Below are 118,239 nucleotides of genomic sequence, written 5' to 3'. Positions count from 1 at the left end.
CAGGATGTCTCCTCTGTGGATTTCCAGAAATCAAATTTCCTCTGTTCACTTCCGTTACCACGTATCATGGCCCACAGCAAGCCCGGGGCCATTATTAGATAGACATGCGCAGACGTGCCAGCTATGAGCACGTGGCCAGGACTACGCAGTGGCCTGGGCCATCCCCATGCACCGCTCAGGTCCCGAGCCTGGGAGGTCCTGCCGCTCAGTAGGTGATGAGGCTCAGAGACTTCACAGACCTGGTACCTAAATCTGGACGATCTTCTCACGCGTCAATAGAACTCCAGGTGGAAGCACATCTCTAAGTAAAACCTCTGGAGATGTGAGGAAATAGACAAGTGTTTTGCCCTTTATGGACTACAAAAGCGATTTTTTTAATAACCCGTGCCTTGATTACTATTCTGTTGCTTGGGACCCTTTCCTAGGTGACCAAACAAGGCCTGGGGCGTGTCCTTGGTCTGTGTTGTTGTCTGTCCTCAGGAAGTATTAGGCACCGTCTCATAAGATGTCCATTCTACCACAGTCCCCACTGAGAAGTGCTCCCCGCATCTCACTGGGTTTTCATGAGAAAAAAGGTGATGCGAAGTGTGTCAGTGACATGTTCTTAACTTTATTGCAGTTATTTCTTACAAAAGGTCTGATGTATTTTAGGCCAGGCCTAATTTCCTTTAGTCCCTGAAACACAGGCCCATGGGGATTTCCACGTCCTCTTAAGTAGGTATGTAAACTAGTAGACTTTTTTTTCTTTTTCTTTTTTTTTAAGGTTCAACACTTATCACCATCATTTTTATTAGATGTAAGACAAGACTTTTGTTTCCCAAATGAAAAGACCAAGTAAGAAAGTCATGTGGGTCTTCATCGGTGGGGTAACTGGCTTCTTTGCCAGAACCAACTTGGGAATCTATTTCATTCAATGTGACATCTTTCCACCTTTAGTATTTTTTTTAATACAAACATTGCAATGTGCTGAGCTATGATGTAAACAGTGCCATGTTTATATATGCATACATAGATTGGCTCTGGAAAAAGTGCATGAGTACATGCGAGTTATGTAAACATAGCAATTGGTCAGAAAGAGAGTCTCTGATCATTAGAGCATTAATGAATAACAAGCATATTGTAAGCAAATAACAACCAATAGCACTTATTGGTTTAGTTGTCAGCTAGGAGCTTTGTTGGGCCCACACCAGGAGGGTCCCTTTCCCCAGGAGGGCTGATGCTTGCCTGATACGACAGGTGGCTGCGTGTCCCAGGCCTGTGAGTCTGGGATGCCCCCACGTGAGGTGGGTCTGTGCTCCCTCGCTGGTCCTGGAACACACAGGTGGCCCATTTTGATCTCCCTCTTGTGTCAAAAGCAGACTATGATGCCCCTATCACCAGGAGAGGGAGCAGATGGAGGATTTGCAGAAGCCCAGGGCCCTTTCTTCCCCTGGAGGTTATAAGGCATCCTTATTTCCTTCTACTCTTACCCATCAGGACACATGTTCTCCTGACCACAGGATCACACCCTAAGGAGGCCTGGAAGGTTCAATGTCATCACCTCCAAACAGCTCTGAGATGTACGTGACTTGGCTTGAACCCTGACTGCCAGATGACTGAGTGTTGGTCTGTTTAACCCCGACAGCCCCCACGTCACCCTCCAAATCGCCCCTCCTTCTCTGTGAATGGTTGACCTGGAAGCCAGTCATGTCTTCCCTTGCACTCATCCTTCATATGTTTGGGAATAAGTAACCTTCTAGGCACACAGGTCTTGCACCCGAGCTTCTTGCTCAAGCCTAGCAAAGACATACTAAGGTTCATGGGGAAACAATGGTCTCCATCATTCTCCATTTTAGGACTTCTAGGCCAGGTGAATGCAGGTAAGATCTTACTTACCTGAGCTAACATGCTTTATAGAAATGCTGCAAAGTGGATAAATTTAGTACCCAAGACACTTTAGCACACCTGGTGATCACTCAGTAAATGTGAGTTTCACTCTCCTTTTCCAAATCCAAATTAATTCCTGCAGGTGACTTGATTTCCCTCTCATTCCTACAGCTGTCACTTCCCCAAACTAACAAAAGGATGCAGAGGCAGCGTAAAGAGGGGAAGATGGATCATTCAGTATTGTCTCTTGCTGGGAAGGAAGATGTCAAAACTCTTGGCTGAACTGAGGTTTGGGAATTATCTGAAGAGTGAATGATCTGTGATATCTCCCTCCCATCTCCACTGCGGCATTTGTCTCCAACATAGTCTCAGCATCCATCTGTAACTAACAGACCAAAGGGAACATGAATATTGAGGCCTGATGCGTGGTGCTTCGAAGGCTGGGCAAAATGCGATCCAGTCGACTGGGACTCCACATTCAGGAACTTTGGTGGAAGGAAGATCCAGGCTGTAGATCCCAGAGTTACAGTTTGGAGCAGATGTCCAAGAGGAGAATGATGACAGGCCACTGAGGTCTTGGGATAGGGATGAGGGGGAGGAGGATGCTGGCCTAGACAGGGCAGAGGTGTGGTCAGAGGTGCCCCAGCGATGCCCCACCCTAGGAATGCAGGAAGGGGGCTGGGCAGTAGGGCCCAGACCTTGGCTGTGTCCACTTTCAGTGTCTGATGCATGTCACCCCAGCATCCTCAGCATGCCCGCAGTTTGTCACCCCCCACTTGGAGAAGGTGCAGCGAAAGATGGTATCTTCTGTGCCCTTGCAGGCGACATCATCCATCCAAATCCTCCCTGTACCTGTGGAGACAATTCAACATGGTTTCTTAGCAGGTATGCAGGAGAGCAGGACAGAGAGAAATGAGAGCATTGCTGTGTCTGTCCTTGACCAGGTTGTCCTAGGCTGTGCTGGCAACTCTAGTGGCTCCCACCTGCCGTCTCCACTGCATCAAGACAAAATACTTATTTTCTGAGCTAAGTCTCTTGAGGGAAGAGTAACAGTAATTAATAGTGGTGATGGTAGTATTTACTGAGTATTTCCTATGATCTTCCTCCATTCTCACCGTGGTGTGGTGAGACAGGTAATAATAAACCCATTTCATAGATAGGAAAACTGAGGCTCAGGAAGCAATTAATGCAAGGTTGCTCACCTTGTAAGTGGCAGAGTCTGAACTCAAGCCACTTACAAGCTCACACTTTTTATGAGACCTGCGTAACTTCTGATGTTCGACATGTTGCAGTCTTGTTGATGAATACTCAGGCAGGGCCAGATCAGAGGGACCATGTCAGACAGATCCTGGATTGGATAGATCCAAAGGCCATTACCAAGTACTTCAGTGCCGATATTATCTCCAGTCTTCTGAAGTTGAACCTACATAGTTCCTATTCTAGGAGTCCTAAACAATGGTGCTGGAATGGCAGAGGACCCCAGAATTTCACATTATAACTAGACATATATTTGATGGCAGGCAGAAGCATCCCTAACCATAGTAATTGGATCAGTCCCCAAAATTCAAGGTCCCTAAGACAAACAATTTGAGTTTTGCCTGCAGTCAGGTCTGCTCACTCAGATCTCAAGGGACAGACCTGCAGGTCTGAAGGCACCCATGCAGGCAGCCTTTAGAGGGCTTGCCCAGGCCTGCACCTGAGAGACATAAACTTGGCATTGAGGTCCCTCAATAAATGTCAGGGGAATAGGGCAGCTGGGTGAGGCTCCCACAGGGGAGGGAGAGGGCTTATCTGAGGTCAGAGGGGTCAGTGGAGAGGGGAGGGGCTACACCAGAAGTCTCTGGAGTCCCCACCGATGAACTGGCAGGACCATCACCAATGGTTCTGGTGGGCTCTCTGGACTGATGGCCATACCAGGCCCCACATGGTGGGAGCCTCTGTGGGGGCTGAGCTTCAGGGCTGCCATGGAAGCAATGCTTAGAGCTCTGCTACTCAAAGTGTGGTCCTGGCCCACAGCATCGCCGGCATCACCCAGAGCTTGTTAGAAATGCAAAGCCTCGGGTCCTGGCCTGGACCCGCTGAACTGGACTCTACCTTTTAACCAAGTGGTTGTCATCACAGTGTGAGGAGCACTGGCACGGCAGAAGGAGGGCTGTGCAATACGTAGGGTAGTCCTGGACTCAAATCTTGGTCCCATCTGGGGGACCATTTCCATGTTAAAACGGGGATGTGAGACTTTTGATACGAAAACTGGGTAAGTTCTAGGTAAACTGGGATGGTTAGTCACTCCAGCACTTTCACTTGTTAGGTCTATGTGCCGGCAACCAAAAGCATGAGGTTAAAGGTCATAAAATGGGTTTCGACATTACTGACTATGTCAACCTGAGCAAATGAGATCGTAAACCATCCCTACATTCTGATGCCACCCCTGCCTCCTCCCCGTCCCATCTCTCAGCAGCCACACAACCCCTCCACTGACTGTTAAAACCTTAAAACTGTCGCTCACTCTCAAACTGCATGGGAGAAACCCTAAATCAATGGCATGAACTAATATTTCTGTTACGCAGAAATCAGCACATCTGTTGTCATGGGACTGCTGAGCAGTGAACTGGGGGTGGGGGGTGGGAGAGGGGGAGGTGGGAGGAGAGGCCTCCTTCCGCTGTCCTTGGATGCTGTTTCCTCACCAGAACCTCTTCCCCGGCCGGATCCCCTGTGCCTCTTACACAATAAACCATTTGAGGCCGAGCAATAATTCGCTGATTAAATGTCTCCTGGAAAACATATCAGTTTACAAATTACCCAGGAAAAGGCTGCAGGCCCAAGAGCAGTGTGGGATTAGTCACACCCAAAACAAATAAAGAAGGAAATCAAGGGGACTGGCGAATACTGAACAGGCCCCAGGTTAGCAGCCCAAATACGGATAGAGGATCACAAAGCTCCAAACTCTAGTTGGTGTTTAGCCAGGGAGTCCTGGCTAATGTTCGCCAGGGACAGCTAATAAAATGAGAGCAGGGTCGCTAAATCAGCAACACTGAATATCTGCAGTTACAGCGGAGGTGAGGGGCCCGTGAGCCCGCAAACCATCTCTCCTCGCCATGTCAGAGAAGCGAGAACTCGCACGACTCCAGGGACCAAGCATCACTTTAGCTTCGGAACCGACCTCTGATTACTCCAAGTGTGGCCTGAGGACCAGGAGCAGAGCATCACCTGGGAGCTTGTTTGAAAGGCAGAGTCGTGGGCCCACCAGATCTGAGTCAGAGCCTGCCTCTGAACAAGAGCTCCACGGCACGTGCATGAATTCAGGTCTGAGAGGCCCTGCCCTACCCCAGGTCTGCACTCCCGCGGGCCTCTCTTTGAGCTCCCTAGCAAGGCCCTATCAGGCGAGCAGGCTAGGGTATGTACGCTGCTCCCCCTGTACAGATCAGGAAAATGGAGCACCGGGCTGACATTTGATCTTGGGGAGGCAAAATTAGGACTAGAGGCCAGGTCCTCTGAAAGAGTACTTGGGGCTGTTTGAAGCTGATATTGTTGGAATGAGTCAGTAGAGATTTTATTTGATCCTTATCATTCATTCATTCAACAAATATTTAAGGGCCTACTCCATGCTCAGCACTATTCTGGGTATTTGGACTATGTTATTGAACAGAAAAGGATAGAAATGACAAAAATCTCTCTGCTTCATGGAGCTAACATTTTAGCGTCTGCATGTTTATTTAGAGCAGGCATCCTCAAACTACGGCCCGCAGGCCACATTTGGCCCGCCGAGGACATTTATCCGGCCCGCCGGGTGCCGCTGCCTGTCCTGCTTAGCAGCCGACTCGTCCCGGGCCCGCAGTGAGCGTAGGAATTTGTTCATAGTTTTTTTTTTAAACTATAGTCCGGCCCTCCAACGGTCTGAGGGACAGTGAACTGGCCCCCTGTTTAAAAAGTTTGAGGACCCCTGATTTAGAGTAACATTAAAAGACAGAATAGCCCAGCTGGTGTGGCTCAGTGGTTGAGTGACAACCATGAACCAAGAGGTCATCAGTTTGATTCCCAGTCATGGCACATGCCTAGGTTGTGGGCTCGATCCCTGGTAAGGGATGTGCAGGAGGCAGCCAATGGATGTTTGCTTTCACATAGATGTTTCTCTCTCTCTCCCTCTCTCTCTCTCTCTCTCTCTCTCTCTCTCTCTCTCTCTCTCTCTTCTCCTTCCTCTCTTTCTAAAAATCTGAGAGCAGAGACTAGGTTTCTCATCTCTGTGGCTCTGCACTGAGCCCAGCTCTGGCCCACAGGTAATGCCTAGAAACTGCCGTGGAAAGAAGGGGGTGCAGCCCTAGTTGGTTTGGCCAAGTGGATAGAGCGTCAGCCTGCAGACTCTAGGGTCCTGGGTTCGATTCCAGTCAAGACACATGCTCGGGTTGTGGGCTTGGTCCCCAGTAGGGGGCATGCAGGAGGCAGCCGATCAATGGTTCTCTCTCATCATTGATGTTTCTATCTCTCCCTCTCCCTTCCTCTCTGAAATCGGACAAGGGGGAGGAGGAATACGAGGGGGAGGAGAAGGATGAGGAGCCCATTTTGGCTTCTCTAAAAGTTTGTCATCCTCCCCCACAAAAAAAATGTTTTACTTCATTTATTAGGAACAAGTCCTCCTTAGACTCAAACACTGACAATGAGGACTGTCCCTACTATTTCTGTTCCTTATGCAACCAAAAATGGCAGTTTTTCTTAAAGAAAACAGGCTGAAATTCAGCCCCAAACGTTAAATGGGAGGTGAGTGCTCTGTCCGGTGGCCCGGTGGGCTGGCCTCCTGGGCGGGGCCCTCTGAGCCCCTGCGCACGCTGGCCTTTGAAGTAGGGAGGCTAGTAAGTGTGGGGTCAAGTGGCCACACCCCGCCAGCTGTCACAACAGATTTCACCAAGAGCCACTTTCAGTCAGTGCGATTGTCTTAGCCAGCCCGACTGCTGTAGCAAAGCCCACAGGCATTTATTTCTCCCAGCTCTAGATGCTGTAGGTCCGAGACCAGGAGCCAGTACGTTGGGTTCTGGTGAGGGCCCCCTTTTGGGTTTAGATTTCTCTGTGTCTCCTCACAGGAGGAGGGGGAGGGAGTTCTTAGGGGTCCCTTTTATAAGGGCACTTATCCCATCAGAAGGCTCCACCCGTGACCAAATCACCTTCCAAGGGCCCCTCTCCTAATACCACTTTGGGGATTAGCATTTCAGCACATGAGTTTGGGGGAGATACAAATATTCAGTCCATAGCAGTGACTGAGGTCTAGGGGACACGATGCTGAGCAAGAACTGCAGCAGCCCGTCGTGGGGGTGGGGAGGACAGCAGCTGTGAGCCGTGGAGGGCTCCATGGCCAGTCTGGATGGGACCTGGCTCCATTTCCCTATCTGGACAGGACGTGGCCCCTCCTCTCATGTATTTTCCACAAGTCCCTGCAGCGGTCAGCATGGTCAGCACAGTCTGAAGACAGGCCGGCTTGCCCGGGGGACAGAAAGCTTCTATCTGGGCAGAGGCCAGGTGGCCATGGCAGGAGGGCTGCAGACGGGACTCGAGCTTTGGAGAGGAGACCAGTGCTAGGATTCCTGGGCCTTTTCCCCGTGGCCTTTTCCTCCGGAGCGCCTTACCTTGCCCGAATCGAGCCGTCCGGGCCACCTCCTGTGCGCCACGGAAGCCCAGCATGCGGCACACAACGTCTCCGTCCTTCTTGTCCCAGCCGTCATCGCACACGGTGCCCCAGCGTCGCTCGTGGTACACCTCCACTCTGCCCTCGTGTGGGCCCGAGCCATTCACCAGCCGGATCATCAGGGACTCCAGGCCACCTGTGGGAGCAGCCCACAGTCACTCCTCTGCCCCCACACTGGTTATTACCCGCCCCCCCACTCGCTTACCTCCAGGGATCTTCCCTGACTCCCCTCCACCAACCCCTCCTGCCCAGGGAAGAGGGGCTGGGACTACAGCCACAACCCAAACCTTGACCGGCCGAAACCATGCTGGGTGGCCACTGCCCTTTATCAGCCTCCTTCTCGCCCCCTCTTATTTTCTTTTAATAGAATGTATTTTCTTTCTTTTTTCAGATTACAGTTCACATTGACTGTTATTCGTATTCGTTTCAGGTGAATAGCACTTCACAAAGTGCTCCCCCGATATTCCCAGCGCCCACCTGGCACCATACACAGTCATCACAGTAACATTGACTATCCTCCCCATGCTGTACTTTACGTTCCTGTGAATATTTTGTACCTACCAGTGTGTACTTCTTAATCCCTCACTTTTGTCACCCAGCCCCCCAACCCCCCTCCCCGCCCGCAGCAGCCATATCTATGAGAATAGACTTTACTTTTTAAACGCACTTTTAGGTTCACAGCAAAATTGACAGGAGGGTACAGAGGTTCCCCCTACCCCCACATGTACAGCCTCCCCCAGTATCAACATCCCCCACCAAAGTGGTACATTAGTTGCAATTGACAACATTGACATGTCATCACCACCCGAAGTCCATAGTTTCCATTTGGGTTCACTCTTTGGTGTTGTACATTCTTTGCCTCTGGACAAATGTATCCGCCTATATAATTTCATACGGCTTAGTTTCACTCCCCTGAAAAGCCACTGGGCTTTGCCTGTGAAAATGCAGATTCCTGGACCCACTCAGACCTACTGGGTCTGAATCTTGGTGGCAGCAATCAGGGATTTGTATTTTTCACGTGTCCCAAATGATTTTGAGGTCATATATGTGTGGACTGGTGCCGGGAGTGACAGGCTCAGACGCTCTGTAATATTTCTTTCAGCTCCAATGTTCATGATTCTAAGGCAGGGGTGGGCAAACTTTTTGACTCGAGGGCCACAATGGGTTCTTAAACTGGACCGGAGGGCCGGAACAAAAGCATGGATGGAGTGTTTGTGTGAACTAATATAAATTCAAAGTAAAGGAGCGGAGGGGAGAGCAAGAGAACCAGAAAGAACAGCTGGATCCGGCCCGCGGGCCGTAGTTTGCCCAAGGTAAGGCCAGGGAAGATGTCAAAGTTGTATTTTTTTTTTGCAGCCAGAAATCACCTAGGATGTGTAGGGTGGAGGTGGGACACAGTGACAAGCGGGTGCCGCAATGCAGGAGGCCCCGATGTGAACTGCCAGAGAAAGCAGCAAACCTGCTGGAGTTCTGCTCCCAGAAGGACTGCAGCCTTGGACTAAATCTTCTGTGGGGCTCAGCTACAGTGTTTGGACAGGTTCAAGCCTTGGACTGATGAGAGGGCACAGTCCTCTCGTGGCCACGTGCAAGTCCCAGCTTGGAGGCAGAGCCCTCCCAGCACCATTATAGCCAACAGCTATAGTTGTAAGCTTGAACCTATGGTCCGAACACGTGGCCCCACGTGCCTAAGTGATATAGGCTGCAAGTAAACAAAGCTTGATCAGGTGCATGTAATTGAGTAGGATTGAAACTCACGAGAATGTTGTAAACATCTTGACCACGCCCTTACTTTGCCTCGCGGCATCTGCTATAAAATAAAGACATGGCTTGTAGTCCTTGGTGTTGTATCTCCATGAGGGAGCAGCGTCCCACTGAGACCCAGCTTTCATTCTCTTGTCTGTCTTTTCTAAGCCTTTCAGCCGCCCCCACTCAGGGTCACTGAACCTGGCTGAGCTGGCGAGGCACATAAGGCGCCCTGGGGCTGAGTATGCCATGGCCATGCCCGCCCGCCACAATCTTCCCTCCCTTTTCTTGGCCAGGTGGGCTGGGGGATTCCTGCTTCTAATGACTGTGCCTTGGCAAAGACCTTCACAGGTACCTGGAGATGATGGCAGAATTGATAAACCCCACATCTGTGCCACACGAAAAAGGAGAGGAGGCAGAACTGGCCATGTGTCTGCTACATGCTGCCTGGGCAGGGAAAACCCCAGAATATTCTGCTCGGGGGAACCAAAGAAGTAACCAGGATAGCACACCGTTTCCAAGCTGCTGAGAAATTATGGGGCGACAACTTTCAGAGTCTCCTCAAAATGTTTAATGCCATTTTGCATGCTTCCCACATCTCTCACTATTCTCTCCATGAACATTTACTGCAAGTCCCCCTAGGTTGTCAAAAAAGCTGAGGATGAGCAAAGGAACACAAAATCTGGAGAGAAGGAAAACCTGGAGAGAAGCTGGAAGGCAGAGGCCGGGCCTGAGACAGAGAAACCCCCTGCATGCTAAGCTGGAGCCAGTAGCAGCAAAGGCCTGGCTGCTGGCTGGCTGGGGGCTTGGCCCTGGGTAGGCTGGCTGAGGCCAAGATGTTAGCCTTGATTTCTCACAGACCTGCCTTGCCTCTGTCAGCACCTGTCAAGGAGGCAGAGGGCCACCTTGGCCAGGAGGCCTCCAACAGAAGCCTCGGGTGGGATCATAAGTAGAGGGAAAGTGGAAGGAGGATGCAGTGGGTCCAAACGGCCCAGGCAGAGTTCAGGGTGTCAGGTGAAAATAATAGGAAGAGACTGGGTCAGGGGTGGGTAGCCAGGACTGATGTTCGGAGGCTCTCCCTTATCCTCTCTGCTCCGCCATCCTGAACTCTCTCTGTTCGCTTCTTCGTTGAGCGAATTCAGTGACTGACCATCTCTTAGGGGCCTGATCCTGTTCTAGGTGGGTACATCTAGGAACAGTCTCTGCCTTCGTGGACTGCTACTTCAGTGGGAAAGATGAACAATAAAGCTGAAAAACAAATCCTATATAATAAAAGAGTAATATGCAAATTAACCATCACTCCGCCACACCCACAAGCCATGCCCACAAGCCACGCCCACCAGCCAATCAGGAGCGAATATGCAAATAAACCCAACCAAGATGGCTACGGCTACAGAGAGCAGGAAGGAGGCTTGGGTTTCCCTGGCAATGGAGGAAGCCAAGCTTTCCACCTGCCCTTGCTGGCCTAGGCCTCCACTCAAGGCTACAAAGTTTCAATGATAGAAGATACATAAACCCAAAGAGAAATGGCAGCAGCCACCGAGCTGGAAAGAGCAGGAGGCTAGGGTTGTCCCCGGTGATGGAGGAAGCCAAGCTTTCCTCCTGCCCTTGCCGGCCTAGGCCTCCACTCAAGGCTACAAAGTTTCAATTATAGAAGATACATAAATCCAAACAGAAATGGCGGCAGCCACAGAGCTGGAAAGAGAAGGAGGTTAGGGTTGTCCCCGGTGATGGAGGAAGCCAAGCTTTCCTCACACCCTGGCCGGCCCAGGCCTTCACTTAAGGCTACAAAGTTTCAATTATAGAAGATACATAAATCCAAAAAAAATGGCTGCCACCAGGGAGCAAGCAGAAGGCTTGGCTCTGCTCCAGGCTACAAAGTTTCAATTGTAGAAGATAAATAAACCCCAGATACCAGGGCCTCCACTTGGGTCACGGGGGGTGGGGGGGTGGGGGGGCGTGGCCAGCCTGCAAACCACCACAGGCCCCTTGCCCAGGCCACCTCATGCCCAGAGGGAAACCCCACCCTGATCTGGGACACCCTTCAGGGAAAACCAGCTGGCCCCCACCCGTGCACCAGGCCTCTATCCTATCTAATAAAAGAGTAATATGCAGATTGACCATCACTCCAACACACAAGATGGCTGCCCCCATGTGGTCAAAGATCTTGCCCCCATGTGGACACATGATGGCCACCACAAGATGGCCAGCAAGGGAGGGCAATTGGGAGGGACCAGGCCTGCAAGGGAGGGCAGTTGGGGGCGATCAAGCCTGTAGGGGAGGCAGTTAGGGGTGACCAAGCCGGCAGAGGAGGGAAGTTGGGGGCGACCAGGCCTGCAGGGGAGAGCAGTTGGGGGGACCAGGTGTGCAGGGGAGGGCACTTAGGGGCAAATAGGCTGGCAGGGGAGCAGTTAGGCATCAATCAGGCTGGCAGGGGAGTGATTAGGGGGTGATCAGGCTGGCAGGCAGAAGTGGTTAGGGGCAATCAGGAAGGCAGGCAGGCAAGCAGTTGGGAGCCAGCAGTCCTGGATTGTGAGAGGGATGTCCCAGATTGGAGAGGGTGCAGGCAGGGCTGAGGGACACCCCCTCCCCCGTGCACGAATTTCGTGCACCGGGCCTCTAGTACAAATATAATTATGGCCAAGTATTGATGAGCGCATTGATGGGAACAGAAGCATGGAAAGGGGAGGGAGAGTGAGTGGAGGCACCATTTTGGATGGGGAGACTTGGGCAGAGCTTTTTCCTTGTACCCCCAAAGTAGGGACACCTAGATGTTCACAGATGCACTTAAGGAATTGCTACCATGTTCCCAAATTGTGCTAGGTATTAAGGATGCATGGATAAATAAGTGTTGTATTTATCCTTGAGGCATTCTGGATAAGAACACAGAATGTCAGAGCTCGTAGAGACATCAGTGACTGCCCAGTCCAAACCCCACATCTAGAAATGAGGAAATTGAGGTTCAGAGAGAGTAAGTAACCAGCTGTTACAGGGATGCCAAATCCTCCCCTTTCTAGACCCGTGCTCTTTCCAATGCCAGCCACTTTCAGTACTGCCTGAGCCGTACCACAGAGTTAAGCTGGTTTGAGGTTCAACCAGTAGTTCCAAGATGGAGGCAGGCTAGCACTCCTCAGACCAGAGGGTACTGCTTGAGAGAGCTAAAGCCAAGCTCTGTCTCTGAGAGTTACCTGTACATATCAGATTTTTCCCCTGGGAAGAGTTCCTTGCAAAGAGAGATAATGATTTATTTGTCCACGATCCCTCAATACTTAATATTATGCTTGGCTAGCTGAAAACGCTAAGTAAATGTTTGAGGAATAGATGGGCTGGAGACCAGATGGCTGGTTGGATGCATGACTTTTTTAGTGGGTACGACTGGAATCTCCAGCTGAATGCCTCAGACTTCTCTATCTCTCTGGTTCCAGTCTTACTCTTCGGTGCCTGGCTGTTGAGAATGGGTGCTGTGCCCACCCACTGATCCCACCAGCTCAGGCAGGAATGGTGGTGCTTCAGAATGGAGACCATGCACTCACTGCTCACATAGTCACTGGGGAGCTCAACTCTGGGTTGCATCTATTTGTGCTGCCTTTATGTAGGTCATTGTAAACTCCCTGTTATTGGTCGATCTTTAAACATGTATTGACCCAGCCACGGGGACATAGAGGAATATGAACCCTACGTACTTCTTCTCTGGACATAAAAATACTACGAGACAATTCCAAGATGCCGCTGCTAAGTGCCATAGGAACGGATCCGAGGCAGGCAGTGGGGATGGCGAGGAGAGCAGTGAGCCAGCAGGAGGGGACTCGCAGGGGGCTGGTCAAGGCACGCTGCCAGTGCTCTTCTTACGCCTGAGGGGCACTAAGACACACTCTCTTCCTCATTTCCTCACTGGTCACACTCACTTCCCAGGGGTGTTAAGGGGATCAGTGACAAAGAGTCTCTCCTTGACCAAACTCTAACCAGGCTCTCCTGAGCCTTCTCATCTACGAGGCCTCAACCTTGGCCTGTAAAGATTTGAACAGAACACTAACATAATTGTTAACAGCTCAAAGCCACGCATGGCCCTAGCCTCTCCTAAAGCGCCTGCCTGAGAAAACTCAAGATTATCAAAAGAATTTACTGTTCATCCAGCCAACGCCTGAAGATAGGTCCCTGCCTCACAGCCTCTCTGGGAGGGGAGGAACCGAACTTGGATAAGTGCCAGATGGCTTTCATAGGGACCAACCCCCTCCTGCTTTTTGTAATTTTTCACTTCCCTGACTCTACCAAGCCCCCACTCACCCCTTCTCTGTCTCCACATTGTCCTTTTAAAATGCCCAGTCACCTCTGTACAAATCAAAATTTAGTTCAGTTCATGCTGGTCTCTTTCCTATTGCAATTGTGCATTACTGATGAAAGTGCATCCTGACCACTTTAACTATCAGCTGGTTTTGTTTATCTTTAATGGCAAATGCGATAAGACTGCTATTAGACAAACTGGCCAAGGTGTAAGCCATGGTCTCTGCTCATGGGCATGTCCTTACACATGGCTAAGGACATGAAGGATGGGTTTGGCTCAAAAGTTCTGTCCAAACCACTGTGATGATGATTGTCAGGACCACCCAGATTCTCTCAGGAATCTGAGCTGGGGAAATGGAGAAAGCCGAGCAGAAGCAAGAAGAGGCAGGGAGAGGAATTAATAAGCCATGTTGCAGATGAGACACTAAAGTGAAGACATGAACCCCTAGTGCTGTGGCCCCAGAGCTGCCTTGGATCTGAATGACCTTCCCATTCCAGGCCCACTTATATCATGAGTCCTGATTTTCTAAAGAAGGTGTCCTTATGATAAGCCCACATTACTTAAAGAGACCCACCGAATCCCTGGTCCTTGCCAGTAACAATCCCCAAAGAGGTGCCTGTGAATCCAACACACCAGCCTAAGAGCTTAGCTACTTGCTTCTTGGGCCAAGGGTGGATTTGGGGATTTGGATGGAGGAAACACGGCGGGGCGGCACCAGGGGAGAGTGGAAAGAGACTGGGTCTGGACTTAGACACAGGGTTTGAATTCTGGCTCTGCTGCAGGCCAGAGGTGACCCCTCTACACCTACCCTCTTCTTAAAATGGGTATAATGGTGGTGGGTCCAAGCAATAGCACACGGCACATTATGGGCAGCTCCCAACCCTGGCCAGTCAGCACTTTGCCCAGCAACACATGGGTGAGCTCTGAGGGGTCTTCAGGAGTTGCTGAGGATGACTGGATACAGTGGCTCAGCAGGAGTGTATCCTAGAAACCCTCTTTGCAAAGCAACCCTGCTGTGTGGGGAGGAGGAGCAAAAGGGGGTTCATCCTTCCAATTGGATTACTCTCCTAACTTCCTCTGCTCTCCCCAGGGTGCAGTTCCCAGGATCCGGGATCCGTAGCATATTAGAGGAGGGGGACAGGGGCTTCGGCAGAAGTCCGGCTCCTGCTGTCAGCAACTGTCTGCTCTCTAATGTGAGCTGGATGTGATTCCTTAAGCAAAGCAGCTCTGGAATGGCCCAGGAATGTGGCGCTAGGGCTGAGGCCACTGTGGGGCTCCTAGCACAGACCTTACAGATCTCATATGTGGGGATTCTCTTCTCAAAATGAGTGTTTCTTTGTTCTCTGTGCCTTGTAAACACATTTATGGGAAAAACAAGGTCCCAGACAAAGCAGGCTGGATCTACCCCAGACTCCCTGGATTTGAAAATTGAGCTCCAGAGCTGTAAGGGGCTGTGCCACCCTCACCCACTTCAAACACAGGAATCCTCTCCACCCAATATCACCCCTGACAGCTGCTCATCCTGCCTCTGGGAATGGAAGGGAACGCGACACTATCTCTTGGGCATCCATTCCAGGATTTTTAAACCAGCATCTGGTTTTATTCAAGGGGCGCTGGTATCTCCAAACGGCTCCAGTGTTTTTCTTTATCTAATTATTCTCCACCTTTGATTTGCTCTATTCAGGGGTCCTCAAACTACGGCCCGCCGAGGACATTTATCCGGCCCGCTGGGTGCCGCTGCCTGTCCTGCTTAGCAGCCGACTCGTCCTGGGCCCACAGTGCGCATAGGAATTTGTTCATAGTTTTTTTTTTAAACTATAGTCCGGCCCTCCAACGGTCTGAGGGACAGTGAACTGGCCCCCTGTTTAAAAAGTTTGAGGACCCCTGCTTGGGTTTTGTGCTTTTAATTGGGGGGTGAGATGTCAAATATCTCCCTCTTTCTCTGGCATCTGGTGGGAGCACAACTGAGGGAGTGGCTTCATTACTGAGCCCCTCAGTGGGCCTGGGAGGACAGACTAAGGGCCAGTGGCTACCATCTCAAGAACCGATTTCCAGGGCTGGGGTAGCCTTCGAACTACCTACTCCCTGCAGGGCTTGTCCCTCAAACCCAACTACAACAAAGCCAAGTTCTGGGAGCTGCCCGGGAGAGATTCCAAGTTAAGGAGAGACAGCGAAAGGAATAATGTGTACTCAGTTCCAACTGCATCAGGCATGTGCAAAGTGCTTCATGCATGCATCTCCTCATGCTTCTTCACAGAGTTAGTTATGGCTCCCCCTTAAGAGAAAACGAGCCCAGAAGAGTCAAGTAATTTGCAGATGGTCACACAGCTGCTACAAGGTGAAGCCAGGGAGAAGAGCTAAGTCCTTTCATTTTCAAACCACAGACATGACTGTCAGGCTGAGTACTCAAGACAAGTACTTAATAACAGCCCCCTCCATGCATCAAACACCTTTCATCTATCTCCCCACAGCCTTATGGGGTCTGCAGTCATTAGTGTCTTTAAAAGGAAGGAAAAGAGCCTTGGATTAAAGCAGAGGTTCTCAGCCCTGGCTACATGGAAGAATCGCCCCTAGGCCCTAGGGCGCTTTAAAAAATCTACCAAGAGGAGGCCAGGCTAGTTTCCAACAGCTCACAGGTGATGTAATGCACTGCCAGGGCTCAGAGTATTGTTTGAAGGGACGGATCTGGGATCAAGTCCCAGCTACACAGCTGTCAGGCCTTGTGAGTAAGGCATATAGATATCACCTCCTCTGGGAGGGTTCCCCTGACCTGTGGCCCCAGGAAGTGCTCTGCACACATGAGAAATATTACACTGCCACTTCCTCTTCCAAGGCTTTCCACACTCACCAGTGTAAGCCCTGTGAAAGCCAGGGCCATGGCCAAAGCACCCCCGTGGGTCCCCGCAGCAGCCCTCTTGCAGGCGGAGAGTGCAGTGCTCAACCAACTGTACTGAGCGGGTGAGTGAGTGAGTGAATGCATGAACGAACAGGATTCACAGCCCTTTTGAGGGGCTCTCAGAACAGATCTGATCCCTAAATAAGCCTCGATCCTGCTTGGCTGTTCATCAGGAGGGTCCCAAACCCAGAGAACTTTGCTTCTCAAGAAAAGCAGAGGAGGGAAACCCACCCAGCCTGCGCCTGACACATTGCAGCTCCTTTAGGTTTGTTTATCCTGACTTCCAGGCCCCCGCCAAAGCAAAACAAGTCGAAAGAAAGGAGGTTGTGGAGAATAGAAATAAACACACGGGGATGGGAAAACAGGCTCTGATTTTCTGCAGCTGCGGAGTAGAGCCCAGGCCATAATCTGGACCAGCTGCCCATTAAGGAAGTTGAACTTTTATTCTCTTGTGCAGAAAGAACTCCCCATGCACCCAGCCGCCCCGCAGCCCAGGGCCTCAGAGCCCCCTCCCTGAGGTGGAGAAAGTTGGGCTGTGTCCTTCTGTGGACATTTCTTTCGCTCTGACATCCACAGGAAATGTGGTTCGCATGGGAAGGACAGCAATCATCTCATAAGCAAACGGAGGAATTTCTGGTCAGGCACTGCTGGAGGGCATCACTTTTAAAATGTGGTCTGGCCTGTGGGTGTGCTTTATAAAATGCTATTTCCTAATGGTAATTAGGAAACTTAACATGCTCTTAATATGGTGCTTTGTGCCTCTTCAAAGAAATTTTGTCAGATGGTCTCATTTGATCTTTGCAGTCTCCCCTCTAAGGTGGAAGAGATTACACCCATTTAACAGGTGAGGAAGCTGAGCCTCAGAGAAGGATTCTCAAGGTCACATGATAAAGTGGCCACCCCTGAGTCTCCAACCCACAGCCCTTGGGGCCACTGTACTGTGTCTTTGATTGCGAGTCACACTGGGTGCTTGGCATTGCTGCGTAAAAGAAGTAGCAGAAATGTCTCCCAAGTCAACACTGCATTAGGCATGCTGGGTGGGTTTTAAATGTTGACTCACCCGTTGGTCTTCCCTCTTCTATTGCAGGTTCTTTGGAAACTGGGAGTTTGTCTTGGCTGATTTTGTTTCTCTAACACCCTGCTCATGGCTGCCTGGCTCCCAGTAGTTGTTCAAGGAAAATGCATCTGATCAAACAGGAAACGAAGCACTTTTCCTGCCCAGCCCTGAAGCAGGAGCCCACCCCATCACAGTGGGAGGATGTCTCCATGGCCCAGAAGTTCTGCTCAGAGCTGGATTTGTAGGAAGTTACTTGGTGGCCAGGTGCAGAGGTGAGTCCTTTGTCTTGCTTTTGCTCCTGGGGCCCCTCAAAGGGCAGTGAGAGTCAACAGGCCTTTAGGACGAGACAGAAATGATGTAGATCCAGGAGCAAGTCACTGATGCTGAGCTTCATTTTATATATAACTGTGAGGAGGTGTGATGCTTATACGGCAGCCCTGTAAAGGCTTTGTGGACCCACTGCCTGGACCTCTGAGTCTAACGTCTAGAACTAGTGGCCTTTCCTAAGAAAGCTCTTTCACACCCTCTGCCTTCACTCACACACTGTCCTGTCCTGCCCTGTTTTTTTTCTCTCAGTTCTTCTCTCCTTCAAGTTCAAAGCCTGAGACCCCTGGCTGGAATGCTTCCCTGCCCCCATACTTTAAATCCTTGAAACAGGACCTGCCTTTAGCACCATATTGACCACCTTCTAGCTCTATGACATTGGGCAAGGAATTGAACCTCTCAAAATACGGAGTTTCCTCATCTGGGATAACCACACATACTTTAGGGCAGTGGTCGGCAAACTCATTAGTCAACAGAACGGTAAACCGCTGCTCGCGAGCCGCAGTTTGCCGACCACTGCCTTAGGGAGTTACTCTGAAATATACATGAGCTCAGTGCCTGGGGTGTTTGCTTCTCAAGAAATAGTGTTGAACCCAATATAAGCCCCAAGGACCATACTGGGGGACTGAGGCACTGCTGCCAGGGACTCTCGCCCAGCTTTTGAGGAAACCAGCCCTGACACCCTCCTATCACAGCACCCACAAGACTTCGGGGGTGGCCACAGGCTGTGCCTCCTTCTTTCATCTTCTTTCTTCCATTAGAATTCTACAACGGGCTCTTTAGAAGACAGGCTGGAATCTGGGGCCAGGGGAAATAAAAATAAACCCATATAGAGAACTGGTTCCAAGTTCACCTCGAGGGTGTTTCCCATTGTTAAGGTGGGCTGTGAAGTTCAGGCTGTGGCAGCTAAAGCTGATTCCATTACATCAAAAAAGACACTGTGTGGCCCTAGCTGGTTTGGCTCAGTGGATACAGTGTCGGCCTATGGACTGAAGGGTCCCAGGTTCGATTCCAGCAAGGGCACATGCCCAAGTTGTGGGCTGGATCCCCAGAAGGGGTTGTGCAGGAGGCAGCCAATCAATGATTCTCTTTCATCATTGATGTTTCTATCTCTCTCTCCCTCCCTCTCTGAAATGAATAAAAATGTGTATATATATATATATATATATATATATATATATATATTTTTTTTTTTTAAAAAGACACTGCGGGGACCTCCCTGATGGAATGAATCTGCAGTGCCTTCAGCATGCCTCTCTCCCATCCTCAGAGGAGAGGGTGAAAGGTCATGGGGGTTAAGATCAATTCCTGAGTTTGTTAGAATTGCTTTCTGCATAAGCAGTTTAATCATTCCTGGTTTTAAAGTACGTCTCAACTTTAAACTTTCTTTGTACAAACCCACATCAAAGACCAAAACGCCAGCTCTTCAGTAGTGTTGAGGCACTGTTTTTTGGAGAAAATTCCTTGGTCACCTTCAGTCGGAAAGTTTGTTACTGAAGGAGTTTTCTTGCAGGGCGAATCCCAGAGGCCACCGCATGCTTGTCAAGGGGTTGGGAATGCCAGTCAGCGGGGACTGACCAGGGCCTTCTGGGAAGGACAGGCACAGTAGTGTCAGCTAAACACAGGGAAGAAGGGACACGGGGATAGCATGGGACGGGCCCCCTTGCTCACTCACCATAGGAAGGATAGGTGTTTAGGGCACAAACTGGTCACCTCCACTCGCAAGTGTGAGATACTCCACTAGACGAAGTTAAAAAGAGCAAACCTTCTCAAATTCCACTTACACGCTTGGCTGCTAATCCTTAACATAAACTCCAAACACGGGCATGTTTATTTTCTCCCAGTTAGCCCTCAGTTTTGGCTTTCAGTTGGTTCCTGCTTTCACTTAGCATATATTTATAAAACAAGCATTCGCGGGCCTGCTAGTGACCTCCGAGCACCGCCAGAGCACAGATTCCCAGGGGGGCTTCCTTCCCCCTACCTAAGCTGCTTTTCCTCGCAAGGGCCCACGCTGCAGCTCTTCTTTCTGCACTTTTGTAAGGCATGAATGTAACGGGGCTCACTAGCTCAGCTGTTCCTAGAAATAGGAACACTATTTCTTCTATTGGGTTCAAGACTATTTCTCAGCGCCCCCTCCCCCCCCCCCCCCACCCCGCTCCACATCACACAGCCACATTTTACCACCTGGCTTCTTAAAGGAGCCAGGCCTTTTGTGTTTCCAGCCCCTCTGGAATCTATTTGAAGTCATCAAACCAAGGGCAGCGTGGATTAATCGGAGCGGAAATGCTTTCTGCACACAGCCATGTAGAAGCTCTCTTGGAAGGGGTCACCAGGATGCTTTCAGGAAAAGTCACTGGATTTGTTTTTGGAAGGCTTAAGATAGACTCTTGGCAAAGCAGAATGTTCAGAAGGCCAGATCCCATTCTCTGCACAGTACCAGGGAAGAGGAAATGGCGGAGGCTGAGGACTGGCCTCAGCGCTGGGTCAGCAGGGGACTCGGGTCTCAGGATTGCTACTCCATGGCCTGTGCTGCTCCCCAGAGCTCACATGTCATCTCTCCAGGAGCTATGTTTCTGAAAAGCAGGACTTTCTAAAGGGGGAGCAGCTCAGACAAGAGGAGGAGCAGGAGCAGCAGAGAAACATGAACTTGGAATATGGACCTTCCCATGGGGAGAAAGGGTCTGCCTGCCCACCCGGTGCCTGGCACTGGTTGCGGTGTTGAGGGTCATCAGGGACGGCTGAGGCTTCGGTACCTCTTGTGCTAGGCCCCAGTCTGGTCCCCTCCCTGGTCAGTCGCTGCCGTGTCATTCCCTGCTTCCGGCCCTCCCAGGCTTCCCAGTGCCCCGAGGTCAAGCCTGCACTCCCGACCATTGATCCAAACATACCTCTCTGGCCTTGTTTTCTTCTTATGTCCCAAGCCCTCGCCATATCAAACTATTTGGACTTATCAGACTACGCTCTGCTAATTCATGCATGGTTCTCTTTACTGGAATACTTCACCTTCCACCTCCACCTGACACCCACCAACTTGCCCTTCAAGACTTGGGTCAAAGACACCTCTCAACTGACTCCCACAACAGGAGGCATACTAGCTTTTGTACAGTAGCACTCACCACACTCTACTGTGATTTTGTATCTTTCCCACCTGCTGGACTGTGAGCTCCTCAAGGTGAGGCCAGGTCTTACCCATCTTTGGTTCCAGTGCCTGGTATATAGCAAATGCTCAATAAATGTTTGCTGAATAAGTGAATAGGCTGGCATGGCTCAGTGGTTGAGCTTTGACCTATGAACCAGGAGGTCACGGTTTAATTTCCGGTCAAGGGCACATACCCAGGTTGTGGGCTCAATCCCAGTAGGGGGCTTGCAGGAGGCAGCCAATCAATGATTCTCTCTTATCGTTGATGTTTCTATCTCTCTCTATCCTTCCCTTCCTCCCTGAAATAAATAAAAATACATTTTTTACAAAAAAGAAGTGAATAAGCTCATGTTCTGTTTTCAAAATGTCTTCCTCCTTCCACACATCTATCTTTTCTTGATGATGGAAGTGAGGGAGTCCAGTTCCTCCCTTCCTGAGGGCCCTTCCTCATCTCTCTCTCCTCTGCTCCTTCCAAAGCCAGCTCCGTGCCCCCTGGCTTTCTGATCCAGAGGCTTCAGGCCTTTGCTGTCCCTGCCCAGGCTTCACCTGGTCCCCACCATCACCTCATTTACCACGTCCTTGCCTTTGTTTCTTTCTCTCTGGTGTCTCCCACTCTGTGTCAGCTGGGACTGGAAGCAATGTTTGCCGCAGGACAGTTTTTCTGAGTGAATGTTGTGTCCCTCTCCATTTTCGGCATGACTAGACATACACTTAGGTGGGGGTAGGCATTTGAAAAATACTTTCCTATCTCTACACATTCTTTGGTATTTGCATCCGCTGAGCACTCGTTCAATAAGTGTAGTGAGCAGGAATGAGCGAATGTGCAAAGCAAACAAATGTGTGAGGCAGTCCACCTGCCAGGTACGTGCCAGGTACGTGCCCGGTGCTTCTGCAAAGGTTACCTCAGTGAGACAGGTGACCGATCTCAAAGAATGGGAAACACAGTGGTGTGGGAAGGGCTTCGCAGGCAGATGCCCGCCCCCCACCCCTCGCACCCACTGTGGAAAGTGTGCTGCGACCTATCTCAGAGCCATGAGGCAGGTAAGGCAGCAGAGGCTTGGTGACATGAAGAGCAAACCGAGGGGCAGGGAAGAGTACCTTTAAAGTAACCGAGAATTGCCGAGGGGAAAATTAGCACCTTCATACTAAACTGCTAAGGACAGACAGAATAGCCCATAAGGACCCCATGCTGTCAAAGGCCAGGAGAATAAACGGTAACTCAAGATGGTAGCAGAAGGGCTCGGGCCAGACAGACCCTATCTATGTCCGCTCCACACCTTATGGACTCGGTGACATCAGCCAGGTTCCTTCCCCTCCTTTCCCAACCTCCTCCTCACCTCCCTACCCTTGAACATTACTGTGAGAATTCAGTGCATAATATACACGGCAGCTTTCCTCCCCATTGTGCCAGGTACACATTTGTTGGTAGTTTTATCTGAGTGGTTCATTTTCCTTGGGAGTGTGGTTTACTTTTAAATCATGTTGTCAGTGGGGTATTCGAACTGTAGGGGGAAAAGAGGATGTCTACTCACTAAGTGAATAAAGAAATATGATTGTATATAAAAGGTCCGGTAGCTCCGTCTCTCCTTGCCTGAAAAAAAAATGCTAACTTCCGGTGCTACATTATCCTTAACAGATTCCCGGGGGCACTGCTTGCAGCCAGCTGTAGGTGCAGGGAGGGGAGGAAGAGAATTCACAAACTCCGAAGGACTCCCTTATTCTAAACCAGATTGAAACATCTCAGCAGCTAGGGAGGAAAAGTGTCTAGAAGCCAACATCCTGATAATTTATTTTGAGCTCATACAGCACGCTGGGGTGCCCACTGCCCCCCACCTTCAAGCTTACATCCCTAAATATTAAAAACACACATAAGATGTTGGATATTTTTCAAGTTTTCTGAGATGCCACTGATAGGTGTCAACATGTGCTGGCTTAGAATTAACCCTGGGTCTTCCTGCATATATTTTCCATGTGAAACCAAATTGAGAAAAATATTTTAAACAATCTGAACTTATATCCTGCTTTAAATTCATGCTGTGGGGCTTAAACAAAACCGAATCCTTTCCCCACCCCCTAGCTGCAAAAATACTATTTATTTTTCTTGCAAATGGACCATATACAAAGGTAAAACAAATGTCTTTCTGTCTTGAGATGTATATATCTTTTCTGGCCAAGCTCCCCAAAGCCAAACATCTAACAGAATGACTAATATCATCCTTGCCTGAAATAAAAACAACAACTTTACCTCTCATCGAGCAGAAATCAGGAGGTCTGGATTATAGACCCAATTTGGCCATGACCTAGCCTGGGCACTGTGGCCAGTCTCTCTAGCTCTCTGTTCTTGCTCTCTGTTTAGGGAGCGGGTGGGGTGCACTTGGGCGTAGGAGAGGAGTTGATCTGAAACCCCACCCAACCCTAAAATCCTATGACTCCAGATCAAAACATGGGTAAACAATGGCAAGATCTTGTACAAATATATTGTAATATTGACTTAAAACATGGGTACTGAGAAGTCTTCTCTATAATGCCCTCTTTAAAGGAAACCCCCAATTTCCAATTTTGACCTGAGGCGTGTCAATCTTATTTTTCTTATCAGTTCCTTTCACATAGTAACATCCCTACCTGCTGGCTTTAGGTTTGTGCTGCTAAAGGTCAGAGGTATTTGGTAAAGGTTCCATGGCCTCAGCCCAAGCTGGGGTCCCAGAGGAGGGTCCCTCCTCCACTGTACTCCTTTTTGAAGGCGGGAAGAACTCCGATGCTGAGAATCCTTCCTCCCGTACATTAGGGCTGCCCTGGCCCAGGGAATGACTAACAACCCCCCTCTCCCCCCCCCCTGCCCCCGCCCCCGCCCCCGGTAGCGGGCAATCAGTGTGGGTCAAAATTTCTGCACTTTTCTGAAAGATGATCCTTGGCTTCCTCCTCAGAGCCTCACTCCCAGGGATATAGTTTATGCCTCTGGGATTGGAGTTCCTTGGAAACACAACCAGGAGTCTCAACACAGCATGGTTTTTATGTGGTCAGAGGCAGGCCAGGGGGTGGAGGCCATGGGAAGGCATAGATCTCAGCTCTACATTGCTGCAATGGCCCCATTCAGCCTAACAGACCCTGAAATCTGTATGTCAGGCAAGGGAGTCATTGGGGATTTTAAGGAGCCCAACCCTACTCTTCAAGACCAGGCCTAAGCTCTCATTGCAGAATCAGAGAAGTCGGAGGCCCAGGTATTTGGTTCTGCCTCTGCACCTGCCCTGGGAGAGTCAGTCAGCTCCCCACTTGGGCCTCTTAAAGCGGGGAGATGGATGAATGGCCTTCAGTTTTGTGGTTCTACAGTTTCTGTAGGTCTCCTACGTCCCCTGAATGCTGAGTAAAGCATCCCGTGATGGAGCTGTCTCTGTTGGGCCACCTCATCTTCCAGGTCCATCACCAATGGTGACAATTCTGGGTCTCATCAGGGGGCAGGAAGGAGAGGCATAGACTCTGTGCAAGGGCTGTTGTCTGACCTCTGGGCTCCAGGGAGGGTGTAGCTGCCTCAGGACAGAAAAGAATGCCAGCAGTCCCTGAGGAGGGGCTGTCCAGAACTGACATCAGCCCCTTTCGGTGCAGTCAATAGGCTCCAGGGCCAAGTGGATTAACCGTCCTTCTCCCAAGCTCCCTACCCACACCCCGGGGAGACCCACACCACTGTGGCTCAGCTCCCACCTCCCAGACTGTGGCCCCAGCTTCCAAGCCCAATCCAAGCACAGAGCCCAGCCAGCTGGGCCCAAAGAGGTGCGTTAAACAGTGACAAAAGCAGCCTTGGGACTAGTGGTGACTGATGACCACCTCCTCTCCCTGGGCTCGACGAGCACAGACCTCCTCTCTCCTCTCAAGCCGGCTGAAGAACGGTTGCCAAAGAGTTCCTGACAAGCACCCCTCTGGTATGTGGGCAGCGTTTCTGATTTCCCTCTAAAGGTCATCTTTCCACAGTCCCTCCCTTCCTGCCACCCCATCAGGAGTTGTTTATTTCACACAGCTAAATGCCATGGTCCTTCTCAGCTCCCTTGGCAGCAATCCAGCAGAGCGCAGTCAACAAAGAGAGCAGGAGAAGGCAGCAACCCAAAGACAAAGTATGGTGCCCAGCCCAGTTCATAAGTGTGACTCTGATATGTCACAGATGTCCTAGATCATAGCCAGACTCCCTTCCTTGGCCATCAAAATTTGCCTTTTGGCTCCTGCAGGGTCCAACAGATCTCCTCATCTAGCCAGGACACTGCTAGCTCAGCCGTTGGCTGCTCTAGAAAGGGCTCCAGATAATGCCAGAAAGACTCTGAAGCACATATATTGCTTTGTGGATCACAGCATTTAAGGTGAGGTGGATGTGTGAAGTCCAAGGTATGTGCAGGCACATCTTGTCCTCAGGTATGTCCATCACTTTAGTGACAAAATACTGTCACAAATGTTTTCTCTGTTTGATCCTGAATCACTGCCCTGGGAAAGGGAAGGACTGTGGAAGGAGGAGGCAAGTTGAAATTCAGGACACCTTGGAAAAGGGCACTATTAAGGAGCGAGGTCTTCTGGTCATGCATGACTGGGAGGAAAGTACTATTTTAAGGACCTACTGAAACCAAAGATTGGCCTTAGGGAAACCCATCCATCTGGGTTCCAAGTGTGAATCTGAAGAGGTGCCTGTTCCTGAGTGTCTAGGGCAGAAGGTGGAGGCAGGCGCTCTTTCCCAGCCGTCTCCCTACAGAGCCAAGACTGCAGTACAGATGCCCTTGAAGAGGATAATCCGTTTATGCCTCACACAGGGTCGCAGCATTTCAGAGCCCAGCAATACTAGATGCTGGCATTCTTTTGCAATTTGGTTAGGAGACACTATTCATTGAGACTTGGCTGGGAGACTCATTCTCCTCTGGCAATCTCTCCAAGGTTCTACATGTAGCGGGGAGAATAAACCCTGGAAAAGAGTGTTAACTAGATAAGTTGGCTTGCCTTATAAACATTTTAGGAAGTACTCTTGTCAGAAAGATGCCCTTTCTGAGACTTGGGGGCCTGCCAGGTAACTGAGATCCCTCGCATCTCTGCTCAGTTGGTGGCGAAGGAGGAAAACAAAAGGGACCCTGCTTTGCCTCCATGCCTTTCCCCACGCAAGTACTCAGGGAAGCCATGCATTTTTTAACGAGGCCAGTGACTGAATTTTAGCAAGCATCTCCAGTGATTTTAGGAAGTGTGTCTGAACTGGTGTATTACATAGGATGATAATGAACACTTACTGATTCCTAACCTCATGTCCAGGCCCAAGCACTTTATGTGATTAACTCATATACTGCTCCCAGTGACCCTGTAAGGTATGGACTCTTCTATCCTCATTCTACAGATGAGAAAACTGAGGCCCAGAGATTACAAGCTGTCTAGTGAGGCAGCCAGGAGGGAGCCCAGGAAGTCTGCCTCCAGGTCCTTCTACACAACCACGGGGCTTATACCACACCTGGAAACGTGGCCTGTGTCCTTGGAGTACACCTGTCTCTTGGTGGAGCCCTGACACAGGTAGGGGGCTCCTTTAACATCAAAGCCCTGGACCATGGGTCCAGCCCCTGAACCCCCAAACTTGTGGGGCTTTCTGGGTGACAGCTATTCTCGTGCTGACACAGAATCCAGTGACCCCAACAAAGTTTCCTTACTGGCATCTCCCGCTCTGTCTCCTTTATCTCCTTTTTCTCCTTTTGGGCCTCGGTCACCTGAAACAGAGGAGAAAACTGGCATTAGAAACAGAGGTAAATCCTAATGGTAAATAAAGTATTATCTGCAGGAGACATTTTAAAAAATAGACTTTTTTTTATTGATTACAGAGAGGAAGGGAGAGGAAGAGAGAGATAGAAACATCAATGATGAGAATCATTGAGCGGCTGCCTTCTATATGCTCCCTACTGGGGACTGAGCCCACAATCTGGGCACATGCCCTGACCAGGAATCAAACCCATGACCTTCTGGTGCATAGGTGACCTTCGACACTCAACCACTGAGCCACACTGGCTAGGCTGCAGGAGACTTATTAGCCCAAGATCAGGGAGAACATCAGGCAGGAGTCAGCAGCACCGAAGGGAAGGCCATGGCAGGAAAGAGCTACCTGCTCTGTCACCCCGGGAAGGAGAAGGCGTCCAGCTGAGAAGTTTCATTTCCTCCTCATTAAAGCCTCACACACCAGCATAGACTAAAGGAGTACGTGGTATTCAGCAGAAAGAAGACAAAGCAAAGATATTCCTATTAAACACTCAAGGTTTTCGAAGTCTACATCCAAGTTCACTCTAATAAGCAGAGAAAGAGAGAAGGAGGGAGGGTCTTCAGTTACAGAGAGAGAGACAGGGGTTCTGTGTTAGGCAGCTTTACTAGTTGGGGAGGCCAGAACACATGGAGGAGAGTTCCCAGGGACCTGTGGTATTCCCTTCCCAGGATATGGTCTTTTCCCAGCTAGCATCTCACTCTACAAAGAAGTATTGGGTCCTGACACCACTTGAGCAGGCGATGCAATGACCTGGCAGTTCTATTCCAAGCACCTTCAGAAAGCTATCTGTAAATTAAAGGCCCAGGGCATGATGTCTGGTGAATATAAGCAAGCCAGCAAATTCCAGGGGAGAACACCAAGGATGATCCAAGTTTTGAAAAACACACAAAACAAAGGCAACCATAAGTGTAAATATAAATATGAATGTGTTTAGAAAAGGTCTGGCAGGATATGCTCCAAACTGTTTATAGTGGTTATTCTACAGAGTAAGAGCTTAAGGGACCAAGGGGTGGGAGGCTGACTTTTGACATTATACTCCACACTTCTGTTTTGTTAGGTTTTTTCAATAAGGATGTTTTGTTTTGGTACTCTGTTTCAAAATCCATTTAAAAAATGTGGATCCTAAAAGGAAGGAAAACCTCAGCTTGTTTAATCACCAAACAGAAGGTAGAATAAAAATTCCCAGTGATGGAAGATGAGGAGACCATCCTAGACATGGGGTGGGAATGACTAACAGCACATTTTTCTTAGATTTCATCTTAACAAGTGAGGAGGTCGAGCCCGGGGAAAAAGCATCATCCTATTTCCTCGTCATCTTCTGCCACGATGCAGGGCTGGACACTCTTGAAATAAACATGGAAAGACAGGGACTGACTATAACGTGGGCTCCCCTGACAACGAACAAGGTGCCTATCAGTAGGAAGAAAAAATGAGAAGAAACACCATTGGCAATGGAAAGCTGAGAACTGATTCCAGGTTGGGGAATACAATGACTATGGCGGACTGGGACGGGGTGGCAGTACTGGAGAGCAGGTGGCAGTCCCGGGCCCCTGTGGGCCCCTCTCCCGGCCGGGCTTCCTCGTAGCGGCAACCAGTAGTACTGCTGGTTCTCCTGTGCATTTCGACAGCACTTCCGAGCTACCAAAGTGTTTTCACACATATACATCCCATTGAATCCTCATGACAGCTCTGCGAAATATGGCATCCTGAGAGTGTCTAGTGGGATGAAGAAACGGATGTTGAACGAGGAGATTAAGTGACTTGCTCAGGGTCACTCAGCTGGCCTGTGGCATAGCCAGAATTCAGAGCCAGTCCATCCGCTGCGATGCCCATGCTGGTGCCCGGGGGCCAGCCGTGAGCGAGGGTGCTCTGAGATTCATTATTACCTTTGATCCCGCGCATGCCCATCACGCCTGTGGCTCCGGGCCTCCCATCATCACCCTTGGGGCCGGGCAGTCCTGGGGTTCCTCTCTCCCCTGGAAGACCTGGGGAGACAAGAGACAAGTTGGGGGCTTTTGGGGTCACCATCTGGCTCAGCAGTTGACTTCAACCAGGAACCCTCCCATTGCCTCTGCTTCCTGATTCCTCTCAGGTAACCTAAAGGCAGTGTCCCAAAGGTCAGCACATACCTGCCCCATTGAGACGCTTTATCCAGTGAGGCTGGACACTTCCCGCCGAAAAATCCAATTCTACTGAGTGATGGCGGTGGTGGTGCCAACCCCATTTGGGAGCTGTCCCTTTGCCTCTAGCTGTGCTGGAGATTTAGATTTGGCAACATTTTTTCTTTGAGTGTTTTTTATGTGACAGGCACTGTTCTGGATGCTTCGTATGAAGTATCCCATTTAAGCCTCACAATAAACTAAGGTATTATTTCACTCTGTGCTACAAATGAGGAAACTGAGGCCCAGAGAGACTGAGTAACGGTCTCACAGCAGAGTGTCAGAGGCTGGATCTGAGCCCTGGTCTTTCTGAACTAAAAGCTCAGGGTTAGTTGGCTTCATCTCACCCTGATGAAAAGTTTACTGGTACTTAGGGTGGGAGGAAGATAAAATAGCTCCCCACACAGGGGCCTGTAGAGACGGGGATAGTAGGCAGAGGAGGAGGAAGAAAGTCAGCAAGGTCAGTAAAGGGGATGATGGATGGCCTGCTACCAGGTCAGGCCCTGGGGCTCCTGTCCAGGAGGCCCCACAGCCACTGCTGGCATGCCACCAGGGAGAGCCAGAATCAACACACGTTTTCACCTAGTGACAGCCCTGGGTCCCCAGTGGCCTGACCTTAGCCCACAGTTATCTGCAAAGCACTGCAGCCATAATTACTGATTAATTGTTCTTTGCTGCTCAGAATGTTAGTTTTCTTTGGGCTTTTTCTCTAACGTGAAGAAATCTGTCTCCCAGTAATTATTCCTCCAGAGTTTATGTCAAATGGCTGGAGGAGAACAGGTGGCCCCATGAGGGTGGCAGGACCTCAGAGAAGGGCTTAATTTCTTTTTCTCCTTCCTCACATGATTTCCCCAGAGTCCAATGGCCCTGATGCCACAGAACTGTGAGTCTAGTGCAGGATTTGCCCAGGAATCCCCATCCTATCATTTACTAAAGCAGGAAAAGGGGTGAAGTTTTGAGTTTAGGGAGCGTCCCTGAGAGGGAGAAGTAGGGAATGAAAGCAAGGGCATGGGCTCTCCCTCCGCCAGCCTCTGCCTCCACTCCTGTTTGCAACCTCCTTAGAGAGTTAGGAACGAGGTGGTTTGGAGGTATGTTTCCTGATATAAATAAACAGACACCTGCTTCCTGAGAAGCTCTTCCTTTTCTTACATTGTTCAGAAGACTTTTCACTCTGCTAGAAAAATGTTGCTCACAGTAGAGGCTCAGGAATGAACAGACTGGGATGCAAAATTTGATAGAGTAACGGAACAGGAACCTCCAAGACAATGAGAGTAAGAAGAACATATGGCACATCCTTGAATAATGTCGTTTCGTTATAACATTGATGAGATGCCATAGGAACTTAACTCATTGATATCAATTAGCCTAAGGCCGTGGTTGGCAAACTGCGGCTCTCAAGCCACATGCGGCTCTTTGGCCCCTTGAGTGTGGCTCTTCCACAAAATACCACGGCCTGGGCGAGTCTATTTTGAAGAAGTGGCGTTAGAAGAAGTTTAAGTTTAAAAAGTTTGGCTCTCAAAAGAAATTTCAATCGTTGTACTGTTGATATTTGGCTCTGTTGACAAATGAGTTTGCCGACTACTGGCCTAAGGTAAAATAGGTTCGTTACATGTTGCTTCACTTAAAATCACAGAACCCATCCATGATGTTAAGTGAGGACTTATTATACACTTTCCAAAAGGCAAAATGTACCCTCCCTACCAGCCACTGGATCTCCAGGGCTGTCAACCGTGTGTATGGCAGGATAGAGAGGTAGGAGAGGGGCAGGTGTTCATTGACCTGCGTAGGTTCAGCAGGAGGTGGGGACACCAGGTACCTGGTGATTCACTGAGCGGGGCACAGCATAACTGGAGGATTGGTCTGGATTACAGAACACCCTCAATTCCTTCTGAAGGCCCTGGTCACACAGAGCCTGTCTCCTGAGGTGAAGAATCATTTCAGGGAGCTGTGAGCCTCTCATGTACCCTTTTCCTTCAATTCCTGGTACTTTCCATGAAAAAGTATTTGCTCCATCTTATTATTACACCCATAACCAGTCAGTCTCTTAACAGAGCAGGGCATTTGAGGCTGAGTTGATTGGGCACATGACCGACCCCAATGAGAAAGCACAGGGGCAGGAATGGATTCGTGGCCCCTTCCCTTCCTGGTATGCCCAGGGCCCTGCGGGGGTTTCCCATTACCTCGAAGTCCAGGTAATCCAGGGATTCCAGGCTCGCCTTCCTTCCCTTCATCGCCCTGATCACCTTTGGGGCCCGGTGGTCCTGAAAGGGTTACAAACAGCACCAAGATTAGAAGGTGGCTTTCTGGAACAGGACACCCAATGACTGGTGTCCTTATAAGAAGAGAAAGCACAGACAGACACCTGGGGAGAATGCCACATGACGTTGGAGGCAGACATTGGAGGGAGGTGTCTACAAGGATTCTGGAAACACCAGAAGTTAGGAAGAGGCCAAGGAGGATCCTCGCGCTTTTGGAAGGAGTGTGGCTCTGTGGGCCCCTTGATTTCAGACCTCTGGCCTCCAGGACAATGAGAGAATACATTTCTGTTGTTTTAAGCTACCGACTTTGCGGTACTTTGTTATGGCAGCCCCAGGAAACCAAAACATGTATGCTAACAGCATAGCAGTAAATGTCTTGCACAATAAATATTTGATGAATGAATGAGTTTATGAGGTCAGAGGGTGTTAATACATACAAAACAACCAGGAGGCCAAGATCAAGATGTACTGATACATTCCAAAAGTTGGCACTGTCCTCAGACCCTAACCGAAGTAGACAGCTGTTTAATAATTCAATGGCACATGCACAGAGGAAAAGTAATCAACAATTTAAAAATGCACGAGTTACACAAATCATTTGAGGACTGGCTTTTGGAGCCATCTTCCTCTTTTCTCTGAAGAAAAGCAAAGTCAGATTGATCCCAGTTTTCAGGTGACAGAGTGGAGACACAGAACCTGTTTAGAACACAACTAAGATTATAGATGAAAGGCAAGACATACTAAAGAGTCCAATCAGCTTCCCAATGCCCATTCCAGCAACCTCTGGCCAAGGCTGAAGAAAGGAGACTGAGAGAGGTCCCTGGGTCTCTGTACTCCGTGGGCTGCCACAGGGGTGGGCCGCCTAACTGCCCCTAGCCTAGCACACTCCACCCCTTTTCACTCTCCTCTGCCCCTCTGCTCCTCCCCATATGGAACCCAGAGCTCCAGGAACTGAGCAAGTCAAGGGTTCAATGGACCAGACACTCCAATTTGTTCTCTTCACTCTGATGAGTATGGATCTTCTCTAGAGTAATTCTCACGAAGGGAGGATGCTGCCCAGCAGAATGGCCCTAAGGGCAGGGCGTCAGGGTGGCAGAGATCACTAGGGGGTTGATTGTGGATATGGAGCATCTTGAGTTCCAGGTCCTGGTTCTAGAAAATCTAAATAAAAAATTCTTTTCTTGGGCATTGGTAGCGATGCATAAGTGGATTAAATGACATCATGGATGTAAAGGGACTTGGTAATCTTTGAGTGACAAAGCCATGCCTGACAATCTGTACCCCACTTGCCACAGTGTTTCATCAGAATGATTTAAGATGACTGTGTGTGAAGATCCTAACCTGTATCTGAACTCACCTGCCAAGCTTGGCTGGGTCATTCAGACAGTCAGGTCTGAAAACATTTTTCACATGGACATAATTTTTTAAAATACTTTTTTATTTATTTCAGAGAGGAAGGGAGAGGGAGAAAGAGATAGAAACATCAATGACGAGAGGGAATCATTGATTGGCTGCCTCCTACCTGCCCCCCTCTGGGGATTGGCCCCACAACCTGGGCACGTGTCCTTGACTGAAATCGAACCCTGACCTTCTGGTTCATAGGTCAACGCTCAACCACTGAGCATGCTGGCCGGGCTGCACATACTTTTTAAGACACAAATAATGGGTTTGTGAGGGTCTGTATTAGAGATTAATTGGGAAAAAGTTGGGGCAGACAGTAAAGGTGGGTAATGACTTCCAAACCTTAGTCACTTCCTTAGGTGGTCTTGGCCCAGCAGACTCAGAGGAGCCTAAAATGTGGCCAGTCTGAGTCTCAGGGGCCAGGCTGCTTCGTGTTCTGCTGATCAAGCGTTTCTTCAAATCATTGCTGCTCATGTGTAATGTCCTCCTGGGATCTGACATTTTATCATTTTCTCAGGAATCCAGGCTAAAAGTCTTGAGCTTGCTTTGTCACTCATCCCTTTGCTCTGCCTTCCTCGGCTGTTACTCTTCAAGGCTCCTTATTGAGGAGACTCCTGTGTCGGGTCTGTCTCCTTCCTCACGGGCACCAAGCTCATTGGGGTCCTCATGGCCTCGCTCCCAGCCATTTGAGAGACCTCCTTGTCTTCACTTTCTCTCTGCAATCCTGTTCCTGCTAATTCTGTTAATTAATCTCATCAGAATCAAAGGAGCTCTGTGCCCTTGGGCCCCCCTCTCTCAGGATCCGTGCTTTTGCACACCTACAGTCTGATGCTTCTTCCACCTCAGCAAAAGTGTTCTCCTCATGGTGCCCCCCCCCCCGACCCCCTGATCCCTTCCTTTCTAAGAGTTCTGTCCCTCAGCCCTGGAGCTCACCTTCATGCACACCCTTCTGAACTCTTAGGACACCAGAGCAGAGCTCCCACATTTCAGAGCTGGACAGAGCCTCAAGCATTACTGTGCACAAACTCCCCACGGGGGGCACCCCGGAGCGTGGTCAGGACACTGTGCCCAGCCACTCACCTCCAACTGTGGTCCCCAAAGAGGACAGGCCTCTCTGAAAGGCTAGAGCTCTCCTCTCTGTGGCCCCGTGTCTCACACAGCACCTGGCACACAGTAGGGACTCAAAGAATGACTTCTGGGTAGTCATATAAGCTGTTCTGGTATCCATGGTCTCAGCAGTACCCAGATTAGCTTTTTAACTTCTCATCTTTTCTACCCCTGGAGCAGGCGGGAGCATGGAGGTGGGCTGGGATAAGGAGGAACGGGACCTGTTTCTTCTGTCATGAAAACAGCCCCAGAGACCCAGAGCCCACTGTGCTTTTGGTCTGGTGTGCCAGCTTCTCCTTCCTGCCTGTAGGCCACCTGTGCCTGGGTCCCCTCTCAGAGCCTGCCCACCAGTCTAGCCCACTCCCCCCACCCCTCTGTCCCCAAGGCCGTTCTGCCCTTGCCCGGCTGCCTGAGAGCCACTCCAGCTGGAAGCATCTCCAGAACAAAACAAAGTGTATGTGACCCAGCATTTGGGAGAAACACCAGGATTCTTCTGGGAACCAGCCCACAGGGAGGGAAAAGCAGTCTGTTCTCCCTTCCCGGATCCTGGAACTGGCGATGGGGCAGGGGACTCGCGTGTGCCGGAATCTGGACAGTGACCTGCCAAGAACAAGCTCTCATGACAGCTGATAAAGTTGGCCCGATGCCAGCACAGCAGTGACCCCAATCATAATGTAAACACCGCCCCAGAGCCATGCTAATTCCGGGGCAGCTGACACGGTTGAGCTCCTCCAGTAGTTACTCTATTCCCACGTCTCTGATGTCACTGGGCACTGCATTCTCTGTGCTATCACCTGTACACTTGCGAGCTCTCTCACTTCCCTCATTCCCAGCCTCCTCTCAGCACCCTGAGCATGCCCACGGGGCAGGACTGTCAACCCCATTTCACCACCAAGGAGACTTGAGCCCAGAAGTGCCGCTTGGTGCTGCAAGGCCAGCTCTCCTCTGAACCCTGAGGGAGAAGGGGGTGGTGGGCGGGGCTGGGTGCAACTGCTAATTTTCACAGCATGGTCTCCGGTTCCATCCCAGCAGAGCCAGATACAAAAGGTGAAATGACAGAGAGTCACACAGCCCTCCCAGGGAGCCCCTGCCCAGCCCCTGCTTCCCAGTCCTTAGTGGAGGAGAAACACTATTTCCATGTTGCTCTGATCAGAGATATGCAACACCTCCAACACATCCCTGCTCACTCAAGGCCAAAGCCCAGTGTCCAAGCCTGGAATCCAAGGCTCCACACATTTCGATGTTCCTTTATAAACATTTGTTGAACTGGACTCTCTACTAGATGGTGTTTTTCCTTGAAAAAAAAAAGCAGCCTGCCGATTAATTTGCTTTGCCAACTTGTTTTTATGAATCAAGAGATGTGTTTTCTAGTCCCAGTGGGGCCACTGCCTCAGGATTTGACTTGGGTAAGTCATCCCCACCCCCCACTCCCAGCCTCAGAGTCCTCGGCAAGAGGAGTGGTCTACATGATTTCAGAGACCTATTGTCACTCTAATGTTATGCCATTCTATAAAAGGACCATCTAGCAAACAGAGCCATCTGAGTGTGGCTGGGGAGCTCTGCCTTCAGGCCTTTGCTCTCGCCTTTCCCCTCCTGGTGTGCCTCCTCTCTCTGGTTACCTTCCCCCCATCCTGATATGCCTCTTCTCTCTGATCATCTAAGCTCTCCACTGTTTTCAAAGCCACCGACAGATTTCAACAGACCCGATGAATGCTGAAAACCATAAGCAGAAAACAAAGTACTGCTGTGAATGTACACAAAAGACAAACTGGAGACAAAATTTATGGAAAACTGTATAACAAAGCGAGAGAATGAAAACCATTTGGGGTCAAGCTCAAGAATAACATAAATAAGCTCATATTTGAAAAATATACATAGCTGAATATTTGTGGATTCCGAGCCAGGAAGGGCAAAGTGTGTGTGTGAGTGTGTGTGTGTGTGTGTGAGTGTGTGTGTGTGTGTGTGTGAGTGTGTGAGTGTGTGTGTGTGTGTGTGTGTGTAGACTAAGAAAGGGACTGGACAAAGTGAGGGCAGAAAGGCCGCTCTAGACAGCAGTCTAGAAATGCACAGCAGCTTTCCTGATAAAACATCCCTTACCTGAAAGCCTGGGTAGAGTTTTGTCTCATTAAAGTTGAAAGGTAATTACATTTGGATGTGCCCGACAGCATCCTCTTTACTCGTACTAATGGGGTCCCTAGCAACCATGAGAGAGGGGAATGGGAAAGAGAGACACCAGATGCCATGGTGATCCTGAGAGCCAGAGGGCTGAGTGGTGATCACCTCTGAAGAGCCAGCAGCCCATCAGGAATGCAAAGCATGAAGACTGGAAGGCAGGCCTGGGCAGGGCCGAGATGAAACTTTTAGTTCAAGAGAACCAAGTGTGAAATTTACTTTAAGAACCAAAGAAAGACTAGTTGGAGGATTTCATTGGAAGAGCGTTGGCAAATGAATGGCCTAGAGCAGTTTTAGTTGGAGCCAAGGAGAGTGGAATTGGAAATTAAGGAACCAGGATGTAAAATATTCAGAGAGGCGCAGGAGGGTACACCAGAAGGAAGCACGCTGATGTCTGTTGACTAGGAGGGGAAGAAAAGGGGGAGAGCCTGGGAAGGACTGTCTCCCAAGTGTAGGGATGGAGTCCAAGGGACCATGCTCCCTTCTCTCCACCGGGAAAGCAGGATGGTCAGTGACAAGAATATGGTTTCTGAGCCAGAACAACCAACCTACTTTCAGACCTTGGCTTTGCCACTTGCCAATTGCTTAATAAACAATGGGGAAGTTATGAAAATGTATCATCTATAAAATAGGGACAATAATACCTTTTTGTAGAATGAGAGGATTAGTGGTCTTTAATGTCCTGGAAAATTTAGAGAATTAATGCTGACAAAATGTCTGGTTCATAGTAGGTCATGATTCGGTGTAGCTTCTATTATTACTAAGTACCTGCTCTGAGCAAGGGAGGTCAAGGAAAAGAGAAGACAGGAAAAGCTAAGATCCCCATGTTGTGGATTTGAAAGGAGACATTCTACCTCCAGTTCTCCTTTGATTTCTGAGAGGTGAAACCCAAAATGACCCAGGACAAGAAACCCAATCCTCTGATTGCCCAGGTTTGAGATTTACTGATTGTTCCACAAACATGGATTGAGTCCCAGTAACACGTATTGCACTGCTGGGTGCTGGGGAAAGCAGGAATGAACAGATGGGGGTGGACGGTGGTGTAACAGAACCAGCACTGGGCATTGGGCTAAAAGTCCTGGCTTGGACATTAAATAGTACACTTAAAATGAGTGAATCTCACAGCATTTAAATTATGCCTTATTAAAGCTGTTGAAAACAAAAGTCCTGGGTCGGATCATTACCAGCTGTGTAGCCCTGAGTCAATCAGCTATTTCCTCCTGGAGCCTCAGTTGTTTTTCTGCAGGAATCCTACCCCACCCTCAATAATGAAACCTGCCTCCACCAACCTCGCAGCTAGTCATGGGGATCCACTTTAAAACAAAATAAATAACATGCCACCAAACATGCTGTGAACTGGAAAGTACTATGCAAATGGGAGGCCCCATCACTACTATTTTCTGTTCTGATAAACGTAGAAGCTCTGAGGAGGGAGACTTGGGTGAGCTGGAGAGAGCAGTGTGGCTCTTGGAAGAGGTGGGTTGGAGTGAGATCTGAAGGATTTGGAGGAGGAGGAGGAAGAGGAAGAAGGAGGCATTGCAGTAGGAGGCACAGCTGGAGTAAAGCCAGGGCCGTGGGAAAGGCGGGCTGTGTCTCTGGGACAGTGACAAGATGTGTCCCACCGGACTGGATGCTTCACACAGGACAGGGGGTGCAAGCTGGCCGTCTATGGACCATATATGGCCCCCAGATGTGTTCCATTTGGCTCACAGTGTTAAACAATTAAACATTTCTAGAACATTCCATGTTTCTGTTTTCTCTTGAAAAAATGGGAAGCCCTTGTCAGCCAGCCTGGCCCAAATGGGCCGGACCTGCCAGAGCCCCTACTACTCCCTCAACACTGAGGTTACTTTACTTACTGACATTGCTCCACTGGCCCCTGCAGACAGCTATGTTTGCAACCCCTGCATTAGGGGAACAGTTGGAGGAGAGGGCAGGGAAGGTAGGCTGGGGACAGGTATGCGATGCAAAGCTCACCACCTGTGGGACCAGAAAGGCCTGGTCTAAATCCTGGCACTGTCACCTCCTAGCCTGCAACTGTGAGCAACTTTCTGAATCTCAGTGCACTTGCGGTTTTTAAAAGACATTAATGAGATACTCTTGGCACCATACCTGACATAGGTGGTGTTCAATAATGAAATGGGCAGAAGTTGGGGATCCATGGTGAGTTCTGAGCAGGGGGTGATGCAGGAAAAGCGCATTTCATAAACGCTGCCTCCGACAGTGATGTGCAGGGTGGACAGAAACACAGAAGGCGCGGGAGATAGGTGGATAGAGGCCCCCAGCAAGTGTACAAACGAAGGCCTGCACATTCTTTTGCCATTATACTTAGGAGGTATACATGAAGCTGACAAATTGTTAAATAAAACATGTTCTTCTACCTGGATGAATACAGGGGGAGGCAAAAGTAGGCGAATAGTGGTTTGTATGGAAAATAATACAGGAATTAATAAATAATACAAGAATAAACTCTGCACTCACAACTGTAAACTTACTTTGCCCCGCCCTGAATTGCTTTATAACAGTATGGAAGGCCAGGTTCAAATTTGGAATTCCAACTCCTTGTAGCTCTACCCATTGGAACACCGTGACCCGGGAGGAGCACCTCTCTCTTCCCAGCCTGAGTCTGCAGCCTGACCCCCAGCCCCAAACGCTTGGCGGCCCCAGCTGGCACATCCAAGCTCTGGCGACCCAGTTCCCCATTAGCCACCCTTGGCCATTCTCATGCCCAGGGGAGTGGACACTGAGTGCACTCTCTGAGGGAGGCGATGCACAGGTACAGGCCTGGAAATGCACATAGGCCATTTAGGCAGAAATTCCCAGGGTCCTCTAGGCCCTAGAGGCAAGAAGCCCCTCTAGGCCCCTCTAGGCTAGGGCAAGACTTAATCAGGGAGGTGTGGTCTCCCAATGTCAAGCCACTTTGTGGAGGATGCACAGGGAGAAGTCCTGAGCAGGAGGGGCCCAGACTGCACTGTGGGTTCCTTACCTTTGGCGAAGGAGATGTTCCTCAGAGCGATGGAGTGCTCCCAGTCCTTGAGGCGCAGGTCCTCTGTGATGGTGTTGAGCACGGCCAGCTCCTGCTTGAGCTGCAGCTCCATGCCCATGTGCGCCAGCCGCATGCGGCGCGTGTCCTCACTGGCGTTGCTCACCAGCACCTGCAGGTCCTGCAGCCGCGTGCTGTGGAGGGCCACGTCGTAGGACAGGCTGTAGTTGAGGCCGCGCAGCGCACCGCCCACATCGGCCAGTTCCTCGCCCAGGACGCCCACCCTGCGTGCCAGCCCGTCGAGCAGGCCAGCGTGGCGCCGCAGCAGCAGCTGGCTTTGGTTGCTCTCCACCTGCAGCTGGTAGAGCTCCAGCTGCACAGAGTCGCTCTGTTGGCCAGTGCGGTCACGTAGCAGGGCCACAGCCTGCTCTGTCTGAACCGCCTGCGCCTGCAGCCCCCACAGCGCGCCCTCCAGCCGCTGCACGGCGCCCGCCAGCGCCAGCAGCGAGTCCGACTGGTTCTGGAGCGCGTCCTGCACCTTCCACACCTGCTCCGTCAGGTCCACCTGCAGCGGAGCCTGCAGTAACCGCAGCTGCAAGTCCCTGAAGCTCTCGTTCAGCCGGTTCACGTTGAGAGTCAGCACCTTCAGGTCGTCTGGGGAGCTCCGAGGCCTGGACACTGAGAATGAGGAGGGCGAGATATGAGTGCCACCAGGGAGGTCCTCGGGTCCCCAGAGGCAGGCCTGGCCAAAACCCGGGATGCAATAGGTGCTCAATAAACAACAGATGAAGGGCAAGCAGAGGTGGCTGTGGGTTGAGTGCCTTAAATAGAAACCAGCCACTGTGCTAAGCCAAAGGTCCCCACACTTGTCTGCCCATTATAATCACCTGGCCAGGTGTCCCACCTTCAGAACACTGTGATTGAATTGGTTTGGGTGTGACCTGGGCTTTGGAATTTTTAAGAGGCCAGAGATAATTCCAAGGTGCAGACTAGTTTGGGCATCACTGTGCTCATTGAACCATAGGTATGAGGTTGATCCATATGGCATGGTCATTTCTCTGTGTTCAAAATGGTCAGATATCAGCAGTTTCATGCAGCTAAGCCTACGATCCTGTGTGTTGCTATCCTCTCAAGTCGAGGAGGCGGGTAACATTATTGTCCTCTTTCAGGATGAGGGCTGTTAAAAGGGCCCAAGGTAGCCCAGCAAGTCAGTTGTGGAGCCAGACGGCTCGCTTGCTCCAGAACCCAGGTGCTCCCCACCAGCCTGCTCCGGAACTGCCTGCAGGACCCACACCCGCAGCAGACTCAGCCAGGCTCTGGGCAGCAGTTTATTTCCCGGCTCCTGAGTTCAGGGTCCTTGTCCCTCTGGCTCATCTCCTGCAGCAAGGGCTCCTCTGGATGGGGACACACGCTTTTATATTAACACCCTCCCTTCTCTGCCTCCTCTGATCCTTCTGCATCCCATGTTTCCCTCTTCAGGCAAACACCTCATGTCAGTGACTTCCTACGATTCCTCATGGAGAGGTTCCTTCTCTTGGTTGTAAGCAGCTATTTCACAATCTAAGGGGAGGGATGTGAATCATAAGCATTAAAATCTGGCATCTGGTGTCTCCTGGAAGCTCATGGGCTGCAATGGCTCGGGCACACCGGCGCTGGGATGTCTAGGGATCCTCGCTGTCTGTTTGCTGTGTGCTGTCCATCGCCATCTCCCTCTCTGGTCTGCACACTAGAGAAATGACAACCAGAGTAGGAGGTGTGGCAGACAAGGCATGGAGGGAATTCTGCCTTGGCAATCCTATCTAATAAAAGAGTAATATGCAAATTGACTGTCACTCCAACACACAAGATGGCTGCCACAAGATGGCCAGCAGGAAGGGCAGTTGGGAGGGATCAGGCCAGCAGAGGAGGGCAGTTGGGGGGGACCAGGCCTGCAGGGGAGGGCAGTTGGGGGTGACCAGGCCTGGAAGGGAGTGCAGTTGGGGGGGCCAGGCCTGCAGGGGAGGGCAGTTAGGGGGGACCAGGCCTGCAGGAGAGGGAAGTTGGGGTTGACCAGGCCTGTATGGAGGGGCAGTTGGAAGAGACCCAGGCCTTCAGGGGAGAGCAGTTGGAGGGGACCAGGCCTGCAGGGGAGGGCAGTTGGGGGTGACCAGGCCTGCAGGGGAGGGCAGTTGGGGGTGACCAGACGAGCAGGGGAGAGCAGTTAGGGGCAATGAGGCTGGCAGGTGAGGGCAGTTAGGGGTGACGGGGTCGGCAGGGGAGGGCATTTGGGAGGGACCAGGCCTGCAAAGGAGGGCAGTTGGGGGCGATCAAGCCTGCAGGGGAGGGCAGTTAGGGGTGAACAGGCTGGCAGGCAGAAGCGGTTAGGGGCAATCAGGAAGGCAGCAGGTGAGCAGTTGGGAGCCAGCAGTCCTGGATTGTGAGAGGGATATCTGACTGCCCGTTTAGGCCCAATCCTACTGGGATCAGGCCTAAATGGGCAGTCGGACATCCCTCGAGGGGTCCCAGATTGGAGAAGGTGCAGGCTGGGTTGAGGGACACCCCCCCCCCCATGCACGAATTTCGTGCACTGGGCCTCTAGTCTTACAATAGAGAGAGCTGGGAACTTGGTATACAGTTTGTTAAAACAATGAGAACATTCGGATAGAATAGCATTCTTCCAGAGCCTCAGGTTGAGAGGGGAGAAGATTGCTTGTGAGGGTGCTTGGGCCACGTGCAGACTAGCTGTGGCGATCCTTCAGTGAGGCTTCTGGAAGCACAAGCATTTACGATGGCCCCTCTGGAGGAGATAAGCCACTTCAGGTTAGATTCAGCAACTCATTGGGCCAGATGGGGCCTCAGAGCCCCACTGCAACTTCTCTCTCTCCAAGATCACACTGCCAAGTGGTCACCCAGCCTGTGCTTATAACCATCTCTCCACCTTTAGTTGGGTTCAATTAGAACATTCTGCATTCTGTTCAGACTTGAAATTTGCCTCCCTATCATTTCTATCCACTGATCCTGCCTTTTGGGGTCATGTAGACCTAGTGAAACATTTTCCCCATAATTTTGTTATGTGATAAGTTTCTGGTTTAAACTGCAAGTTTCTACAATGTTCTCTTGTGACGAGGTCCTAAGCGTCCCTACATCCTGGCTGTTCTCTTCTGCACATACTCCAGTATGTCACTATCCCCTTATAAAAGGTGGTGCTTGATCTACATGTGGTTTTCCAAGATGTAGAAAGATTGGGCAAAATATAGTAGAAGGATCAGCTCCTTCATTATGGACATGTGGCCAAAACTGAGCTCTGTTTAGCTTCACCTGGTTTTTCAGACTTTCACCATTGGATTTGGGGTTTTGCAGTCTTTGGTGACAATTTCTCCCAATTTACAGATGAAGAAACTGAGGGCAGGAGAGTATATGTGATCTGTCCAATGACCTGTTTTCTGACTCCTGGTTCAGTGATTCACTCCACTGCTCTGCCACTCTGGAAAGTTAACCAGAGAGTTGTCAATACAAATAAAGGTCCTAGGTAAATGGATCCATGACTCAATCACAACCCAAGTAACCACAGGAACTGTCTTCTTAAGAAATCATCATAGGCCTGGGTTCAATTTTTGTTTGTTTGTTTGTTAATCCTCACCCTATAATGCCTCACTTGAAGATATTTTTCCATTGATTTTTAGGGAGAGTAGAAGAGAGAGGGGAAGACAGAGAGAAACATCAATGTGAGAGAAACACATCGATTGATTGCCTCCTGCATGAGTCCTGACGAGGGCCGGGGCTTGGGAGGAGCCTGCAACCAAGGTACATGCCCTTGACTGGAATCGAACCTGGGACCCTTTGGTCCCCAGGCTGACAATCTATCCACTGAGCCAAACTGGCTAGGGCCCAGGGTTCAATTTTAAAGCTGGTGTATCTATCCAGTATTTGAGTCGGATTGGTTGATAAATGTTAGCGACAGGACAGTTGAAAAACAGCATGTCTGATATTGTGTCAGTCTCTGCTCACAGTGTCCCTGGAGTTCAAAGAGAAACTGCAGTGGATCAGAACTAGTGAGAATACTCTGAGTTTCTGTAATTCTGGTTTTCAAATGGGATTGTGAGTGACTGAGGTGACAGTGCATCCTACTTGAGTTAAGTCACAGGACTGATTTAAGACTCCATTTTCCCAGGCCAACCAGAGGCAACACCATGAAGTGGACAATTTCCCTTACTCCAACTCTCTTCCAGCTCCCACCAGTCCCTCCTTCCCTCTTCAGGTGGTCCCCACACCCGACTGGTACCCTGTACCCTAGGAGGCCCCTGGCCTTGCCTATTGGCCCCTTCCTCGGAGAACCTACTAGCTCTAGGGCCCTTCTCTCTGTCCAGGAAACTGAACTGAAACTTGCCTGTATGGTGATGGCTGGCAATCAGCCACCCCTCCCTAGAGGGTTCATTTGGGTCTTTCATTATTGTTTATTGCACAACCAATATAAACATGAATCCAAATAAAAGAAAGAAAGAAATTCTTCTATAATCCCACAACCTCCAACAAAGCACTCTGGTTTCTTTCTGTCTTCATTTTTTTTTTTTTTAAAGATTTTTAAAATTGATTTTTAGAGAGAGAGAGAGGCAGAGGGAGAGAAAATAGAGAAACATTGATTGGCTGCCTCCTGCACTCCCTCCCTGCCCCCCCTCCTTACCCTCCCTGCTCAGGCATGTGCCCTGACCAGGAAACTTTCAGTGCATGGGACGATGGAACCCACTGAGCCACACTGGCCAGGGCCTGTTTTCATTTCCTAGTTCCATCCATATGCAGACCCAATCTTCACAATTTAACGTAATATGATCATTTCATAAGCATTTTCCCACCCTTTTCTCTGCCTTTTATAATTAAAATTTTGATGACTGTATGCGGCGAGTCTATCTAGGGGATGTGTTGTAATTTACCCATCCTCTTACTATTGAATTTTTTTTTTCTATCATGGAAAAGACATGCAGAAAGGTCTCCCCTTCTTTTGAAAAATTTCCCAGTAATAAAATTCCCAGAGGTTGGATCTACTGGTCTACTAACAAAAGGTATAGACATTTTTATGACTTGAAAATTCCAGCTAAAGCACTTCCCAAAAGTTATACCTACGTGGGAGAAGTTATGTGTACATTATAGATTTTGAAATGTTCCTGTTTCAGTGAAACCTCAGTGCGCTGAGTATTACAGTTTTCATATTGTGAATTTTACAAATATAAAACGGTGCCTTGTTATTTTTTTGTAAGTGTAAGTGCATTTTGGAAGTGACCCTTTCAAGGCAATGCATTAGCTCAAAGGAATGAGATAGATGCTTTATTTATTTAATTTTTTAAAATGTATTTTTATTGATTTCAGACAGGAAGGAAGAGGGAGAGATTGAAACATCAATGATGAGAGAGAATCATTGATTGGATGCCTCCTGCACGCCCCCTACTGGGGATTGAGCCCGTAATTGAACCCAGGACCCTTCAGTCTGCAGTCTGACGCTCTATCCACTGAGCAAAACTGGCGAGGGTGACACTTTAGGTACCCCGGCTAATCGTAACAGAAATTATCTGGAGGGGTAAATACTCTTTGGGCATCAAATCCTGCGGTATAAGCCCAGAGCAGCCTCCCTTTTGGGGGCTCACTTACCCCAGAAATGAATGATCTCCTTCTAACACTCACAGTGTATTCTCAGCCCACATCACCACACCACCCATCATCTTCCCCCATTTAATTTCTTCCAGATGCTTGCTGTTCTCAACAGGGAACAATTCTTTTTGAGTGTGACTCTCTTAATTCATGTTTATGCAAACACTCCATTTATCTCTCTGCCTGGTGTATTTATTTTTAATGTGCTTTAATTATTCTTCAACTTTTATGCTTTCACAAAGGGGAAAATAAATCAGAAACTGACAATACTTACTGGCATTTCTTGGGTCCTTACTATTGTGCCAGGCACTGTCCTAAGTGCTTTCCTTATTCCTACACTAAATCTCAAAACCACCCTATGAGATAAGTGTTACTATTATCCTCATATTCCAAATGAGGAAACTGAGGCACACAGAGGTTAAGTAAGTCACAAGGTCACACAGCCAATAGATGGAGAAGACTGACCAAGGCCGGGCAGTTTGGTTCCAGAGCTCCCAGCTCTTAACCACTGTGGGATACTATTGAGAGGGTGAAGGCACAGAACAAACTTTTTAAGAGACACACAAATATCTAATGAGCTATGAAGTTAGTGAGTTCCCCATCATAAGCTTAAGCTGAAGTCAGGCTGCTTGGCAGGAATCACATAGAGATTAAAATTTGGATTCTGATTCAGTATTAATTGCTGACTATTAATTAATATATTAATATATAGTTTGTAATAAATATATGAGTGATGTGTTAATGTCAGCCTCCGGCCATGCCCTGGGCTAAGGGACTTGTACACACTTATCTCCAGCAGCCTTCTCATATGCAAGCCATCGCCTTCCCACCCACACCCTGGTGCCAAGTCAGCTTCCTGTTCCGTAATTGTCCTTTATGTTCATGAAAAAAAAAAAAAATGATCACGTGCTGGTTCAGTCAAGGCGCTCCAGATGTGACTGACCAGAGAGGCTATCTTCCCCCAACACACCGGGCACACGCGTATGCCAGCGAGGCAGATCCGCGTGTGGGCTGGGAGGAAGAAAGCAAAGTGTTCTGTTTGATGTTTAGCGACATAAATCTGGGGCATTGGTGTTAATAACCCTTAGTATTTGTATAAAAGTTCACATCTATTGCTTCACTTTTCAACAACACTAACCTTGGGAGGCTGGCAGGGCAAGTACATATTCATAATCTCATTTAAGGATGAAAATAGAGCTCAGAGAAGTCAAGAGGTGGGCCAGAAGCATAAAATAAGGATGAATTGGGTCATCCATCCCTTAATCCATTCACATGCCGAACTCCAAAATTTATATGTGGAAGCAGGGCAGGGGATGACATTTATTAAGCACCTACTGCATGCCAAACTCAGTCCCAATCTCTTACTGGAAGTTGCTTCATTCCCTCTTCCCAACCACCTGGTGAAGTGGGGATTATTAAGCTCATTTTCAGATGAAAAAGCTAAAGTACTAGAAGGCGGCAGAGCGTGAAAGCGGGCTTAGGCTGCACAGTATCTGAAGGCCCTGCTGGCCCCCCCACTTCCCTCCCTTGCCCAAAACAGCATAGACAAACTCGCTCCCCTTTCCCTTTGGGAGAGCACTGGTAGGGGGCACCAGCAGTCCCCAGGGCAGAGGCCCTGCACCAGTCCCAGAAGCAGGAGGGGCTTGTTAGAGGTTTGGGAGAGCAGGAAAAAGGGGCATCTGAGAAGTCTGCCGGAGGTGCCCAGCGGGAGGCAGCGCCTAGAGCACTGCCAAGTGCCTTACAGTTCTCACGTGGTCCTCCCAAGCCTGCGGGCAGACGGTGTCACCATTTTACAGAAGGAAAAAATGAAACCAGAGCAATTAATTAGCTCAAGGCCATCCTGTCTGGCTCGAAGTCCATGTTTATTTCATGCCTCATGTAGGCCAATGACGCTGCAGGAAGGAAGGCGGTATCAGAATTCATAGAGCATCACATTAAGGGCAGAGTGTGGGAACGGTTGGGGCTGAAATGAAACTGCAAAGCCTGCACATCAATAAGCACCAAGAAGTAGACGCCGGGGCCGGGGTGGGGTGGGGTGAGGGGCGGGAAGGGGGGGTGGTTGGTGGGGAGGGCTTTTCTTAGGTGGTCTGCAAACTGGGTTGACTTTTCTGAGATCTGGATACAAGTGACTTGAATAGAAAATTGAAGTAAAAGTGGAACATAATATTCATTCAGAATTGCATAATACAGAGGTTATCAGTGCATCTTTAGCACTTAAAGTGATGCACATTTTCATTAGGGTTCCCCTGACCCCAGATGCCGGCCTCGTGGTGTGTGGCCATGCAGCCACAAGGCTCTGTGCTCAGAGGGCCCTGTGCTTGGGGCTTAATGCTCTGTTGTCTCTCTTTTGAAAAGATAATTTCACCTTTGATAAATTTGTGTTTTGTAAGTGAAAGGCTGAGGCAGGGGAAAGGAAGTGGATGTGGGAGGGACACTCATAAGGACCCAAGAGGAGGGCAGCAGATGGGTAAGTTCTGGGTGAGCTTTTATGTTGCAGTACCACATGCCCCTGCTTCTAGCTCGGCAGGATGTCCAGGACAAACACGTACAAACTGGAGACTGGCTTCTTTGCCTGTGGCTCCATCAGCCCCTGCACTTACACAGGAGGGAGCCAGGAGCTTTCAGAAGGGCCCCTTGGAGAAAGAAGCCAGACAGACTCTCTGTCTTTGCACAGGTGGCCTGTGCTTTTTGATGCCAGCCTGGGAGCTCACCCACAGTGGCTCCAGGGCCACAGGTTTTGCCGGTGTCGGTATGATATCCTGAATGCCCACCTGCAGTGGCCTTTGTCAATTCAGAGGCTGTAGGGCTCTCCAAGAGAGCAAGCGAAGGTGGCCAATCCTAGGTCTCAGAGGCAGGATCCAACAACAAAGGATGAGGACTGCCCGCCCCCTGAATCGGTAGGTTGGCTGCAACCCAGATGCCGATCCTTTCCAAACAGACCCTGGCACATCGGTGGGTAAAGCTGTGAGCTGGAGGATGCACAGAGCACATGCTGCCTGGTGGCCGGCTGCCGGCCATGGAATCCACATTTGGATGGCCTGGCACAACCTCAGAGGAAGAAAACTCCACCACTATGTGTATTACTTTCCCCAGAGGTGTGGCTTGACCCTCAGTGCACTTGACTTGGCACAAGTGTTCCCTTTGGTGGACCAACCAGATGGAGTCTTTGATAATTCACAGTGTTTACTGTGGAAATGGGATCCAAGATGAATTATAAATCAAAAGGCTCCTATTGAGGAGACTGTCCCCAGGATTCCCATTTCAGAGACTAGAGTGTCTATCTAAAATCATTTCCAGCAACACCAGGACACCTAGCATTTCAGCAGAGCACATCATTCTAATAGGAAAGAGACTAATTCTTTATGAATTCACAAGTGGAATTAGGAACTTGCTATTTATGTTTTTAATTTTTATTGATTTCAGAGAGGAGGGAGAGGGAGAGAGAGAGAGAGAAACATCAATGATGAGAGAGAATTATTGATCGGCTGCCTCCTGCATGCCCCCTACTGGAGATCGAGCCTCCAATCCGGGCATGTGCCCTTGACTGGAATCGAACCCAGGATCCTTCAGTCTGCAGGCTGATGCTCTATCCACTGAGCCAAACTGGCTAGGGCAGGAACTTGCTATTTAGACTAACATGGTGCCCAACACAGAACCTTGAACCTTGATAGTGGCCAGTAAATAGTTGTCAGGTGGTTAAGTGAATGATTGAAAATGGAGAGTATTATGAGGCACAGAAGTACCTGCATCATTTCTTAGAAATAGAAAAGTTTGTACTAGTAGAGATGGACAGGCCAGCCATTGGTCCTGCCTCACACTCTCTCAACCCACCTTTTATTCCAGCCAGGGTTACAATGACCAACTTTGAGTGGGTATAACCTGGCAGCCTCTTACTTTATCTAGGCCTTTTGTGGCTTCTCAGGGTTGTGGAACTCAGCTGGACCTTATGCATGCATGGCCTTGAGCAGGGACTGGTGGATAGTCCTCTCCACAGAAAGGCGATTCTGCAGCACTTGATACAAAGCTCCTCAGAAGGTCCTGGCAGGAATGAACCCGAGTGGCCACACTGGAAACCAACTCAAACTCATGTCCTTGTTTTTGCTTTTCCTCCTTTCTGATCTCCCCAGACCCCTATTCCTGCTCCCCAGGTTCACTTCTTACAATAAACTTCCAAGCCCATGTCTTGAGTTCTGATTTTGGTAGAAATCCCAGGTTATGACAAGAAGCATCCCTTCCTACCACAGCACAAAGAGGCACACTGTCTTCCCATCTTCCTTTTCAGCTTTGCTTCTTCACACCTTGATTTCCTATCATCTTCAGAGACCACAAATAAGTTTGAATTTAGAATATTCCTTTGTTCATTCATGCATTAAATCATGAAGTACATGTATGTGAGGTACCAACTCACTACGTGGGTCTGGGCAGTGGTAAATACACTTGGCCTTCCATATCCTAGGGTTTCACACCCACAGATTCAATCAACCATGGATGGAAATATTTGGGGGGAAAATCCCAGAAAGTTTCAAAAGGCAAACTTGAATTTGCCGTGCATGAAGCACTCCACTGAGTCCATACAAATGAAGTGATATAAAGGTATACCCTGCTGTAGCCTATATGCAACTGCTACACATCTATAATAATAAAAGCGTAATATGCTAATTAGACTGTACGTCCTTCCAGACGACCTTCTGGACGAAGCCACGGCTGCGAAGGCCAAGCCCCTTGCACGAATTTCATGTATCGGGCCTTTAGTTTTATATAAGGGATGTGAGCATCCAAGGGGGTCCTGGAACCCATCATCTGGGTATAATGAGGTCGATTATACAGAGAAGTCTAAAATACAACCTTGCCTCTCCATTTACTTGGGAGAAAACTACACACACACATAGAAGGAACCTGTTATAAATGTGTTTCAAAATGTCCATTGGGGGAAAAAAAACCAAAAAACCACCAAATCCAACATTAATATTATCTGAAGAGGCTGGATACAATTAGTGTAACTAGTGACTATTCTTCAGTAGTCTGGGAGGTGGCATCTGTTTGTATTTTTGTCAGATGCCTTGTCAGGACAGTGGAGAATGGACTGGAAAGGACAGGATCTGGAGAAGGGAAGTGGGATGGGAAGCTGTGGTCCTGGTGACAGAGGAGGGCCTTGAAGTAGGGCCATGCCTGTTAAGATGGAGAGTGGACACACACAAGACATGATAGGAAATCCCACTGTCAGGACTCAGCACCTCCTGGAATTGGAGGGTGAAGAAGAGGAAGGCTTTAGTACTTTTAAATATATATATATATATATATATATATATATATATATATATATATATATATATATATATATATATATATATTATTGATTTCAAAGAGGAAGGGAGTGGGAGAGAGATTTAGAAACATCAATGATGATCTGCTACCTCCTGCATGCCCCCTACTGAGGATCGAGCCCACAACCACTGACCGGGAATAGAACTGTGACCTCCTGGTTCATAGGTCGATGCTCAACCACTGAGCATGCCAGGCTGGCCAAGCTTTCATACTTTTGAATGACATGACGTCCAGTGAAATGGAACCCTCAGCCTGATTGAATCGGTATGCCTTGGTGACCAACAGCAGATGGAAAGCTAGCAAGCATAATATTGTAGATGACAAACTTCAAAACTATCTTCGTTGATGTGAAATCTCAGCTGAAGGTAAGAGGATATGTATACAAGGGACAAGTGTAGTACTTGGCATTTGCAATCAGACTCTGAAAGAGATCCCTGGATTCAGCATCAGTTAGCTTGTGTTTATCAAATTGCTACCTATACTTCAGACCCTCCATGTGCCTCCCCCACTCAACCCTCAAAACGACCTGTGAAGTAAGCATTAAGAGGAGGAAGCTAAAGCTCAGAGAAATTAAGTGCATTCTCAAAGGTCTTGTAGCTAGGAAGGGACAAAACCAGAATTGGGCACAGGTCTTCTGATGCCAACTCCAGCGTCTCTCCGCCAGACTCTCCTCCTGGCCTTCATATCATGGTGGGGGAAAAATAGCAAACACACATCACGAGAACAAAGCGGTACGATGTTATCATCAGGCATTGTAAATAAGATGACTGCTTGTGGTTTTTCTAACACTGCACCTGAAATCACCCTGCCAAGCTTCAATAGGTCATCCTGGGCTAGCCGATTCTTAGACATAGCCAACAGTCCAGCCGGGAGCATGCCTTTGATATCCAGTCCAGAGCCATACCTTCCCTATCAGGCCCGAGAGGCAATATTCCTCTGCCTTAACCATCCCAGGGCCAGGTACCCGGCAACCAGAGACCAACTGTGTAATCTAAAGCTCACCAAAATAATTGTTGTTTACCCTACCCTGCCTTGCCTTTCTCACACAAACTCCAATGGCGGTTTGCCGCTCTGTTGACTAATGAGTGTGCCAACCACTGTCATAACTACCCTTTACCTCTTTGCACACAATATGCCCCAATTGCCTAATCCTCACAGCTTCCAACTACATGGTAACATTTAGACTAGGAGTTCCGCTCACTCCTGCCTTCGGCCTCCTGATCACCTGGTGCTTCCCCCGTGGCCCTGCGTGCTGTGCCGCCTCCTGTCTGTGAGTGCAATAAACTCTGCTTCCCCAAGCCTCTCCTCTGCCTCCTCTGTGGCCACACTGGACTATTTCATGTAAGAATACAAAACCTGTTCCTGAGCCCAGATTTACAGATGAGGCTTAGACAGACTGAGCAGTTTGTTTAAGACAACACTACTCGTGAATGGCAGGTCCAGACTTAAACCCCAGACTACCTGCTCTATTCCAGTGCACAGTACACCCCTCTTGCTCTAGCAGGAGCCCACCGAGGCTGGGTTAGAGGCCCCCTCTCCATCTCTTCAGCGTGCCTCCTGGCAGTCACATGAGGGTGGTGAGGGTGGGGGGCATGTCTCTCTGTATCTATCTTTCTGGACACTTTGTTCCATAAAGACAGCTCAGTAGCAGTCCCCCGGAGTTTCCACTGGGCTTTGGGTTAGAGTGGTGTGAACTCTCCCCGTTGGCCCTTTTTCTCAGACCCATCTTTCTTCACTGGTTGAGCCTGTCATATAGTATTTTAAGGAACTTAGAAATTATTCTCTCTAATAAGCATATAAAAAATCTGGGCCAGACTTGCCAGGAATCTAGGCACTTACAGGGTTTCCTCTTTCAGAACATGAGGTTTGCAACCCATGTATCAAATCTCTCACATTGCTGTGCTTCAGCAAGTGGACTCCTGGTGCAAGATCATAGATGTTTGGAGCTGAAATTGACTTTAATAATCATTTACATCTTATTTTCAGATGAGGAAACAAAGGCTGAGAAAAGTAAAAAATATCCCAGGTCATCTAGATTGTTGGTGGCAGAACCAGGCCTAGCACTTACATTTCTTAAAACCTAGTTCATCTCCCTATCTACTATCCCACACTACTGCCCAGAAAACCAGAATTAGGTATCTATCCATCCGCCCACCCACCCATCCATCCATCCATCCATCCATCATTCATCTATCCATCCACCCATCCATCTATATGACTCATCATGGACAATAATGCAAAAATCATTCCCATCCCAACAAGCAGAGTTTTTGTTTTTTTTGTTTTTACCATTGAAAATATTGACACTAAGAGTGAGAGTTATTTTGAAATGTTAATTGGTCCCCAGTGTATCTTGCTTTATTAGGTTGGATATCTTTAGTATTGCACAAATATTTAGTATTATAAAAGAGTAATATGAAAGTATGCCAGTGATAGTCATCAATCACAATATGGTATTCTGTGGTCTTAGAACATTTTCTACAAAAGGGAAAAATTTTAATAACAACTTTTAACATACTGTAATTAAAAGCTGCGTGCATCTCACGTTTCCAATTTTTAAAAAACTGACAGGGTGTGTGAAGTGCAGAAGATTACATAAAGATTTAGAATTTCATAGACTGAGAATTAAATGGTCCTTAGACATAGATTAGAAAGGAAGGGATAATGAAGTTAGCACCCGAAGGCCTGGGTTTAGTAAGTCCTACCCACCACTTAACTTGCTCCTGTTGGACAAGGGAATCCATCACTTTGAGTCTCTCCCTTATAATCTAAAAACAGAATGAACATCTACCTTGGGGTTGTTGTGAGGATTAAAGGGAAGAGTAATTGAGCACTTACTATGGGCCAGGCATTGCTATGTGGTTTGTGCAGGTGTTATCTCATTTGGGGAAATAAAATACGTGGGAAGAAAATCCCTGTATATATTTCAAGACCCTATCCAAACTCAGACTATTTATGTTCATGGACATCCTCTACTCAAAATGCCTTCCCTTTCTTCATAAATAGGTTTGCTTGCATTACTACTCATCATGCAACGTCTAACAGTGGCCTAGAGTTTTACATTTTACACAGCACTGTTATGTACAGTATCTAATTTTAAGTTCAGGACCAGCATTTACTATAATCCCCACTTACTAGTATACTGGATAAAGAACTGAGGGTGGTGAGAAGAAATGTTTTTTTCACCACTAGCTAGTGACAGCCAGGCCTCGAGACTCAGTCTTGCTCCTCTCAATAGTGTATTCCACCCACTTTTATGCCTCATCTTCCTCATGTTTGTGACTCTCCAGCAACCTGAAGACACAGCTCTTCAGCCTCTTTTCCCCCAGTGACCCCAGGCCTACTCCCCCTACGACCTGGTAATTATTTGGTACTTTCCAAAGAGATCCAGAAGGCTGATTCCTCTCTTTTCAACCACTTCCACCAAGCTTGTCAGCTCTCTCATAAGGGGACCTGCCCACTGTGTTCCATGGGCAGGTTGATCCTATAACTTAACCTTCCCCATTAGCTCTCCTCTGGCTATGTCTGAATCACTCTTGTGCCTGGATTCAGAGATGTTTTCAAATGCCCCAAGCCTCTGGGGAGATGACCTACTTCTATACTCATCAATGACAAACCTGGGCAGCTGCAGCACCTCCTTTCTTTTGCTCTACCTCTTGGACCGCGTAGCACTGCTGAATACTTGTGCTGTCTTGGACCACTCTCGTACTGTTTGAGTGCACCTGGAGTTGAACGGCCTTGAGTGAATTGGTGGGCCGGGGGAAAAAATTCCCTTAGCCGCTCTTCGAAACCTTCTTCATGCCCCTACCACCAAAGCCTGCTTCATCCGTCTTATTCTTAGAGGTAACTCTCTGTGCCCACTTTGCCAAGAATATGAAGGCCAATTAGCAGGAACTCTATGTTTGCACCTCCCATCTCCCTGAATCCACATTGTTTCCTCTGGGACCAGAGTGAGAAGCATGCCTTTCCCTTTTCAAGGTGACCTGCAGCCTCTGAGTTCCTGGCCAACCCCTGCCAGCTCCCACAGGAAAGCACGTGGTGGGAGGTGGGCAGGGTCTGTGATTCCTGCCAGGACTCATGCGTGACTGTGGCACCAAGTGGGAAGGAGGGTGGGGTGTTAGGGAGTTACCTCCTAAATAGTGAGGCTTTCCAACAAGACAGTTATTTAATATTTGAAGACAGATCCACCCTTGCCAGTGTTGCTCAGTGTTTGAGAGATGGCCCTCCCACTGAAGGGTCACAGGTTTGATTCTCAGTCAAGCGCACCTACCTACCTGAGTTGCAGGTTTAATTCCTGGCCAGGTCGGGGTGTATGCGGGAGGCAACCAATCCATGTGTTTCTCTCACATTGGTGTTCCTCTCTCTCTCTCCCCCTCTCTCCCTCCCTCCCTTCCACTCGCTCTAAAAATCAATGGAAAAAAATATCCCCTGGTGAGGATTAACAATAAAAAAAAAAGAAAAGAAAGAGAAAACAGATCCCCTTTTCTTTTTAAAAAAAATAAATATATATTTTTTATTAATTTCAGAGAGGAAGAAAGAGGGAGAGAAACATCAATGATGAGGGGGAATCATTGATTGACTGCCTCCTGTACTCCCCCTACTGGGTATTGAGCCCACAACCCAGGCATATGCCCTGACCAGGAATTGAACCGAGACCTCCGAGTTCATGGGTCATTCAACCATGAGCCACGCCGGCCTGGCCAGATCTCCTTTCCTTAGGAAAAGTCCCTTCACTACCCAAATCATCTTCTTTAAATGTGTTTCAGTGTGTCTGTCTCCAGCAGTAAATGTTTAACAACTGGTTCTCCAGGACAAAAGCTACAATCCCACTTTGTAGCGCTGGCCCATTTCTGAGGTGTGAATACTTCCACTATGGCCCACACTAAGCTAACAGCATGACATCACTGAATATGGACTTGGGAAGAGGTGCTCATAACTGGAGTCACTTCAGCACCCACTGCTTTCCTCCATATGTAACTGCAGTGCTCAGGGAGGAAAAGAACTCTGAGCGGGTTAGAGAGAACACCATTTTATGACCAGCTTTGTAATAACCGATTCAGGCCAAGAATTATCAATGGATGCTCACATCATTGAGTGAAAGCTTGTTGGAAAACAGTATATCTCTACGCAGAATCAAAGTGTCTCCCACAGATCACTTCTTCTTTAGAAAGGGAACGGCAGGGACCTTTACAGTAAAGACCTGAACCAAGCGATCAAATCTGACATCGGTAATAAAGGAACAAAGTGACACAATATGCCCCTGATTGATGCTCTGCGCAGGATGTATGAAGGGTTTCTGCCAGAAATGTTTCACCTATATCTAATCCAGTTAAACAAATGCAAATTGAGGGATATTCTACCAAGCAACTGACCTTTGTTCTTCAAAAATATTGATGCCATGAAAAACAATGAACGCTAGAAGCCATTCTAGACCCAAGAAGACTACAGAAGCCATTCTGGATCACATAACTGAATATGTGATCCTGATTACATTCTGCATCAGAGTAAAAAAGAAAAAAAATGGCTATAAAGGACATTACTGGAGCACTGGAAGAAAGTAAATTATGGACTATATATTTATAACTGTATTGTACCAACATTAAATTTCCTGAATGTAATAGCTCTAAGTGGTGATATAAGAGAATATTCTTGTTCTTGGAAATGCACACTAAAGTACTTAGGGGTGAAGTTTGCAACTGACTCTCAAATGGTACCACAATACAAAATAGTAATTACAGCCCTAACCGGTTTGGTTCAGTGGTTAGAGCGTCGGCCTGCGGGCTGAAAGGTCCCAGGTTCGATTCCTGTCAAGGGCATGTACCTTGGTTGTGGGCACATCTCCAGTAGGAGGTGTGCAGGGGCAGCTGATTGATGTTTCTCTCTCATTGATGTTTCTAACTCTCTATCCCTCTCTCTTCCTCTCTGTAAAAAATCAATAAAATATATTTTAAAAAATAGTAATTACAATGTTGTGGGGGGGAGAGAGAGAGAATGTAGTGAAATGTTAATAATTGATGAAGCCAGATGAAGGGTATCTGGGTGCTCATTATGTAATGTTTCCAACTTCTCTGTAGGTTGTATTCTCAAAATTAAAAAAATTGAAAAGAAAAAAAAGAAGAAAGACCGACACTGAGGGTTGTGGAATTGTCTGATCTGCATGGAGCCAAATGGGACTGTTACCTCCCTTATTCGACACACTACACCTCTATTAATATAACTTTGATTGCAACAGCTTTTGGTTGGCAGCCACATCATGCAGTTACTCATGCTGCCAACCTCAAACCCTAAACTTTGCTTTAAAATTGCTGTCAAGTGTATCTTCCCTAATGTTCTAACACAGGACCTCATGCTCATTCATATTAGACTAGAGGCCCAGTGCACGAAATTCGTGCATGGGTGCGGTCCCTAGGCCTGGCTGGCGATAGAAGCATGAGCATCTGGCATGGAAGGGCAGGTCCCAACTGACTTCTGGGTCCTGGCAGCACCTGGGCCCCCAGGCCCCCACATGTCCCCCTCTGTTTGAGTCATAGTGCCCAAGTCCCCACACAGAGATGCGGTGAGCGCGGCCAGACGCCATGGGCCAGGGTGCAGCATGGGCCTCTGGGCCACCCAGCGGGGCAGGCAGTGTGTTCTTTCCCAGCTGGCCTTGCAGACCGGCTCCTGTGCGAACCTACAGGGAGCCTGACTGGCCCCTGTGGTCCAGGCGATGGCTGCGGCTGGGCTTACCAGAAAGAGGCCACGCGGGTGCGGGGTGGGCTCCTCGCAGGTGCCCTGCACCTGAGCATGGAGCTTCCCCTGAGTGAGAGCCCTGGTGTCCCGGGGGAGGAAAGGAGGGGGAGTGAGAGTGAGCTCGACAGACAGCCAGCATTCTCACTGCACCTCCGTCCCTGTCACCCTGGCCCCCAGGTAGCTGGCGAGAGGTCACAGTGTGTTGCCAACACCCACCATGCTCCGCACTGCCCCCTGGTGGTCAGCGCACGTCATAGCAAGTGGTCAAACTCCCAGTCTTCCAGTCGAACGACTGCCCAAGGGAACAATTTGCATATTAGGTTTTTATTATGTAGGATTCTCAGGTCCAGGCTATTTCTCTGGACTTCAGGCTCATTTCGGATTCTTGTTCTGCATTCCGTTGAATTGAATGCAGACCTCAGTGGACCACAAAAAACCCATAAATGTCTTGTCTGGGGTTGAACTACATTTAAAAAATTTATTAAGCATACATAATGTGCAAAGCAATAGATGGGGTAAAAAGAAATCAGCAATAACTAAAAAAATGTGATTGTTGATTGTAGGCTTCTGGAAAATAAGAACTAGGCCTTATACTTCTTAGGTCACCCCATAGCACCCCGTGGTAGTGAGCATGTAGTAGATCTTAATAAATATCTGGTTTGGCCTCACCTGGGTAAATAGGCATCAGGCTTAAAGAGCCAGTTCCCTTAAGAGATGACATAATTAATAATCAAATGTATGAACAACTTTATAAGATCATTAGCTATCAAAAAATGCAAACTAAAATAAAATGAAACCTCTCTAAAAATAATGAGGTAAGTGCTACATCATGCTGGCAAGCCCATGGTGAAAACTAGTGTGTTTATACATTGCCGATGAGATTGTAAAATACTTTTGAAAAGCAATTTGGCAAAATGTATCAGGAGCCATAAAAATGTTCACATCCTTGGTTCAATCATATCACCCCTGGGAATTAAGCCGAAGGAAATCATCCAAAAGAAGGGAAACTCTATAGCACAAGGAAACTCATTGCCCTCTTACGTGTAGCAGTGAAAAATGGCAGCGTCATGAATGAACAATTCAAGAATAATTAAATCATGGCACATCAACTAGATGGACTCGGATGAAGCCCTAAAAAGGACAGCTATGAAGTCTGTTATATAACAATGTGGGAAATGTATGTGCTGTAATATTAAGCAAACACACACACAGATGCAAGGATTAAAAGAAAACTGGATTCTTGAAAAGAATTGACTCTTTTAGATGAGTGAAATGATGAGTAATGTCATTGTATTTCCTGATGGTATTATTACTAGTATGTTTGAGCAACATAAAGAATTTGAAATAATTATCTACTGAAAGTAGGAGAAAGGGATAATGTTATGGGATAAATTGTGTCTCTCCCCGCTCCCAAATTCCTATGTTGAAATCCCAACCCCCGTACCTTAGAATGATAACTGTATATGGAGATTAGGGTTTGAAAGAGGTGGTTAAGTTAAAATGAGGCTGTTAGGGTGGACTCGAATACAAGATGAGTGGTGTACTCATAAGAAGAGAGAAAGATGCCAAGCACCTGCATGACCAGAGAGACAATTTCATCAAGAGGCAGCAAGAGGGTGGCCATCTACACACCCAGGGAAGAGGCCTCAGCCCAACTCTGCCAGCACCTTGAGCTTGGACTTCCAGTCTCCAGAATTGTAAGAAAATAAATTCCTATGATTGAAGCCACCCAGTCTGTGGTATTTCATTGTGGTGGCTCTAGAAAACTAAATCAGACTGTAACAGATAACACAGCCAGGCAGGGCTCATGGCTCTCCATAGCCCAGGATCTGATAACCAGAAGACTGGGTGCATTGGACTGATCCCTATGGAACCCCAGGTGTCCCCAGGACACAGAGAATCTAAGGAGGTTTCTTTTGCCATCTTCAGCCCAGCGAGTGGAAGGTCAGGGGTTGTTCTCAAACTTTCTGCAAATCAGAAACACCCAGAAATGTTAGAATTCTGCATTTCTAACAACTTTGCCCCCATTCTGTTTTAGTGACATGGTTGTGCTGAGAACTGTAGGATGATTAATGTTCATTATCCCCCTAGCTTTTGGGTTTCTTCTATATTCTCCTTTCAATTCTTCCGTCTCTGCCAGCAAACAGAGGTGCCAGGTGGTCAGAATGTCCTGTTGGGCCTTCAAATCCAATCTGACTTAAACATCCAAAGGGTAAGCAACCCCACTTCTGGATATGCACCCAAAAGAATCGAAAGCAGGGACCTGAATAGATATTTGTCCACCACCGGGGTTCATAGCAGCATTGTTCACAACAGCCAAAAGGTGGATGCAACCCATGTCCATTAATGCATGAATGGATAAGCAGAAAGTGGTATATAGATTCAAAGGAATATTATTCAGCCTTAAAAATGAAAGAAAAGGCCTGGCCAGGGTGGTTTAGTGGTTGAGCATTGACCTATGAACCAGGAAGTCACGGTTCAATTCCCGGTCAGGGCACATGCCTGTGTTGCGGGCCCAGTCCCTAGTGTGGGGCATGCAGGAGGCTGCTGATCAATGATTCTCTCTCATCATTGATGTTTCTATCTCTCTCTCCCTCTCCCTTCCTCTCTGAAATCAATAAAAATATATACAAAAAAAAAATGAAGGGAAAGTCCTATCACATACTACAACATGGGTGAACCTTGAGGACAGTATGCTAAGTGAAATAAGCCAGACACAAAAGGACAAATACTATAGGATTCGCTTGCCTGAGGTTCCTAGAGTCATCAAATTCATAGAGACAGGAAGCAGAATGGTGGATTCCAGGGGCTGGGGGGAACGGGGAGTGAGTGTTGGAAGGGGATAGGGTTTCAGTTTGGGAAGATGGAAAACAGTTCTGGAGATGGATGTTGGTGATGGCTGCACAATGTGAATGCACTTCACATCACAGAGGATTGCATTTAAGATGGTTAGGACGGTAAGTTTTAGGTTATGTCTAATTTACCACAATTGAAAACATTTCTAAGAGAAACTAAAGAGGAGAGCTGGGGTGGAATGGGGCAGGAAGGTGGACTAAGCCTCCCTGGATCTGGGGACTGGCCCCCTGGGGTGAGGGTGGGGCTTAGGGGAGAGTCTGGCGGGGTCCAAGCGAGCGCTCCAGGCCAGCATTACTCAGGCTCTGCCCAGTCCCACCCAAGGCCAGATGATACATGGGCCACCTGGGAGCCACTCAGGCAGGCCCAGCTCAGCTTTCACAACCCAAGTTTCAGGACCTGGCCTGGGGCCCGTGGGCTGGAATCTTCTTTCCCTTCCCCAATCTGCCCTGCCCTCAACTGTCTAGGTGAAGGGGCCTGGGGCTGGCCCAGCTCTCTGGGGCAGTCAGGACTGTCAACCAGCCTTTTGGCCCACTTGGAGGAGGAGTGTGGCCTGGGAGCTCTTAAAACTGCCCGTTCCTCTGGGGTTTAGCGGATAAGGTTCCCAAGTCCCTCTCTAAGGAGGAAAAACAAACAGCTGAGAGCAGGCTGCTGCAGCTGTGGGACACGTTCCAAGACCGAGAGGGAAAAAAATTATTCCGTCTCTAAACGCCTAGTTAAGTGGAAGGCAACAGATGCCGAAAGGAATGGCAACTTCTCCACAACCTTCAGTTTTATCAAGAAAATGTAAAACTCCATCCTTGAGGGTACATGTGTTTTACTTTGTAATTTGCAATGTGGTGTCACAGCCCTTTTTGTGGATGTGTTTGTATACTATCACAGCAGACATCATAAAACCCACATGGCCAGGCTGTGACACAAATGGGAGGGACAGAGAATTGCCTCAGGACTGGTCTTCTTTGTGGAAAACCACCCTCCTTCTCCCTCACCAGGTGCCTCAGTTTCCCCATCCACTTCTTGTCCAGAGGCCATGCGGTGTGGTGGAGAGAACAGTGCACTTGGGCGGACCCAGTCGCAGGCCCGTTTTGATAACATGTGAGCAGAGCCCCTCCTGCCGGGCCCAGACTCTAGTTTCCAGATGATCTGTGTTCCCTGGTAGGGCAGGTGAAAACATGTGTGAGCAGTGGGCATCTGTGCAATGAGCTTGACTAGGAAACAAAGTCTGAATCCAGCTCAGACCCTTACCACCTGCGCCATTTAAATTTAACACCTGAATCCTACACCTGCCTGGCTGGTGTGGATCAGTGGTTGAGCATCAGCCTATGAACCAGGAGGTCACGATTCAATTCCCGGTTGGGGTATATGCCCTGATAGCGGCTCAATCCCCAGTGTGGGGCATGCAGGAAGCAGCTGATCAATGATTCTCTCTCATCATAGATGTTTCTATCTCCCTCACCCCTCCTCTCCGGAATCAATAAAAATATTTAAAAAATAAAAAATAAATTTAACGAACCCCTATTCACCTGTGAGAATGATCAGTCTCACTGGGCCTCGATCATCTTATCTGTCAATGGGGATGATGGTGAGAAGATGGAGTGGAATACTGATGTGAAATACAATACTCCTGTGATGTAGTGGTGGTCTTGGTGGCAAGGGTGGGAAGGTGGGGACCTTGGGCACTACAAATGGGGCAGCTCGGGAATCAGGCCATGGTTGCCGTGTGATAAGTCAGAGTGTGAAGAAGGCAAGAAGAATGTCGATTGGCAGTAATACTAGTACACGACTCCCCCTGACTGACCTCCTCCTGTCTGACCATAGCCCTGTGGAAACTGTTATGCTTGCGGGGACAGGAGCAGGATGGGACAATCCCCGCCCTGACAGTGTTTCAGGTCTGCATCCTCCACTGCACACAGCCCGGGGGAGGGCGGACTGCACACGGCCCGGGAGAGGGCGGGCTGCACACGGCCTGGGAGAGGATGGGGTGGTGGACCTGGGTGTGGCTCCAAAGAGGAGCTGGGGCTGCCACGGGCAGGACAGACGCTGCCCTCACCAGGAAAGTAGTGCACTGCGGGAAGTGATGGAGCTGGAGCTGGAGCTGGTGGGCCAGTGGGACTGCCATGCATGAATAAGGTCTGAGGGCACCAATAGGGTCCTGAGCAGAGTTCCAGGAAGGCACAGAAAACATGTTCAACTTGTTGATTCCTCATGGTGAGACCTGGGCTGAGAGTAACCATACTTTGCTGGCTACTTTTGCACTGAGTCCTTGCAACAGGGGGCGGCAAGAAGGGGAGGGCTTGGCACTGCCAACTGGAGGCCAACCCTGGGTCTGAGGCAGTGACACCAACACATTTGGTGCCATTAAATCACCCATGTCTGGACTTTGATGAGAGCCAGAACTTGGAAGTTCCAGCAACACATCGCCTACCCAGGACCTGGTCCAAGCCCAGCCTTGGGAGGAAGCCTTGCCCGCCCCCCCCTCACCTCCTGTGCATCTTGTGCCAAGTGGGCCTTATGCCCGCGCTTGGGGACACCCCAGCTTGTACACTCCCCTCATTCTGTCTTCTGCCTCCTGACCATCTTCCACAACCCCTGCAAACAGCTCCTGCTTTGCCACTCCTGGCCAGCAATGGGATCTGCCCTCAGCAGGATGATCCAATGGACCCAGAAGAAAGCTGGGCCCAGAAAGAGGGGCTCAGGGGCTCTACCTGGCCATGTTCTCTTAGTCCCAAGGACTCTGCCTTATGGGATGGCATGTGATGGGATGTGATGGGATGGGATGGGATGGGATGGGGCCAGATGAGGGACCGAGTGGGGCCCTCTAAAGTATGGGGACAGGAATGATGCTGATTTTCTCCACTTGAATATATATTAAGAGATACCGTCTATGCACTCATTCCATCAATCCCATTGAGATCTGTGATAAAATGTTTACTACTATTTGAGTGCTTAGCTTCATGAAAAAAACAACAGGTTAATGTGGACTAAGCAGCTTAATTTATAGACCACTCCAAGAACTAGGGTAATATCATCATCGTGTACTGTGATGCCTTCCCAAGAGGAATGGCGTGGACTTAAAGACACTGTCTCAGTTCAGGGCCACCACATCACTCAGAGGATGGCTAGGATCCCCACATTACAGATGAGCAAACTGCAGCTCAAAGAGGTTATGTAATTCACCCAAAGTCATAGAGTGAAAATGCACCACCCCATCCTCTCGCAGAATGGGACTCGAATCCAAGACTGTGTAATCTAGGCTAATGTGGACAATACAAAGGTATTCAAATATAGTCCCTGTCCTCCCAGAAGTCAGCTTAGTGGGGAGTCAGGCATAGACACCATCAGCCTTAGTGCAAAAGCAAATGAAAGATGTGAGAAATGAATGCAAAAGAAGAGCTGTGTGGGAGCAGGTGCCACGGTCATTTTCTGGGACATAGACTTTTTCAGAGCTGACGGGATTTCAAAGGCCTCGTCCAATAATCGTCAACCTGGAGTCCCTGATATAATTCTAAAGAGCCCCAAAGTAGACATAGGTTTTCCAGGTAGAACCACTGGTAACCATTAATATGCCATATGATCAGGTCCCAAGGCTCTTAGGGGCGAGGCCTCCTGCCCAAGGTCACACAGCCAGTGTCAGTGCTGGGACCTTGAGCCAAAGGCCAGACCACCAGTGTGGCAATCTGCTCTCTCTGGTACAGCTGCTGACTTGCTCACGGCCACATGGTAAGGCAGGAGAAAGAGCCCATCTAGAATGTGAGCGCATCCCGCCAGACAGCCAGAGGGCTGCGCGGGTGCCCAGGAGCAGAGTTGGGACAATGGAAACAGAGCCTTCCTCTTCCCCATGCGGGTAGGGTGGTGGTGGTGGTGGTGCATTATTTATACTTAAATGCTTCTGTCTATTATGATGCTTGACATCTTAAAAAATCTTTCTTGCTGGGAGAAACTGCCCCTCCCTGGACTAGCCAATTCTTAGAGATAGCAAGGAGCCCAGCCCTAGCATGTCTTTGATATGCAAACTAACCAATTCATAGCTGCACCTTCTTTGTCCATCTGTGCACCCCAGGAGGCAATTTTTCTCTGTCCTAATCATCCCAGGGCTAAGTACCAGGTACCAGAGGCCACCCCAATAGCTCAAAACCCACCCAAAGTCTTCAAACTAGCCAATCCTAAACTGGTTACTCTGCACTGCCTTGTCCTTCCTGTGGAAACCCCAATAAAGGCCTAAATGCTCCTCTCATTCTGTCTTCTGCCTCCTGACCACCCTGGAGCTTCCCCATGTGGCCCTGCATGGTGAGCCATGCCTCCTGTCTCCAGGTCCTGTTGAACAATGCATTCTGTTTACCTGAGCCTCTCCTCTCTTTCCTCTTGTGGCAGCACCTGACTAAGCCTCTCATGAAAGAATACAAAACAGGGAGGTCCCCTAAGATGCAGCAGAAGAGGAAGCCCACAATGCTTTTTCCCAGTCAATGCTTTTTTAAAAAGAATATGTTTTTATTGATTTCAGAGAGGAAGGGAGAGGGAGAGAGAGATTGAAACATCAATGATGAGAGAGAATCATTGATTGACTGCCTCCTGCACGCCCCCTACTGGGGATTGAGCTCACAACCCGAGCATGTGCCATTGACTGGAATTGAACCTGGGACCCTTCAGTCCGCAGGCCAAAGCTCTATCCACTGAGCCAAACTGGCTAGGGCCCTGTCAATGCTTTTTACTAGGAATGGCTTCTAGCGTTCTTTCATTCCCTGGCATATGAGAGTGAATAGTGTTCCCCTCTAAGGCCATGTCTCCCTGGAGCCTGTGAATGTGGCCTTATTCAGGAAGAGGGTCTTTGCAGATGCACTCAAATTACATAAAGTCATACTGGATTAGAGTGGGCCAAATACTGTATTATCTCACTGATGTGGGAAATCTAAAAAGTCAAACTCACACAAGCAGAAAGTAGAATGATGGTTGCCAGGGGTTAGAGGGAGGGGGAAATGGGGAGATGTTGGTCAAGGGTACACAGTTGCAGTTATTCAAGATGAATACGTTTTAGAGATCTACAGCATGGTGACTATATTTAATAATACAGTCATGTGCCACGTAACATTTCAGTCAACAACAGACCGCATGTACAAAGGTGGTCCCATAAGATAATAAGGGAGCTGTAAAATTTTTATTGTCTAATGATATGGTACTGTCATAGTATTACACATTCCTCACATGTTTGTGGTGATGCTGGTGTAAATACACTGACTGCGCTGCCAGTCTTGTAGAAGTATAGCATATATGCCCTGGCCGGGTGGCTCAGATGGTTGAAGTGTCATCCCACACACTAAAGGGTTGCAGGTTCAATTCCCGGTCAGGGAACACACTTAGGTCGAGGATTTGATCCCCAGTTGGGGTGTGGACAGGAGGCAACCGATCAATGTTTCTCTCTTTCCCATTTCCTCTCTTTAAAATAAATAAATATATCCTTGGGTGAGGATTACATTTTCAAAAACAGTGTAGCACATATGTATGGTGCCAAATGGGCACTAGGCTTATCAGGGGATAATAATAATGACAATAATAAAGGACTATGTTACTGGTTTATGTAATTACTACACTATATTTTATTGTTATTTTAGAGAGCACTCTTCCTACTTATAAAAAAAGGTTTGCTGTAAAACAGGATACCGTGCTATGGCAGCAGCAGCGTCTCTTGATTGCATCATTTTGTTTTGTGCTTGATTTATTTTCGTGTTTTGTACAGTAACATGTTGTGCAGGCATGTAGCCTAAGAGCGACAGGCTATGCCTTATAACCTAGGTGTGTAGTGGGCTACACCATCTAGGTTTTTGTAAGTGCACGCTATGATGTTCACACAATGAAACAATGCATTTCTCAGACCGCATTCCCATCATTAAGCGGTGCATGACTGCACTATATTGTATGCTTGAAATCTGCTAAGATTTTACATGTTCTCACCACACACACACACACACACACACACACACGCACGCACACGGTGTAACAATGTGATGTGATGGTTATGTTAATTGGCTTGATTGTGGTGATGACTTTACAATGTATGCATATATCAAAGCATCACATTGTATACCATAAATATATATAAATTTTATTTGTGAATTATAAAGCTGGGGCGGGGGGAATAAAAGAAAAACAGTTTAAAGGGAAACTTGGGGCATTTGACTGACTCCCTTTACTCCCAAATAATGCCTTTACTGCCAAAGAAGGTAGAATTATAAAAAAAAACAAAACAAATAAAAAAAATTTAGCAAAGCTGTGAGCTTCAAGAACCAGGGGAGGCACCAGAGAGCACGTGTCTGGGTCTGAGTGACATCTGGGACCCCTGAGGGGGGTGCGCAGGAAGACAGGCCTTCCAGGGGAGCAGGAGTTTAGGGGGATCTGGAGTCTTTGAGTACAAGTTCCCATTTGGCTAGAGAGGCCTGGGAAACCCTGAGAAGGACATGTCCCCGCCCTGGGCCTCAATTTCATTTACAACTGTTGAGGCCAGAGCCAATCCTTCCCACCACTGGTTTTATTTGTCATTCAGCCTCTCCCTTGCTGGGCGCCCTTGGGGTTCTTGCCCAGCTTCTCCTTGTCTGTGGCGGGAGTGTGCTCTAGCCCCTGCCTCCAGGGAGCCCCTGTTGGCAGCATCTGAAACCAGGTGGGGGCAGCACACCTGGCTCGGAGAGGGAGTAAGGAAAGCCCTGCTGCTTGCTCACCTGGGAGTGTGCTGGTGGCTCTAGATAGGGGCTTAATCACAAGGAACAACAACAGCCTGTAATTATTGGACTCGAGAGTGGGCAGTCACACGGGTGATGTGTTCTCAGGGTTACAGAAGGATTCCCGTGGCTTTTTAAAAGGGCGGTTTTATTAAAACACCAAGGACATTAGAGGAAATTGACCACAGTTGTTTTCCTTTCTCCAAGTTTCCTTCCGCCCTCCCTCCCTTTGTCTGTATATCTGCTTGCATAATTGCCCTCGGACTGCACACACGCAACTGGGCAGTCTTTCTTCCCTTAACATTATTTCATAAACATCTCCCCACGGTGCTCCACAGTTATCACTTGGAAGGGCTGTGTAATATTCCTTTGTGTTGATTTGCCATCATTTAGCTAAACAACCCCCTAAGGCTTGACATTTATGTTTTTTTCCAGTTTTGAGTGATGGTGAAAAATGTTGAGTTTTGTACACATGCCTGTCTTTCTTCTATGAGAGCAGTGGAGTAGGGTTTTTTTGAGATCGAGGGTATAAAGGGCTTTTATAGATGCTGAAAGGACCCGGACTTCCTCCAGGCAATCTGCTTGTTTATTCTTGCTCAGTGGCCACTGTGAATTCACGGTCAGGGTACAAGTGTTCATGGGTAGGAGACCCCTTTCCTCAACTCCTCCCGGGTAGATGCAGTTTTTCCAAAACCCTGGCAGATAATGTGTCTCACAGAGGACAACTGGCCAGATCCCACTGTTGTTAACTGCAGCAAGCAGGAGAAACAGCACTTTGCAGAAGGAAATCCTCCCACAGTGAGTCTGCACGGCCGGGGCTCTGTGGTTCCCCCGTTTCCCACGCTGGCAACTGGCACCGTTGCCTCCAGCAAGTCACTTTGGGACACCTTCACTGCCTCCCCCATGTTCATGCAGGTGCTAAGTGGGGGAGGGGGCTCCAAGGACCCTTGGTAGAGATAGGATCTCTGCAGCCAGGGACAAGGGGTGCTGGCTCCAGGCAGCCCCACTAGACAACACTGAGCTCACATCGATGCTCTCTTCAGAAAGAAGCCTTTGGAAGAGGCCACTCGTGTCTCCTGAGCTGGAGCAGAGCCCAGGCCCACATCTCTTCTGGGGTTTCCTGAGGGGGGAAGGCTATGGATTGGGACCACACAGCACGTTGAGATGGAATACAGGAAGTGCCCAACCCTGGTCCCCTGTCCCAATGCCTGCATCCCTTGGATTGCTCCATAAAGGACCTCAGGGAATGAGGGAAGACAAAAGCCCCGGAGGCTCCAGCTGGCCATCAGGCCACACTGGGCTGCCAGCCAGAAGGGCCACTGGGGCCAAGAAGATTTGGGTTTTCCATCTCTGAGGACATTATCCTCATAATACTATCTGCCTGGAGGCCACAGTAGTAGAACTGCCCACCATCACCAAGTTGAGACCCACTAGTCATGTAAGAAGCTCTCGGCCTTGTCTTCCTTCTTCCCAGGCCCCTCCCATCACATATGTAAGACATGTTTCTACTGGAAAATTACTCATCGTTTATCTGAAATTCAACTTGATCAGGGCATCCTGTTTTTTTATTTGCTAACTGTGGCAACCCTACATGGGGGCGATTGGAAGGGTCCAGGTGACAGATGATGGAGCCTGTTATGGTTTGCTGATGAAGTGAACATGGGAGGCAGGTGAGATAAATCTAGGAGGATTCCTTGGTTCTTGGTTAATACAACTGGGTAGATCGTGGTGTCATTGATAGGAATGGAGAAAAATGGGGGAGGAAAAATCAAGAGTTCTGTCCACATGTTGATTCTGAGATGCTTATTAAATGGCCAAGTAGGGATGATACAAGTAGGTAGTTGAACATATTAATCTGGAATCCAGGGCAAAAGTTAGAGGTGGAATGTGATGGAATTTGATGAAGGTCACCAGGAACAGAATTCAATTAAAAAAAGAGAAGAAGACCAAGGACTGAACGCTTAGTCACTCATAGATTTAGAGGTGAAGCAGGTGAGGGCAGGCAGCAAAGAAGACCAATCAATTGCTTCACTAAATTACATCGGAATTTCTCAGAATGTAGTGTCTATAGTTTGAGATTTACAGAGAAACATTTATTGAGCCCCTGCTATAAGACAGGCATTGTGCAAGGCACTTTATGTGTTACCTCATTGAGTTATCTCAGTACTAATAAGTGATCATTATTATTCTAATTTTAATGTTTGTTTTTAAATGAGGCTTAAATAATTCCCCAGGTCGTAACTTGTAAATGATCAAGCTGACATTTTGAACTCAAATTTGCTTGGTCTCAAAATGTCCGTTCTTTTCTCTTCACTGTGTTTTACAATTTATTTTTTCCATATCTGCTCTCTAGCTGGTGCAATCTTTATTGCCAGGGCCTTTCTTTAGTCCCCTTCCTATCTTGCTGTGTATAACACAGTGCCAGGCCCTTGGGTGGGGGCAGATCAGGCATGATGCCTACAGGATGGTTGCAGAAATTCCAAGAGTTTATAACTTCTTTCCCAAAGGGTGGAGAACAAGATCTTATTAGTTGCTCAGCTTCAGTCCCAGTCCAAACTCAAAACCATCAGTAAGTGACAAAATCTACTTGATAGCTCTGGCATGTGCAGCAGAAGACAGGACCAGAGAGCAGAAGGAAAGGTAGGGTTTGAAGGTACAAAGGCTGAGCCATAAAGAGGAAGATGCAAGCTGCAGAAGAAAAAAAGCGACTAACGCTAGCCCATTTCTTTCTTTTCTTTTCTTTCTTTCTTTCTTTCTTTCTTTCTTTCTTTCTTTCTTTCTTTCTTTCTTTCTTCCTTCCTTCCTTCCTTCCTTCCTTCCTTCCTTTCTTTCTTTCTTTTCTTAATAAGAAAGCTCCTTTTCTTAGCAAGATCTGGGTGCTGCATTCACAGTGCCTCTAAAGTTTCCTCCAGTCCTGGCTCCTGGGATAGAAATAGAAGCAGTTGACAAGTCTCTCTTATTTCCTGTACAGCATGGTTAAGTGAGAGCTGGATTATGGTATGGTTGGTGAAAGTTATAGTCAGTGATAATCACCTAACAAACACTGTTGTTACTTAACTGTATGCCATGGATATTGTAGGCAGTTTACATGGATGAATCAATTAAATCCTCACCGCAATGCTTCAAAGCGGGGAGTGCCACCACTTCTGCTTCATAGACGAGGGCATCGAGGCTCGGGTAGGTAGCTTGAATAACTCACCCAAGGTTTGCAGTAAGCGGGCAAGCCAAGATTTGGAGCCTGGCAGTCTGACAGTGCCCATTCACCTTGCCACTGGGCGATAGTTACTGTTTGCAACAGGAGTCCGGGGAAGAGAAGTCCCAGCCGTGAGACCATGGGCCAGCACTGGCAGCTCCTCTGAGCCTCCGTGTCCTCATCCCGATGCTGTAAACTCTTCTCTGATTCTTTTGATCGTTAGGAGAATGACATAATGTATATGAAAATTAATTAACACTATGAAGCACAGGTCAGAGGTCAAAGATAAAGGACGAATTAATGGTCAATATAAGCCTACCGGAGGGGAGGGGTTCGACAGACTTTTTCTGTAAAGGGCCAGGGAGTATGTTAAGCTCTGTTAACTATGTTAAGCTTTGCAGATCATATGGTGTCTGTTATAACTACTCCACGTTGCCACTGTAGCACAAAAGCAGCCATAGCAACACATAAATGAATGAGCATGACTGTGGGCTAATAAAGCTTTATTGACAAAAACAGGCAGTGGCCAGATTTGGCCCTTTGTCTAGACCAGCCTTGGGCAAACTACGGCCCACGGGCCGGATCCAGCTGTTCTATCTGGTTCTCTTGCTCTCCCCTCCGCTCCTTTACTTTGAATTTATATTAGTTCACACAAACACTCCATCCATGCTTTTGTTCCGGCCCTCCGGTCCAGTTTAAGAACCCATTGTGGCCCTCGAGTCAAAAGTTTGCCCACCCCTGCTCTAGAGTCTAGACTTTTTGATTCGAGGGCCACAATGGGTTCTTAAACTGGACCGGAGGGCCGGAACAAAAGCATGGATGGAGTGTTTGTGTGAACTAATATAAATTCAAAGTAAAGGAGCGGAGGGGAGAGCAAGAGAACCCTCCGCTCCTTCGGCTCCGCGGGCCGGATAGAACAGCCGAACAGGCCAGATCCGGCCCGCGGGCCGTAGTTTGCCCATGGCTGCTCTAGAGGAAGGATTCCAGCAGGATGTAGCTGAGATTGGTCCTCTGCCCTGTCCTAATTATTGTAACAATTTGAATGAAGACTCAGAGGGAGCTTATTGCCAAGTTTGCAGGTGACCTTCCCTCCCACCCCCCTGTCCATTCCATTTTTCTTATCTGATGGGTGGTTGGAGGCATCCATCAAAGTCAGAGAGATATGAAATGTCTTTCATCCTGGGCAATGGAAGCTTTTGTGGAGAAGTCAAGGTGTCAAAATTCCCTTCTTCCTTTTTCCTCCCACTCCCCTGGAGCTCGGGTGGGGCTGGGTCACCTTTTGCTGGGAAAGCTCTGATAGCTCAGAAAGGTCCACCCAGCCTAGGTGGGAAGCTGAGGGAAAGGTAGTTTCTCAGGTGAGCGAGGTCAAGGTTTGAGGAAGAACGCTGGTGGAGGGCCTTTGAGGTGACCCCATCTCACCTCCCGGGTCAGTAAAGTGTGTCCATGGGCTGACGTGCCCTTGGTCACGTCCTCCTGGGAGCTGTACACGTGGCTGCATGGGTTGGAAGACTGGCTCAGACATGTTCAGACATGTTGACACAAGGCTGAAAGGAAAAGCTAAGTGACAGATGTCCAAATCCAGATTGAAGCTGATCCAACAGGCTGCAATACTTGGCAGAAACCAGAGTGATGACATATAACTAAGATGACTAACAAGAGCCACATTGAAGTTCAAGCAACAACAAAACCAACAAAAGCCTATTGTACTGACATAGGATGAAGGAGCTCTCACTGGGCAGTGTTTCCTTTGAAAGAGATCTGGTGCTAGGGTGGGGTGGAGAGTGGACATGATTATTAAATGACTGCATAGTATTCCATCTGTTGGATGTGGTCTCATATATTGCTACGAGTTACCACTAGAAAGGCTCATGCAAATTTAGGTTACATCAGCATACATGGGAGTCGAGATCAAAGTTGGTCACAGCCCAGCACACCCTGCTCTGGCCAGACCACACTGGCTTTACTGTGTCTCATTCCACTGATCTCTCAAACCTGGAGCTTGTTGGGTGAGGATGGAGGATGGCCATTATGTTGAGGTGTTCAGTGTAGGTCAAACATTAGCTGAGCACCTACTATGTGCAGGGCATTATGCTAGGTACTGGGAGCACACAGGTAACAAGACACAGTGCCTTCTCATGAAAGAGTTTTCTTTTGGATTAGAAAGGGATAAGCACATACATTGATAACGTCAATATAATGTAGCAAGGGGCAGGAAGATGGCGACCGGCAGGAAGGTAGGGAGGGAGAGAGTGTGAGAGAGTGAGGAACCCATAGAGGAGAGTGTAGACGTGTGTGGTGTGTGTGTGTGAGCTAGGGACAGTTAGATTCTGCAGGTCCTCCAAGGGGCTGCCAAACCAGGCAGTCTTAGACGGTGGAGCCCCGCGCACAAAACGGACACTTCTGGGCGGCCGGTGCGGGCACGGAGACCACGCCATCTTGAGAAACAGAGCTGCTTGAGACTAGGATCCTATTCTCAGACACAAACCAGGACCCTGCAGCCACTGAGGACAGAGAACTGTGACCACAGCTTCAGACCAGCAGACAACAAGAATCCAGACTTCCCGGCAGCAGATTTCTGTGAGTCAAAGAGCCTATCCCCCTCCCCGCAGGCTCGCGGATAGCGCCATAGTAACTGATAGACCTGCCCCTCGCTGGAGCCGCAGTGCCCCTATGGGAAATTGAGCTTGAGAGTGCGCGCAGGACTCAGCACCCCTACGGGGAATTTGAGCTTGAGAATGCGCACGCGTGAAACTCAGCTCCCCTACAGGGAATTTGAGCTTGAGGATGTGCACGTGGACCACAGTGCTACTACTGGAATTTGAGAGACTGGAATCTTCTCCCCGCAATGCAATCAGGCGAAAAAAACCCGAAGCCCACGTAGGGCGGCAGTGCCACCTGGCTTTGATTCTGGGCAAGCGCACACGGAAGTCAGTTTTCCGCAGCGCAGGCACGTCACAGAGCTATTGTGCAACCCAGTCCCCCATGGTGACCTGGACCCAAATTCTCCCGGCAAGAGGCAGCACTGAGCACCACTGATTTGACTCTGTTTCTTACTGTGTGTGCCTGGGATCCCTGACTCACAGTGCATTCACACTAAGAGCCAGTGACTCCAATTCTTGGCGCATGCGCACACGGGGACCCTGATTCTCAGCGAGAAGCCGCACAAGGCAACAGAGACTCTGATACTCGATTCTTGGTGCAGACACAGGGAAACTCTGACTCCTGGCATGCTCTAGGGGACTCATTTTCGGCACACGCCAACAGTGAGGTGCAGGCAGGGTCCCTGATTCCAGGTGCGCACACGAGACCACACTGAATGCTGGGAACACTGACCCTGGGCAAGCCTGGTTCCCACCAACCCATAGCAGCCACACGTCCTAGTGTCGGAGCACTTCAGTGAAACTCGGGTGGTGTGAAGTTCCCATGGCACATGGCCCAGGTCCACGCAACTCGAAGTTTGAACCTTCTGGTGATAGTCAGAATGGGGAGACAACACAATCCCTAGAATAAAGAAAATGAGGAGTCGCCAAGAAAGGAAATTAGTGAAACTGAAGCATGCAACATGACCAAAAAAGAGTTCAGAGTAATGGTCGTGGAGTTTATACATCAGATGGATGAGAAAATCAACAACCTATGCAAGAATCAGGAAGAAATGAAAAGTGATATAGCTCCGAATTAGTGAGTTAGAAGATCAGGTACAGAAACAAGCTCAATCTGAACAACAATTGGAGAAAAAAATTAAAAAGCAGGAGGAAAGCCTAAGGGAGCTTTGGGACAACAGGAAACGAAGTAACATACATATAATAGCGCTGCCAGAAGGACAAGAAGAGCAGCAAGGATTAGAAAATCTATTTGAAGCCCTAACTGGTTTGGCTCAGTGGATAGAGCGTCGGCCTGCAGACTCAAGGGTCCCAGGTTCGATTCCAGTCAAGGGCATGTACCTTGGTTGCAGGCACATACCCAGTAGGGAGTGTGCAGGAGGCAGCTGATTGATGTTTCTCTCTCATCGATGTTTCTAACTCTCTATCCCTCTCTCTTCCTCTCTGTAAAAAATCAATAAAATATATTAAAAAAACAAACAAACAAGAAAGTATTAAAAAAAAAAAAAAAGAAAGAAAATCTCTTTGAAGAAATAATGACAGAAAACTTCCCAGATATGGGGAAGAAAAAAGTTACACAAGTACAGAGAGTCCCAAGCAGGATCAACCCCCAAAGACCCACACCAAGACACGTCATAATTACAATGGCAAATATCAACGACAAAGAGAGAATCTTAAAGGCGGCAAGAGAGAGACAGAGAGTTACCTACAAAGGAACCCCCATCAGATTATCAAATGATTTCTCAACAGAAACACATCAAGCTAGAAGGGAATGGAAGGAAGTATACAAAGTGTTGCAAAGCAAAGGACTGAATCCAAGAATACTCTATCCAGCAAGACTATCAATCAAAATTGAAGGGGAAATTGGGAGCTTTGCAGACAAAAAAAGGCTAAGGGAGTTTATCACCACCAAACCAGCAATGCAAGAAATGCTAAAGGGAATACTGTAAAAAGAAGAAATAAACAGGTAAGAAGGAATACAGACACAAAAATAGATATGACTACAAACAAATACTTTTCAGTAATAACTTTAAACGTAAATGGACTAAATGCTCCAATCAAAAGACATCGAGTGGCTGAATAGATAAAAAAACACAACCCATATATATACTGTCTACAAGAGACCCACCTCAGAACAAGAGACTCACACAGATTGAAAGTGAAGGGATGGAAAAATATATTTCAGGCAAATGGAAATGAAAAAAAAGCTGGGGTAGCAATACTTATATCTGACAAAATAGACCTCAAAGTAAATGCCATAGCAAGAGATAAGGAAGGCCACTTCATAATACTAAAGGGATTGATACAACAAGAGGATATAACCCTGATAAACATATATGCACCCAACACAGGATCACCCAAATATATAACAAAACTCCTGGAAGATATCCAGGGAGAGATCGACAACAATACACTCATAGTAGAGGACTTTAATACATCACTGACATCACTAGATAAATCCTCTAGACAAAAAAGCAGCAAAGACACAGCAATCCTAAATGACTCACTAGATCAGATGGACTTAACTGACATCTTCAGAACATTTCACCCCAAAACCATGAATATACGTTCTTCCCAAGTGCACATGGAACATTTTCAAAAATAGACCACATATTGGGTCACAAGCAAAGTCTCCCCAAATTCAAGAAGACTGAAATCATACAAAGCATCTTCTCAGACCACAATGCAATAAAATTAGAAATAAACTACAATAAAAACAATCCAAAAATCTCAAACACTTGGAAGCTGAATAGCATGCTATTAAATAATGACTGAGTTACCAAAGAGATCAAAGAAGAAATTAAAAGCATCCTGGAAACTAATGACAACAAAAACACAACAGTCCAAAATCTATGGGACACAATGAAAGCAGTCCTGAGAGGGAAGTTTATAGCTCTACAAGCCTACCTCAAAAAACAAGAAAAAATGGTAGTAAATCATCTAACTCTACAACTCGAAGAATTAGAAAAAGAGCAACAAGAAAAGCCCAGAGTGAGCAGAAAGAAGGAGATAATAAAGATCAGAGCAGAAATAAATGACATAGAGACCAAAAAAACAATACAAAAGATCAATGAAACCAAGAGCTGGTTCTTTGAAAGGATAAACAAGATTGATGAACCTCTAGCCAGGCTCACCAAGAAGCAAAGAGAGAGGACTCAAGTAAACAAAATCAGAAATGAAAGAGGCGAAATAACAACAGACCCCACAGAAATACAAAGGATTGTTAAATAATACTATGAACAACTCTACTCCAACAAACTAGACAACCTAGAGGAAATGGACATATTCCTAGAAAAATACAACCTTCCAAAACTCAATCGGGAAGATTCTAATAATCTCAATAGGCTGATAACTATGGAAGAAATTGAAGCAGTCATCAAAAAGCTTCCAGCAAACAAAAGCCCAGGGCCAGACAGCTTCACAGGGGAGTTATACCAAACATTCAAGGAAGAACTAAAACCTATCCTCCTCAGACTATTCCAAAAAATTCAAGAGGAAGGAACACTTCCAAGCTCATTCTATGAAGCCAGCATCACCCTAATACCAAAACTAGATAAAGACAACACAATGAAAGAGAATTATAGGCCAATATCCCTCATGAACATAGATGCCAAAATCCTCAACAAAATTCTAGCAAATTGGATCCAGCAATACATCAGAAAGATCATACACCATGACCAAGTAGGATTTATCCCAGGGATGTAAGGATGGTACAATATCCACAAATCAATAAACATGATACATCACATAAACAAATTGAGAGATAAAAATCACATAATAATACCAATTGATGCAGAAAAAGCATTTGACAAAATCCAACACCCCTTCTTGATCAAAACACTCAGCAAGGTGGGAATAGAACAGCCATGGGCAAACTACGGCCCGCGGGCCGGATCCGGCCCGTTCGGCTGTTCTATCCGGCCCGCGGAGCCGAAAGAGCGGAGGGTTCTCTTGCTCTCCCCTCTGCTCCTTCACCAGCAGCAGTGTTAGCATGCAACGTCGGGAAACACGGCTGCAGCTCCTTCTTCTGAGTGGGCGGATTTATATCTGCCCATTCAGTAGAAGGAACAACCTCTCAATCTTCCAGAGGCTCCTTGTAATGCCCGCGGATGCGTCTCCCGACATCACCCTGGGAATGCGTAGACACGTTATCGTGGTGATGTAGGGAGACATGCCCCTGGAGAGCACAGTATCAGAGCCTTTCTGAGGTAAGATTAAGAGCTCTACTCAAACACAATTTTTTCCTGTTCCCACATTCTGTACATCACAATGACTTGTTAATAAAACAACAAAGACTTTCAGCTTTTAGGGCTTGTATCCACTGCAGTTTTTTTTCCCACTGCGGATGCGCGCAGCAGGGAAAAAGACACACAGAGGATATGTCACACCAGCCATGCTGCGGCTGCATTTTTTTGCTGATACGGATGCGGTATCAGTAACGCTACCGTGGCCACTAACCACATGTGTTAGCGGAAAAACAAATGCATTTTGCGCTGCGTTTGCTTCTCCCCCTTGCGCCTGTAAAAATGCGTGCTACAGGGCATTTGTGTTAACATGCACCACTGCACATTAGCATCAACGCAAACATGATGGACACCTGTGTACCCTGCATTAACCCTAGCTGCGCTGCATTGCAGTACTGCACCACACTGCAACGGCAGCACAGCTAGTGTGAACGAACCCTAATTCAGTGGGTTGAACAAAAAGATTGTATAGAAATGTGATGAACTAAAGATTTTATTACAAAATTGCTTAATTTCAGGGTTTCAGAAGTAATTGGACAAATGAAAAACTGAAAATCAAATGTTCATATCTAATACTTGGATGAAACCCTTTCCTGGTAATGACAGCCTGAAGTCTTGTACTTATGGACATCACCAGATGCTGGGTTTTCTCCTTTGTAATGCTCTGCCAGGCTGTCACAGTAGGGATATATATATATATATATATAAATATCCTGCCATTTCCAGCTTTTAATAAGAAAAACTGTTGCAATGGGCATTTAAAAGTGGAACTTGGTTGTTTTTATAGAGTCCAGTGGATGCAATCTGACATTGATAATGGGCTCTTTCACACTATGTGCACTGCGGCTGTTTTTTGCCAGTAACGGAAGTGCTAGTGGTAACTACTGGTTACCCATGTTTTGCACTGCCCTAGCATCTCCCATACAAGTGTGTCTGGAAGACACAGCAATGTGCAGCTATGTGTGTTACTATAAACAAAGGGCCTGGGTGAAAGATACACAGGTTTCCTATGGAGGAAAGGGGTTGTTCTCTATGGTCAGGGTGTGCCTCTGTCCCATGTCTGAACTTTTTCAGATGATTTTGTTATATATATATATTTTTAGAAGACCAAAAATGTTATAGTAGAGCAAATTTAATCACTTGTTTTTATACTTTACTGTCTTATTTTAGTAAAGAATTTAATAAGAGAACGGTACTCTTGGTTTTAGCCCAATATTAAACATGAGTGGACCAAAGAAAAGGAAAGTGGACAGTGAATGCTGAGTGTTTAAGAGGGAGTGGACAACAAAATATTTTTTCACCGAAGTCCAATCAATGCCGGTATGTCTGATATGCCAGGAAACACTTGCAGTCTTCAAAGAGTACAATCTCAGCCGTCACTTTGCCACAAAACATGGCAACTATGCTAGCAAGCAGTCACCTCAAGAACGGGAGGCTAAACTGCAATTCAAGAGACAACTACCAAAGCAAGTTTTATGCTATCATTCAAATTAGCAAAAGCTAGCAAACCTCTCTCTGAAGGCGAGTTTTTGAAAGAATGTATGATAGAGACAGCAGGTCTCTTGTGTCCAGAGAGCAAAGGCAAGTTTGAAAAACTCAGCTTATCGCGCAGGACAGTGACTCATCGAGTGGAACTGATTGATGAAGACTTGGCCAGCAAGTTAAATAGTAAGGCAGAGTTCTTTAAGTTTTATTCACTAGCATTGGATGAAAGTAATGACGTAAAGGACATTGCTCAGCTCTTAATTTTTATCCGAGGGATTAGTGACAATTTTGAAATTACGGAGGAGTTTTTAGCCATGGAGCCACTGAAAGGAAAAACACGGGGAGAGGACTTGTATCACCGGGTGTCTACTGTCATCGAGAAAATGAAGCTACCATGGAGTAAACTTGCTAATGTCACGACAGATGGATCTCCAAATTTAACTGGAAAAAATGTTGGACTGCTAAAAAGAATTCAGGATAAAGTGAAAGAGGAGAACCCTAACCAAGATGTTATTTTTCTTCACTGTATTATTCACCAGGAATCATTGTGCAAGTCTATATTACAACTTAATCATGTTGTTAATCCAGTCGTAAAGCTTGTTAATTTCATTCGAGCAAAGGGACTTCAGCACCATTAGTTTATTAAGTTTCTGGAGGAAACTGATGCGGATCACCACGACTTACTTTACCACTCTCGTGTCCGCTGGTTGAGTTTGGGCAAAGTTTTCCAACGAGTGTGGGAGCTCAAAGAAGAGATTGGTGCATTTTTGAAATTAAAGGGGAAGTCTGACGAATTTACTGAGCTGAGTGACAAGAATTGGCTGTGTGACTTTGCATTTGCTGTAGATATATTTTCACATTTGAATGAGCTAAATGTGAAGCTACAGGGAAAAGATCAGTATATACATGACATGTACACTAATGTGAAAGCCTTTAAATCGAAGCTGATTTTCTTTTCCAGACAAATTTCAGACAAAGTCTTCACTCATTTTGCCACACTAGCCACACAGAAGGAGACCATCCAAAACGTGAAGAAATACAGCAAATCACTGGATGACCTGCATGCAGAATTCTGTCGTCGGTTTTCTGATGTTGAAAAAATTGACCAGTCACTTCAACTGGTGGCCTGTCCTTTGTCACAAAACCCTGAAACAGCACCAGAAGAGGTGCAACTGGAACTCATCGATCTTCAGTCTGACTTTGTCCTAAAGGAGAAAATCAGCTCTCTTGAACTAAGAGACTTTTATGCTTCACTTAATGAAGCCACTTTTCCAAACATCCGGAGGATGGCACAGAAGATACTGGTGCTGTTTGGGTCAACCTATGTTTGTGAGCAGACATTTAGCGTCATGAACATCAACAAAGCCCCTCACAGATCCAGCTTAACTGACGAACACCTCAGATCTATCCTGAGAATAGCCACAACAAAACTAACTCCAGACTTTGATGCATTAGCTAAAAAAGGAGACCAACAACACTGTTCCCACTGAAGTTGATGTTTTAAAGACCAAAAACCTTTCAACCCAGTCTACAATGCCATCTACATCTACGTCCCGGGCATAATTTGGAAGTTGCACTAAAGAAAATGTTTAATTTACTGTTTACACATTTTGTTCTTTTCTATTTGTTTTAGTTTTAAATTATTTTATTATATTTAAGTTTAATTTGAAAGGCTTTTTTTTAAAAAAATATATTTTATTGATATTTTACAGAGAGGAAGGGAGAGGGATAGAGAGTTAGAAACATCGATGAGAGAGAAACATCGATCAGCTGCCTCCTGCACACCTCCTACTGGAGATGTGCCCGCAACCAAGGTACATGCCCTTGACCGGAATCAAACCCGGGACCCTTCAGTCCGCAGGCCGACGCTCTATCCACTGAGCCAAACCAGTTTTGGCTAATTTGAAAGGCTTTTGTACCTTTCCTTTGTTAGGCAATTTTATTTTGCCTTTGACATCTTCAATATAAGGTATGTTATTGTGCTATGATTCCTCCATTTTTTGAAGTTTCAAATTATAATAATTAGTGTTTACATTCTTCTTGTTAAAATGTTTGAAATGAATAAAACTATTGAAATAAAAAAAAAAGACCATACCTTTTTATGTAATGATGTTTACTTTGAATTTATATTAGTTCACACAAACACTCCATCCATGCTTTTGTTCCGGCCCTCCAGTCCAGTTTAAGAACCCATTGTGGCCCTCGAGTCAAAAAGTTTGCCCACCCCTGGAATAGAAGGATCATACCTCAACATAATAAAAGCCATATATGAAAAACCCACAGCCAACATCATATTCAATGGACAAAAACTAAAACCATTTCCCCTAAGAACAGGAACAAGACAGGGATGCCCGCTCTCACCACTCCTGTTCAACATAGTACTGGAAGTACTAGCCATTGTGATCAGACAAGAAAAAGAAATAAAAGGCATCTAAATTGGAAAAGAAGAAGTAAAACTTCCTTATTTGCAAATGACATGATACTGTACATAGAAAACCCTAAAGACTCCATCAAAAAATTATTAGACTTAATAAATGAATTTGGCAATGTAGCAGGATACAAAATTAATGCCAAGAAATCTATGGCATTTATTTACACCAATAGTGAACTTATAGAAAGAGAGACTAAAAAAGCAATCCCATTTACCATCACACCAAAAAAATTAAGATACCTAGGAATAAACTTAACTAAGGAGGTAAAAGACCTATATGCGCAAAACTACAGGGCACTGAAAAAAGAGATAGAGGAAGACATAAATAGATGGAAGAACATACCGTGTTCATGGATTGGTAGAATCAACATCATCAAAATGTCCATACTACCCAAAGCAATCTACAGATTCAATGCAATCCCCATTAAAATACCAACGGCATATTTCACAGAAATTACAACGAACTTTCCAAAAATTCATCCGGAATAAAAAAAGACCCCTAATAGCTGCGGCAATCCTGAGAAAGAAGAATAAAGTAGGTGGGATCTCAATACCAGATATCAAGCTGTATTACAAAGCCACTGTTCTTAAAACAGCCTGGTACTGGCACAAGAACAGACATATAGATCAATGGAACAGAATAGAGAACCCAGAAATCGACCCAAACCACTATGCCCAATTAATATTTGACAAAGGAGGCATGAACATAAAATGGAGTCAAGATAGTCTCTTCAACAAATGGTGTTGGGAAAATTGGACAGATAACATGCAAAAAAATGAAACCAGACCACCAACTTACACCATACACAAAAATAAACTCAAAGTGGATACAGGACTTAAACATAAGATGGGAAACCATAAAAATGCTAGAGGAATCCACAGGCAGAAAAATCTCAGACATATGCCGAAGGAACTTCTTCACTGATACTGCCCCTAGGGCAATGGAAGCCAAACAGAAAATAAACAAATGGGACTACATCAAAATAAAAAGCTTTTGCACAGCAAAAGAAACCATCAACAAAACAACAAGAAAGCCGCACTGCATGGCAGAACATATTTGCCAAAGTCATCACCGATAAGGGTTTAATCTCCAACAGTTACAGGGAACCCATACAACTTAACAAGAGAAAGATAAACAATCCAATAAAAAAATGGGCAATGGACCTAAATAGACACTTTTCAAAGGAGGACAGAAGGAAGGCTAAGAGACATATGAAAACATGATCAAAGTCACTAATTATCCGAGAGATGCAAATCAAAACAACAATGCGGTATCATCTCACACCTGTCAGAATGGCTATCATGAACAAATCAACAAACGACAAGTGCTGGTGAGGATGTGGAGAAAAAGGAACCCTCGTGCACTGCTGGTGGGAATGCAGACTGGTGCAGCCACTGTGGAGACAGTATGGAGTTTCCTCAAAAAACTAAAAATGGAACTCCCATTTGACCCAGTGATCTTACTTCTAGGCATATATCCCAAGAAACTAGGAACACCAATCAGAAAGGATATATGCACCCCTATGTTCATAGCAGCACAATTCACCATAGCTAAGATTTGGAAACAGCCTAATGCCCATCAGCAGATGAGTGGATTAGAAAACTATGGTACATCTACACAATGGAATACTATGCTGCAGTAAAAAAGAAGGAGTTCCTACAATTTGCAACAGCATGGATGGATCTGGAGAGCATTATGCTAAGTGAAATAAGCCAGTCAGAGAAAGACAAATACCACATGATCTCACTCACTTGTGGAATATAATGAACAACATAAACTGATGAACAGGGACAGATCCAGAGGCAGAGAAACATCGATCAGACTGCCAGACCTCAGAAGGAAGGTAGGGGAGGGGGAGGGAAAGGAGGAGAGATCAACCAAAAGACTTGTATGCATGAATATAAGCCTAACCAGTGGACATGAACACCAGGGGGGTGAGGGCATGAGTGTGGGGGGGTGTTGGGGGGTTAATGAGGGAATGAGGACACATATGTAATACCTTAATCAATAAAGAAATTTTAAAAAAAGAAAACATAGACAGTAAAATCTCAGACATTTCTGAAAGAAAAAGAGAAACAAAATATAAACAAATTGGAGTACATCAAAGTAATTTTTTTTGGACAGCAAAAGAAAGCATCAACAAAATTAAAAAGACAACCACTAAATGAGAGAACATATTCACCAATGATACACTGATAAGAATTTATAAAGAACTTGTAAAACTCAACACCAGAAAAACAAAAACAAAAACAAAAACAAAACAGTCCAATTAAAATATGGTTAAAGGACCTGAATAGACACTTCTCCAAAAAGGACATACAGATAGCCAATAGACATATGAAAAGATGTTCAATGTCACTAATCATCAGAGAGATGCAAATTAAAACCACAATGAGATACCACCTCACACCTAGAGGAACAGCTATCACCAATGAATCAAAAAGCAACAATGTTGGTGAGGATGAAGAGAAAAGGGAACCTTTGTACACTGTTGATGGGAATGCATATTGGTGCAGCCACTGTGTGAGGCAGTAATGAGTTACCTCAAAAAACTAAAAATGGAACTGTCTTAATGACCCAGTGATTCCACTTCTGGGAATATATCTGAAGAAACTCCAAACATTATTTCAAAGAATATAACTAGTATACACCTCTGTATGTATTGTGGTATTGTTTACAATAGTCAAGGTTCAGAAGCAGCCCAATTGCCCATCAGTAGATGAGTGGATAAAAAAGCTATGGTATATTTACACAGTGGAATACTATTCGGCTGTAAAAACGAAGGAAATCTTACCATTTTCAATTGCATGGATGAATCTGGAGAGTATTATGCTAAGTGAAATAAGCCAGTCAGAGAAAGACATATGCCATATGATTTTACTTATATGTGGAATCTAATGAACTTAATAAACTAAGAAACAAAACAAAACAAAACAAAAAAATAATGTAGCAAGGGTGCAGATAGGGGCATCTACACACAGAGGTCTCCAAACCAGGTCTAATGAGCCACTGTTGAAGGAACTGGTGTTTGCAACTCACTGAAGAGCATAAGAATGAGGAGAAAGCCTTATTATGAGTGGTTCCTGCAAGGGGACTTAGCAACCTCATGTACGGGATAGTCAAGGAAGATTAGGCAAAAGTCTGTCTTTTGCGGCTGTTCTCCAATAGGAGCACAACACCTCGTCTGTCTGGAAGAGTGGGAGGGAGGTTCTTTCCCTTGGAGGGAGGTTGTACAGGGCATCCTCTGAGGCCCCTTCCAAGGCTAAGCTCCTGAGTGTCATGAGTGGGACCGGCACCACAGAGCTGGCTCACTCACTCACTCTCTTCCCGAGGAGCCACAGTGCTGGAAACACTGTCTTTTTCTTAACTGGGCCCTGCACTGGCACAGCAAGTGCAGAGTCCCTCAGCCAAGGTCTGTAGGCTTCCCCTGTGTTTATAAAAATGTGTGGGCTATGGGAACATGCTCTCCCACCACACAGGACACACCGAGTACTCTCTATTTGTAAGCAGAACCATGAGGTGCACCAGTTAAACGAGTAGGTTTCTAATCCTTTGCTCTTTTGAGAGCAAAATCCCTTTGATTATTCTAGTTATGATGATAATTGCATCTAATATTGATTGAGTACTTTAATGCCAGGCACTAAGAGTTTTCATGTATTAATTCATTTAATCCTCACAAAAGCCTTATGAGGTAGGTACCTTTAGGATCCCATGTGATAGGAGAGGAAACTGAGAATCTGAGAGGTTAAATAATTTGCCCCAAGATTATAGAACCATTCAGTGGCACAGTCCAGATTTGAATCCAAAAGTTTACCTTCCAAACCTACTAGTATATCCTAAAGATAACATAGCTATTCACTTAGAATGTAAAGACACATAGAATAATAGAACTATCATTAGCCCATTATTTTTCAGACTATGGCTTGTATCCCATTCATGAATCATGAAATAAATGTATGGATTATGACCCAGAATAGAATAGAAAATCATCAGCATGCATCACATGTTTAAGACTTTTTCTTGTGTATCTGTGTAAACTAGTTGCAACGTAAAATATATTTCTTAATTTAGGTCATGATCAAAAAGTTTGAGAAACACAGTCCAACCTGCTCATTTTACAAATGAGTGTACTAAGGGTCAGACAGCGAAGTGATTTCTCCCCAAGATTACAGAGTGTTAATGGATGAGCTGGGACTAAGCCCAAGTTTTTCTAACTCTCCGTTCACAACATCAAGCTTAATTGACTGCAAAGAAAGCCAAGAGAAATCGAGCAATAATACTGATAGTGGTGGTTGTACTAATACTATAATCACAACAATAACCATGGCTACTATTTTTATTGTGCTGACTGTGAAAACAGCCCAATGAGGCAGGCATACTTATTTCTTCCATTTTCAAAAGAGGAAACTCGGGTTCAGAAAGGTCAAATAACTAGGCCAACGTCACACAGCTGGTAACAGAGGGCAGGGTGGAATTCAAACCCGGACAGGCTGACTTGAAAGTCCATGGTGTTAGCAGTGTAAGGTAATACAGGATCATGCCTATCTTAATATTTTTCCTAAATGCTATAATGCCAATACAGTATATATGATGTGTGTATTAATATAATTAATATATGTAATTAATTACACACCTACTAGCACATGCCCTTAAGTGGATTATCTATATTTAGATACTTGGCTAAAACTGAAATAATCATCTTTTTCCTACCAACAAGACCCCCTCCAAGGTTCCTTGTCTCTTTCATTCACTTATTCATTCACCTAAATAGCATGCACTTACAGAATAAAATAGAGTAGGCAGAGTTTTTTTTAAATGACTAAATTGTGCATAACACCCTTTTTTGTTCCAAAAAAAGGATTAAGGCAGTTTTTATGGAGACATAAAATACACTAAACTAACAATAGATTAAGGACGAATTAATGGTCAATATAAGCCTACCGGAAGGTTTTCATGTTAATTTCCTTCGAAGTTATACATCTTACAATGGGATAACAACAAACTACCTGTTTGCGTTAATTACCTCCTTGAAAGCAAATTTTAATTACTCTCTGATTCATAGTCTCCTTAAGGTACAAACAAACTAATTCCTCAAGGAAAGCACACCTTCTAAGACAGAAAATAACTTCTCCTCAGATCCTCTTAGTGGACCTGTGTGATGGAATGAACAGTGTCCTCAACAGCACCCTTAGGACAGCCCAGGATGGGATTTCACGACCTGTTTCTGACAGTGTCCCCATAAAGGCCAAGGGCATCATGATGGCAATTCCAAGATGCACGATGAGATCAGTGATCTGAGTACAAGTGGACATGGGCTCTGAGCACACTGTTCTCTGGTTGTGGCGTCAGGGACACACCTGCCTGAAACAAGGCGATCCGGAACAGGGGTGCTCAGTTCAAACAGCATGTGCGTCACTTGGTGTTTAGCTCCCCAGGCTGAGCCCACCCCAAACACTCCAGCTCTCAGGAGTCAGGCTTTCCTTTGCAGAATCTGGCCGTAGCACTGGCGATGTCACACGGTCCTAATGTGTATGTGTGCTTATAAATTTACACACTCCCAGAGCAGGAACCACAACTATCTCATGATTCTCTTTATTCCCATGCTATAGACGGAATGTTCACACCTCACCCAAATTCATATGTTGAAATCCTAACCCACAAGGTGATGGAATTAAGAGGTGGGGGGCGGGAGGGAGAGGGCTTTGGGAAATGATTAGGTCATGAGGGTGGAGCCTTCATTATGGGATTAGTGCCCTTATAAAAGAGATGCAATGGCACATCGGGAAGGTGGCTGTTTATGAACCAGGAAAAGGACCCTTACCACTCACCAAATCTGCCAGCACCTTGACCTCAGATGCCTCAGCCTCCAGAACTGTGAGAAATAAGTGTTTGTTGTTTAAGCCCCCGTCTCTGGCAATTTGCTATAGCAGCCCGAATGGACTGAAACACCAGGCTTGTTTGCCCACTAAGTCCTCATGCACAAGTGAAGCACAGTCTAAGGACCTGATGGTGACGTCTAACTGCTGCTATTAAGAAAGAACTAAATGAAGATGTGAGGGAGCCTGTTTCCTTCCAAGGAACTCTTCCAGGTCCAGGTTTGTAGTCTACATTGCTGTAACACTTCAGCTTCCCACCAAATTAGACCCCCAGATGTTTGCATTTCCCCTTTCTGCTGTTTCATTTTCACTCGTGGGAATTCAAGTTCCTCAATGACAAGAAAGGGGAGGAAGAGGTGGTTCCTGATGACCATTCTTTGTCACCACAACTATGTCCCAGAATAGTCCTGGGTAAGATTGAACCTCCTCTAACCCTTGAACTCCATCAGAGAACATCTTCCCTAAAATGCTGGACTGAGCACCTCCTAACCACATGATCACCGAATCTCAATTCTCTTGTTCGGAAAGTTAGGTCCCCTATTCTGTACTGTTCAAAGATGACTCTGGAACAGAGCAAGAACATCAGCCCAGGTAATAAATAAAATGGGTTGAAGAGATAGGAAGGATAGACTGGTGTAGCCTCCTTGGGAGATGATGGACAGCTGTGGTCATAAAACCCAGTGATCGTGTGGAAATATCAGAGAAAAGACCCGAAGAGGATGATGGTCAGGAATGAATAATTAGATGGTGGGTAAAAAGCCCAATTGTTGAAATAGTTTGTGCAATGGCTGGATTAACCTTCTGACAGGGGAAGCTGGGATGATGCCTAACACAAGGTACAGTGCTTGCCTTTTATTTTGAATTCTTGGATAAAGAGGTGAATTGAGAAAAGTCCCATGTAAGGTTTTATAGAGTAATATTTTTGTGTAATTAGATTATAATTTTGTAATATTGGAAAGCAGTAAGAGCAAGCATTTGTACTGCAATCTGATATTACTGATCAGATAGTCAGACATGGCACTGGGTTGCAGGGAATAACTTTGTCATCCAGTTGTAAGATGTATGAGCTTTTTATTGACGAGAAGGTTTTGAAGTCTAAGAATGGTTCAAACAGAACTCCTCCTGTCTTAGTCAGCTAGGGCTGCTAAAACAAAATACCACAGACTAGGTGGCTTCAACAACAGACATTTATTTGTCACAGTGAAGGCTGGGAAGTCTAAGATCCAGGTGTGTGATTTGTTTATTGTTGAGGGCACGCTTCCTGGCTTGCAGATGGCCCCTTCTCACTGTCTCCTCACATGATAAATCTCTCTCTCTCTCTTTCTCTCTTGACCCACCTTCATGACCTAATTAACTCCCAAAGGCCCCACCTCCAAATACTATCACACTTGAGGTTAGGGTTTTAATATATAAATTGAGGGGGGGGAGGTAACACAATTCAGTGCATAGCGCATCCTATTCAAGGTGACCTCAGCAGGGCACTGGAGAGCATGTCCTGCCCAAGATGGGGAAACAGCCACAACAGGGCACCGGCAGAAGGCCAGGCAGGCTCTGGCTTACTCTGAACCATGTATTTCTCCATCATCTTGATATTTTCTGAAAGGAAGAATCACTGGAAGTCTTCAATCAGGGTAATCTGAAAAAACTAAGGTCAGGCAGGGCCTCCTTGAAAACTCCCAGACCTTTCCACTGCATTCCTAAGTCCCCTCCCTAGGGAGGAGACAGCTGGTGACTATTTCTTTTATTGGCCACCCTCACCAAATCTTTTCCAGAGGCCAACATGATTTTCCAGACAAGAACCTGGGCAGGTGGCAGTGGCTATGCCATAGAGCCAAGAGATAAAGTATGATGCTTTGTTTCATCAGATCAGTTCCAATCCAACCAAAATTTTTATTCCACACAGGCAATTTGGTACCCAGAAACTTTAGGTTCAAAGGTGATAAAGATCAAAATCCTCCCTTCCACATGGAACAACCAAGGAAGTGTGGCAATGTTTTCATTAGATTGAGAAACCATGTTCCACCCTCCTTTCTGAAACTTCCAGGATGTCATCATAAATCCCATTCAAATGCCAAGCCAGGAGAAAAGTCTTCCTTCGTCATTATGGACAGCACACTTGTTTGAAACTCTCCTCTATTTTGAATGGAAATCTGTCTCTTTATAAAACTCACCCGTTTGTCTCTTTCTACCCTTGGAGGCCATATAGAATATATCTGTTCTTTTCAACATGGCAGCTCTTCAGACACCAGAAAAGAATTTCATCCCCCTTCAAGTCTTCTCTTTCCAAGAGATGGCGGCCTTCCAGACCCTCCGGGCATCCAGAGACCTGCCCCTGGGTCCCCACCAGTCTGACTCTCTCCTTTAGACCCTCTTCCGTCACCTAAAAGTTCCTGTTCCCCAGATAAGTTGTAATAACATAGCCTAGATTTCCTGCTGGGCTGAAACACTTTCCAAAAATTCTGGAAATTTGTTATGGCTGTGGCTGCTAAGCCCACAAAACCCAAATCCCAATCTCTCACTGGAACAGCCCAAGAACATGTTCAAATCATCCTCTGACTGGACATCATCCCTGAGATGAATCACCAGTTTCCCTCATTGTTGCTGTTGGCTGCCCTCCAGGCCAATGTTTGATGGGACAGACACCACCCCTAATGAAGCCCTTTGCCCCAAGTGTGGGAACCTGAGGGCGAAGGCAGCCTTGAACATCCCATCCTAGGGCCCAGGTGACTACTTTCACTTGACACAAAGTGAGACCAGACCAGGGAGGTCCTAAGCATCTGCCTCAGGATTACTAGCAAAGGGTCATCTGCAAGGGCTTAACCTCTAGATTCCTTCGCTAGAGTTAACCCGAGGACCCCACCCTCAGCACTCCAAGCCAGCTCTGCCTGCCAGCAGCCTTGCTCTGGCCGATCCTCCACCTGCCACACCCACACTTCCACTGTGTGTGCCTTCTCTGGATTACCACAGCACTTGTTGTGTCAACATACAGTCCCCATCATAGTCCCTATTGCAGGGCTCTATCTGTGTGTCCCTGCTTCATCCCTTAGACTGGGAGTTCCTTACAGGAAGCCCCTGGGTCTTATTTAGCTGTGTCTGCAATCCTAACATGGAACCTTGCATAAAGGAGGCACTCACGTAGGACGAGAGAGATCGAAATAAACTGATCTCTTGGCTTACTTTGTCAAGCCTGATCTATCTCCAGTGAGAAAGGTGGGCATTGAGCATCCTTCCCTTTGGGTGGGAGTCAGCCTGTATTCCTTCACTGTCTCCATCATGGTAGAATGACAATGGGTGGTGAACTGGGCTGCTCAAAGCATGGGGTCCTCCATCTGATCCCTTCCTATGTCCATGCTCCTTCCTGACTAGAGAATGTGCTCAAAACTTCAGCCCATCACCACCAACCTGTCCCGCAGACAGGAACTGGGAGAAGAGCCCAACTGAATGGGGGAAACCCATCCCACCCCCATGAATAGCAAAAGGGCAGCAGGCTGACCATGACCCTGATTATGTTCAGCAGCAAAGTCTCTCATGACTGTTTTCATCACACCCCAGGACAAGGGACCCAGCCTGCTCTGTGCGAACCACAGTACAGAGTCCAGAGAGGCCTGGTATAATGCACAATGTCACACGACGATTCGGGGAAAGTCAGAAGACTCTCAGAGCAACCAGGTCTCTGTTCCTGGGCTCAGAGCTTTCCCTAGCTCACAAAGTCCCCACCAACAACTCATCCCAAATGAAGCAGGCAATGCTGCTAACAGTGATGCCAGCTTCCTCCTTCATGGTTTCCATGGTGAGAAGGGCAGTGTGTAGGCTCACAACTGTGGAAATAAAGAACGGAAGCTCCAGCTCTCCAGTTCCTCTCTCTCTCACTTTCTACATAGTTCCTTCTACATCCTTAAAGGCCAGGACAGAAAAGGGTGCTCTTACCAGCTAAGATGAAGATGCCCACGAGAATTAGGAAGACCAGCAGGTAGAGCCCGAGGACAGCATGCTTCAGGGCCGACAGGGAGCCCAGCTGGGTGCAGCAGCCACCTGTCCGTCGCTTGTGGCATGGACCTAAACAATAAGGGTAAGGAGAGGAGGAAAAGGAAAAAGACACTTGAAAACCTCATAAGCTTTTTCTCTCCTTGGTCTCATCTCTCCGTGGTGTGCACAGATGTTCACGTGGAGAAGCCTTGCACATCTGTAATGCAGCTGTAACCATGAGGAGCTTTTCAGAACCATGACAAGCTTTCAGCTCCTAGCTCTCCTCCCACCCCCTGTGCTCTTATAAAATGGTTTTTTATTACAGCCTACATTCAATATTATTTTGTATTAGTTGCAGGTGTGCATCGTAGTGGTCAATCATGCACTTCACTTAATGCTCCCCTCATATTCCCACTTGGCACCGTATATAGTTATAACAATATTATTGACTGTACACTGAGTGGCCAGATTATTATGATCTCTGAATGCATAATAATCTGGCCACTCAGTGTGTGTGTGTGTGTGTGTGTGTGTGTGTGTGTGTGTGTATGAGGCCCGTGCATGAATTCGTGCATGGGTGGGGTCCGTCCAGCCTGGCCAGGGGGAGGGGACATGGGCGGTTGGCCAGCCTGGAGAACTCCTGGTCGGGGGGACAATTTGCGTATTAGCCTTTTATTATTTAGGATATACACTGAGTGGCCAGATTATTATGTGTTCAGAGATCATAATAATCTGGTCACTCAGTGTATTTCCTATGCTGTACGTTATATCCCCATGCCTATCTTGTAACTACCAAGTTGTATTTCTTAATCCCTTCACCTTTTTCACCCAGTCCTTCAACGCTCCTCCTCTCTGGTGACCATCAGCCAGTCGTCTGTATCTATGAGTCTGTTTCAGTTTGGTGGGTTCCCTTATTTTGTCCTTTAGATTCCACATATAAGAGAAACCATAGGGCCACTCCCTGAGTTCTTAAACAAATCAGATAGGCATGCCCACTGCTCCCATGCCCACACAATCCCACCTCCTAGAGCCAGACCAAGCAGCAGAGAAAGCTCCGATAGGCTGGAGTACGTGTCCTTTACGTGACATCATTGTCCCATGTGTTCTGGAGAATATGGAGAGAATTTAAAACAGGGTTGCAAACTTCAACTTCGACAGTGGCCGGGAAGGGATGGAAATGAGCCAAGTAGGCCAGGTGGGCCCGGGGAATCCAACAGCGCATCCCTGGTCTGGAAGAGGTTTCAGTGTAAGAATGAAGGCTGGCTGTTGCCAGATTTTCAAGACAAGCCCGAAGTAATTTAGAGAAAGCACCCTGTTTTTAAGTGTGAACAGCTCATTTAAAACAACAACAAATGAGACAAAAAGTATAAAACACTAGGGAGTATAAACCAAACACATTAGCATGCTGGATCTGACCACTGGTTTGCAACCTGGAGTTTAGATTTACAGGAAAACATAATAACTCCATTCTGTGAAACTACACAAGGCTCACCAGCTTCTGGCCCAAATGGAGCAGCAACATATCAGTGCTCTACTAGACCTTATGAATTTAGTCCAACCCCTTAAATAATACAAATAGAGGGTGTCAAATGTTAGTGGTAAACAGAGACCCAGGTGCTCTGGCTTCTGGTCATGTTCAGCTGGACTTCTCCTTTGAGTCACTTCTCTGACAGCCATGCAGAGGCCAGGACGGCTCAGTAACCTTCGCCCGTTAACCTTCAACTGACAGTGGAATGGAAGGGATGCTCACCCACCTTGATCCCCAGCAGGGCAGGTAAGAAGCATTGGAGGGCGTTTTTCAAAATATGCACGCCCTATTACACTTATTCTCAAAGTTAGCACCTGGAGGACGGTGTGGAGCAGAGAAAGGTTGACAACCAGATGTTGAAATAATTGATATTCAGAAGATGTTTTAAAAGGTGGTGTGATGTTTATAAATCCTTGGTAACTCTGGGTTTGCAAGGGCAATGTGTGGGGACTACTTATTACCTCTTAGCACCTCTTTGGCCTCAAGAGGTTTGGTGACCATGAGGGGAAATGGTGGTGACTAATTTGGGGCCTGTCTCTCCAGAGGTATTGTTAGGTGAGGAACATTTTCTCATTCATTTAACCCATTTTATTGAAAACACTGCTGTTAAAACAGCTGAGTAGAAAATGATCGCATAATGTTTCCATAAAACATTGGGTACAATTTGGAACCAGTTGTCAAGCAATACAAATTCTCATCAACCCTTAAAAATTGGCAATTTTTGAAAAGTTAACCTGATTTTCCACTAAGACTGGCACAGAGTACAGCTTTCTAACTTGCCCTAAATCTTCTTTTCCAGATTTTTTCATCCCTTTTTATGCACTAGGATCTATAACCTGTTTCACTCCTAAATATGTAGACTTCTTGTATCATTTCATTCTCTCTCTCTCTCTCTCTCTCTCTCTCTCTTGTTTCTTGTGAGGGTTGCTGGCTGTCTGGTTGCAACATATTAAAATCTGTTTCCTTTGAGAGTCAGAATGGTGGGCATAGCATTGAATATTATACAAATACTAGAGGCCTGCAGGGATCGGGCCAAAACAGGCTCTCCAACATCCCCTGAGGGCTGCCAGATTGTGAGAGAGTGCAGGCCAGGCCAAGGGACCCCACTGGTACACGGGGCTGGGGAGGGACCTTGGGAGGGCTCCAAGGCGTGTCCGGCCCATCTTGCCCAGTCCTGATCGGCCAGACCTCAGCAGCAAGCTAATTACTGGTCGAAGCGTCTACCGCCTGGTGGTCATTACGCATCATAGTGACAGGTCAAACAGTCAAGCGAACAGTTGGACATTTAGCATAATAGGCTTTTATTATATAGGATTAGTTATCATGAAGGCTGGTCCTGCTCTCCTGCTCTAAGCCCAGCTTCCTCTTTAGATGATGATGAGAATGATGGCAGAGAACTGCTGGGATGGGTCAGAAGATACCCATGCTGAAATGTATTATTCATATACTTATCCCAACCACTATGGGCTTCTCCACTCATTTGCTTTCTTTGACCTCTTCTTATTTCCTTTGGAGGTTTAATTAAGTTAAACTATATTCTGTTAACTGTTTCAGTTACAGTAGAATCTTGTTTTTCTGGTTTATTATAATAATAAGTTATTCTCTCTCTCTCTCTCTCTCTCTCTCTCTCTCAAAAAAAAAAAAGTTGATATATTTTTTACATGCAATATTTTTATTGAGGCATAAGGCACTCTAATTTGCCTAAACTTGAGACAATCAGTCCAATAAACTGAATGTTAATACAGTTAAGGGTTAAGTGCAAATAATATACATTCACAGCTTGACTATATCGCAATTTATAAAGTGCCAGATTAGTGCTAATTGTCATTCAGCTTGAAATTTTTCACCAAAAAGTAAGGCCTCTTTATTCCTCTAGGAATGAAAATATTTTCCTAAGCCAATCAGTCACAAGGCCAAGGACTATTTCTTTTTTCTTTAATCCCACTCATTAGAACACCATCCTTTTATTTAAAGTCGGTGAGAACAGGAAGAGGGAAATCACACCGCCGACAATGCTGCTAACGTCAACCTTGCCTTGGTCCTCTGCATGTGCGTTGCTAGGGCGGGGGTTGGGGGGTGGGGGAGTCAGACTGCAGTGGCCTGGCTCCATTTCATTCCCATCAAAAAAGAGGACTTCCCTTCCCCTCTACCTGAGGCTTCAATTTAATAGAAAGCACCCTCTGGTGACAGGTCCCTTCGTCAACTAACACACATCATTTAGACCTTCCTCTGAGAGAGCTTCGTTCTTTTAGCAAGACTCGCTCACTTTGTATATTAAACAAAAATCCATTTTAAATAGAACATAATTAGGGTTTCAAATAGAGATTTTCCACAAATCGTTAGACAAGCAGAACATGAAGGGCTCTGGCAAGATATCTAGAGAATATGACTGTATGGGAAAGACAAGCTACTAAGTCTGCCCAAAACACATGTATTGACTTTTTAATTTAACATGGCAGGCAGCATGTTAGCTGGGTAAGCCATTCAAATTATTTAAGCTGAGTGGAAGATTAAAAACACTCGAAGTGATACAATGGGTAAAACCAGGGCAAAAAGCATACTCACTCATTTGTTAAAAAAAAAAAAAAAAAGTAAGAGAAATGAGTCATAAAGCTGTGAAAAAACTTCGAGGAACCTGAAATGCCTATTGCGAAGTAAAAGAAGCCAATCTGAATAGGCCAGATACTGTTGGAGTCCTGGAAAAGGCAAAACTATGGAGACAGCAATAAGAGAGTGGTTGCCAGGGCTTGGGAGCAGGGACGGACCAACAGGTGGCGCACAGAGGACTTCCAGTCCAGGGAACCTATTCTGTATGAGACGCTAATAATGCATACATGTCATTGCACATCTGTGCAAACCCATAGAACGTCCGACACCATGAGTGAATCCTTATGTAAACTATGGACTTTGGATGAGAATGACGTGTCAACGCAGGTTCATAAATTGTAACCACTGTGTTGAAAGATGCTGATAGTAGGGGAGGCTGTGCCTGTGTGGGGGTGTGGGGCATATGGGAACTTCCTGTACTTTCCACTAATTTTGATGTAAACCTAAAACTGCTTTAAAAATCAAGTCTATTTTTTTTTAAAGTAGAGGTTTTGACCTCTGGCTTGTTTGGGGTAATACTCTAACAAGCATTTATTGAACACCCACCACCTAGTGCCCTACAGTGGAAGACAGCCTTCAAGGGCTCTGGATGGCCCCTGACCCCTTGTGTCGTCTCCTTCTGCATCGCACCAGGACTGGTTTGTGTGACCCATGGACTATGGTAGAAGTGATGGTGTGTCACTTCTGAGATTAGACAAAAGACACAGCAACTTCCTTTTTGCTTACTCTTTCTCTTTCTTGGAACAATTATTTGGAGGGAGGCCAGCCGCTATGTTATGAACACTCTGAGGAGAGGCTACATGATAAGGAACTGAGGCCTTCAGCCAACAGCCATGTGAGTGAGCCTGGAAGCAGACACTGCAGCCAAATCAAGCCTTCGGACGACTCCACCCTGGCTGAGCTCTTGACGGCAGTCCCATGAGAGATGCTGAGCCAGAATTACCTGCCTAAGCTGCTCCCAGACTCCTGCCAGATTGTATTATACATAAATATATTTCTGAACAAAATTTTAAAGTGAAAAAATTAAACAAAATCGTGACTTTCCTCGCACACCCGTGGATTCCTCTGAAACTGGGTGAGACAATAAATTTTTGTTGTTTTAAGCTGCTTGGTTTTGGGGTAATTTGTTATTCAGCAATTGGTAACTAATACACTTACGTTAGACATTAGGAAATGCAAAGATAACAAGCCATGCGCAGGAGAAACTTTGCTCATTTGCAAATTCCCAGTGCCCAGACTAGTGCCTCACACATAGTAGGCACTCAGGAAATATTTGTTGAACAAGTAATTAAAATATGGCCACTGCCCTTTGGGTGCTCACAGCTGAGGGGAAGAAGACATGTGAACTGGTAACTATTAGACGGGTGTGAATGGTGTTTAAGAGAGATACGGCACAAGCCGTGTGGCATTTCATTCTGTGCTGGGAGGTAGGTGGTCCCGGAGCCTGCATAGAGGATGCGGCAGCTCGGCCCGGCTGTGAAGGACAGGCCTTTCTCAATGGGCTGAAATCCACTAGCCTTCCTCACCAGCTTTATCACCTGATGTACAGCGATCTATGGGAAAACTGTGACTTTAAGAAGAAAGCTATCTTCCTCCATGTGGGAAACGTTCTGTAGAAAACACCAAACGAGGCTGCTAGCTATTAAACATAGTTGTTTGTGGACACGGTCACACACAAGACCAGATCGAGGGAGAAAATGGCACAAAAAGACAAAACAGAAACAAAGACAAACTCCACCAAGATGTAGGGGAGTCAAGGGGAAGGCGTTTCCACCTTGCAGTGGCCTCCAGAAATGCGGGTGACATTGCAGGAGATCAGAAAGCCAAGAGAAGGGGGCTCGGGAGGCCTGCAGAGGGTACGTCAGTGGCTCCAAGCGAGTAAATGGAAACTAAAAAAAATAATAATAAAATTAAAAAAAAAATGCCAAATGACTTGCAGAACAAGTCCCCAGTGCCAGGCTGGGCGATGTTTATCTCAGCGGGGAGCACATGCTTCCTGATGGGCGGGAAGCTGTCAGAGAGATGGTGTTCCCGCCTCCAGGCACCCATCCCCATCTGGCCTGTGTGTTCTTACCAGAGCTTCACATCCCCGGGCTATGATTTCCTTTGTCACTCCACATTTTTAAAACTTGAATTTATTTGGGAAGGCAACTTGATAGCATCATTGTAAGTGGAAACAGTATCTTCCTATTACCCATGAAAATAAATACCTAACCACTAAAATAACAGATTTACACCCATGCGTCACTTCACATCCTCTTGAGTACCACTGTGTTGTATGTAGTGAGAAACACTTGCGAAACGCGGACTTCAGGGAAAGTCATGAAATCACAGCTCAGTGACAACTTGGGAGAAAAACGTTGATGTTCTCCAAGGAGATTTTACTTATAGAGAAGCAAAACCAAACTTTTTAGATGTTCAAGGTTTAGAATATGCTAGAAGGTAAGACATTAGGGATTAAGTCCCACGGAAAGAACCACGTCGGGACCTGGTACACGCCTCTATCCGTAACTTCATTATTTACAAGTGTCTGTTTACATCTCCATCTGCCCCACGAGTCTGAAGGGTCCTCTGGGGCTGGGTGTGTCTCCCTGATCTCTCTCACCCCAGCAGCCAGCACACAGCGGAACCGCAATAACATTCTTTGCAAGAACAAAGACATGTGTAAGGCATTTAATTTTGCCGCGAAGATCATCTCTTACATTTGTCTTACGCAAATAGTTGACACATTTTTGTTGGCTGTAAAAACATTTATTTTTTGTGTGCAAAATGTTGGTCTGAAAAAAGTAAATAAAATTTTGGCTTTGCTTGCTCACCCATGACTTCGGATTGCCACTTCGTGCCCAGATAGCTAAACCATGGGAGCAAGCCATTGGGACTGCACCGGCACTTTAATCCTGGCTGCATAGCATCGTCATATATTGGAACTTCTTGGACATCCTGAGGCCTGAGCCCCAGCCTTGGACGTTCTGATTTTGTTCGATGATGAAATCACACTTCAGTGGCACAGAGGTACACAGTTTGTGGAGTAAGGCATTTGTCATGTCAAAAGAGAAGGTGAAGACACATTCTTGGATAAATCAATGAAACGTGTTGCTATTATCAGAGCTTGGTTTATTTTTTTAAAATGTTGATTTCTTTTTAATAAGATACATTCAAAATGGGGTTGTCTCAAACTATTTTATTATCCCCAGAGGCTAAAATAGCAAAGGGTTCCTTTTAATCATGGGAACAAGAGTACTCCCTAAAGAGCTTTTGCTCAAATACTGTCTGCGGAGGGTGGGGAGATGCTTGGGAGCAAGGATTAAAGACCAGAAAAGGAAAGTTTATCTGAAAACCACTCAGCCCTAGACAGTTGAGCTGAGGATGAGTCAGGAGATGCCCCACCCCCCAATGTCAATGCCACGCTAATGTGGGAGCCTCCGGAACTCTGGGTCCCGGTTTCCTAACACTCCCACAGGAGGACTAGCACGGGTTTGGGGCTCTGTGCAGGTAGATTCAAAGCCTGCAGCTGTCACACACGGACTGTGAGACCAGGAGCGACCCCCTTCGTTAATTTAGCCCTTCCTTGACAAACTAACTTTTCAAGTTCTTAATCTGTTTGATTTTTTCCCCCCTCCCATTAAAAAAACAACCACCAACTCACAAACTATATCTGAGTGGCTATTTACTTATTTCCAACCAACCTGGGTCTGTACAACTTAGAAAACAGGATGCAATGATTCAACTGTCACCTAATTGAGTTTTACCGAGGACAAACAGTCATTTTCTTTTTGTTCTCTTTGATTCCACAGTTGGTAAACAGCAGGTGGAGATAAGGTTTTGGGTCTGGAAGGGACCACAGAGCTCCTCACATCCAAGAATCTTTTTAAAACCCTAAAGGCTGACTTCATCACCCTCGCTCTGGTTACTCACCACTCACATTGTCCCTTGTAATAATGCAGCCCCAAATAACCTCTGCCCTTGAGGCTGCCCTCCCTTTCTGGTTTTAATGGGGACCTCTGTTTACTTTCCCCCAATAAAGGGAAGAGGAGGGAGTGCGACAGGGACACTGCAGAGGACCGCCACCCACTTGCAGTTTCATCCGAACTGAATGTGGGAGGGTCCCGAACCACCCACTGGGGTACATTGAACACCAGTCATCTCTGCCTTGTTGGACCATAGACCTGAGTCTTCCAGGCAGACGGCCCCGGTGGGGGCACCCGACGAAGGAGACCACAGTCTTCTGCAAGATTGGATGAGTCTGAGCCTTCCACATCCAGTTCTAAGAAAGGGGGAGGGGATGGAAGGAAAGACGGCCAGAGCTCATTCATTTTAGATGTTATGATGACCTAGAACAGTTTCTCCTGGGCCTTCTAGAGACATCTTGCAACTTTGCAACTTCCCTGTAGTATTTATTTTTTTCAACCCCTATTGATTTCCCAAGTTACTCTGCATAAAACAAATTTGAAAACAATCAAGGGCTTGTGAGTTTATATTCTGCAGGAGGAAAGAGGAGGAGGAGGGAGTCTGGGTGGTCTGCAGATTATGGTGCAGCTGGGGCTGAGGGGTGGAGAGAAAGCCAGGTGGGAGGGGAGATGAGGGCAGTCAAGGTGAGCTGGCCCATCGTTGCCACCTGGAAGGAAGGGAGGAGCCAGGGTGTCCCCAGGAAGAAGAAGTGTGTCCTGGGGCTGGCAGGAGATGCCCACACTTGCCCAACATGGACAGTGCATGAATTGGAAGAAATGCTGTCTTCATGCAGAGGGACCCAGATAACAGCAGGCTAAAGGTTCTGCCTAAATTCAGGACAAAGACTCTCCTTCTGCAGAGTGACCCTGGACCCCTCTGAAAAAGACTCCCAATTCCTCTCCTGGCCCCTTGTCAGAGGAAATAAATCATCTAGAGATGTGTTTGCAGTGTGGCAGCCAGGGCTCAGCTATTTTATTTTCATCTTTAAACCCTACTCTTTCCAAACCACTAGTGCCACCTCCTCGCCATCTTCCTGTGCGCCTGGTTTGATTAATTGGTCTATCCTCAGGGCAGGAATGGATACATTTAATACCCCCCGTCTCACTCCCCCAACTTCTACCACCAACTGAGTTGGAAGGGCCATCTGAGTATCTGGTTTTGAAGACAGGGCGCCTAAGATCCCAACCTGTGCCAACTATATGGGAATAAACTGCAAGTGTCCCTGAAGCCTGCAGGCTCAGAAGCCTCCTGCGTGGCGCCCTCTGCACAGAAGGCAGAGCAGACTGAGCCAAGCAGGGATTTCAGTGGATCTAATGGAAGACGATGGACCTCTGTCACCTGGCGCCAACAGTTATCATGTATGGAGCTTTGTTAAAAAATTATGGCAATGGTGGCATAGCTAATAATGTGAATAGAACTGCACCCATAAATCAACAAAAAATATAGATATGTTGAGAGTCAGCTCCCAGACTCATCTCTGGATCCCACAGGTCCTGGCATGTAGCAGATGCTCAATTAACATCTGTTGGCTGTTTGTTGGTAAATGAGACTAATAACTAAACACAGATTTCGTAGGAGAGCCATTCGCAGAAGGTGGGAGAAGGGCACACCCAGCAAGCCAAGGGTCCTGAGGCTGTCCCCCTGAGTCCACGAAGCAGGCAGGCTCTTCTCAGCGCCACCCACTGGCAAGACAGCCCCTTCTCACCTTGAGCCCGTAAACACCCTCCCAGTGATGATCCCCAACATAAATCTACATGCTTAAGGCAACTCCCCTGGACACCCTTGGAAGTGCTTAGAATACTTATGCCATTACATTTCCTTTTTAATAGAGGTCAGGGTTGGGGATGAATTCCTACCGTTGGGAGAGTATACCGAGGCCTTCACAGCACTGGAGAACAAGATGCTGACATAAAACTCCCCGGGGAGGGGACAACATCAAGCTCATTTTTATTCAAGGACAAACTCTGCGATCACTTTCAAACAGAGACACTTTTAAGAGTGAATCGTCTATTAAGCAGCATTCGGGGAGAGCAGGCATAAACCTTCGAACGGGGAGGTGTGGCTTCCATTGGGGAAGCGTGTCCTCATTAGACCTCCTCAACCTGATGCTCCTGATCTGATGGCTGCTGTCTGCCCCCTTCAAGTTTCCAGTAGGTCCTATCTTCCTAGTCCCTCCTCCATCAGTCAGATTCCCTGTGCTCCCCCGCCCCCCCCCCCCCCCCGAAAGGAGACCTGTAGAGGATAGAAGCTCTAACTCTCAGTGAGGTGTCAGGAGAGGAGGTGAATGGTCAGCCCCCTCCCTGCAGCCCCCAAGGGGAGTAATTTATGTATTTTATTAAAGTACAGCTGACATACAGTACCATATTAGCTTCAGGTGTACAACATAATGATTTTACATTTGTATGCCTTACAATGTGATCACCACCATAAGGTGAGTAACCATCCCAACAGGACTTCCTAAGGGTCTGCCTGCTATGAACCCCTTAGGTTGTCCTGACTTGCACTGCATCTCAAACCAGACAGCAGGAAGAGAGATGGTGCCCCGGAGCGGGCAGGCTTTGTGACGCCGTGCAGAAGGCTGGCACCATCATGGGCACCTCAGCTCTTGGCTGGGTTTCCTGGTCACCAGCAACCAGGTGTGTGGGGTAGGGAGCCAGGCCAGCGTGGCACTGCGCTATGTGCTCAATGAAACGGAGCCATGTATTATCATTGCTTCTATTATTATCACTTCTAACGGACCCAGCCACCCCTCCCACCACCTCCGCTGGCCTCCTGGCCTCACAGGGGCTGAACCTGCGTACGGACATTAGACTTGAGGCCAGAGCCCCACGAGGTGGTGGGGGCAGGGTCGCTGGGGTGGGTAGAGCATTTCTCTGCCTTGAGGTTAGTGTTTCCAGCTTCTCCCAGAAGCCATGTTAGACCCTGTCATAGCAATCCTCCCCAAACCTAGTTGTGTTTATAGCTATTTCCTGCCAGCGGCACCTCAGAATAATTCATTCCGTCTGTCTCCTGCCTTTCAGTCATTTATTCCCACGGCCCCGCCCTAACTTTATCATCTGCCAGAACGTCTCCACCCCTGAAACCCTAAACTCCAAGAATCCGTTCTCATAGCCCCTCAAGGTCACCAGGGACTCCAGGCCTGGCACTTAGGAGCGGGCAAGAGCTGTGCAGAGGGGTGGGGTTTATGGATCAGGCAGCTGTGGCTTTGAATCCAGGCTCTGCCTCTGACTAGCAAGGTGACCTTGGGCAATTTACTTCACCTAAGACTTCATCTTCTCATGGACAAACTGGGAACAATCTATATATATAAAAGCCAAGTGACTAGAAAGACAGAGCAACCAGAATGACCAGAACGACTGGTAGCTATGATGCACACTTCGGCCCCAACCGCCTGTGGCCCCTCACCCCAGGTGGCCCTGCCCTCGATTGGCCCCTCCACCCAGATTGGGGGCAGGGCCGGCTGGCCAATCGCCCCCAGCCCCGCCCCAGGCCGGCCCCACCCTCATTGGCTCCCCCTACCCATGCATAAATTCATGCACTCGGCCTCTAGTACTGTATAATGAGGTTTAATGGGGAAATTTTATTGAAATGCTGAGCACAGTGCTTGCTGTCAATTTTTTTAAATATATGTTTTTATTGATTTCAGTGAGAGGAAGGGAGAGGGTGAGATAGAAACATCAATGATGAGGGAGAATCATTGACCAGCTGCCTCCTGCACGCCCCCTACTAGGAATCAAGCCTGCAACCCGGCATTTGCCCTGACCGGGTATCAAACCATGACCTCCTGGTTCATAGGCTGACGCTCAACCACTGAGTCACTCTGGCCACATGCTCAATTAAGGGGAGCCATGTATTATTATCGCTTCTATTTAATCACTTCTAATGGACCCAGCCCCTCCTCCCACCACCTCCGCTGGCCTCCTTGCCTCACAAGAGCCAAAGTGAACTCCAGAGCTCCTGCTGCTGTAAGACAACCCCCCTCCGCAGCCCCCCGGCCACATACCACTGTCGGGAGGGAGTGGGGATCCCTAGGACTCCCTACGCTTCTCACAAGACCCCTATCACAAACTCAGCCTCACCATCAGTCTCTGCCCCGATGTCAGCCCGAGCGCCCCACTGAACCCTCAGCCTGGTCTACGTCAGTCCCAGAAGCCCCAGGATTCCCCATCACCCACTCTAAGCCCCACATAGCCTTGTGGATCCTCCTTTGACCCCCATCTCCCTCCCCAACTGCTGAAACGTCCCCACCGTGGCCCCTGGACCTCCCAGCCAATCTTCTGCAAAATCCCTGATTTCTTCAACCTCTGAGCAGAACCTTTCTTTTACTTCCTTATTCTAACTGAAACCTGCTCCTTTGTGGTCCCAAGTGTGGGTTCTCACTCACACGCTCATACCACCAGCCTAAGGATATAGAAGGTGGGTGTGTTTTTTTGCTACTCGTTGCTACTTTCAGAATTTTCTCTCTCTCTTCTCCCTAAAACTGGCCGGCTTAGGGTCTCGCATCACAAGACTGTATTTCTCCTCATTGCTAAGGGACATCAGCTCCCCTCCCCCTCTCTGGGCTCACTGTGCTCTCTCTCTCAGCCTCCAGTTTAAGTCCTGACCTCCTCTCCTCTCCTCTCCTCTCCTGATTTTACCTCCATCCCGACACACCTGAAATGTGGCCCCAAATGAGATGGGCTCCAAATTCAAAACACACACTGGATTTTGAAGGCCCTGCATGAGAATAAAAGATATAAATACCTCCATTATTTTTTTATAATGATTACATATCAAAAAGATAATATTTTGGCTATATTAGGTTAAATAAAATGTATTACTGTCTCTAAATTAGTTTCATCTGTGTCTGTTTACCTTTTTACTTGGCTACTAGAACATTTAAAATTTCAGGTGGGGTTCACATTACATTTCTATCAGCTTTGCCAATAATCGGGACTCTTTCTTAATCCCGATTTCAAAGTCCCCTATTATAGGCACCTGTCCTGCTGCCCTTCCTCACAAACTCTGAATCCGGTGCTGCCTGACCTCACCAGGACCTACAACCATGGGTCCGCCTACCTTTCCTCCATCTCTCCCCCTCAAGTCCTTCCTTCCCTTTTTATCCGATGTGCATTCTTTTTTCAATCCTCTGAGGATATGTTTTGGTTTATTTTTTTATTGATTTTTAGAGAGAGGAAGGGAGAGAGAGAGACTCCCCAGCTTGGGGTCTCACATCACAAGCCTGTACATTTCTGTGAAAGAGAAACATCCATCAGTTGCCTCCTATGCAGCCTTTGGTGTACCTGATGATGCTCCAACCAACTGAGCAACTTGTTCAGGGCCCGATATACATTCTGTAATCTATGTTATTCACTCTCTACACCCACCCTTCCCTCCCTTGTCCCTCTCGAGCTTCCTCATACCCCAGTGGCAACACTCTAACCCTGGTTAGATTTAATTCTGCCACTCTGCACTTCCTTCGCATAGCTGAGCGTAGCTGGAGAAAACATGCTGCCATGTTGATTGGTCTGACTTGAAGCACCTGATCACTAAACCGGGACTAGGTGGGCCCGGTCACCTGTCCAGCGGGCTGGCCAGCTGTTTCTAGCCCATTCACACGCTCAACTCCCAGATGCCTGTTCCATGCCTCCTCCTCCTGCTTCACATTCTGTTTCCTATTTGACTGAAAACACAGAAGCAATGAGGAAATGCTTCCTTAAGTTCCCACCACAATGGAACCATTGACCCGCGTCCAGGGCCCCACACTTTGCCTTCCTGTTATCACTGTAGTCGCACTGTTTGTGCTCTTGGCTGAGCCAACACCCCCAACTGCACAACAGATTCCTTCTTCTCCTACTTATTCAGGGACCTAACTCCAGCAATTCTGCTTCACCAACATTTCCCTCCACATGGTATTGCTCCATCAGCATAAGCCATACTGCGATTTCTTCCATCTTAAAAAAATAAAACAAAAAATCTCCCTTGACCTTTGTTCCCCCTCCATGTTTATCCTCTTGCACAGAATTTCTCGAAAGAATGCACTGAGACACCCACTGCCTCTGCCTCCAATTTCTCTCCTCACATTTTCTTCTGAATCCACTCCAATCAGCCTCCTCCCACCCAGCTTCACAGAAACTGCTCTTGCCAGGTGTGATGGGCTGAACTGTGTCCCCCCTCCCCAAAAATCCCTATGTTTAAGCCCTAATCCCCAGTTCCTCAGAATGTGACTCTGTTTGGAGATGGGGCCTTTCAAGAGGTGATTAAGTGAAAATGACTGGGTGTCTAATTTGATGGGTGTCCTTATTAGAAGAGAACTTTGGACACACAGAGAGACAGCAGGGTCACATGTGCACAGAAAAAAAGATCATGTGAGGACACAGCAAGAAGGCAGCCGTCTGCAAGCCAGGGAGAGAGATCTCAGGAAAAATAAGCCCTGATGACACATTGATATTGGACTTCCAGCCTCTGGAACTATGAGAAAATACATGTCTATTGTTGAAGCCACACAGTGCGTGTGGTATTTAATACACCAGGTCACCACTGACCTCCAATGGCTCGGCCCATGGGCCAGTACTCACTGCTCTTCCAATGTGACCTTTCCACAGCATTGGCACAGTTGGTCACCCCTTCCTCCTCAATACACTTCCAGGGCTCAACTTTCTTGCTTGTTCTTTCCCTGGCTGCTCTTTCTCAGTCTCCTTTGCTGCTCCTCCTTACCCTAACCTCTTACACCTCTCAGCATGGCGTGAGCCAGAGCTCTTTCCTTGGGCCTCTCCTCGTTTTCACACACCTCACCAGCTTGCCAGCTCTAACCTAAAAGTATACAACCAGAACTGAGTTACCTCTCACATCCTCCACTTCCTCTGAGGCACCAGCCTTTCTCACCTGGATTATCCTACCTAGACTTGACCCCAGACACCCTCTACCAGTCCACTGATTCTTTTTTCAACCTCATAACCAGGTGCCTTAAAATCAGAGTCTGCATTCAAGGCACAAGGGTCCTCTCTTGCAGGTCAAAACCTAATCCACTGTACTCTTGCTTCTCTCCACCCGATCCACGATATGGCTTTGCTGGAAGATCTAACATCCTGCTGCAGCCAGAGTAGTGATTCTAAAACGCAAATCAGACCTTAACCTTTCACTTCTGTGAAACCATTTGCTGGCTTCCCAATGTCTCCAGAAGCCTGACTCCTATGCATGGCACAGGAAACCTTTTCATGACTTGGCTTTAGCTTCATATAATTGAGACTGTTGCCCAGCCGGGTGTGGCTGGCTCGGCAGTTGAATGTTGACCTAGGAACCAAGAGATCACTGGTTTATTAGTAATTCCCAGTTAGGGCACATGCCCGGGTTGCAGGCTCGATCTCTAGTGGGGGTCATGCAGGAGGCAGCCCATCCATGAATCTCTCTCATCATTGATGTTTCTATCTCTCTCCCCCATTCCCTTCCTTTCTGAAATCAATAAAAAAATATTTAACAAAAGAGCGTGTGAGCTGTAGAGTCAGTGAATCTGATTCCAATTGCTATAGATTGAATGTTCATGTCCCACCGAATTCATATGTTGAAACCTAACACCCAGTGTGATGGTATTAGGAGGTGGGGCCTCTGTGGGGTGATTAGGTCACGAGGGTGGAGCCCTCATGAATGGGTTTAGTGACTAAACTTTGGTCCCTTTATAAGAGACCCCAGAGAGTTCCCTCTCCCCTTTCACCACAAGAGCACACAGTGAGAAGACAGTTTTTATGAAGTGGGCTCTCACCAGATACCAAATCTTCTGGCACCTTGATCTTGGAATTCCCAGTCTCCAGAACTGTGAGAAGTCAATTTCTGTTGCTTATCAGCCACCCAGCCTATGGTACTGTGTTACAGCAGCCTGAATGCACTGAGACACCAATCCCTCCTAACACTATGATCTTGGGCAAGTTACCAGGTCTCTGTGCTGTGGTTCCTTCATATGTCACTTGGGGATCATAACGAGACTCATCTCACTGGGTTGATGTGAGGATCAAATGAGCTCATACTCGTAAAATGCTTAGAGCAGGGCCTGGCCTGGCGGAGCTCGATAAGTGAGTGTTTATTACCTCCCATCGCTATCCTCCCTCAGCCCGAGTGCTCCTTCCCTGGGCTTGGAAAGTCCTTCCCTACCCTTTCTTACAGGCACCCTGGGCCCTGCCCTCTGATAGTTTGCTCCTGTGTCTATCCCTGCAGGAGGCCTTCCTTCCTCCCCAGGGCAGACTGAGGGCTCCTTCTCCTCCCCTCTAACTGCACTTTGCTTGTCCTTCCTTCTCAGTATTAATCAAATTATAATGCAACTAGAGGCCCGGTGCATGAAAATTCATGCACTGGAGGGGGTCCCTCAGCCCGGTCTGCTCCCTCTCACAGTCCAGGAGCCCTCAGGGGCGGGAAGCGACCGGGCGATCAGGGGAAGGCGACGCCCCCATCACACCTCTGCTGCTGCCACTGCCGACAGCGCAAGCCTCACCTGGCCCTGGTTACCTGAGCCTCGGGCAGTCCTGGGCAGCTGGGCAGCTGCCATCCGAGGCTTGCCTGCGCCTTGGGCTGGCCCTGGGCAGCTGGGGGGCTGAGGGCAGGTTCAGCCGCACCATGCACCTGCCACCCCCACAGTGGGGCTGAAAGGACTGGGGACTCCGGTGGGGCTGAGGGGACTGGGCACCGCCATCTTTTGGCTATGAGCACCGCCATCTTTGTGACAGCATGATGGTCAATTTGCATATTCCCTCTTTATTAGATAGGATCCCTCTTTATTAGATAGGATGTCTGCTCACATGTCTGTGTCTTCAGGGGATTTGAAGCCCCTTGAAGGCAGGAACCATGACCTTTATTCCTTCATTCATCAGCAGCACCTCAAAGCTCAGTAAACCTATCTAATAAAAGAGTAATATGCAAATTGACTGTCACTCCAACACACAAGATGGCTGCCCCGTGATCAAAGATGGCTGCCCCCATGTGGACACAAGATGGCCACCACAAGATGGCCAGCAGGGGAGGGCAGTTGGGAGGGACCAGGCTTGCAGGGGAGGGCAGTTGTGGGGGGACAAGGCCTGCAGGGGAGGGCAGTTAGGGGTGACCAGGCCTGCAGGGGAGGGCAGTTAGGGGCAATCAAGCTGGCAGGGGAGCAGTTAGGCATCAATCAGGTTGGCAGGAGAGTGGTTAGAGGGTGATCAGGCTGGCAGGCAGAAGCAGTTAGGGGCAATCAGGAAGGCAGGCAGGCGAGCAGTTGGGAGCCAGCAGTCCTAGATTGTGAGAGGGATGTCCGACTGCCCGTTTGTGCCCTGACCCAGGGGTCCCAGATTGGAGAGGGTGCAGGCTGGGCTGAGGGACACCCCCCACCCCCCGTGCACGAATTTCATGCACCAGGCATCTAGTCTTTCAATAAATGAAGTCACAGTTCTTTTGATTTGTCTTAAACTTATGTCTCTAAGCTTCCTTTATCCTGGCAAATAAGAATGTGTTTCGTCATTCCACAAGCAAAGTTGTCCCCATCTGCAAGACACAGTGCTGGGAACATGAAGATGAAGCCAAGGTGTTTGGCCTCAAGGACTTAGAGTCCAGAGAGGACTCAGGTGCTCAAGCTGCAGCCTAAGTGTGAATGGACAGCTGACAAGGGCCAGGGAGGCAGGGCCAGAGGCCTGGGAAAGAGGCAGAGAGGAGCCAGGGCTTCTAGACTCAAGGGACCTCAGTCATGCTGCTTATCATCTGACACTAGGAATTGACACTGGATAAACCTGGGAATGAGGTAAGAGTGGAGCCCACTGACCTGGAGACACAGAACCAGAATGTGGAGGAGCTAAATAGCCATGAGTGTGTCCCAGGGTAGAACCAGACAGACTGAAGGGCTGCAACAATACTCATGGGGCAGTGAGGCTGTATGTGGTCCAAGTCCTGAATGTCCTTCCTGCTGGACCACCTGTAGGTCAGCTTTGTGTTTGGACCAACCTTGAGCTGGTGGGCAGTAGGGAGGGCAGGAGGAGAGAGGGGGACAGGCTAGCTAGATGGTGACAGGGCCTTGTCTTGTACCTCCTGCGGCCCTCGATGCCCACAGCCAGTGGGTGGCACCTGCAGGGTGCCTGAAAAGCACCTTTCTTATTGAAAGATGAAGAGGAAAAAATGAAGGAAGGAATGAGCAAGGGAATGAAGGGCAGGGACCAGGAAGCAAGGTCCCTGGGTGGGGAGAAATGGGGGTACAATGAAGAATAGCCATGACCTGACTCATCACACCTCCACTCAGGGTATCTCCTGAAGCCCCCTTCCCACCTAGGGCCCTGCTGTCATGGCAAGTCCTCCTCTCAGTCCCCCACCCCAGAGGGTACCAGGACAATAGCATTCCCCTCAAAGCCATCCTCACAGTCCCAACTCCTGGAGTAATGCCGCATAGAACACGGCACAGTTTAGCGATGGGGGCGTGGGTGAAGGAAGAAGGCAGAGGCTCCTGTTACACCGCCAATGTGGAAGGAGCTCTCTGGGTGTCTGGGCTCCTGTCCCCTGTCCCCTCTGCAAGACACCAGGCTCCAGTCAGGGACAATGAAACCCATCCCTCGACCCCTCTGGTAGCAAACCTCAGGAGAGCCTCTGGGAGCCAACTGCTCTGATCGGGGTGGGGGTGGGAGTCGCCAGCCTCATGCACACCACAGAGCCCGGAGCCCTCAGGACCCAGGCTATCCCTAAAGATTCTACTATCTGAGAACTTGGACTGAAAGAACTTGCTCCGTTTCCTTGGGTATCTATCTAGGCTTCATGAGGAAGTTCATTAACTAAAACAGTGCTTTTTTTTTTTTTAATAAGTTTTTATTGATTTTTAGAGAGAAAGGGAGAGGGAGAGAAACATCGATGTGAATGAGAAGCATCAGTTGGCTGCCTCCCGCACACCCCAACAACCGGGGATTGAACCTGCAGCCTGGGCATGTGCCCTGACCCGGAATCAACTGGTGACCCTTGAATGCACGGGAGACACTCATCCAACTGAGTCACACTGGCCAGGGCAGAAACAGTGCTTTCTCTAGCAGAAGGTTAGCGCCAGGCCGGGGTCCCTGGGAAGTGGCGTGGGTGTTTCCCGGGAGACCCTGGGTGGCAGCTGCTCCTGACTCTCCTCCTCATCTCTCCCTCTCCTTTCTCCCCGAGTTCCCAAGATTGGCAGGAACCCCCCCCCGCCCCCACAAAGGTCAGGGAGGTGAAACACCTGTGTTTTGAGTGTCAACTGTGCATGAGGCGCTTTACGTGAGTTATGCCACCTGATTTCCCCAGTGCTCCCGTGAGGTGAGTAATATTATTTCCATTTTGCAGATGGGGACACTGAGGGCTAGAGGGCCAGAGAAGCAGATGGCCCACTCAAACTAGGAACTACAGGGTTTAATAAAGGGAGTGGTCAGGGTGTAAGAAGCCCACAGGGTTGGAGTGGTGTCCTTGGGCTGTAACCACCCCCAGCCCCAGGGTCAAGGAGGGGCCCACGGTCAGAGAAAGCCAGTGTGGAGAGGGTGGCTCACTAGGAGCTATGACCTTGGGGGGAAGGACACAGCAGCCTGAGGTGACTCCATAGAGCAGGAGATGGACAAGTAGATACCCCAACCTCCCTTTCTTCTGTCTTCCCATCTCCTTTCAGGGCAGCTCCCCAGTAGCCAACCCCGGCCTGGCAGAGAGCGAGCCCAATGGTGGCAAGTAGGAAGGAGGGGCAAGCAGAACACACCCTGCCCCAAGCCCAAGGCCCACAGCCACTCCATCTATGGATTCAGCCCAGACCTGCCAAACTTCCAAGTCTGGGCTCCTGCCCCGTCCCGGCTGTTCCCCATCTTGTGGCAGGACGGTCCTATGGGCAGAGAGACGCAGGACCCACCCCCAGTGACCAGGACGGTCCTATGGGCAGAGAGACCCAGGACACACCCCCAGTGACCAGGATGGTCCTATGGGCAGAGAGACGCAGGACCCACCCCCAGTGACCACACGTGTATCCAGCCGTGCTTCGCGCTCTGCTCTGGTTTCACAGGGACAGAACCGGGGAGCATCTTGGTGCTGCCCGAGTTAACTCCCTGCTCATCTCCTGCTTCAGTGCCCATTTCTCCAACCTGTAGAGGGCAATGACCCTCCGCGAGGCCCCAGGCAGACCCTCCCAGGAAGTCCACTCCTCCCCTTGGGCAGCTGCCCAGCAGCCCTTGTCTGCGCCAGATGAACGGGGAAGATTTGATTGATGAGAAAGTAGAAGTGAGAGTTCCCCTGGGAGAATAATTTCACTTTATGGGGAAGGAACACCGGAACGGGGAGCTCGGGCCCTAAACTCAGCAAGCAGGCGTCCAGGCGCAGCCAGGAACATGTGTAACTCATTACCTCTGCGAGCCTCCATTTGTGGCCAGTGGATGATGCCACGAGTGTGGTGGAGGGTCTGAGGCTGCGGGGTGAGCTGACTGCAATATTTTTCTGACACTAACGCCTCTCTCTGACCCTCAGAAAGGGCCGGACCCAGCCAAACACCACCCCGCCTAGGCCTCCTCCCTGTCCGCCTCCTGGCGCCAGACTGGAGAGGCTTGTGGCTACACAGGCCAGCAAGAAAGGACGGGGAAGGTGAGAGGGGACGGAGAGGAAGGGGGGAAGAAGAGAGGAGGGAGGCAAGGGGGAGCAGGCCCAGCAGGTCCCTGTGGGGTTTCTCTTCAAAGGGAGGTGAAGTGGGCATCGAGGCCAGAGGAGGCCTGGCTAAAGGACCTTGGAGGCCTAATTCTGCAGTTACTCCTTCCATGTTCGTCCAGCAAAGCAGGTGCAACCAATGCTTTGCAGGTGGAGACATGGAGGTGAGGGGGTCCTGCCCTTGGGGCCTTCCCATCACCAGGGGGCTCCACTGGGGATGCTGAAAGCTCAGACACAGGAAGGAGGCAGGTCCCGAGAGGTTCCCCGAACACGAACACGAACACGAGGGGTGCAGAAAAGGGAGAGGTCCCGATGAGTCACAGAGTGGGGTGTGGGAGGGAGCCTTGGAGGACGCAGGAGTGGGGCGAGGTGGCTTCTCCTGGAGGGGGCAGAGGAACCCAGGCACTGAGCAGTCCTCACCTTCCCTGCTCACCTGGTAAGTGGAAAGGAGACGGATAAAGGCAGGGTGGGAGGGGAAAAGGAAGGAGAGCAGAAGAGGGGAGGGAAAGCTGTCAGTGTGTGACCTGTGAAATAACACGTTTGCCCCCTGACCTCTTTAAAGTCCCACCTGCATTGAAGTCCAAGTCATACCCTATATCCGGGCTGCATTTTTGCAACCTTGTTCCCCAGATCCCAGTATCCCCAGGGCCAAGAAGAGGCACCTCCACTCTTCCCCACCTCCCTACCTTTAAGGGAAGAATCTGGAAAGGACGTGGACCCCTGTGAGGCCCACCAGACAGTACCGTTTTAATTCCACCAAGGCCCATGAGTGGCTGGGCTCTCCCTCCCTGTCCTCCCTCTGCCCTCTGTCTTCTTTCCCATCAACTTACACCCCCCTTCCCACCAGCCCCACCCTTCGTTTCCCTCTCCTGTTACACTCTCTAGGGATGAGGATCAAGAAAAATCAAAATCCTGGGAAAACAGATCAAATCTGGCTGGAATTTCCCCAAGTCAGAGCCCATCATTTTCCTCTTATAAACAAAAGGGAAGGGGACAGGGGAAGAAAAGGAACCCACAAGCTTTAGGTAGCTGGCTGCATCTCAACACTCTAGTCTTTTGGGGTTCCTTGTGTCCCCCCACCTCACACCTGGCATCTAGGAATGAAGAGTGGGGGAGACCCAGATGATTTGGAATTCAGATTTAGAAAGCATTTGTTTGGCTACCTTTAACTTTCAAGGACCCTGTTTTAGCTCATTCATTCATTCATTCATTCAACAAATACTTAGTGAGCACTTACTATGTGCCAGGCTGGGAGACATCAGTGAACAAAACAGAGATGCTGCCCTTGTCCAATCTGTTCTTCCCATGAGAAACAGACAGTGAATGATAAACGCAATCAATTAGAAAATTACAATGTAATTTTAGAAGGACATAAGACTATGCAGAAAAAGAGGTCAGAGTGTAGGGGAGACTGGAAGGCCTACTGGGGAAGGTGAGATTTGAGCAAAGACTGGAAGGAGGTGAGGGAGTGAGTTGAGTTGGTTGGGGGAGCAACCTTCTGGGGAGCAGAGGCCCTGGTGGTCATTGCCAGCACATTCAATGTGAAAGTCAGCTTCCTCCGTCAGGTCAGCGCCTGGGTTTTTACTCCCATTGAGGTGGGAGCCTTTGCCTGGTTTTGCTCAGGGTAGCATCATGTCCCAGCTTAGGTTTTAAAAGGACCACACCCTAAATGCAATGACCAAACCTTCTCTATATACAGAGTGTTAGAGCTAGATAGCACCTCAGAGACACCCCAATGCCCCCACTTGGCAGATGGAGACACTGAGGCCCAGAGATGGGATGTACCTTGGTCAGTTCACATGCTCTGGGAGAGGTGAGTCAATCTCGATCCCACATCTTCCAACCTGTCCTGTCCATATTTTATGGGGTACTGGGCCTCAGATTGCCCCTGAGGAGACTTGCTCTGATCAGATCTCCCCATGGCTAAGGGGTGGGACTGGAATGCACAGTGGCTAGGGTTACTATTATTTTTCAATCCCCTGGTCCCAGTAATCTTTGTTTTTTAATTTGGGGTTCAGGAAAATGGAGAGTAGGATAAGGTACGAGGAAAAGGGTATGATGGTCCAGTGGCACTTCCAACCCCAGGCCTCTTCTCTCCCTAGGGTCTCCCACCCTGCCCTTCCCACACTGGGACCCAGGCTGGGCCTGGTGGTCCTTCAGTCACCACCACTGTGCTGGACCACAGTTCTCTTTTGCTCAACCAGGCCTCCCTACTGATAGGCCTATGGAAAGAGGGCTGGAGCAGGGATACAAAAACCAACTTGGCCTTTGCTGATGTGCTGGTGGGGACATGCTGAGCCTGGCCAGTGACCGAGTGGCCCCAGTCCTTCCTCTCTTCCCGGGTGGCATTAACCTGACAGAAACACTGGCCTGGCTTAGTGCAGCTCAGCCAGTCATACTTTCCCCACCTACCTCTTTTCTTAGAAAGTTGTATTCAACCTTTAAGGCCTATTCCTGAAAGGCTTCTCCCTGCTTGACTTCAATAATCACACATATTTTTGCCTAATTTATATGTTGGGTAATCCTCCACATGCCAGTCTCTTCCACTGGGATCATAAAGGCTCTGAGGGCAAGGATGGTTTAACTTCTCATGGGAGTGTCCTGGCACCTAACCAATAGCTTGACACATTGTGGGTTCTCAAAATATGTTTGTTGCCTGGGATCCAGAGGAAGAGATGTAATGGTGGGCAGTTGACTAGGGCAGCATGAGGGGGTGTATTGGTCACAAGCCCAAATTTGCCTTGTCTTCTCTCCCGGCTGAGACTGTCCTCAATGGCTGCTTTCTAAGCCACGCAGCTTCCCTTCCTACACTTAGCACCTTTTGGGAGAAAAAACAGGCTTGGAGCATGAAGGAGAGTCATTTCTATTTTGAGTGATTTCACAACAGAGGCGGCTAGCAGAGTGAAGCACAATGAACATGTGCTTGAAAAAAGGCCCACATGATGGTTAGTTTTGTGTTAATCTGATTGTGCCATGACAGTGCCCAGGTTAAACATCATTTCTGGGTGTGTCTTGGAAGGTGTTTCTGGATGAGATTAGCTTTGGAATTGGTGGGCTCAGTAAAGCAGACTGCTCTCCCTAATGTAGGTGGGCCTTATCCAATCAGTTGAGGACCTGAGTTAGAATAAAAGGGTGGAGGTATTTGCTTTTTGTTTCCTGCCTGACTGCTTGAGTTGGGACATCTCACCTCATGTTTTCCAGCCCTCAAAATGCTATTTATACCACTGACTCCTCTGGTTCTCAGGCCTTCGGACTTGGACTGAATTACACCCCGGCTCTCCTGAGTCTCCAGCCTGTAGATGGCAGATGGTGGGACTTCTCAGCCTCCATAGCCACGTGAGTCAATTCCTCACATTATATCACACCAGTTCTGTTTGTCTAGAGAACCTGACTAATACAGACTGTCTCTATTATCTATTATCACTCTTCTGTGAGCTTCATTCTATTCATCTTTGATGTGGGGAGGAGGCTCTCCACTCCTGCACTCAATGCAAAGAGAAGAGTGTGCATTCATGCAGCAATTTATTCAAAGCACCTACTAAGTATTGAGCTCTGTGCTGGATACCCAGGAGGCAGGCTTCTGGAAATGGATTGTTGGCTCCTAACCTGAGAGGGTCCAGGCTAATTATTTCAGGTGTCTTTTTCTGACCGCAGTCTCACTCACTCAGCGGAGAGAGGCGAAAGGAGTCAGGAGACCTCTATGACTGATGAGCTGGATTATCCCTAATGCTTTTCTCAGCCTCCATAAGCTCATTTGTAAACCAGCTCCTCATCTTGCTGATCACAAAGAGTTGTTGAGATGTATGAATGAGAAGACACTTGGAAATGACCCTTCAAAGCATGAAGTTCAACATATGCAGTATTGGGCAGGAGGTCACCACACCCTGGGGCAATGCCCAGGTTGGGTGTGGGGCCCAGGGCAGATCTCTCACCCCGGGACTGAGCCGCAGGCACTTACCATCCTCACACAGGTTCAGCTTGGACAGGCTTCTGCCATCAAAGGGCTCCTCGAAGATGGAGCCGGTGTCGCGGTCGCTCACAGTGTTCAGGTACATGGCTTTGTTCTCCATCCTGTCCTTCAGCAGCAGCGGGAGAGGCAGCAAGAGTAGAGAGGAGGGAGGGAGAAGGCAGGGAGAGAGAGAATAAACTGTAGGTGGAAACAGAAGCGAGCAGGTAGAACAAGGTGTCCACCCTGTGGCCCTGAGCCTGATCACTGGGCTGCTGTCCTCATCCACTGGGGACATCTACAGGGACCTTAGGACTCCGATTCCCCTTCCCCAGTTTCCTCAGTGCTTCAGAAGGCCAAGGCCCTTTGAGCCTTTCTGATAGTGGGAATCCGTCTTCTTCCTTCAACAGCTCTCTGTGGGGCTGGTGCCCTGAGCTGGTGCTGGCACCCTCCAGAGACCCCTGACTTCAGGGCTGAGAAGAGACCATAAATGAGCAGTTGCCAAACAGCTGCCCTTCTGACAGCCAGAGGGATAGAGAACCGATTCTGCTCTTGTCTTTTCAAGTAATGAGATGCCACATCTCCTGCATACCCATGTGTGCATGCAACACACAGGTATGCACACACACACACACATGCTCTTACACGCATACACATGCACTCACACACACACACATACACACACATGCACACACAATCAGGGTGTTCACAGTCTCTGTAGGCCTTTCTTCCAGCCTGTGGGAGAAGGGGCAGAGGGGAGCCACATCTCTGCCATGGTCTTTTTTCCCTGCACCAGGGGTTTCCCGGAGCTCCAAGACAGCTCCTACCCCAGCTTCTCTGTGCTGCAGTTGTGTCCAGTTTGCTAGTCTCCCGATACCCTCCATCCATCCATGTCCTCCACCCAGTAAAGGCCTCTAGTTGGGCCCCTGAACAGCTCCGTTGCTGCTAAGCTGCAGGGGAAACTCCCTAGTTCAGAGCACTGTGTGCGGCACCCCTCCCTCTGCCTCCGGGGGATCCTGGAGAGCAGCAACAGGAGGCCGGTGTCTTCTGCATGTGGTAACCCTTTCCTGGCCAAAGGCAACAGGCACTCCTGCCCAGGGTCGCAGAGAGCCAGAGCTGCCGTGCTGGAGGGAGGTGTTGAGATGGGCTTGGGCCGCGTAGCCCCATCTTCATTTTCACCATCCCCTCTGGTGCTCAGCTCCTGGCCAGAGCAAGGATGCACTGCTTGTTATGTGGGATGTGTCCATAGGGCGGCCCTGTCTCTGCTCCCTCCGCACCCCTCAGCTGGTGGAGCAGGAGCCTGGGGAGCTGGTTGGGGAGACGGGCTGGCTGAGCAGGAGGCCAGATGTGAGTGGGATGAGATTGCAGATGCTCATCCAGCTCTGCTAATGTTTGTTACTTGGGAACGAAACCTAAGCATGTTCTTTCAAACCACGTTTTATTTTAGACCCTTCCATCTTTGGTCTTAGAGCCATCTTGGGGCCGAGTTTGTGCTCTCAGGCAAGGTACAGCTAACTGACTATGTGATAACAGAGCGAAACCCTCACGTGTGCATACATCCCATGAACTGCAGTCTGTTTGCCACCCAGGGCCTCTCTATCCTCCCAGGAGCACTGTGGGGTGGTGTCAGTCTGTCATTCCCATTTTAAAGATACACAGAGGCATAAAGAGGCAAGAACCAAGGATGTCGGGGAGGGGTGAGGCGCCACGCAAATGCTTCCCACCCAGGGCACTGGCTCAGCACGAGAGTGCTTTGTCCTGGAAGAGTTAGCCATCTCCGTCGGTGACCACCTTTAGGGCCCAAGCTGAGTCAGTTAAGGGGGACAGGCGGGCTCTGAGGGCAAGGAGAGGCTCTGACAGCTGGAAGGGAGGGGACGAGGGCCTTGGAAACATGGGGGGTGTGGACACCCAGGTGCCCTGCGGAGGAAGCCCAAGGAACCCGGACCTCTGTGTTGCCAGTCAGAGTGGGGCTTTCCTCCCCCACTTTACCTCTTAGAGTGTCTTGCTGGTGCATTTTATTTTATTTGATGGTGCATTTTAGAGCTGAGGCTCTCAGCCATCCACAGCCCCACCCCAGGCGCTCTGAGCAGGCCAGCAGACACGGGGTCCTATCCTGGCTCCACTCCTATTACTCGGGAACTTGGCCCAATCAGCTGAGCTCGTGCAGCCTCAGGCCGTCCTTTCTGTGATGGGGAGAAGCACATCTGCCTGCCACTCGGTTATCGAGAGCTTCATGTGGGACAGTGAACGTGGATGGGCTTTACGAACAAGGGCACACAGGAAGTCGGTGGCAGAGCCATCAGCCCTCAGCAAATTCTGATTCTGCCAAGCAGCCAGCTAGGAGGGTCTGCAGGTTCCTGAGGCCTCCCTGCCGCCTTGAGAGTGTCAGGATCAATGCCGTTTGTGCCCTTTGCAAAGGCGATTGTGAATGCGGGCCAGAGCTAAGATCCGGACCCCGACTCTCAGAGTCCCTCTCCAGGCAGCAGAAGGACTCGATCAATTCTTCCTGCCGAGGGAGTGGCATGAGCCTTGCTTGTTGCTGCAAAGAGGGTGTGTCTGGGACCCAGCACCTCATGCTGCATGGACAGTTGGATTCCTAAATGTCATGTGGCCCTCTCTGGAGAGTGGATCCCTAAGTGGGTCTGAAACCCTCTCCTCCTTAACTATACTTAGTTAACCTCAATCACAACCCCAAGCTGGAAAGGTGTAGATGTTTTATAAATAAGCTCTCCCTTCATATATATCCCACCACCAGGCACGTGTGCACAGACACATACACATACACACACACACACACACACACACACATGCACAGACACAGGCACACACACACACACGCACAGACACAGGCGCACACACTCTGCACATGTAGGGAGACTGTCGCCCATACCATCTGCTCCCTGAATAGGCTCTGGAGCAGTGTCCCGCACCTGGAATACTTGTCCCTCAGGCAATAGCTTCCTCTGGCACCCAAATGTAGACTCACAGTCACCAGTGCAGACAGCTGGACCAGGGCCCCGTGGATCTCCTCAGCCTGCCATGGGGGCCTTCCCACCTGGGGCTGGCACCTCCATGCTCCACAGCCTGAGGATCCCTGAACACCGTGTCCTCCCACTGTCAGACATTGGGACAAAGTTAGTGTCAAAGTGATAAAGACTCACCTTAGGGCCTCCACTGAGGCTGCAGAGGCTGTCCCCTCAGTTCCGGGCACCCATGGTGGCTGGAGAGGTGGCTGCTACCGCCGCACTGAGACTCAGGCAGCCCCTGGGAGCCTGTCCCCACAGCCAGCCAAATCCAGAACCAATCATAGGAAGAGGCTGTAGGGATGCCCAGTGACTTGTCTTGGGGTCACTTCTCCAGGAGGATCAAGTCAGGAGGCAAGACTCAGCTTTGTGCCCGAGTGGAGGCCTGGGGCTGGGGAGCCCTGTCTGGGTGCCTCGCCTCGTTCAGCGAGGGCAGTGCTCGGGAGATGTTCTGTGGAGGCACCGGCCGCTCTGCTAGGTACGGACTGAGATGTGAACTGCAGCTGCTCTGGCGGCCAGTCTTTAAATGCAAAGTTTTTTGGAGCAATTGTGGAGGCCCACCTTGGGGTCTGGAACACGTCCCCCCTCTGGTGGCCACTTTTGGCATTACAGCCCACTCGGGGATGGCTGCTAGGTCCAGCGCAGCCGAGTCAGCCTTGGTCTTCATGTGCCTATTCTAAAGGCCCTGCTCAAAGTACTTTTTGGAAATCGTCTAGGGAAATGGCAGGTGGACCTG

General features: G+C 48.0%; 1 protein-coding gene across 1 annotated transcript; it reads right to left on the bottom strand.

Moving 5' to 3' along the window:
• Positions 1-589: 589 nt before the first annotated feature.
• On the bottom strand, positions 590-118,035 carry SCARA5 (scavenger receptor class A member 5). The gene is made up of 9 exons (XM_080672607.1): positions 117,642-118,035; positions 114,493-114,610; positions 89,804-89,932; positions 38,817-39,491; positions 31,073-31,153; positions 28,620-28,718; positions 26,633-26,689; positions 7,479-7,673; positions 590-2,718 (listed from the first exon to the last, which is right to left on the bottom strand). Exons 2-9 carry the CDS (start codon positions 114,602-114,604, stop codon positions 2,582-2,584), a joined length of 1,485 nt encoding a protein of 494 aa, XP_080528733.1. The 5' UTR covers positions 114,605-114,610; positions 117,642-118,035; the 3' UTR covers positions 590-2,581.
• Positions 118,036-118,239: the final 204 nt, after the last annotated feature.

This window comes from Plecotus auritus (assembly GCF_963455305.1).
Source record: "Plecotus auritus genome assembly, chromosome: 6".
Classification (NCBI taxonomy): Eukaryota; Metazoa; Chordata; class Mammalia; order Chiroptera; family Vespertilionidae; genus Plecotus; species Plecotus auritus.
Note: the sequence above shows the minus strand (reverse complement) of the source record. Positions and strands in the feature narration are given on the sequence as shown.

What these genes read in the sequence shown, in the direction of transcription:
- SCARA5 (XM_080672607.1), bottom strand. Translation starts at nt 114,604, where the DNA reads ATGGAGAACAAAGCCATGTACCTGAACACTGTGAGCGACCGCGACACC. An exon ending in GCTGAACCTGTGTGAGGATG is followed by an intron (nt 89,933 to 114,492) that starts GTAAGTGCCTGC and finishes CTTATTGTTTAG; the next exon opens with GTCCATGCCACAAGCGACGG. An exon ending in AGACAGAGCGGGAGATGCCA is followed by an intron (nt 7,674 to 26,632) that starts GTAAGGAAACTT and finishes CTGCTCCCACAG; the next exon opens with GTGGCCTGGAGTCCCTGATG.